Source organism: Oncorhynchus keta, chromosome 29, assembly GCF_023373465.1.
Source record: "Oncorhynchus keta strain PuntledgeMale-10-30-2019 chromosome 29, Oket_V2, whole genome shotgun sequence".
NCBI classification, from domain to species: Eukaryota; Metazoa; Chordata; class Actinopteri; order Salmoniformes; family Salmonidae; genus Oncorhynchus; species Oncorhynchus keta.
In genome coordinates, this window is record NC_068449.1 from 45,043,853 (window position 1) to 45,188,031 (window position 144,179).

The 144,179-nt window shown below is 43.1% G+C and overlaps 1 protein-coding gene across 1 annotated transcript; it reads right to left on the bottom strand.

Annotated features, from left to right (window-relative positions):
• Positions 1-56,646: 56,646 nt before the first annotated feature.
• Positions 56,647-115,891, bottom strand: LOC118362956 (melatonin receptor type 1A-A). Its single transcript, XM_035743708.2, has 2 exons — positions 115,333-115,891; positions 56,647-58,661 (listed from the first exon to the last, which is right to left on the bottom strand). Exons 1-2 carry the CDS (start codon positions 115,514-115,516, stop codon positions 57,793-57,795), a joined length of 1,053 nt encoding a protein of 350 aa, XP_035599601.2. The 5' UTR covers positions 115,517-115,891; the 3' UTR covers positions 56,647-57,792.
• Positions 115,892-144,179: the final 28,288 nt, after the last annotated feature.

Sequence of the window (144,179 nt, forward strand, 5' to 3'; positions counted from 1 at the left end):
TGCAAAACAAGCATTTGTGTAACAGTATTGATGGCTAACGTACCATTTAGCGTTAGCATTCAGCATGCAACATTTTCCACAAAAACCATAAAAGCATTGAAATAAAATAATTTACCTTTGAAGAACTTCAGATGTTTTCAATGAGGAGACTCTGTTAGAAAGCAAATGTTCCGTTTTTACAAAAAATATTATTTGTGTCGACTAATCGCTCCGTTTTGTTCATCACGTTTGGGTAAGGAAAAAAAAAAAATAAGTCATTAAAACGCGAACTTTTTTCCAAATGAACTCCATAATATCGACAGAAACATGGCAAACCGATGTTCAGAATCAATCCTAAAGGTGTTTTTCACATATCTATCGACGATAACTGCCACGATGGATTTTTACTTTCTCTTCTGAAGAAATGGAACGTGCATGGACCTACAGATTACGCACACAGGACACCGGGCGGGACACCAGGTAAATGTAGTCTCTTATGGTCAATCTTCCAATGATATGCCTACAAACACGTCACAATGCTGCAGACACCTCGGGGAATAGACAGAAAGCGCGGGCTCATTCCTGGCGCATTCACAGCCATATAAGGAGACATTGGAACACAGCGCCTTCAGAATCTGGGGCATTTCCTGTATGAAACTTCATCTGGGTTTCGCCTGTTGCATTAGTTCTGGGGCACTCACAGATAATATCTTTGCAGTTTTGGAGACGTCAGAGTTTTGTCTTTCCAAGGCTGTCAATTCCATGCATAGTCGAGCATCTTTTCGTGACAAAATATTGCGCTTAAAACGGGCACGTCTTTTTATCCAATAATGACACAGCGCCCCCATAGGTTCAAGAGGTTAACCTGGTAGCAAGGCTAGGAACACAAGCTAGAAACACAAATGTCCGCGTGGCTCGAGATTCGGGGCTCGTCTGCATTTTCCAAAGCTCACATTCACTCTTGTCCCAAATATATTAGTGTAGTATATGTATGTATGTGTAAGTATGGAAGTATGTAATATCATTTGTCTGTCACACCCAATCCTTGCAAAATGTGTAAAATTGACAAGAACCATGATAAGGCTTATGGATAAAATATGTCATAGTTGGAAGGCATGTGAGAAGACTGACAATTGTATCAATCGTGGTATGATGTGGGTTGCATCTTACCTGTACAACCTCGATCACAACGTTTTTGAGGTATGCAGTGTTTGTGTGGTATACTAAGCTTGCACACACACACACACACACACACACACACACACACACACACACACACACACACACACACACACACACACACACACACACACACACACACACACACACACACACACACACACACACACACACACACAGAACGTTGCTCTTTTTTAACCACTCATCAGGCAGGGCGACCATAGCAGATGCACCTTTGACCCTTGGGCAAATTGGAGTCGTGACCAAATTATCTTTGATTTACTACCTACAGTAGCATTGGTAATGGTCTTGTATCACACCGAGCATTCTTTCACAACTCACAGGATCATGCCATTATGTAACTACAGTAGTATTGGTACACAGCTATGTTATTTTATCACACATATTATTACAGTATATCACACCTACAGTATCTTACATGCATAATACAATTTAATTGTTTTACCTTCAGTCGTGTTGCTAGGTGGCGATGCTTTTATATCACACCTACCATTATAACCTACCTGTCATTTAATTCTCTACCTACAGTTGTGCTGAGAAACTCGTTCATGGAATCAGGCAGAACTCATTTATCAGCAATGAGAGGTTTATTCAAGCAGTTGCATGGAAAATCACTCTCTCAGGGTGAACCCGGAGAGGATCTTGGTCATTTACAAAAGACACAGTCTTTGTATACTTTATCTATACAAAGAGCTAAACCCCCTTCTAGCGGAGGCAAGCTAAGAAAATACTGCAGATAACGGGTAATTGGCTCTACTTCCTTAGAAAAACATTACAAATGAGAACAGGTTTCACGGATCCCTCCGGAACTTTCATTAAGCACACCTGGCCCCTATTCCCATTTAGTAATTGTATAAGTGTCCCCTTTGTTCACCATTGTCCTGTCGACTATTGTTCCCATGCCCATTGGTCGTGTGAGTACCTGTGCTGTGTTGTTTTGGCTTTTGTGCCGCTTGTATTGCGCAGAGGATTACGGGTCTCGACCCGTGTGGCATCATTGTGTGCGTGTGTGTACGGGTCTCGACCCGTGTGGCATCATTGTGTGCGTGTGTGTACGGGTCTCGCCCCAGTGTATTTATTCGAGGTACTCCTCGCTCTTTTGTTTGGGTTTCAACCCTGTGTTTTGTATACGTGTTTGTTTGGTCTTCGTCCCTTTGCCTTTACATGGCACGCTGTAGTTTTGGGTGTAATAAAAAACCCTATTGCGCATTCCTGCGCCTGTATTCCGATCCCATTATACCAACGTGACAGAATAATCGACCATTAAAGGAGACAGTGGGAATGGCCCGTCAGACGTCGCTGCGATTGGTCCGTCTGGCCCCACCGCAACTTCAGCAGCGCAACTGGCCCGTCTGATGCCACAACCTGTCCTTCTGATGCAACTGCAACTGGCCGTCCGACGACAACGCAACTTCGGCGTCTGCATCGGGTCCTGATCGACCCGCACTGCGTTCCTGTGATCTTCCTCTGGGCCTGTGTCGTTGCACTGCTGGTGCAGGGCGTCGGGGGATTACTGTCACGGATCCCTCCGGAACTGTGTCATTGCGCACACCTGGTCCCCATTTCCTCAATGATTAGTAATTGTATAAGTGTGCCCTTTGGTTCACCATTGGGCTGTCGGTTATTGTTACTAGGTCCGTTGGTTCGTGTGCTGTGCCATGTTGTTTTGGCTTTCGTGCCACGTATACAATGCAGATGATTACAGGTCTCATCCCCCGTAATAATCATTGTGCGATTGTGTATTTATTCGAGGTACTCCTCGCTCTTTTGTTTGGGTTTCTACCCTATGTTTTGTATATGTGTTTGCTTGGTCTTCGCCCCTGTGCCTTTACACGGCACACTGTAATTTGGGAAATAAAAACCCCTATTACGCATTTCTGCGCCCGTCTCCCGACCCATTTAAACCAACGTGTCAACAGGCTCTAACCAGTTTTCACAGCCTACAGAAGAGACAGAGGAGTGACAGGATATTTAAAGCCTAACCAGAGGGAACTAGTTTTCCACCTGTCTATGCTTTTAGTGCCCTATAGATAATGAGCTAGTAATAATTCAGTCCTCTGCGGTATGTAAAGAAGTTACTGAACAACTGTAAAAAAATATATATAAAAAAAATTGAACTATGCAAATCAGTTCATCTGCAGACCATCCAATTTTATGTGTGGATACACCAACACAGACAACTACAAATTCTACTATAGATAGATAATCACATTTATTGGTTTTGGAGTTTTCTGTTTTCAATGTCTCGAGGGCAGAAGCCAATGTGATTTAAGGCAAGAAATGTTAGGGTAAATTTAAGCAAGTCAGATTATGCAATAAATGTTTGGGTAAGAATTGGGTTGGGGTTCATTTTTGAACTAGCAACCTTGTACGTGCTTAGCCACATGTTACAGGGGCGGCAGAGTAGCCGAGTGGTTAGAGCGTTGGACTAGTAACTGGAAGGTTGCAAGTTCAATATCCCCTAGCTGACAAGGTACAAATCTGTCGTTCTACCCCTGAATGGCCACTGTTTCTAGGCCGTCATTGAAAATAAGAATTTGTTCTTAACTGACTTGCCTAGTTAAATAAAGGTAAAATAAAAATAGTCACTTAGTCCTTTTCAAAATGAATCAAATGCAAACGATTAGAGATATGGCATTTACAATAAAACAATTAATTATATTTGAGGCCTGGGAGGTAAGGGAAGAAACTGTACTCTTTCTATCCAGCCCTTAAAGTGGAACAGCTCTTTTTTTTGTTGAAGGAACAGCAAGACGAGTCTCCGGCACAGGGCATTTGTAACATTTTCACCCATTTCTAAAAGAGCAACAAAAAAAACATTTTGGTGAGGTTGTGTGTAATTTGTTTAATTTTTTTGTCATCTCAATCTCTCTTTAATGATGAGGCGTTGAAATAAAGATAGCCCCCGGATGTCCTGGTGGACTTTGGTGCCTCTCTATGAGTGCTCGTCTGAGTCATGTGATCCGAGGGTGGCAGCACTACCACTAGAACAGCCCCCAGCATGTGAATCGATGTTCTTTCCGAGTCACTGACTCCAAGTCCCCAAATCTGCTCCACGATACACCAGGCCCAAAATCCAATTATCCACAACTCCCTTATGCTGCACCAACCTTCTCCCCGCCACGAGATAAAATAGACTAGATTCAAATGTATATCACGACGAAAGCAAATTGAAAACATAATTATGAATATGTTTACAGTTAATGTATTCAGTACCAATTTTTGCTCAGGTATTGTGAGGGAAAAACGAGAGTGAGAGAGAGAGAGAGAGTGAAAGTGAACGAGATGAAAAAAAAATATATACAACTTTGCGAAAATAAGATAATGTCAACACCGTGCATAATCTCCTGTATCAGTGCTTTGCTGTGGCTTGGAACACTGGTGGGAACACAATAAACTGCTTGGCTTCCCTTCCTTTGATGTGCATGCCATCATTATTACAATTTCAACATAGGTCAGGTCAAAATGGAACCCAGCCTCTTCCAGTTATAATGGTCCATATTCCACAGTGTGAAGAAAGACCCACCCGCATTATCTGACACCTGATGAATAGTGCATCATAGTCTTCTTTTTGTTTGTGTATGTGAGGGTCAACATAATGTCACTGGAAAGGTGACTATGTGTATATGTAATGTATTATCAATTAGTTGTGTTTGTGGACAACTAACACACCCAGCTGCTATAAAGCATTAATAACCATAGTTAAGCCTTGGGAGAACTATAGTTTTGGGACACCAGGCTTACGGGCCAACCCTGGGTCAGACGGAGAAGGGAGAGTGGAAGAGAGAGAAAGTTACAAAAGGAGACTGAAACAGAGAGAGAAACAGAGTGAGAGCGATTGAGACTGTAGGCCAGAGATAGAGAGGGAGAGAGAGAGAGAGATTTCCAGCTCGTTATCCAAAAGATCATTTAAAGTTCTGAAGGTTGTGTGTGTGTGTGTGTGTGTGTGTGTGTGTGTGTGTGTGTGTGTGTGTGTGTGTGTGTGTGTGTGTGTGTGTGTGTGTGTGTGTGTGTGTGTGTGTGTGTGTGTGTGTGTGTGTGCGTGTGCACGTGTGTGTGTGTGTGTGCAATAGCTTCTCAATTAATTTAGCATTCAGGCCCTTAGAATATCATTAATCTGCCTTCCTTGATGTTGATGTCCTAGAATGAACTTAGCCAGGTTTGCATGGCCTTGAATACTGAAGCAGTAAGACTTAAGTCCACCGTAATTCTTCGAAACAGTCCCCGCAACATTTTTAAAAGTTTGTATTTGTTTTGGTCTTCTGCAGTTTTTTTTTCTGGCTCCTTCCTCTGTGATTGGTCAACAGTACTACTCGGTCAACAGTACTACTCGGTCAACAGTGCTACTCGGTCAACAGTACTACTCCTAGTAGGAGTGAAATTAGTTCTGACATGCATACATCTATCTTGCCCTCCATTTGCATTTATCCTGAACAAAAATATAAACACAACATGCAACAATTTCAAAGATTTTACTGAGTTACAGTTCATATAAGGAAATCAGTCAATTGAAAGAAATTAATTATGTCCTAATCTATGGATTTCACATGACTGGGCAGGAGTGCATCCATGGGTGGACCTTGGAGGGCACAGGCCCACCCACTAGGCAGCCAGACCCAGCCAACCAGAATGAGTTATCCCCACATAAGGGCTTTCTTACAGACAGAAACACTCCTTATCATTAAGATGCGGTGTGCTTGAGGCTGTTTTCAGAGGTTCGGGGGGCGAGTTCGGAGAGAGGTGATTGATGACAGAGAAAGCAAATGGCTATGGGTGAGGGCTTTTTCTATTGGATCAGGACCTTTTCTTATCTTTCTATTGGGTTTAGCGAAGGCCATGTGTAAAGGTTGGGGGGCGACCAGACCACTCGAGGAAGGAGGATGTATCTGGGGAACAAGATTACATCAATAATGGTTCCTGGCTAGCGGGAGAGGAAGCTGAAGTGCTCTATGAAAGTTTATGTAAATGTATCTGAAAAAAAGATCATGTTTGACCAATTGCAAACATTTGAGTACCTGTAGAGTATTTATGTCGGTATAAGATAACGGCTTTCCAATATTTACCTTGAAGTGAAATAAAAAACATGCCAGAAGCATTTATTTGATCTTATGACACCTTATAAAATACCTATAGGCTGTTCAAATGTTGTTTTTAGGAAATGTGATCACACCTAAAATAGTATACAGTCTATTAGATACACCCATCTAGTACAGAGTTGGACCACCCTTTGCCTCCAGAACAGCCTGAATTCTTCAGGAAATTCTGCGAGGGGTCGGGAAAACATTTCACAGGGATGTCAGTCCATGCTAACGCAATAGCTTCACGCAGTTGCTGCAGATTGGACAGAGGTACATTCATGCTGCGAACAGCCCGTTCCATCTTGTCCCAAAAATCTGCTCTATTGGGTTGAGGTCTGTGGACTGTGCAGGCCACTCATGTAAACTGAACTGTTCCAGGCAATGATCTTCCACTCCTCAATTGTCCAGTGTTGGTGATCACGTGCCCACTGGAGCCACATCGTGTTGTTTTTAGCTGATAGGAGGGGAAACCGGTGTGACCGCCTGCTGCAATAGCCCATTGGTGACTAGGATCGATAGGTTGTCCGTACCCGAGATTCCGTTCTGCACTCCACCGTCGTGCTGCGCTGTTATTTGTCTGTTTGTGGCCCACCTGTTAGCGTGCACGATTCCTGCCATTCTCCTTCTCACCTCTCTTATTAACAAGACCTAGACACTGTTGTGTGAAAAACCCCCGGGAGGGCGGCCGTTTCTGAGATACTGGATCCGACGCGCCTGGCATCGACGATCATACCACGCTCAAAGTTGCTTGGGTCACTCATTTGGACCATTCTAACATTCGATTCAACAGTAACTAATTCCTTGATGCCTGTCTGCCTGCTTTATATACCAAGCCATGGCCACGTGATCACTGTCTACAGGAGCGATCCAATTTCATGAATGGGGTGGTGTACATAATAAACTGGCCGGTGAGTTTATATTATAACTTGTAAATGCTTTTTGAAGCCTCCATAAACCATCATTTGTTGTTTCACATTATAAGAAAATGTGGTTGTTAAGTTCTTAAACTGGGGTTGGTGTATCGTGGAGCAGAGTTGGGGACTTGAGTCAGTGGCTCACAAAGAACAATTCATTCGCACACTTTGGGGCTGGCCTAGTGGTAGTGCTGCCACCCTAGGAGTCACCATGACATCCGGGGGCTATCATATTTAATTTATTTCAACATCTCGTCACATTACTGCACCAAAATGCTTTTGTCCTAATTTAAAAAGGCACTCTGCTGGAGGCTTGGCTAGATCTTCCTTAAAAATATATATTTCTATGAAATATACATATCTATTTACCCTTTTCACCTGCGAGAGCAGTTTCTTCTTCGTGTTAGCATCTTTAGTGGTGTATATACATTTTGAAAAGGACTAAGTAACATTGCACCGACAGACATGACAACTCAACTTCTAGCTCCTAAGCAACTTTGCAGTATATTTATTTTGTGTTATGTCTTACATAATTAGCCCAGAACGTTTTTTTGTGTTATTACATACAGCCGGAAAAAAACTTTTGGATATCAGAGCGGTGTTAACTCACCAGCATTACCAGCATTACGACCTTTTCCCGAATTGTATCCTTCATTCGTATCCCCCAGGGCAATTGAACATCCCAGAGGCTGCTCCAAGACTCTGCCGCCGGAAAAGAGGTATTCAAATTAACTTCTAGTCTGACTCAAGAGTCATGCACATAATCCCCCACTTCCAAGTATAAAACTCACTAATGTTCAGTCTCTGGACAATTAAGTGGACGAGCTCGGGGCGAGGATCTCCTTCCAGAGAGACATCAGGGACTGTAACATACTCTGTTTCACAGAATCATGGCTCTATCCGGGTACACAGTCCCCTTCCATATAGCCAGCTGGGTTGTCAGTACATCACACAGACAGGAATAAAGAACTCTCCGAGAAGAAGAAAGGTGGAGGTGTATGTTTCATGATTAACTACTTATGGTGTGATTGTGATAACGTAAAGAAACTCAAGTCCTTTGGCTCACCCAATCTATAACACCTCACAATCAAATGCCGACAGGATTACCTCCCAAGAGAATTCTCTTTGGTTATAGTCACAACCGTGTATATTCCCCCTCAAGCCAATATCACAACGGCTCACAAGGAGCTACACTGGACTTTGTGCAAACTGGAAACCAAATATCCTGAGGGCGCATTTATTGTCGCTGGAGATTTTAATGAAGCAAATTTGAAAATTTGGAAGTACTATCAACACATTGACTGTACTAATAGCACTGTTGAAATTCTCGATCACCGCTACTGTCACGTTCTGACCTTTATTTCCTTTGTTTTGTATTTATTTAGTATGGTCAGGGCGTGAGTTGGGGTGGCAGTCTATGTTTGTTTTTCTATGATTTGGGGATTTGTATGTTTCGGCCTAGTATGGTTCTCAATCAGAGGCAGGTGTCATTAGTTGTCTCTGATTGAGAATCATACTTAGGTAGCCTGGGTTTCACTGTTTGTTTGTGGGTGATAGTCTATGTTGATTGATTGTGTCATCACAGTTCTCATTCAGCGTCACGGTTGTTGTTTGTTTATTGTTTCATAGTGTGTTTCAGTGTTTTCGTCATTAAATATCAAGATGAACACAAACCACGCCTCATTTTGGTCCTCCTCTCCTTCCCAGGAAGAATCCCGTGACAGCTACCCTCCCTTCCGCAATGCCTACAAGGCCCTGCCCCGCCCTCCCTTCAGGCAAATCAGATAACGACTTAATTTTGCTCCTCCCTTCCTGTAGGCAGAAACTCGAACAGGATGCACAATTGGGGGCATCCTGTCGAGCTGTACTGTATCACGGCCTGGTACGTCAACTGCACCACCCGCAACCACAGTGCTCTCCGGAAGGTTGTGCGGTCTGCCCCACACATCAGGCACACTGCCTGCCCTCCAAGACACCAACAGCACCCGATGTCACAGGAAGGCCAAAAAGATAATCAAGGACATTAACCCCCCGAGCCACTGCCTGTTCACCCCGATACCGTCCAGAAGGTGAGGTTAGTACAGGTGCATCAAAGCTGGGACTGAGAGACTGAAAAAAAGCTTCTAAGACCATCAGACTGTTAAATAGTATTCACTAGCAGGCTACCACCCTGTTACTCAACCCTGCAACTTAGAGGCTGCTGCCCTATGTACATAGACATGGAACCATTGGACACTTTACTAATGGAACACTAGTCACTTTAATAATGTTTACATACTGCTTTACTTTTTCGTATGTATATACTGTATTCTATTCTAATGTGTTTTAGTCAGTGCCACTCCGACATTGCTCATCCTAATATTTATATATTGCTTATGATTCCATTATTTTCCTTTAATTTGTGTATTGTTGTGAGTTGTTAGATACTAGTGCACTGTGGGAGCCAGGAACACAAGAATTTCGCTACAGTAGCAATAACATCTTCTAAATGTGTGTATGTGACCAATAACATTTGATTTGAACAGTGAGCTGTAAAATTGGCCAAGTTGCGAGCATTCCAGCGATTCGTCTTTTTGGGACTTTGTTTTCCGTTAATATGGTTTAATGAATTTCTAGCTCAGGTTATTAAGAGGAAGGCCATTGGGGCTTTTAGTCTGCAGACTAGACCAACCAATGATATGCGTGGATATACCAGGCAAGACATGTTAATGGGTAGGTTTAGGCAAGTAATTCCTAACAAAGTCAGAGTTATAGGTTGAGTTATAAGTTTGGGCAATAAGAAGTGGTTGGATAAGATTGGGTTGGGGTCATATTTGAACCAGCAACCCTGTGCACCAACCACCGACCGAGCCTTACGTTATTTTCACATCCTCTAACCAATATTATTAATTCTGCCTTAGATCGGTGTGATAACAGGTGTGGTATCAGAACATAGCGATTCAGAGATGGAGAACTCTCCCTATTTTAAAGAATATATTACCAAGGTTGATGTATTTATTCCAAGTCTTACCAGTTTCAATTCCCTCTCGACTTCTTTAACAAAATGAATGCTCTCCAACTTTATTTGGAATGGAAGGACCTCAAGAGTCAAATTGAACGTTTTACACCTACCTTATAAGGCTGGAGGTCTTGGACGACCTCATAAGTAGTGGTGAGGTTTTCTTCAGAGAAAAAAAAGGGGGGGGGGGGCAATCAAAACTGGCTGTGTATGTACCTCTATGAACAATCAGTGGTGAGAATTCCTCGGATTTTGTGTCTGCGACATTTTGAAGCAAATTTTCCCTCCCTCACAACACAGGAGGAGGGAAAGCAAACCGTGTGTGTTTGAGAGAGAGGGAGAAAGAAAGAGATAGAGAGTGTTTGAGTAAATGTATGTGTGTCTGCGGTTCACGCATCAACGCTTGACCTCGTCAGCTTTCACCCGTTGCCTCTCTCCTGAGTTGTTCGGCAACTTTTGGAAAACTGGTAGTCACAACAATCCGTTTCTACGCCATTAGGCTTTTGAGGCCTGACACATGTAGTTGACGCATAGTCGGTCTGGAGTGTCCGATTCCACCTACACTTCTAGCGGTCTCAACACACTGGTCTTGTAAAGGTCTGTTGGCTATTGTCAGAATAGAGCGATTCCTCAGGAAACACAGACAAAAAAAAAGACAGTGATTTGGGGTATTTTAACAGAATTACATTTGCAGGGTTAGGGAGTAACTGGTTACATAAAAACTGTCATTGTGATCTGTTACGTTAGCAGAAAAAATATTGCAATCAGATTTTACAGATCCTCTATTTTTTTTGTTGTTGTTGACAACATTCTGTTTTCTTAATTTCATTCAAATCAGTGTCGAAAAAAAGGTGCATGTTTAAGTTTGTTCCACCTGAATGAGTCTGACCACAAGTCACAGAACACTGTGATGACACACCAAGGGCTCTATTTTCGGCTGGCGTTAAGGCCGTGCCAGTGTCAAACTCACGTTAGTTTGCAATTTTGTCATGTAAAAACTGGCACACTGGCATTTTCCAGCCCTCTTTGCCAGGTTCGGCAATGTCCCTGTCTTTTATCAGGTCGCTTGGGCTCAGATGGGCGGGGTGGATATATTTGAGGTCTGCCCTTAAAAACATGATCCAAAGTGCTAATTTCAGGCAGAGCTGAAAGGGATATTTAAGACTAACCAAAAGCTGGTTATAGAGGTAACGCAGTTGGTTATGGCATGAATTTTAACACAGCCTATCCAGCTGTGATGCACAATGCCCATAAGCGTATGGAACAAGAGCAGCCTAATGTGCATTTGGTGCCTGTTTGATTCCTATTGAGAAACATTGTTTTTTAATCCAGTTTCGTTTTTTTATTCGATTAAAAACCAAGCTCAATGAAGCCTTTTTCTGGTCTGCCCAATGCAATCGCAAAGTAGTTAAAGCAGTGGCTAAAGGGTTTGGCTCCTTATTAGAATGATTCACATTCCTGGTTTTATGGTGACAACGTCTGTGGTGTGTTTGCAATGCATCTCCTGGGGATGCGTGAACGCGATCTGATCTGTAAGATGGTTTTGATTTGTGTTCATAAAACACAGGCCTGTTTGGGAGCAGTACAACGGTGAGTGGACATCCTCTCTTTCTGTCTACATTAGATCTCTGTCCGGCCACTGTGAAAAAGTTTGGATGTGCATAAAACGCTCCATTGTCTGTGTAATTTCAATATTACATGACCACGGGGAGAAATGACGGTGCCTGTAAGTGTGACATAGCCTATTTTGAAATAAGTTGTTGCCTTGATTAGAATTAGAATTTGAATCACTCGTTCTCTTTTTAGGTCTTGTCAATAATTAATTTACTCTTACTTATTGACAATTATGCTCAGGCATAATGCAATGTACAGTAGGCCTAGCCTCTAAATCAGTGTGAATGCTTTGAAGCCATGCAATTACTGTGGGCTGCAAATGGGTTCGAGTTATTAACTTATTTAGTAAAGAGAGGTCTACATTTTGTTATTTCGTTTCTGTAAGCTGTTTAACAAACTATAACGGACTAACATTGGAATTGGAATTGATTCCAAGGCAATACATAAAATAGGATAAATACATTACGAGAAGAAATCGCACATTCTGATTGGCCAGTGAGGTGCCAAGCCTCAACACACCCACAACTTGTTTATTCATAAAATACCAGCCCTTTTGTGATAGTGAATCTATTTCTGACACACCCCTGAACCTCGAGCACTACTGCCTGCACTTAGATTCACCATTACGTTCCGTTGGTTACATTAGAGCACAAAATGTGTGTTTCTATTAATATCAAGTTTATTTATGAATGATTAAGTGGTTAAAACCCGATCCTGGTCTGACCAAATCTGAACCAATCATAGATGTTTCACGTGTTTGGAAAGTACAGCACAGGACAGAACAGTAAAGTACAGCAAGCTTCAACCTTACTGCATTGCCTCACTGTTCAAGGCCATGCTGACCTGGATATTCTAAGGGCAGAGCGTTGCCAAATTAATTGAGAAGCTATTGCACACACACACCCAGTTAGCCCTAGTCCCCCCCGGCTTTGTTCTGTTGGATAATGAGCTGGAAATCTCTCTCACATTCTGTCTCTCTCTCTCTCTCTCTCTCTCTCTCTCTCTCTCTCTCTCTCTCTCTCTCTCTCTCTCTCTCTCTCTCTCTCTCTCCCGTCTTCTCCCTCTGAACCATAGTCTCAATCTCCCTCTCCCTGTTTCTCTCTCTCTGTTTTGGCTCCTTTTGCCAATTTCCCCCTCCCTCTCCCTCTCCCTCTCTTTCTCCCTCCCTCTCCCTCTCTTTCTCTCTCACTCCTCCATCTGACCGGGGCTTGGCCCCTAAGCCTGGTGTTTCTGATTAGATTTGAATAGGATCCCATTACAGCCAAGACACTTTAGAATGTACATACATTTAAAAAAAAAAAAACATGAACATGTAGTGTGTGAGCGTGTGTGTGCCTCTATCATTTACACATACATGCGAGTACATGCAAAACAAACAGGTCACATGGGGGAGATGCGTTGCACCATGAGGTGTTGATTTATTCATTTTGTTTAAACTACGTTTTCTGTTCACTTGCACGATATGAGATGGAAGGGTGGTCCATGAAATCATTGATACTATGAGAGATACAATGAGAGACTGGAATGCATAGTATTGATACTATGAGAGACTGGCATGCATAGTATTGATACTATGAGACTGGCATGCATAGTATTGATACTATGAGAGACTGGCATGCATAGTATTGATACTATGAGACTGGCATGCATAGTATTGATACTATGAGACTGGCATGCATAGTATTGATACTATGAGAGACTGGCATGCATAGTATTGATACTAGCACTCAGACTTCTTTCATCAAATCATCATCAATTGTGTTAGTGCAGCACATGGTGAGTGTCCTGTATAAGCATGCTGAAAGTCTGTTGTTCATTTGTTTACAGATAAACAGCATTGTATTCGGTCAAACCATTTTTTTCCATCAACAGTTTCTCAAGAGCTGACAGACAGCAAGCTGACAGGCCTGCTGTTAGAACCAGCAAAGGCCACTTTGCCCACTCTTGAGTAGTGAAATGACTTTGGCTCCCCTCCAGGCCTGAGGACAAAGACTTTCATCCAGGCTCAGATTAAAGATATGACAGATAGGAGTGGCTATAGAGTCAGCTACCGTCTTCACTAACAGGGCTGTAAACAAACATGTGCAAAAATTTGAGAGAAATAAGCTGGGGTGTTTTTATTTCAGCTCATGAAACATAGGACCAACACTTTATATGTTGAGTTTATATTTGTGTTCAGTATAAAACTAAGAGAAACTGTAACACATTGGTTGATGTTTAGTTTGATTTCATCAGAGCAACCAAAACAACGCTAGCAACAGTTTACCCTATACAGTGGCATGGTTAGCCAGATCCAGATGTTGAAATGCATTAACATGTGGCCATGGTTTACCACCCACTCTCATACAGTAGCATATGTACACTGTTTGTTTGCAACCAGGCTGTGCCCTGCTTCCTGGAGTTTGTTTAGCAGACAGATGTGAAGACTAGAACATGTCATTCTAAAATCATTGCCATTAATATGGAGTTGGTCCTCCCCCCCATTCCTACTCCTTAGTGTCCACATACTCATGGTCATGTGCTGTATATTACTATATGAGACTGGGGGTAAACCGTTGCCGCATGCTAACACATCTCAACATCTGGATCTTGCTAACCAGGCCAACTGTTGCTAGCATAGATAGCTAGCTGCCTTCATAAGAAGCCTGTTTTGTGTCGTTTTGGTTGCGCAGGGAAAATTATACTAAACAACAACCAATGTGTTACAGTTTCTCTTAGTTTTAGTTATCCCAAGAGTTTACATTGCAATTAACAAGCAGCCAAGTTAACAATGCGATCGCAAGCTTTTATTTTAAATGTTTTACCTATTCTAGCTAGCTAGCTAACATTAACCCTTGTCCTGCATTCCACTAATTAGTGCTGTGACAATAAAAGACATTTAAAACTTACCATTGTCAGTGGTGGTACAGTGGCATCGTGCCACATTATGCTTGATCAGGTGTAAAATTAAAGAACACGCCTTTCTTAGAACAGTTAGTTAATATGACTGTTCAGCGATCACTATTGTCTCTTGTATCTTCTGCCAGCAAAGACAGTCAATGCAACAGCCATTTATGAGGTCAGGTGGTAGCCTGTTTTACTTTGCGATTGGCTGGAAGAGAGTTCAATTTATAATTGTTCTTCTACTTTCCTGGCTGGAAAAGTAACAAGATGTTGTTGCTAGCCGTTTTGAATCTGAATTAAGAAACTGAATTTGTAAACAGAATTTGAATATTGAATTTGATTGAAATTGTATTTTAAAACTGAATGCAATATTAATTCAAACAGGTGGGGCTCTAAACAGGTTGGGCTCTAAACAGGTTGGGCTCTAAACAGGTGGGGCTCTAAACAGGTGGGGCTCTAAACAGGTGGGGCTCTAAACAGGTGGGGCTCTAAACAGGTGGGGCTCTAAACAGGTCTAAACAGGTGGGGCTCTAAACAGGTGGGGCTCTAAACTGGTGGTGCTCTAAACAGGTTGTGGTCTGAACAGGTGGGGCTCTAAACAGGTGGGGCTCTAAACAGGTGGGGCTCTAAACAGGTGGGGCTCTAAACAGGTGGGGCTCTAAACAGGTTGGGCTCTAAACAGGTGGGGCTCTAAACAGGTGGGGCTCTAAACAGGTGGGGCTCTAAACAGGTGGGGCTCTAAACAGGTGGGGCTCTAAACAGGTGGGGCTCTAAACTGGTGGTGCTCTAAACAGGTTGTGGTCTGAACAGGTGGGGCTCTGAACAGGTGGGGCTCTCTAAACAGGTTGTGGTCTGAACAGGTGGGGCTCTGAACAGGTGGGACTCTAAACAGGTTGTGGTCTGAACAGGTGGGGCTCTAAACAGGTGGGGCTCTGAACAGGTGGGGCTCTGAACAGGTGGGGCTCGGCCCCACTTGCCCTGAACGACGGTCGCCACTGGTGTGTGTGGGTGAGAGAGACAGATTGATGTAGTCGTGAGTGACAGGTAAAGAGAGTAAAAGAGAGCAAGATAAACTGTTCCTTTGCACAACAGAAAATTATGATTAAAGGCCCGAGTGAGAAAGAGAACAAAAAACAACACTCTCCTTTCAAATCGTCCTCTCCCCTTATTTCACTCCTGTCTCTCCATCTATACGTGCCTCACCTGCCTATACTTCGATTGCAATGGCTGCCGTCACACATCACAAGGTGCACCGCCTGCACCTAGACGGTATTGTCAATCACAACGTTTTTCCTCAGTTTTGCATTTCAAATTCTTGCTGAAAAGTTATAAAGAGACAAATGAGGTAGCCAGCCAATGGAGGGTGTGGTTACAGGGGAAACCCAGGACAGGGTTGCTCCCTTATTTTCTTTTTTGAGAGGTGTGAAGCGTTTTCAGGCAACATAAAGCCCTTTTCATTATGCCGACATATACCTGATTCGTACCTGCTTGAGCCCCCAAGCCCTGTCCAAGCAGACACATTCCTATTGTGTCTCTTTCAGAGCTATTAGACAGGACTCCTGAAGCGGGATTTGCCACCGCCTGCCGCTACCAGATGTAATTTAGAAGCTGTCAATCTCAGGTTGGAATGGTATGGTTTTGGTACTTAAATACTTAGAGCCTTGTGCATTTTCAAATTAAGAGGGGGGATTGAATAAGTTCCGTTTTTCGTAAGGACTTACTGTAGGAGTCATTTCAAAGGTAAAAAGCGGACAAACATTGCAAACAAAATATACCAGTGACTGTATGTACACCAGTGGAGGCTTGTGACTTGAAATGTCGAGGAGGATGGGAGAACCACGGTATAGCGGCTGAACGCACGGAGACAATAAAGCATGTTTCCTCTACTAATTTTTTTATTGAATTGCTAAACAGTAAAACAGATATGCATCAAGACTATCCTCAAATAAAAGGTGACGTTCTGTACAGTCGGCGACTCAAATAAAACGTGGACCTCAAATCCAATAGTATTGAGCCAAATTAAAGGTTTTTTGCTTCACCGTCCAAATACCGGAGGAGAGTGTAGTTTTACCAATGACCCCACTTGGATGACATCGGCTGGACTGGTCCTAATGTGACAGGTGGTTCGGTGAGAGACCTTGCCTGAGATCGGAATGACGCCTAGGCTTAAGCACAGCATGCTTATACAGTCTTAGACACATTTAAAGTCGTAGCTTCAATGTAGCTTCTCTGGCAGTCACTCTAATTCATTCGTATAGCGATGTAATGGAGTGTAAATACATATAATCATGGGTTGTTAGCATTTATGCTACTCACAGCTCTTCCAGCTCCATTTAGCTTTTACCATAATTGTACTTACCAATACATCCATGCATAACTATGGTAGATTGACCAGTTTGTGAGGCCTCTCTCGAATTGCTGAATTATCTAAACACAGCTTAGAGTGTATGGGCCAAGGTAAAATGTAGGTAATGTAAAATGTAGGTAATGCGCATTATTATACCCCATCTTACCACTTACACACTCGTTCTTTAATGCATCGTCTACCCTACCTGAATCGAATGACTCACATCGGAAATGGAGAGAGAATGGATGTCAAAGGATCTTAGCATTTTTTAGGCAAAAAGACAGTCATTATCTGTCATCCTCTCTGTCCTTCAGGGTCTTCCAATGCTTCCAATGCTGTGTTTTTGGGCTACAGAATGGGCTTAAGTGAATCTAAATGATCCGGATGGCTAAAGATTCCTGTGAGTGTTCCATGGTCTGTATTTGGCAAGTGTGTGGATGAATAGTGATGACTGGATTTGGGCGGCATTTGGGGATCAGATTATGAGCCCCATGCTTGATTGCGCGAGTTCCACCCAAACCCACAAGGTTCTGCATATTGTAATTTCCTCTCTCTCTCTCTCTCTCTCTCTCTCTCTCCCTCTCATATCTGTCACATAATCTTTCTCTTATTGCCTAGATGTCTTTAGTTTACTCTGTTTTATCTCCCACATCCTCCATACACTAACTTCTTGCACATTCTCTCTGTCATCTGATTTATTTCTCTCTCTCTCTCTCTCTCTCTCTCTCTCTCTCTCTCCTCTCTCTCTCTCTCTCTCTCTCTCTCTCTAATCCCATTTCTCTCATTCAATCGCTCACCCTCTCTTTATTCTCGTTTTTTTTATCGCAATCCCTTTCACCCCCTCCTTCTCCTTTGCTCTCACTCACCCCCCTTCTTAATTTTCCCCATTCGTTCTCTTTGCCATATGTATTTTGGTTTCCCCTCACTCTCTCGCTTCCCTCCATCTCTTTCTGTCTTTCTCTATCTGTCTTATCGCTCTGCTGTGCCCTTGGCTTTACTATGTCTGGGTGCTTTGATGGTTGCCTCAACGATGAGATGAGTGACAGCTGGGGCCAATTTTCACACTAATCGTGACGACGTCATCGCTCAGCCCCGTTTCATTTCACATCAAGCGGGGCTGATTTGGAAGGTGAATAAAATACAGGGAGGCATTTACCTCGCAATCTGGTATATCCTGCATTGTACAAACACCCTGAAACGCCTAAATTCTAAATACTATGGTATAGCTGCAACCACTATGACTGCTGCAAAATGTACAAGTCAAAACCAGCCAGAAATGTAAAATATCAATTTCAATCAGAGTACGCTGGTAGGCGGAGACATCAGAGGGAGGGTTCATTGTAATAGCTGGAATGAATGGAAAGGTATCAAAGACATTAAACACATGGTTTCCATGCCAGACATTACAATGAGCGATTCCTCCTATATCTTCGTCCACCAGCCACCATTGATTTCTGCAAAGACCAGGATTCCATCCACAGCATGTTGTCAGCAAGCACTTTGCATTTGACTTAAAGGTAATTCATTTGTGAACACAAGTTATAATTGTGCTGTGAGTTCCTGATAAACCACCGTGGTTGGCTGTGTTCCTGTACGTTTGGATGGAGCGTTAGCTTCTTCTTCGTCTTTGCTGACACCAAGGTTAGTTTCCAGATGTGTAGCACCGCAGTTCACGTCCAAATACAATAGACACATTAAATGACTCATCAATATACACGTGAAAATACTTCAGTGAAAAGGTCCTCTGACAATCATCTGAAATGCCCTAGAGGCACCGTTTCCTACAGTTTTAAAATGCATTGGAGATGCAAAAAAAAACTAAAAGCAGATCTACCCAACTCAGTGGAGATTGAAGGGATCTGAATGATATGATTTCGACTGAACAATTTGTTTTCTGATATTGAATTAATTTATTATTATTCATTTATTAACTAACTCACCCCCAAAAAAAAAAGTAAAGATAGTTTTTTGTCAGTCCAAATGCCCAGATAATTATAAGCGGGAACACGATCAATGAGCACCCTCCAATTTACATATGCATAAATCATCAGCTACACTTTTACGTGATTTGTAGAATTGCATACACTTTGTTAAATCGCAAGCAGGTTTGAATTAATTCAAGAAATCTCTCATTCTTTCAAAGACAACATACATTCTGCAATATTGGCCTGGACCAAACACTCCCTGCCTAACGGCCTCTCCCAATCTCCCTGGAGCCTCCAATGGCAAATCTCTCTGAGGCAGGAAGGTTAGGGAGGGGAAATGAAAGAATTGAGGGAGTGACGGAGTGACCCCAATCACACCTAGCTAGCAGTACATGTTTGGTTCATGTCAACATTCTCTCTCTCTCGAAAAACAAAGAAATACAAATTAGCACAAACCACACCATCGGCATCGAACAGCGAAGAAGGGAGGGAAATGTCACTCCTGTAAGCCTTCTGATGCTAAGCGCGGCAACGCTGGAAGGGAAGTTTAAATGAAATAACTGATACTTGGACAGTGAAGCTCCTCTGTTGTCTTTGGCATTTCCTATTTTCTATCTTGCTATCAGCCCAGATGTTCTGTTGAGAGTGCTGACGCTTTGCGTGCCTGCCGAAACAGTAGGAGCTAACAATACCTTGGCACTGTGCACAGCTCCCCACTCCTCGGTGCCCGATATGAGTGAGCATGTTTTGAATTATTCATGAGATTAGGTACTCCGGCCCTCCGCTATTTATCGAGAACGCATTATTTTATAAAATCCCTCCACCTGCTACAACTCTGCTCCTGCTCCAAAATTGCTGTTTCCTTCCCCATTCATTCATTAATTCTCTGTCTTGTTCTCTTTCTCACTCTCTCCCTCAACCTTTCTCTTTCACTCTCTCCTCTCCTCTCCTCTCCCTTTCACTTTTCCTCCAATTTTCTCCTGCTTTCCTTCTCCTTCCATCTATTCTGCCGATGTCTGCACTAACCGATGGCGCAAACAAAGGACGATGGCAACAGAAGTCTGGGTAATCTATTTGCACACTGCTCCAGCATAATTAGATAATCAAGGGTCAACTTGCTTTGCTATGCTGATTACTACCGCCAAATGAATCTGTGTCAATTGTGGTGCAGCACACGTTCCAAGTGATTTTTGTGAGTTGATGGTTTCTGATAGTCGTAGTTGGCTGCAGAACTGGGTTCAAATACTACAGATATAGGGTTAGGGATAGTCTGCTCTGGACTTGGGTACTGTCTTGTGGGGTATGCATTGGTGTCTGAACTGTGTGCTAGTAGTTTAAACAGACAGCTCGGTGCATTCAATGGTCCCATTGAAACTGGCAAGCTCAATCAAGCTAAAGTATTTGAGATGATTTCGAATAGTATTTGAACCCAGGTCAATAGTATGTCACTATTGGTATGAAGTGGATTGACATCGGCATTGTGTTCTGGTATTAGTGAAATGGTATTATCCCAATCATTCATGTGTAATATGTGTGAATAGCTGTAGATTAAAGTTTTCCTCGGCTAATACTTTAGCTGATATTGGGTCAGTGCTTGAAGTTTGGTGATCTAGCTCCATAGAGAGCGCAGCACATAGGCCAGTGCTTCATAGTAAGTACAATAGTAGTGGCTTTAGCTGAGGTCAGTGCTTGACTGTAGGAATTCTAGCTCTATAGACAGCACAGCACACATGTACAACAGTAGTGGCTTTAGCTGATCTCGGGTCAGTGCTTGAAGTTAGGTGTTCTAGCTCTATAGACAGTACAGCACATAGGCCAGTGCCTCATAGTAAGTACACTGTTGGACGTAACCGACTTGGTATTGAACCCGGGTCGCCTGCACGACTTAATGCCCCATTATCCCACTGAGCTAAAAAAAACAGGCATTAGCATTGGGAACTTATACAAGTCTTAAGGTCTCAGGGAAGGTTAGTCATCTTGCAAGAAACATTTACTGATCCACCTCTGCTGGAACAAAGGTTGCCAGAGGGAGGTTACTTACTTCCTGGTCCGTTGGAGGAGGGCAAGGACCCCGGGCAGGGTGAAGGCACATTGTGGAAGTGGAAGGATAAGGATGGAGGTACTTAAGGGGCAGGAAACCCTCTACGTTTCACATAGACTGCTTTTGAGGGTTTATAACTTATTTGTTCACTTTTTCATATTGACTTAAGATATACTCCAATATGACCTTGTGGATCTGTGGCCATATATGAGACCCTTTTTTTATTTTTTATTTTTTTTTACCTTTATTTAACCAGGCAAGTCAGTTAAGAACATATTCTTATTTTCAATGACGGCCTGGGAACAGTGGGTTAACTGCCTGTTCAGGGGCAGAACGACAGATTTGTACCTTGTCAGCTCGGGGGTTTGAACTCGCAACCTTCCGGTTACTAGTCCAACGCTCTAGCCACTAGGCTACGCTGCCGCCTTTAAGTTTCAGAAGAACTTGTGAGGGATTCCAATTTTCTCTGGAATCTTTTTTTTTTTAACATAAAATCAAATAAGTTAGTGAAATGTTCCATATTGACTGACCTTCATATCTTAAAGTAATGATGGCCTGTCGTTGCTTATTTGAGCTGTTCTTGCCATAATATGGACTTAGCCCTATTTGGTAAAAGGCCATCTTCTGTATACCACCCCTACCTTGTCACAACACGACTGATTGGCTCAAACGCATTAAGGAAAGACATTCCACAAATTAACTTTTAACAAGGCACACCTGGTAATTTAAATGCATTCCTGTTGACTTACTCGTGAATTTGGTTGAGAGAATGCCAAGAGTGTGCAAAGATGTCATCAAGGCAAAGGGTGGCTAATCTTTTTATTTGTTTAACACTTTTTTGGTTACTACATGATTCCATATGTGTTATTTCATAGTTTTGATGTCTTCACTATTATTCTACAATGTAGAAAACAGTAAAAATAAAGAAAAACCCTTGAATGAGTAGGTGTTCTAAAACGTTTGACCAGTAGTGGAAGTATTCAGACCCTTTGCTATGAGTCTCAATATTTAGCTCAGGTGCATCCTGTTTCCATTGATCATCCTTGAAATGTTTCTATAACTTGATTGGACACTACATGTGGGAAATTCAATTGATCTGACATGATTTGGAAAGGAACACGCCTGTCTATATAAGGTTGACAGTGTATGTCAGAGCAAAAACCAAGCCATGAGGTCGAAGGAAGTTTGGAACCACCAGGACTCTTCCTAGAGCTGGCCGCCCTGCAAAACTGAGCAATCGGGGGAGAAGGGCCTTGGTAAAAGACGTGACCAAGAACCCGATGGCGACTCTGAAAGAGCTCCAGAGATCCTCTGTGGAGATGGGAGAACCTCCCAGAAGGACAACCATCTCTGCAGCTCTCTACCAATCAGGCCTTTATGGTAGAGTGGCAAGACCGAAGTCACTCCTCAGTAAAAGGCACATGACAGCCCACTTGGAGTTTGCCAAAAGGCACCTAAAGGACTCAGACCATGAGAAACAAGATTCTCTGGACTGATGAAACAAAGATGTAACTCTTTGGCCTGAATGCCAAGCGTCACGTCTGGAGGAAACCTGGCTCCATCCCTAGGGTGAAGCATGGTGGTGGCATCATGCTGTGGGGTTGTGTTTCGACTGCAGGGACTAGGAGACTAGTTCAGATTGAGGGATAGATGAATGGAGCAAAGTATAGAGAGATCCTTGATGAAAACCTGGTGAAGGTTCATCTTCCAACAGGACAACAACCCTAACCACACAGCCAAGACAATGCAGGAGTGGCTTCGGACCAATTCTCAGTACTGAGTAAAGAGTCTGAATACTTACTTAAATGTGATATTTCACAATACAGTTTTTGTATTGTATCCCTGCACATTGATCTGGTACTGGTAATCTCTGTATATAACTCCATTATCGTGTATGTTATTCCTCTTGAGTTACAAGTAATAATTAGCTTTTTTTAACAAAATGGACTCTACATCTTTGGGAAGTGCCCTTAAGTAAGCATTTCCATGTAAAGCCTACACCTGCCTGTTGTATTTGGCACACGTGACATTTAAAAAATGATTTTATTTATCTCACCCCTCCCACCAACACACAGCACACAGGATACACAAACACAAACATACATAATGGACCCTTGGGAAGGTGAGACCAGGACCCAATCTAATTTGAGCTGCCCCAGTCTGCCTGTATTTCCTCGTGTTTTGTTGTGCGTGGGCTTCTCAAAACTAATCACCATCCTGGGCATTAACAATTGACAAGAGCTGACGCCTCGTCTATTTTTGGCTCCACCGAAGCTACCTGATTACACAACTAGGTCTCCCGGCATAGTTTGTGTCTTCTAAAAACAGCTCTCTCGTTTTTGCAGATGGCTGGAGAACGAGGAGGGGTATTAAAGGGACATTTAAACCATTTTCAACCTCATTTTCATCATCTCCAGCACCACCCCAACATCAACATAATGTGAAAATGTTGTGTTTCTAGGTTTTGCAGTAAAAGAAAGATAGAGGAAGATGAGTGTTTCCAATGACATCATCGGTGTGCATTTTGTGATTTTAAGCCAATTATGAGTAGGCATTGCCTCCTAATTGTCTGCTAATTGGTTGATGATGTCATTGGAAACACTTTTTTTACTACAAAACATAGAAATGCACCATTTTCACATGTGTTGATGTTGGGGTGGTGCTAGAGAGGATGAATATTACGTTTTAAAAAAAAATAGAAATGTCCCTTTCTGTGCTAAAAGACTTTGGAAGAAGTCCCTCTGTGCCATGGCGAGGCTTTACTCTGGGTCCAGGGATCCTTTCAAATTAGCATGCCGACCAACAGGGGAACCGCTAGGGATTTATGTTTATGTTAGAACTCCTTGTGGATAAAGTGAAGACCTTGATTGTAATGTACTGCAGTATATTTGAGGCGTACCCCCGACCGAGAAACAAACCCAAGTCCAGTGATTGGTCAATCCAGCACCTTAGCTGTTATGCCAAAAGTATTAAACCTCTTGATAATGTTGCTATACGTGATGGATTAAGGTTGCTATAGTATGTGGTTTTGATCCCAAAACTTGCCCCCAAGATACAAAGAGTCCCCATGAAGGTTCCTGTCTTTGTTTATTTTGTTCTCTATCACGGCTCGGGCCCTATACTCTGCTAGACGTGCTACTTAGGTCTGGTGGGTTAGGACAGATCTAGGATACTCTTCGACCTCCCACAAACCTGTGCGAGTGTCGCCAAGTTAGTTGTGTTTTGGGGGATGGTTAATACGCGCTGACATCCAATAAATGTCATTTCATCCAGCAGAGAATATGTCATGCAAGCAGCATGTAAACCAACAGGGCGTCAAACATTTTATTCTTAGCTCCAGCCTCTGGTGCTCTCGCTCTCGCTCTCTGACACAGACAGAGACACACACCGTAACTAACACACAAGCATGCACACGCACACACGCGCACATTCTATCTATCTGTAGAACACATACAGTAAACACAAACACATGCATGCACAGGCGAACACACACACACACACGCTATCTTGCTATCTCTCCTCCCTTGCTCTCTCTGCCTCCATCTATTTAAATAACATGGAAAACATACAGTAGGTTATCTGCTTGATTGCCCTGATACGAATTCATGTGATGCCTCTCATGCATTGTACAAATATGTTCGGTCTGTCACCTCCACAGAAAGCACTGGGATGAGAAATGCATTGGAATCTGTCAGATAAACAAGTCCTACTATGTGTGGTTGTCAAATCTCTATTTCTCATGGATCTCAGCAATGTGCATTGTATTTATATATTTGTGTTTCTCTCTCTCTCTCTCTCTCTCTCTCTCTCTCTCTCTCTCTCTCTCTCTCTCTCTCTCTCTCTCTCTCTCGCTCTCTGTCTCTCCTAATAACACTACAAGATTGAATCCACAGGGCCAGTCACAGGGATTTTCCATGTGTGGATCCTTACAGTGCACTATACAGCTGAGCTACACGAGCAGTAGTCGCCCATCAATGGTAAATCGCCTGTCTCAAGGAGAAACTGCCACTCGTCTCGCCCGTAGTCTTGTTATGTGTATGTCATGACGCTAGCCCTCTAGCAGAGATGTGACCCCCCCCACCCTCTCTCTCTTTAACAACCAACTGACATTTCAGTCTGAGGTACTGACCTGTTCCACCCTCTACAACCACTGTGGTTATTATCTGACCCTGCTGGTCATCTATTAACATTTGAACATCTTGAAGAACTTTCTGGCCTTTAATGGCCATGTACTCTTAAAATCTCCACCCGGCACAGCCAGAAGAGGACTGGAACTCCTCAGAGCCTGGTTCCTCTCTAGGTTTCTTCCTAGGTTCCAGCCTTTCTAGGGAGTTTTTCCTTGCCACCGTTCTTTTAAATCTGCATTGCTTTCTGTTTGGGGTTTTAGGTTGGGTTTCTGTACAAACACTTTGTGACATCTGCTGATGTAAAAAGGGATTTATAAACAGGTCCTCCTATATGCTTAATTTGGAGTTATTTATGAAACTTTAGTTGTGATACAAATGTTAGGCTATATGTCTCTCAGGTATATCAACTCTTTATTACATGGAACACAACCGGCTGCGCGTGTGCTCCATCGTGCATAAATTTATTTTGTCCCCCTACACCAAACGGGATCACAACATGCAGGTTAAAATATCAAAACAAACTCTGAACCAATTACATTAATTTGGAGACAGATTGAAAAGCATTAAACATTTATGGCAATTTAGCTAGTTAGCTTTGTAACGGTTCTCTTGTGGTGAAGGAGAGTCGGACCAAAATGCAGCGTGTAGATTGCTATCCATGTTTAATAAACAAACGTAAAACACGAATCAATACAAACACTACAAAACAAAGAACGTAATGAACGTAATGAAAACCGAAACAGCCTATACTTGTGTAAACTAACACAGAGACAGTTACAAGGACACTAAGGACAATCACCCACGAAACACTCAAAGAATATGGCTGCCTAAATATGGTTCCCAATCAGAGACAACGATAAACACCTGCCTCTGATTGAGAACCACTCCAGACAGCCATAGACTTTGCTAGATACCTCCACTAAGCCACACACCCAATAACTAACAAAACCCCAAGACAAAACACACCACATTAAACCCATGTCACACTCCGGCCTGACCAAATAAATAAAGACAAACACAAAATATTTCGACCAGGGCGTGACAAGCTTGCACTTCCTAGCTAATTTGTCCTGGGATATAAACATTGAGTTGTTATTTTACCTGAAATGCACAAGGTCCTCTACTCCAACAATTAATCCACACATAAAACGGTCAACCGAATTGTTTCTAGTCATCTCTCCTCCTTCCAGGCTTTTTCAGTTTGAACTTATATGGTGATTGGCATCTAAACTTTCATACTATTACCACGACGACCGGCAAAACAGTTCGTCTTTCACTCAACCATGTGGGTATAACCAATGAGGAGATGGCACATGGGTACCTGCTTCTATAAACCAATGAGGAGATGGGAAAGGCAGGGCTTGCAGCGCGATCTGCTTCAGAAATAGAAAGGACTTCAATTTAGCCCTTGGCCACGCAGACACTCGTTGACGGGCGCGAGCAGTGTGGGTGCAATAATTGAATAACGTGCCTGCAACGCTCATGCACGTGACGAGAGCGGTGTAGTCAGGGTATTAGCCAATGCCCTTCACGTGATCGGGTCCTTTTCACAGGCATCGTGGGTCCTTCTCACAGGCTACAAGTGAAGACAGACACATCGGGGAAGCAACTGTGTGCAACCTTATCAAATTCTGAGGCGCATATTGAAGATGTCAGAAGAACTGTCCACATTTACTTTTCATCAGCCAAGAAGATGAGTAGGCCTAGCGAACAGCAAAAGTACTAGCTTAGGTCAATCTACTATCCCCCATAGTGAAAGTTGACCTCTGGGAGATAACACTGACAGGAGATTTACGATGTCTTTGGGGATACCACATTCCAGAGCATGGGTTAATGTTTCTGGTCTATATGATACTAGGGAGACATGGCTCTAGTGTGGAGATGAGGGGGCGAGACATTGGTCTCTACACAATGAAAACTGTTGTTACAGTAGATACTGTCTGCTGTGAATTATAAGTATCTTTCATACAAATCATAACCGTGTGACCCATTCCATACATCTGTTGTGTTATATAGACTGAATGAGGATGGACTTTGCTATAAAATGCTGTGGCTCAAACCAAGCTCGCCGAGTTCGCCATGATAACCCCCAGGGGTGGTTACCGACTAGCTCCATTACTGCAGTAATGAAAGAATAAAGTTTGATTGTTTTGAAGAAATCTCAAGGTCTCTCCTGTCGATTGCAATCATTTCACCACATGCTTTATTATGATGGTACATTTTTATGGTGAAAATGATCTTCCCCAAACTTGAAACTCACGCGCCGCCTATGTATGCCAGTTAGATTCTACACCGGTTGTAAAGCAGATTAATGTGCTTCATTTGAAGAAGTTATTTGGCCACTTTAGTTGTGCTACAAACCTTATCACAACATAGGCCTACGGGCTATGCTACACGAGGTGTGCGACTATGAATTGAAACAGTAGAGAGAGAGAGAAAAAAGGCATGCGCCATTTCTTGCCTTATTGCACATGAGCGTTGCATCGTTCACAAGTGATAACATTGACATTTCATAGGCTAATATTGGCACCCGTCAGACTATTCTTGATTTAATCTTGCCTTTACATATATAAAATAATATGTGTGTGTGAATTTTGTTTAGATTTAGAATGGACCATTATCATGAACTCGTCTCGAAACAGAGGCAGGGGGAAACAAATACATGTCATCTATGTACTTAAATAGTGAATGGAGGATGCCTTTCCCACGACTCATTTTCATGCCAGCCAAGTAGGTTATACTCTTGTTGTAAAGAGACGCAATGTGCTTAATATTAGGAAAGTTGAGAAATAAATATAGTAGGCCTAGCCTTTGGAAAGCTGATGGGATCCTCCTCTTTTTAATAGAGGCCATTGAAAAACTTTTCTTACATATTTGCATAGCCTATAGAAATGTTGTGCAACATGAGCTCATGGATTCTTATGAAGTGTATGATTAGATTTTCGATCGCATTGATGCCAGAGTGATTTGAGGGACAATAGAGTGCTGAGTACCAGGCAGTTAGCAAGTTTGGTAGGCTACTAATGACCATCAGCAGCATCAGAGCTTGGAGAAGCCTAGCTACCGTGACAAATAGGTCGCGTGGCATTTGACTGTAGTCATGACTCGTGATCGCTGGCGTGGCGGTAATACGGTCACCATAACAGACCCACATACCCACACACACACAAACATATACACACACACACACAGGCTACTGTAGCTATGGTCTGATCTGGTCGCCTGCAGCGATTACACTGCCTTCTGACCTCTGTGTCTGTCTGTATCTGTAATGACAGCCCCAGGGACCTATATGCCCACTGCTGTTAAGGGGACAAAACTTTACATAATCGATGCTTGTCTTCTATGACATGGGCCGGAGCAGAGGCTGGGGGTGTGTGTGCACCAATAAAATAATGTTTGTGTGCAGAGGTACAGTACAATTCTGTATGTAGTAACACATATATACCCCCCCCACACACACACACACACACACACACACACACACACACACACACACACACACACACACACACACACGCATACACACTAGAGGTCGACCGATTATGATTTTTCATCGCCGATACGATTATTGGAGGACAAAATAAGCCAATACAGATTAATCGGCCGATTTTTAAAATGTATTTGTAATAATGACAATTACAACAATACTGAATGAACACTTATTTTAACTTAATATAATACATCAATAAAATCAATTTAGCCTCAAATAAATAATGAAACATGTTCAATTTGGTTTAAATAATGCAAAAACAACGTTTTGGTGAAGAAAGTAAAAGTGCAAAATGTGCCATGTAAGAAAGCTAACGTTTAAGTTCCTTGCTCAGAACATGAGATCATATGAAAGCTGGTTGTTCCTTTTAACATGAGTCTTCAATATTCCCAGGTAAGAAGTTTTAGGTTGTAGTTATTATAGGAATTATAGGACTATTTCTCTCTATACCATTTGCATTTCATATACCTTTGACTATTGGATGTTCTTATAGGCACTTTAGTATTGCCAGTGTAACAGTATAGCTTCTGTACCTCTCCTCGCTCCTACCTGGGCTCGAACCAGGAACACAACGACAACAGCCACCCTCGAAGCTGCGTTACCCATGCAGAGCAAGGGGAACAACCACTCCAAGTCTCAGAGCGAGTGACGTTTGAAACGCCATTAGAGCTCACCCCGCTAACTAGCTAGCCATTTCACATCGGTTACACCAGCATAATCTCGGGAGTTGATAGACTTGAAGTCATAAACAGCAGAGCTGCTGGCAAAATGCACGAAAGTGCTGTTTGAATGAATGCTTATGAGCCTGCTGGTGCCTACCATCGCTCAGTCAGACTGCTCTATCAAATCATATTCTTAATTATAACATAATAACACACAGAAATGCGAGCCTTCGGTCATTAATATGGTCGAATCCGGAAACTATTATCTCAAAACAAAACGTTTATTCTTTCAGTGAAATACGGAACTGTTCCTTATTTCATCTAACGGGTGGCATCCATCAGTCTAAATATTCATGTTACATTGCACAACCTTCAATGTTATGTCATAATTACGTAAAATTCTGGCAAACTGTTGCATATACCCTGCATATTTTGCAAGATTGAATCCCTGAGCTGACAAGGTAAAAATCTGTCATTCTGCCCCTGAACAAGGCAGTTAACCCAACGTTCCTAGGTCGTCATTGAAAATAAGAATGTGTTCTTAACTGACTTGCCTAGTTAAATAAAGACTAAATCAAAAATAAAAAATATCTAAAAAAATCGGCAAAATAGGCGTCCAAGATTACCGATTTCCGATTGTTATGAAAAGTTGAATTCGGCCCTAATTAATCGGACATTCTGATTAATCGGTCGACCTCTAACACACACACACACACACACACACACACACACACACACACACACACACACACACACACACACACACACACACACACACACACACACACACACACACACACACACACACACACACACACACACACACACACACAAAGAAGAGACTGTCTCTCCTCTTCATTATGTCTAATGAAAGGACCAGCCTATTGGCACACACACTGACAACTTAAATGTATCATTGTTCCTAATACGTCGCAATGGCCAGTGATGAATAGGAAATAGACATTTGAAGAACCTTGAGTTCTGAGGCGCCTATATCCATGGCTCCAACCACCATCTGTCATATGAAAGAGAAAATGAGCTCCTCTATCCCTCCTCTATCCCTCCCTAAGCCTTCCGATCCCTTACCCCGATTTTGGCATTAATCCCAAAGGAATATTGGACTTTTAGCGGAATCAGGGAATGGGAAAATATACACATGGCTTAAGTCCTCAAATCATTGTCTGCCCATCAGCAAAGTCTAGAGGTGTCAAAGGATTGTTGTCAGAAGAGAAGAGAGTTTACATTCAGGGATTCAATTTAATTGCAATTCTTTTGAAGGATTGGGGGATTTTGTGGGAATGAGTCTTGAAATTCTCGTAAGTGTTGTTATTCGTATTGCTTTTTTACAGGGGCAGAAATTCACAAGGAGGCGTTATGGGAAATATTGACGTAATTAAAGGGTTTGTTGCTTTTGATTTCAAATATCTTTATCTTTTGAGGCATATTTTATCCCTGTAAATCAGTTTCTTTCCATGCCTTATATAGCCTACTTAGCTACATAGAGGAAGAAACTCCAGTACGACAATACTCTTCTACTCTCCATAATCTATTGAACAGACCTCCCACAAACCATTTCAGTCCATAGACCTTCAACGTGATATTAGGACATAGCTTTGAGAGCTTGTTGCAGCGAGTGTGTGTGTGTGTGTGTGTGTGTGTGTGTGTGTGTGTGTGTGTGTGTGTGTGTGTGTGTGTGTGTGTGTGTGTGTGTGTGTGTGTGTGTGTGTGTGTGTGTGTGTGTGTGTGTGTGTGTGTGTGTGTGTGTGTGTGTGACAGACCACACTGTCATCTAAGCACTCTGTCTATAAAATTATTACTGCCTACCCAGTGAGCCACATGCTCCTCCAGCCTTGTTAGGGTAAAAAAAACACACGCACACATACATACGAAAAACTCAGAGGCCGGAATGGCCACCTAGGACCTTACTCCGGCTAGGGGCATCCCTCTGGCTCCCTCCATCGTTCCTTGTGTGTTTCCACCCATCATTTTCATTTTGTCCCGGCCTTGTGGTGCAGTCTGCTTTTTATGGCACTCATTAAATGTAGAAAGCTCACAAAGAGGACGCCACTGCACACGCTAATTCCGCATTCAGATGACATCATCCGTGATGTCACCGGAATAGATTATTGGGCAGTCTGAGTATGCCACTTTTGATGAAAAGCTCTAATAAATAAACCGGCACTAGCAGCCTCATCTCTTAATAGAGTGCTTTAGCCATTTTGGAAACCCTGGCTGTGTCCTAAATGGCGCCCTATTCCCTAGTGCACTTTTGAACCAAGGGCTGTAGGGCTCTGGTCAAAAGTAATGGACAAAGTAGGGAATAGGGTGCTATTTGGGACTCGAACACCTTTAGTGGGGTCTTTGGTCTGTTATGCTTTGAGAGGTCAATGCGAAGTCCACGGCTATTTAGCGAAAGGTCCGCCACAGACGACTAGATATGCGTCTCAATGACACTTTTGAAGGGAAAAATAAGTTATGTTGGGTCTGCTTTGGAAGGGAGACATTGAGTCCATATTGAAGAGGTGGTGGTGCGACAGTTATGTGACATTTGTGTTAATTAACTAGTACCCTTTTCAAACTAGTGAGCTGACCTGAACTGAATTGCAAATGAAAACTATGAAAAACAAAACAAAAAAATGTTTTACAGTCTAGTCGGTCATTGGGAAATGACCAAGAAGAATTAGCCGCCTTTATTCTTCACATTTCTCACTGATCTGTCACATATTTCACTGCTTGCTCACTTAGCAGTCAGTCACGTTTTGGGCGGATTACAGCTTTTCTGTTCATTAAAACCACATCTACAAATCTGCCAGTAAAACGTGAGGTATCAAAATGCAATGTGTGGGAATAAGTGTCGGCCAAATTCAGTTGGATGCAAAACATGCGCACACACACACACACACGCACGTGCACACGCCCACTCTCATGCATTGATGCACACACGCTCGCGCATATGCACACATGCTCTCACACACACATGCACGCACACACATACGCATGGACAAACACACACACACACACACACACACACACACCGTGCAGCTCCGATGCAGGCTTGACATTGGTCGTGACCTAATTAACCGCTCGTGTGCAAGCACACTCTTTCTTATCTCCTGACAGAGGTTCTAAAAAATATCCCCACGTGCTCAATGAAATATGACTGCACTTCAGTCTAAACAATGTAAAGGACTGGTTAAAGGTAGATGCCTAGATGATTGTACACAGCCCTGGCCAACACCTCATGTCCACCAGATGCATCAAACTCTTCGCTTTCCGGCAGCCGTCGTGCATTGTCACTGGAGCAGTCCGCAACGCTGCGTTGAGGGTGCCGCACGAGGCTGCAGTGCGTTCCGCGTGCTGCATGCTTTCGATATTTTCAACTCGTCCGTTGCTTTACGATGCTTTCTAATTACTTCCATGTGTGAGGGTATTTCCCCGTTCAAAACCATATGTTTCTTGAAGCTCGAAGGGCACATATGGTTCTCAGAATGGTATGTGCTAGCTGGAAAAGCATCGGGGCACAAATGATTGAGTACTAATCTACCAAGGTAGTGATGAAGGGTAAGGACCACTTCTCACAATATTCAAGTGGATGAAAAGTGCAGAAACAATACAACTGGTTATATAGTGGGGAGAACAAGTATTTGAAACACTGGTGATTTTTCAGGTTTTCCTACTTACAAAGCATGTCGAGGTCTGTCATTTTTTATCATAGGTACACTTCCACTGTGAGAGACGGAATCTAAAACAAAAATCCAGAAAATCACATTGTATGATTTTTAAGTAATTTTGTTGAAGTAAAAAGGTCTGTAATTAAAAATTACAGACCTCTACATGCTTTGTGAGTAGGAAAACCTGCAAAATCGGCAGTGTATCAAATACTTGTTCTCCCCACTGTAGTTATTTCAGACCCACTTGCTTTTTTCCTCCTTACTGCTGAAACTGCAAGATTACCGTTATATGTAGTATGGCCAGTAGTGGTATAGGGAAACTGGACTAGTGGGAACAAAGATTCCAAAATGAAATAAAAAAATGATTTAATGGTGGTGAGTTCCTAGAGAGATTTTCCCCCCGGAATTAGGGAAGCTAGAAAAGTATGCTTGGAATGAAACTTGTAACAAACTTGGATGAAACACGAACTTGCAAGAAGTAAGAAGTTGGGGAACTTGGTGAGTGCAATAATAGTTTATTGATAGGAAAAACCGTAGGGATTCAACATAAGTCACACAACTAATTATTTAATAATAAAACTAATAAAACGTTAGTCTTACCAGAACCTCAGGTTGAGTCCTGAAGGGAAGTCAAAGTTCAAATCCAAGGAAATAAACCCCCAAAAAAGACATAGTTAATACCAATGATCCAACATCAATCCAAAAGGTCCAATGGAAACCAATGACTTTGAACCATTCAGTGTCTATTTTCAACCAAAGCAGTGTGCATGAATTCATGTTAGTTGACAACTCAACCAAATGTGATGTCTGTGCCCAGTGGAAAGCTTCATTGAAATGTGTGTTGCAACGGTAGCTCAGAAGGTAGGTTGGAAAATATGACACACTCGGAGACGATAAAGAATAAGGTTGAATCCAGGCAAAGCCACACTTTTTTTGTAATGTTTTGAAACAACACATCTGCGCATTGTTGTTCTAATAATTTGTTTAATTTAGTAGGCTATATTATAAGCTTTTGCTGCATACTAAATCATGTTTTAGAAAAATAGTGAACTTGGAGGCAAAGAAGAGAACTAACCTAGGATGTGAGATGCAAACCTTGTATTCTACCCAAGGGGTTAAAAACCCATGACTAACCTCTGTGCCACAGAGATTTGACAAATGATGGAAAAAAAGTGTATCTGAACATCAAATGCTGCTGTTTGTCACTGACCTGCAGATGTCATTAACATGCATTGTGTTAAAAGCTCAGAGTAATTAACTGTTTTTTTTTGGCACAATTTGGTGAACGCCCCAAAGGCTTTAGAAAGCCTTGTTTTTCCATAACTACTAATTCAAGATGGCACTTTTGGGTTGGTCACACCTCCAACCACACCCATACCTGCAACCTTAAAGGCCTACTGCTTAATAGGCATGTATCAGCACATTATAGTGTGTTAGTGACAAGACAGTCCACAGGGAGGAGGTGAGGGCCCTGGGAGAGTGGAAAATAACCTCTCACTCAACGTCAACAAAACAAAGGACCTGATCGTGGACTTCCGGAAACAGCAGAGGGAGCACCCCCCTATCCACAGCGACGGGACAGCAGTGGAGAAGTTCTTTGGGTGTACAAAAAAATACTGCAATGGTCCACCCACACACACAGTGTGGTGAAGAAGGCGGAACAGCGCCTCTTCAACCTCAGAAGGCTGAAGAATTTGGCTTGGCCCCAAAAACCCTCTAACTTTTACAGATGTAAAATTGAGAGCATCCCGTCGGGCTGTATCACCGCCTGGTACGGCAACTGCACCACCGGTAACCACAGGGCTCTCCAGAGGGCTGTGTGGTCTGCTCAACGCATCACCGGGGGCAAAACACCTGCCCTCCAGGACACCTACAACAACCGATGTCACAGGACGGCCAAAAAGATCATCAACGACCACCCAAGCCACAGCCTGTTCACCCCGCTATCATACAGAAGACGAGGTCATTACTGGTGCATCAAAACTGGGACAGAGAGACTGAAAAACATCACCTATCTTAAGACCATCAGACTGTTAAACAGCCATCACTAGCCGGCTACCACCCGATTAAACAACCCTCCACCTTAGAAGCTTATGCACTATATACATAGACTTAGAATCACTGGCCACTTTAATAATGCAACAGTAGTCACTTTAATAATGTTTAAATAATGTTCACATCCTACTTTACTCACCTCAAATGCACAGTTGAAGTAAGAAGTTTACATACACTTAGGTTGGAGTCATTAAAACTCGTTTTTCAACCACTCCACAAATGTATTGTTAACAAACTATAGTTTTGGCAAGTCAGTTAGGACATCTACTTTGTGCGTGACACAAGTCATTTTTTCCAACAATTGTTTACAGACAGATTATTTCACTTATAATTCACTGTATCACAATTCCAGTGGGTCAGAAGTTGACATACACTGAGTTGCCTGTGCCTTTAAAAGGCTTGGAAAATTCCAGATAATTATGGCTTTAGAAGATTCTGATAGGCTAATTGACATCATTTGAGTCAATTGGAGGTGTACCTGTGGATGTATTTCAAGGCCCACCTTCAAACTCAGTTCCTCTTTGCTTGACATCATGGGAAAATCAAAAGAAATCAGCCAAGACCTCAGAAAATAAATGGTAGACCTCCACAAGTCGGGTTCATCCTTGGGAACAATTTCCAAACACCTGAAGGTACCACATTCCTCTGTACAAACAATAGTACGCAAGTATAAACACCATGGGACCACGCAGCCGTCATACCGCTCAGGAAGAAGATGTGTTCTGTCTCCTAGAGATGAACGTACTTTGGTGCGAAAAGTGCAAATTATCCCAGAACAACAGCAAAGGACCTTGTGAAGATGCTTGAGGAAACAGGTACAAAGGTATCTATAGCCACAGTAAAACATCGACATAACATGAAAGGCCACTCAGCAAGGAAGAAGCACCTGCTCCAAAACCGCCATAAAAAAAGCCAGATTACGGGTTGCAACTGCACATGGGGACAAAGATCGTACTTTTTGGAGAAATGTCCTCTGGTCTGATGAAACAAAAATATAACTGTTTGGCCATAATGACCATTGTTATGTTTGGAGGAAAAAGGGGGAGGCTTGAAAGCTGAAGAACACCATCCCAACCTTGAAGCACGGGGGTGGCAGCATCATGTTGTGGGGGTGCTTTGCTGCAGAAGGGACTGGTGCACTTCACAAAATAGATGGCATCATGAGGTAGAAGAATTATGTGGCTATATTGAAGCAACATCAAGACATCAGTCAGGAAGTTAAAGCTTGATCACAAATGGGTCTTCCAAATGGACAATGGCCCAAAGCATACTTCCAAAGTTGTGGCAAAATGGCTTCGACAAGAAAGTCGAAGTATTGAAGTGGCCATCACAAAGCCCTGACCTCAATCCCATGGAAAATTTGTGGGCAGAACTGAAAAATCGTGTGCGAGCAAGGAGGCCTATAAACCTGACACAGTTACACCTGCTCTGTCGGGAGGAATGGGCCAAAATTCACCCAACATATCATGGGAAGCTTGTAGAAGGCTACCTAAAACATTTGACCAAAAGCAATGCTACCAAATACTAATTGAGTGTATGTAAACTTCTGACCAACTGGGAAATTGATGAAAGAAAAAAAAGCTGAAATAAATCATTCTCTCTACTATTACTCAGACATTTAACATTCTTAAAATAAAGTGTTGATCCAAACTGACGTAAGACAGGAATTCTGAAACATTGAGTTTAAATATATTTGGCTAAGGTGTATGTAAACTTCTGACTTCAACTGTATACTGTATACTGTATTCTATTCTATTTAATTTTAGTCAATGCCACACTGACTGTAACGTTCTGGGTGTAGTGGGTGAGAAGTCAGGCGCAGGAAGCAGAGAGTTCAGGGTAGTGCTAATTTAATACACAAAACTGCGAACATAAGCCAACCCCACGAAAACACAGGGCGTACAACAAAACAACGCCCCAAACATGGGGACTTAAACTGTCCAGCAAAACCCACGGAATGGGAAGCACGTTACCCACAGACGTGCACACAAGTTACACAAAACGATCCCGCACAAAGAGCAGGCGGGTCGGCTGGCTAATAAACAGACAAGGAGGGGGAGGAAATAATCAGTGGCAACTAGTAGGACAGGGACGACGACCTCTGAGCGCCACCCGAACGGGAAGGGGAGCCACCTTCGGTAGGAGTCGTGACATCGATCGAATATTTGTATATCTCTTAATTCTATTTTTCTACTTTTCTATTTTTGTGAATTTGTTTTTAGATACTATTGCACTGTTGGAGGTAGGAACACAAGCATTTCGCTACACCTGAATTAACATCTGCTACATGTGTGTATGTGACCAATAACATTTGATTTGATTTGATTTCAATATAGTCTTTGCTAAGTACCTACGCTACATGACTAAAAGTATCGGGACCCCTGCTCGCCAAACATCTCATTCCAAAATCACGGGCAGTAATATGGAGTTGGTCCCTCTTCTGGGAAGGCTTTCCACTAGTTGTTGGAACATTGATGTGGGGATTTGCTTCCATTCAGCCACAAGAGCATTAGTGAGGTTGGGCACTGATGTTGGGCGATTAGGCTTGGCTACTGATCTAAGATCAGTCTGCATTCCAATTCATCCCAAAGGTGTTCGATGAGAGTTGAGAGCAGGCAAGTCAAGTTCTTCCGCACCGATCTCAACAAATTATTTCTGCATGGACCTTGCTTTGTGCACGGGGGAATTATCATGCTGAAACAGTTAAGGGATTTCCCCAAACTGTTGCTGCAAAGTTGGAAGCACAGAATTGTCTAGAATGTCATTGTATGCTGTAGCCTTAACATTTCCCTTCACTGGAACTAAGAGGCCTAGCCCAAACCATGAAAACAGCCCCATACCATTATTCCTCCTCCACCAAGCTTTATAGTTGACACTAAGCATTGGGACAGGTAGCTTTCTCCTGGCATCCACCAAACCCAGATTCGTCCTTCAGACTGCCAGATGGTGAAGCGTGATTCATCACTCCAGAAAAGGCATTTCCACCAATCCAGAGTCCAATGGTGGCGAGCTTTACACCACTCCAGCCGACACTTGGCATTGCGCATAGTGATCTTAGGCTTGTGTGCGGCTCCTCGGCCATGGAAACCCATTTCATCAAGCTCCCGGCGAACAGTTATTGTGCTGACATTGCTTCCAGAGGCAATCTGGAACTCGGTAGTGAGTGTTGCAACCAAGGAATGTTATGCACTGCGCGCTTCAGCACTCGGCTGCCCCATTCTGTGAGCTTGTGCGGCCTACCACTTCGCGGCTGAGCCATTGTTGCTCCTAGACGTTTCCAGTTCACAAGAACATCACTTACAGTTGACGGCGGCAGCTCTAGCAGGGCAACAAAAATTGACAAACTGACTTGTTGGAAAGTCACTGAGCTCTTCAGTAAGGCCATTCGACTGCCAATGTTTGTCTATGGAGATTGCATGACTGTGTGCTCGATTTTACACACCTTTCAGCAACGGGGTGTGGCTGAAACGGCCAAATCCACAGATGTTAAGGGGTGTCCACATACTTTTGTATGTTAACTGTATATTTACACATTATTTTCCTAATTTCCTAATTTCCTTTTTTAAGGACTAGATATTCACGTTATGCGTTCACGGTAGTGTGTGTTACAAACTCTATGGATCTCCAGAGGATGAAGTTTGTCACCAGTGGCAGACACGTCACTTCACTCTCTTCCCATATCTAGAGTGTTTCCAGATGATCCGTCCTCACTCGTGATTTATATCAAGTGATTCATGAAGTCTATGTCCTCCTGTTACATGTCTGAGTGGTTGATAGCGACATCTCCTCCTCTCCTCTTTTCTTTTTTAATGGTCGGCTAAGGAGTGACCCATTCGGCCCAGACGGAGTGGTGAGAAATGCCTCCAGAGTCAAATTCCCCAGGTCTCAAATCACCATATTCCTTCCTCCCTTCTCCTTTCACATCACTTATGCCTCTATCATCCTAGGTGAATACATAAAACATTCAAAATAATTTTTTATATAAACCGGCTTAGATAATGAGCTACTGCTTAACGATGGCAGGAATACTAATAATTATTTCTTATCTACAGCGGTGTGGATGAAAGGGGTGGGGGGACATTTGATCCTAAGCTCTCGAAGGTAATGATGGTGGGTGAATAGCGACAGCAGGAGCCCCTTATTACGCTTGTGTGTTTTTGTGCTTCATGTTCCTTCAACTCCTGCTATGATGAAGGTCAAAATGGCCGCCAGATTGGCGTTCACGGCGGGATGAAAATGACTCATCATTCATTTGATGTAACTCAAAGCTCATTGCCATTCCGTGCCACTTCTTGCAGCACTTTTTAAAGAAGACCTGTTTAATTAAACACTATGTTTAATCACTTGAGTTGGTGTAACTAGTTAATTATCATACCGGCTGTATTAGTTATGAAAGATTGGGTGGTAATTGTTTTTGAACTCGTTTTGATCCACAGTCAGGATTCATTATTCTGTCTCTATGTGTAAAGAAAGTTTCAAAACTTTAACGGTGGTTGGTAGACATACATTTTCCAAAGATCTAAGTCGGCCATGACATAGTAGTGTCACACCCTGATTTGTTTCACCTGTCTTGGTGATTGTCTCCACCCCCCTACGGGTGTTGCCCATCTTCCCCATTATCCCCTGTGTATTTGTACCGGTGTTCTCTGTTTTTCTGTTGCCAGTTCGTCTTGTTTGTTCAAGTCAACCAGTGTTTTTGTGTCTAAGCTCCTGCCTTTTCCAGTCTCTCTTTTTCTCGCCCTTCTGGTTTTGACTCTTGCCTGTCCTGACTCTGAGCCCGCCTGCCTGACCACTCTGCCTGCTCCTGACTCTGAGCCCGCCTGCCTGACCACTCTGCCTGCCCCTGACTCTGAGCTTGCCTGCCGACCTGTGCCTTTGCCCCACCTATGAATTATTGACCTCTGCCTACCCTGAGCCTGCCTGCCGTCCGGTACCGTTGCCCCACCTCTGGTTTACTGACCCCTGCCTGCCTTGACCTGTCTATTGCCTGCCCCTGTTGGATAATTAAACCATTGTTAATTCGACGTTGTCTGCATCTGGGTCTTACCTTTACACTTGACAGTAGTCTTTACTTGTGGAATGGTCAGGTGTGTGTCAGACATGGCCAAAGCCTGGGCTGTGTTCATTGGGCACTAGGCAAAAGAAAAGGTTCTGAAACATGCAGGGACCACCTGTACTTGTCCAATAGCAAACATTCACTTTCATTACAAAATTTTGGCAAATGTTACCCATTGTGTGCATTAATGAACATAACCCAGGCACTGTCATGGAAATTGTAGTCAAGGACAAGGCAGACAGATCGCTTTTCAAACCCCATTCATAGCCACTTGCATGGCTCTTTTAGGCCCTCATCCCTCTCTGTCACTGTCGCACAGATATCGTCAGGAGGGGGGAAGATGTCTATGAAAAACGTATCCGGTATCATTGATATTGGTATGAATGACGAATTGTGTCAGTTGATTCCTTCCCCCTACTGGGATGCTATTATGAAAACAAGAAAGGAGGGCTGGAGAGATGGGAGAGCAGAGAGTGGGGAAGGAGGTGGCTGTGAGAGGCTTTTGAACACAAACACCTTTATTAATACACATATATTGATTTGGATCATCTCGAAAATCACATTACTGTTCCGGGGCTTGTGACGCACAAGTCTGCCCGACGAAAATAGCCAAAGCTGGAAAGCTGCAAAAAATATTACCAGAATGGATAATGCAAAAGAGGCTGATTTAGACTGCAGGTTTAGGCCTTTACACAGACAATGGATTCAAGCACTCAGCTCTGCATGCACTGACCAAAGCCTATAGATCCACTTTCCTACTCATTCATCACTGCTGCACTGCTTGTTGTAGCGCTGAGTGGAAATAGGAAGAACGTGCATTATGGTTTATAAAAGTGTTGAATAAAAAGTGTTGACAGTTCTGAGTAAAAACTTAACCATGATCTCACTCATAAAAACAGCAGCTCTTTGCTGTATTTGTTGACAGTCTATCTAGTCATGGTTTTAAACGTTTTTTGAAATCTCACAGTATCAATTTTGCTTTCTTTTATGCCTGCTATGTTACTGCAGACTCATCTGAGCAATCTGATTGGCCAGAGGTTGCACAGTGCACTTGATTTCCTCTCCAGGCCCACCGGGAAGGCAGAGTTTGTACCTTCAGACACATGAAATGTGAATGACCTGCAGAGAGCTGGGACCAAAGTAACAAAGCCTACCATCAGCAAGGGCATTGAAGATGAAACGTGGCTGGGTCTTTCAGCATGACAATGATCCCAAACACACCGCCCGGGCAACAAAGGAGTGGCTTCGTAAGAAGAATTTCAAGGTCCTGGAGTGGCCTAGCCAGTCTCCAGATCTCAACCCCATAGAAAATCTTTGGAGGGAGTTGAAAGTCCATGTTGCCCAGCAACAGACCCAAAACATCACTGCTATAGAGGAGATCTGCATGGAGGAATGGGCCAAAATACCAGCAACAGTGTGTGAAAACCTTGTGAAGGCTTACAGAAAACGTTTGACCTCTGTCATTGCCAACAAGGGTATATAACAAAGTATTGAGATAAGCTTTTGTTATTGACCACCATAATTTGCAAATAAATTCATTAAAAATCCTACAATGTGATTTTTTTCTCATTTTGTTTGTCATAGTTGAAGTGTACCTATGATGAAAATTACAGGCCTCTCTCATCTTTTTACGTGGGAGAACTTGCACAATTGGTGGCTGACGAAATACTTTTTTGCCCCACTGTATACTACAAAATTATTTGATCAAACATTTCATTCAGCCTTACTGCTTGTTGAATAACAGTGTAACGTGTGCTCTGGGAGACAGGAAGCAAGTTCAGGGAGTGAATAACTTAATAAATGAACGAAACATAATACAAAACAAGAAACACGAACAACGCACAGACATGAAACTGAAACAGAAGCAGTTAGGGACCGGTCACCTCTGCTGAGGCGCTGGAACCTGTCGATCCGGCTGAGGCACGGGAGAATGGCGACCTAGACCGCCAGAGAGAGAGCATATGTGACAAACAGATTCACTACACGGAACAACAGATAGCCCCCCCCCAAAAAAAAAGAAATCTAAAGGAAGTTTGTTCTGAAGTGTATGTCCTATATCTGAGAGCTATAAGAAAGATCAGGAAGTATATATATTAAAAATATACATTTATTGAACCCCTTATATTTGGCACTAAACAGTCTCCATACTATACTGTTGTCGTGTCTTTGGCAATGCCGGATTAAGTGATATGACATGCTATTCTATAAAATCCTTTCTCTGTAATTAATATTACCTGATTGAGCTAATCATGTAAATGTAAATAACTAGTAAGTAAGTAAAATAATATTTATAGAGCTTTTATCTTCCGAATAAACTCTTAAAGACCTAATAATATTTTTAATCAATAGCAGGCACTAATAATTCAGTCTCATCTGAAAGTTGTAAATTGTTGGTTATCTTCACGAACCCTGGCTAACAAGTTGAATCAGCAATACAGAATTGGGTTTAATTATTTATTTACTAAATACCTAACTAATCACACAGAATTACATATACAATTACGTCATAAAGGAAAACGTCCCTAGCAGGCGGAACAGGTATGACAGCTGGTTACACAAAGAAAAGGGGGATTGGGTTTGAGTGAAAGAGCGGGAAGACTGAAGAACAAAGGGAGAAGCGATGTCTCTATTGTAAATACAGTATCTTATGCATTCAAAATGACCGCCCATTTGGAAAAGGAAAATGCAATAAATATTTACTCTGAGCTGCGCTTCGGTAGGTTGGTGGTAGATGGAAGGCTGTGTTGCCCAACCGAGTCCTTTGTCCTTTAAAGAATGTCTCTGGTGGTAAATTGAATACATTGTAGTAACGTCGTTGTGTGGTAGACGGGATACTCTGTCTGTTCTTTCCTAGCCCACGTTTGCAGCTGCTGTTGCTAACTCAACAGCTAGGAGGTATCACTTCTGTAGTGAATAAGAGTTCAAAGTTCATACCATTCGCAACCAAAGCTCACGCTGAGGTTGGCTTAGTTCTGTAGTTGACATGTTAGTCATTTTAACGCAGAGGCCTCAGAACTCACATACTTGGAACAGGAGGTTACATTTTCGTCAAGGCTTTACATACTGGAGCGAGAAGGGTGTGTTTGAAAATGTTTATAACCCATGTCTCTTCACAGGGGCAAGCCACTGATTGAGCAGAGTCCTAACCGTATGAAAACCCAAATCTCTCATTTGGAAGCTAAAATTACCTTTCATCTCTTCACCAATTATTTTACATTCAAACATTTAATTTGAACAACAATTCTATGTGAATCCAATAACTGGGTTGTCCAGTCTCTTTCAATCAATAACCCACATACAGTAATATGTAAATAGTACTGTTGAAATTGATATATGCCATAGAAGTGCAGCCTTGTGCATTTTCCATACAGTAACTGTCATCCAAACTGTAGCCTAAATTTACATCAGGTAATACTGTCAAAGTACACAGTTACGTTGACAACATGCCTAAACATTTTGACGACCTTGTCTGTGAACAACGACTCAATGACTTATCATTCTGATGACACTGACATGATCATTGGCATGAATATTTACTTTTGAGAGATGAACTAAGGATTTTTAGTGACTGGCGAGCTTTAGAAACATATATATTGTATATTGCAGTTTGTACAAATTGTTCTGAGAAATGCACTTATTATTTTGCACATGTTACGGAGGATGTGAAAAATGCACCAAAGCGACTGAGAAAAACTGTAAAGGGGACATCTTCGGAATAATGCTGTACTGTGATGTGAACATGGACCCAGACAGAGATAGAGAAGCTGACAGATAGAAGGATAGAAGAGTGACTGGGAGAGGAAGAGGAGTACGTACGCGTGGTGGAAGAAGACAGAGGAAGATCAAGGGCTGTCGTCTCAGATGAATTTAGGGCTACTATAATTGATCGTGTAATAAATCATGGTCTATCAATGAGAGAGGCTGGTCTGAGTACAGCCAAATCTGCAACGCTCATCAACAGTATCATCTACTGTTTCACATTTCCGGCAAAACAACAGGAAAGATGTGCATTCTGCAAGGGCATCTGACTGAAAGCAATTTAGGAACCAATATGTCCAGTTAAGATGACTATAACATACAGAACTGGTTCAGAACAAAACCAAACAGGGCAGAGGGCACACAATGGCATGTTTTTAGGTACAATGTAAACTACCGTAATAGCCTAACTCTTATGTTGCCTTAGAGAGTCATGGAGATTGAAGCCAGGCAAACACCCGATATATTCATCTATGTGGATGAGGTTAGTTTCAACTTGGCCAAAACACGGCGGCGGAGGAAGAAATGTGACTGGGAAAAGAGCCACAGTGGATGTCCTGGGTCAGAGGAGTGCCAACATCACAATGTGTGCGGCAATATCCTCTAATGGATTGCTGTTACACAAACGGCTAATTGGGCCACACAACACAAGCGTCTCATTTCATTCCTGGGTGACCTCTATGGAAGGTGTTTGCCAGGTGAGGGAAGGGTTGCAGTGAAGCGAAATCGACCAACCTTTGTAATTGTTTGGGACAATGTGGCATTTCACCACTCCCGTGCAGCCACAGAGTGGTTTTCAGCCCATCCCAGGATGGTGCCACTTTTCCTCCCACCTTACTCTCCATTCCTCAACCCAATAGAGGAATTATTTTCCTCGTGGAGGTGGAAGGTTTATGACCCCCATCCACATGATCAAATGTCCCTCCTGGACGCAATGAAGGCTGGATGCCTGGACATATCTGCAGAAGAAATTTCTTGTTAACAAACTATAGTTTTGGCAAGTCGGTTAGGACATCTACTTTGTGCATGACACAAGTAATTTGTCCAACAATTGTTTACAGACAGATTATTTCACTTATAATTCACTGTATCACAAATCTAGTGGGTCAGAAGTTTACATACACTAAGTTGACTGTGCCTTTAAACCGCTTGGAAAATTCCAGAAAATAATGTCATGGCTTTAGAAGCTTCTGATAGGCTACATTACATTTTTTGTGTCAATTGGAGGTGTACCTGTGGATGTATTTCAAGGCCCACGTTCAAACGCAGTGCCTCTTTGCTGGACATCATGGGAAAATCAAAAGAAATCAGCCAAGACCTCAGGAAAAAATTGTAGACCTCCACAAGTCTGGTTCATCCTTGGGAGCAATTTCCAAATGCCTGAATGTACCACGTTCATCTGTACAAACAATAGTACGCAAGTATAAACACCATGGGACCACGCAGCCGTCATACCACTCAGGAAGGAGAAGCGTTCTGTCTCCAAGAGATGAACATACTTTAGTGGGAAAAGTGCAAATCAATCCCAAATGGGTCTTCCAAATGGACAATGACCCCAAGCGTACTTCCAAAGTTGTGGCAAAATGGCTTATGGACAACAAAGTCAAGGTATTGGAGTGACCATCACAATGCCCTGACCTCAATCCTATAGAAAATGTGTGGGCAGAACTGAAAAAGCGTGTGCGAGAAAGAAGGCCTACAAACCTGACTCAGTTATAACAATTCTGTCAGGAGGAATGGGCCAAAATTCACTCAACTTACTGTGGGAAGCAGGTGGAAGGCTACCCGAAGTTAAACAATGTAAAGGCAATGCTACCAAATACTAATTGAGTGTATGTGAACTTCTGACCCACTGGGAATGTGATGAAAGAAATCAAATCTGAAATAAATCATTCTCTGTACTATTATTCTGACATTTCACATTCTTAAAATAAAGTGCTGATCCTAACTGACCTAAGACAGAACATTTTTACTTGGATTAAATGTCAGGAATTGTGAAAAACTGTGTTTAAATGTATTTGGCTAAGGTGTATGTAGACCTCCGACTTCAACTGTATGTAGCCTTAGAAATAAGGTTTGTGAAATCAATAACTTGCTAACATCAGATACCATTCATATATTAGCCATTTCTGAGACTCACTTAGAGCATTCATTTGATGATACATCAGTAGCAATACAAGGATATAACATACATATATAGAAGAGACAAGAAAGGTTATGGGAGAGTTGTTGCTGTATATATTCAGAGCCATATCCCCGTAAGGCTTAGAGAATATCTTATGTCAAGTGTTATTGAAATGTTGTGGTTGCAGGTTCACCTGGAACTTGGTGTTGCTATAGGCCACCAAGTGCTTACAGTCAGTAACTAAGTAATATGTGTGAAATGCTTGATAGTGTATGTGATGTGAACAGAGAGGTCTACTTTCATTGGAAAACTGAATTATTAACAGATTTTCCATCAAGCTGTCCCCTCACGAGGAAGCTTCTCGCTGTAACCAAGTGCCTGTAATCTGATTCAGGTTATCAATCAACCTACCAGGGTGTTTCCAAACTCTACAGGAACAAGATCATCCACATGTATTGATCACACCTGAACTAATACTGTAGAACGTTGTTCTCAGGCTGTATCTGTACCCATTGGATGCAGTGATCACAGTGGTGTTGAGCCCATGCCGCGACCGTTGTTGGTAGATTGCGGCATTCTGTTATTGCACCACACTATCACAAGGGGGGGGGGGGTTAGAACTCTGATCTTTCGGTAGTCTAAACTGTGGCACAAATTGACTATCTTTTCTTGAGTTAAGGGAGGTGTTTTCAGTCTGAGAGTCTCTCTTCTCTGGCACGAGAGTCCTGCGTCAGGCAACAACGACGAAAAACTGTCGGTGGTGTTGGAGTTAAGAGAGAACTTGGGTAAATACAATGGGGGAAGTACACTTGACATGTGGACTGACGATGTTCGAAAAATAGGCACTGTGGGCTTTTGGTTCCTCTCACTCTTAAAACAGAAATAAATCATTCTTAGTAAGAAATTGGTTTTATTTACCACAGTGTGAAAAAGTGATAGCTCTATATGAAGTGAGTTTCTGAAGCCCAGAGTCCTTCTTTAATGACGTGAAGAAGAAACGTATTGAAATAGTCCAGCGAGGATTTGTCTGCATAAAGATGAGTGACTCACTCATTCAATTTGCTTTCGATCAAAATAAATAAGTAGCAACCTTCTTTCTGATCCTCTTTAATAAAGAAATGTTTTGACTGTTTTGTCCAAGTTAATTAGCTCACGTTGTGTTCAATTATTTGTGACATTGTGGTTACAATGAAGAATGTAAAGAAAATAAATCAAATCCATCCTATTCATGATAAATAATCAGATGCGTGATACAAGCTTGATTTATTTGTTCTTACTATATCACAAAATCACAAAAAATATAACTTTTACATTACTGTGTAGTTTACCAATAAAATGGACTGACAGGGATGTGGACATACTCGGTATATATATCCCGAAAGGAAGAAATGAAATCACTCCAATATATTTTAATTTTATTTTACCTTTATTTAACCAGGCAAGTCAGTTAAGAACACATTCTTATTTTCAATGACGGCCTGGGAACAGTGGGTTAACTGCCTGTTCAGGGGCAGAACCTATTTGTACCTTGTCAGCTTGGGGGTTTGAACTCACAACCTTCCAGTTACTAGTCCAACGCTCTAACCACTAGGCTACGCTGTTAGCAAAAATATTTAAGATCTTGCTACTATGGAAAGGAAAATAGCTGTCTGTTTGTGGACAAATAACCCTAATTAAATCTTTAGTAATTTCACAGTTTACCAATCTGCTTATGGTTTTGCCTACACCTACCGATCTTGTGCAGGTTGTTTATTTTTATTTTTTTTAAACCTTTGCAGGTTGTTTAACTTGTTAAAATTGAATATTTTTTGATCATATAATTTAATTTGGAATTGCAAGCCAGACAAAATTAAAAGGGCCTATTTATATAATGAATATGAATTTGGAGGGCAGAAATTAGAAATTACTTGATCAATTGGAACCTTTATCAAGTGGAAGGGAGAAAAAGTAAGGAACTTGTCTGTCGGCCATGCATTAAAGACCAAAATTGGTTAAAGAAAATTGTGATAAATAAAAAGAAACTCAGCATAAAAAGAAACTTCCCTTTTTAAGGACCCTGTCTTTCAAAGATAATTCGTAAAAATCCAAATAACTTCACAGATCTTCGTTGTAAAGGGTTTAAACACTGTCTCCCATTCTTAAACAATTAACAATTAATGAACATGCACCTGTGGAACGGTGGTTAAGACACTAACAGCTTACAGACGGTAGGCAATTAAGGTCACAGTTGTGAAAACGTAGGACACTAAAGAGGTCTTTCTACTGACTCTGAAAAACACCAACAGAAAAATGCCCAGGGTCCCTGCTCATCTGAATGAACGTGCCTTAGGAAAGCTGCAAAGAGGCATGAGGACTGCAGATGTGGCCAGGGCAATAAATTGCAATGTCCGTACTGTGAGATGCCTAAGACAGCGGTACAGGGAGACAGGACAGACAGCTGATCAGCCTCGCAGTGGCAGACCACATGTAACAGCACCTGCACACGATCGGTACATCCGAACATCACACCTGCGGGACAGGTACAGGATGGCAACAACAACTGCCCGAGTTACACCAGGAATGCACAATCCCTCCATCAGTGCTCAGACTGTCCACAATAGGCGGAGAGAGGCTAGACTGAGGGCATGTAGGCCTGTTGTAAGTGCTCTTCACTGACAGTCACGTTTTTGTCTCACCGGGGTGATGGTCGGATTCACGTTTATCATCGAAGGAATGAGCATTACACCGAGGCCTGTACTCTGGAGCAGGATCGATTTGGAGGTGGAGGATCTGTCATGGTCTGAGGCGGTGTGTCACAGCATCATCGGACTGAGCTTGTCATTGCAGGCAATCTCAACGCTGTGCGTTACAGGCAAGACATCCTCCTCCCTCATGTGGTACCCTTCCTGCAGGCTCATCCTGACATGACCCTCCAGCATGACAATGCCACCAGCCACACTGCTCGTTCTGTGCGTGATTTCCTGCACAGCAGGAATGTCAGTGTACTGCCATGGCCAGCGAAGAGCCCGGATCTCAATCCCATTGAGCACGTCTGGGACCTGTTGGATCGGAGGGTGAGGGCTAGGGCCATTCCCCCCAGAAATGTGAGGGAACATGCAGGTGCCGTGGTGGAAGAGTGGGGTAACATCTCACAGCAAGAACTGGCAAATCTGGTGCTGTCCATGAGGAGAAGATGCACTGCAGTACTTAATGCAGCTGGTGGCCACACCAGATACTGACTGTTACTTTTGATTTTGATACCCCCTTTGTTCAGGGACACATTATTTAATGTATGTTAGTCACATGTCTGTGGAACTTGTTCAGTTTATGTCTCCGTTGTTGAATCTTGTTATGTTCACACAAATATTTACACATGTTAAGTTTGCTGAAAATAAGCACAGATGACAGTGAGAGGATGTTTCTTTTTTTTGCTGACTTTATATACCAGTTTCATTAAGGAACCAAAGAATTGACAGCTGTGCCATATAGATTGCAAAATAGTTGCGAAGAGATTTTCGATGTACCGATTCCATAGCACATGGTTTATGAATTGACACACAATTTTCCGCTCCTCCTGAAAGCCCTCATCTGCTCACTTAAATGAATAGAGGTCCTGGTCATGGTGCTACAGTATGTTGTTACAGCATAATCAAAGTGGGGACAATTGGCGATCAAATCAAAATCAAATCAAATTGTATTCGTCACATTTCAAATCAAATCAAATAAAATTTTATTTGTCACATACACATGGTTAGCAGATGTTAATGCGAGCGTAGCGAAATGCTTGTGCTTCTAGTTCCGACAATGCAGTAATATCCAACGAGTAATCTAACCTAACAATTTCACAACAATTACCTTTTTACCCAATTCCTTTACACTTGTATGTATAAGAATATGTACATAAAAAACATATGTGATGTGATGGTATAGAACGGCATAGGCAAGATGCAGTGGATGGTATAGAGTACAGTATATACATATGAGATGAGTAATGTAGGGTATGTAAACATTATATGAAGTGGCATAGTTTAAAGTGGCTAGTGATACATGAATTACATCAATTTTCCATTATTAAAATGGCTGGAGTCGAGTCAGTATGCTGGCAGCAGCCACTCAATGTTAGTGATGGCTGTTTAACAGTCTGATGGCCTTGAGATAGAAGCTGTTTTTCAGTCTCTCGGCCCCAGCTTTGATGCACCTGTACTGACCTCGCCTTCTGGATGATAACGGGGTGAACAGGCAGTGGCTCGGGTGGTTGTTGTCCTTGATGATCTTTTTGGCCTTCCTGTGACATCGGGTGGTGTAGGTGTCCTAGGGGGCAGGTAGTTTGCACCCGGTGATGCGTTGTGCAGACCTCACTACCCTCTGGAGAGCCTTACGGTTGTGGGCGGAGCAGTTGCAGTACCATGCAGCCCGACAGGATGCTCTCGATTGTGCATCTGTAAAAGTTTGAGTGTTTTGGTGACAAGCCAAATTTCTTCAGCCTCCTGAGGTTGAAGAGGTGCTGCTGCGCTGTCTGTGTGGTTGGACCATTTCAGTTTGTCAGTGATGTGTGCGTGGTGAACTATTTCAGCACCGTTTCACGCTGCTCTGAGACAAGCATGGGGACTAGTCTTGATAAATCAATGAGATTTTTATTTTCACTGAATCTCCGTTTGGGTATTGGTTAGCCTACAACTCACAGTCACTTAGCAGCCTACTCCCGACCAGTCACTTTGTACAGCGTCACTTTGTACAGCGTCAACCCCTGAGGGTTTCGTTTTTCGTACATTTTTGGAATAGAAACACCATAGTATTAATCAAATTAATTAAGCTACATTTCTTAGCTTTTCTTAAAATTGACAAAAAAAGGCTTTAAATTCTCTAGTACGGCCAATATTAAAAACAGTCAAATGCTTATCAAAGACGCCCTCTGGTGGTCAAACTAGCACTAACTAGCATTAATGGCAACATTGGCTGACAATTAAATAACGTACCATAGAATTCTGAGGCAGCCCGCAAGCTGTGCTGCAGTACGACGCAACATTTAAAGGAAGAACCACTGGCTATAGCCAGGAAAGCCAAAAGCTGGCCCTGAAATAGTGTATAAGAGATAATATAAAATACATAGCAAAATACAAAATACGACATACAAGAGACATTACTGTGCAGCCGTATTCATTGACCTGGCCAAGGCTTTCGACTCTGTCAACACCACATTCTTATTGGCAGACTCGACAGCCTTTTTTTCTCAAATGATTGCCTCGCCTGGTTTACCAACTACTTCTCTGATAGAGTTCAGTGTGTCAAATCGGAGGGCCTGTTGTCCAGACCTCTGGAAGTCTCTATGGGAATGTCACAGGGTTCAATTCTCGGCCGACTCTCTTCTCTGTGTACATCAATGATGTCGCTCTTGATGCTGGTGATTCTCTGATCCACCTCTACGCAGACGACACCATTCTGTATACTTCTGGCCCCTCTTTGGACACTGTGTCAACAAACCTCCAGACGAGCTTCAATGCCATACAACTCTCCTTCCGTGGCCTCCAACTGCTTTTAAATGCAAGTAAAACTAAATGCATGCTATTCAATCGATCACTGCCCGCACTCGCCCACCTGTCCAGCATCACTACTCTGGACGGCTCTGACTTAGAATACGTGGAAACTACAAATACCTAGGTGTCTGGTTAGACTGTAAACTCTCCTTCCAGACTCACATTAGGCATCTCCAATCCTAAATTAAATATAAAATTAGCTTCCTATATCGCAACAAGGAATCCTTCACTCATGCTGCCAAACATACCCTCGTAAAACGGACTATCCTACCGATCCTCGACTTCGACGATGTCATCTATAAAATAGCCTCCAACACTCTACTCAACAAATTGGATCCAGTCTATCACAGTGACATCCGTTTTGTCACCAAAGCCCCATACACTACCCACCACTGCGACCTGTACACTCTCGTTGGTTGGCCCTCGCTTCATACTCGTCTCCAAACCCACTGGCAACAGGTTATCTACAAGTCTCTGCTAGGTAAAGCCCCGACTTATCTCAGCTCACTGGTCACCATAGCAGCACCCACTCGTAGCACGTGCTCCAGCAGGTATATCTCACTGGTCACCCCCAAAGCCAATTCCTCCTTTGGTCGCCTTTCCTTCCAGTTCTCTGCTGCCAATAACTGGAACGAACTGCAAAAATCACTGAAGCTGGAGACTCATATCTCCCTCACTAGCTTTAAGCACCAGTTGTCAGAGCAGCTAACAGATCACTGCACCTGTACATAGCCCATCGGTAAATAGCCCATCCAACTACCTCATCTCCATACTGTATTTATTTCCCTGACAACCAGGAAATTCCTACAATGAAAAGTGTGCCATCGTACTCATGCATTAAAAAAAATGAAAGAAAGAAAAGCATTGTAAGTTTGAATTTTGGAAAGTTAGAGTGGGTGATGTGGAAAAATTATTGTTATTGATCAATAATGACAAACCTCCTGGCATTGACAACTTAGATGGAAAGCTACTGAGGATGGTAGCTGACTCTATGTCCACTCCCATCTGTCATGTCTTTAATCTGAGTCTAGAGGAAAGTCTTTGTCCTCAGGCCTCGAGGGAAGCCATAGTCATTCTGTTACCCAAGAGTGGTAAAGCGGCCTTTACTGGTTTTAACAGCAGATCTATCAGTCTGCTGCTGGCTCTTAGCAAACTGTTGGAAAAAATGGTGTTTGACCAAATACAATGATTTTTCTCTCTTATAGAGAAGGGCACTCAGCGTGTGTTGCACTGACATAAATGAGTGATGATTGGTTGAAAGAAATTGCTAATAAGATTGTGGGCTTTTTACGGTTATATTTCAGTGCAGCCTTTGATATTATTGACCAAAACCTGTTTTTGAGAAAACGTATGTGTTATGGCTTGTCAACTTCTCCTATATTCTGGATCCAGAGCTATCTATCTAATATAACTCAGAGGGGTTTCTTTAATGGACACTTCTCTAATGTCAAACATATAACGTGTGGTGTACTGCAAGCCAGCTCTCTAGGCCCTCTGCTCTTTTCTATTTTTACCAATGACCTGCCACTGGCATTAAACAAAGCATGTGTGTCCATGTATGCTGATGATTCAACCATATACGCATCAGCAACCACAGCTAATGAAGTCACTGAAAGTCTTTATTAACAAAGAGTTGCAGTCTGTTTTGGAATAGATGGCCAGTAATTTACAAATATATATTTTTTATTTGACCTTTATTTAACTAGTCAAGTCAGTTAAGAAAAAAATCTATTTTCAAAGAACAACAGATTTTGTATTTATATTTTACCTTGGGGATTTGATCTTGCAACCTTTCAGTTACTAGTCCAATGCTCCAACCACTAGGCTACCTTCCACACTAGTCCTGAACTAAGAGCATTGTAAACTCTCATGGTCAAAACATATACTGTAGATTCAATGGATGTGAAGATAGGGAGAGGTCTGTCTGTAATAAAAAATATATCCTCTACTTCTTTGACACCACACTCCACAAAGCAAGTCCTACAGGCTCTAGTTTTATATTATCTTGATCATATGGTCAAGTGTTGCAAAGAAAGACCTAGTTAAGCTGCATCTGACCCAGAACAGAGTCGCATGTCTTGCTCTTCATTGTAATCAGAGGGCTAATATTCGTACTATGTATGCCAGTCTTGGCTAAGAAAGACTGTGTCACTTCTGACACACACACTTACCCCACCAGACATGCACCAGGGGTCTTTTTCACATTCCCCAGGTTCAGAACATAATCAAAGAAACATATACTGTAGTATTAAACAGAGCCATGAGTGCATGGAACTTGCTTCAATCTTATATAGTGCAAGTGAACAGAAAACCTGGTTTCAAAAAACAAATAAAGCAACCCCTCATGGCACAACACCTCTCACCCATGTGACCTACTTCTTGTGTGTATACAGTGCCTTGCAAAAGTACTCAACCCCCTTGGGGTTTTTCCTATTTTGTTGCATTAAAACCTGTCATTTTTTGTAGATTTTTATTTGGATTTCATGTAACGGACATACACAAAATAGTCCAAATTGGTGAAGTGAAATTAAAAAATAACTACATTTTATTTAAAAAAAGAAAAAACAGAAAAGGGGTGTGTGCATATGTATTCACCCCCTTTGCTATGAAGCCCCTAAATAATATCTGGTGCAACCAATTACCTTCAGAAGTCACATAATTAGTTAAATAAAGTCCACCTGTGTGCAATCTAAGTGTCACATGATCTGTCACATGATCTCAGTATATAATACAACTGTTCTGAAAGCCCCCAGAGTCTGCAACACCACTAAGCAAGGGGCACCACGAAGCAAGCGGCACTATAAGGACCAAAGAGCTCTCCAAACATGTCAGGGACAAATTTGTGGAGAAGTACAGATCAGGGTTGGGTTACAAAAAAATGTCCTAAACCCTGAACATCCCACGGAGCACCATTAAATCCATTATCAAAAAATTAAAGAATATGGCATCACAGTCCTGTGTAGTATTTGAGTATTTTGATACTTTGTGCAAGGCAATTGATAAGCATTACAAACTTTGAGGATGGAGTCTCCCGAGTGGTGGAGAGGTCTAAGACACTGTATCGCAGTACGAACTGCGTTGCTACAGATGCTGGTTCGAGACACATGAGCCGACGCACAATTGGCCCAGCGTCGTCAGGGGAGGGTTTGGCTGGTCAGGATGTCCTTGTCCCATCATGCTGTAGTGACTCCTGTGGTGGGCCAGGTGTATGGTGTTTCCTCTGACACTATTTTTATTTTGTGGATGGGTATAATTTGTATGTATAAAATTAATATTCTTAATATTTAAAATTACTAAATCGGGTCATTTTGTATACATTTATTTGAATTTGCATCGGCCCGCTTCTGGGTGGATTCTCGTACGATGCCGGTAGATGGAAACAGATTCTGGGCAGTCATTCATTTTAATTCCGGGCTGAGTCTGGCACACAATTCCGGGCCGATTCAATCAGTTCTGGCCCCCCAGAAGAGGGCCGCTTCTGGGCCGATTCCTCATTGCTAGCTGGGTGTGTGTTAGTGCGAATGGGCCGTTCCCCCAATAGAGAGAGTGCAACATTTTAGCAGCAGGTAACAGACTAACTAGATAACTACTACAAGTCATGTTTTGAATTGGCAATCTCTCTAGTTAACAATAGCTAACTAAGCATTAATGTCATTGTCGCCTTTCCATCAGCACTGTAGATAGCCTAAATAAATTGGCAACCGTTGGCTGGGATGACCCTCTATTAAACAGTAGCCATGTAATTGCGACAATGCAAAAAAGTATTCTAAGAATAGCCTAAATGACAAATAACTTGCTTTGCATAGGTCTCCCCTCAAGCACAAATATTTGAGACTGATATAAAAACATGTCTAGTTGGATACCTTGCTTTGAAGTAGCCTACCTTATCCATTTGATCTCTGATTCATTGAATGGGGGAATCGTTTTATAAAAGACAAAAGTATTTGATTGTAATGCTGCAATATTTTATATCAAGGGTGGCAACTATCCTCCAGGATAGTTACTGGGGGTGCAGGCTTTCGTTCAAGCCCAGGTCTAACCAAATTGTAGCCTAAACATCAGCTGCTCAACAGGACCTTGATGTGTTTCAGGGATGGATCAGAAGCCAAGCCTGCACACCCAGGAGCTCTCCAGATGGAGGGTTGACCACATGTTGACATCAAGGTTAAGTGCCTTGATCAAGGGCACAACGGCAGATGACGGTAGACCTGCATGGGATCAGTAACAGCAGCTTCCCAGTGTCAATAATGCTTTAGTTTCTAATGTAGGCTGTAATAGTAGTCATGGAAATGTGGTTAAAGGTAATGGAGATGTCATGAAAAATGTGTATGAACACTTAGAAGTGAATAATCAAAGGTCTTTATAGCTTTATAGCATTTGTGAGTTGGTGAACTAGTCTAATGGACCGAATTGGAAAAGACAACTCTTTCATCCCAAGTCAAACACTATTTCCAGCTAGTTGTTATAGAGTCCTGGGCCCAGGAAGTGTATTCAAATGTTTGAAGGAAAAATCTTGTTTGTTAGAAATAGAATACCTGAAAGCTATCAAATTATATCATTAACAGTGGTAAACAAATGTACTTTTGCAATGAGAGATAGTGGTTTCAAATCGCCTGGAATCCAAACTGATATAGTCCATTTTACCATAAAAAAATGTGAATTCCAGCCAGGATAGATATCGAGTTGGTTTACAGCTACTGTTAGTGATTGAGCCTTTGCATGGGCCAGGTCGAATCACATATCACCTGAGCAGATTTGTAGCTTTGTAGCACTGTCGATCTCTGGTTCTGGGCACAAAAAAAAATAGGGTTGTGGAGCCAGGACATCAGCCAAGTCGGGGGACATCAATTAACGTTGCGCATCGATACAGCCCCAGCCTGAGAGAGATTGGTGTGTTTTCGAAGGCAATGAAAGTGTATTCAGTGGGTTTGAAAGTGTATTTATCTTAGCGAGCGTCGTCTGACAAAGGCTTTCATCAAATATGTCATAAGGAAACGGCTGAGAGGTGAAAATGTACTGGCTGATGGCAAGGTCATCCATTTTACCCAACTGTCTTTACTAAGTATATTTCCTTATGTAACAATATAACAAAATAACTTTCCAAGAAAATATCTAAATAAAAAGATTACATTGGATCTGAACAAACTGAACTGCAATATGCGTGTGCGCTCGTGTTCTGTTGTGCTGTACTGAAATAGGAGCCCCCATGTCTACATCTGATCCTTTATTTTTCATATGAACGATTCGTCAGATCCATGCATACAAAGAGCTCACAGAGATATAGAGAGAAAAAGACAGAAAGGGAATGAGAAGTGAGTCAGAAAGAAATCCCATGCTTACAAAACATATTTATTCCACCGAACGATGGAAACAGTTCCGCAGGGCATTGTGAAACAAGCAGCAATCCAAACATGTTGCTTCCCCTTCCAAAAGGAAGGAGTGTAATAGTGTCACACCCCAACAAAAATGATCATTAACGTCGGTAAAATCTGTAAAACACTTTTGGTTATGTCTGTGACCGGACATTGCAGAAATGTTCTGGCTTTCATGGCATGATATATTTGTCATTTGTAGGTTTGCAAAATTCAGGGAACTCCACTAATGTTCCCAGTTTTCCATAAATCTTGGTTGGAAGGTTCCTGTTTATTCCCTCCTGATTCTGGGAATATTCCAACTGGAATTTCTGAAAAACCCAGGAACTTTTGAGTAATTACAGGAATTTTGCAACCTTAGTCATTTTCTTTCATCGGATTATCGATGTTTGTGAAATGAACCTGATATATATTCTTGTATATCTATATAACATATACTTCATACAAAATAAAAACATATAATATGTCTTACATAGAGTCACTGTTATCATCACTGTAAACATGAAAACAAAGTACATTATATATTTTTTAGGTATCGGAAAAAACTAACAAAAGTGATTTTTGCAAAAGACAGATACATTTACCCCATTTCGCTTTGATTGTATAGAGGTGAAGATAGCACAGATCACGGACGGTCCGGAAAGTGGAAGGTTTTTTGTATTTGGTAATTTTTCTCCGTTCACTTATATTTTTAAAACTAATTTAACTCTTTTATGTCACATTAATCCCCCCTCCCCCTTTGTCCATGTGTGTGTCTATGTGTTAGTATCACCCAGTCCCAAATCGCTCCCTACCCCTTCCCCTGGGCTCCTTTACCCCTCCGATGTTTATAGATCTGCAGTGTACTGGATAGCTACAAGGAGCAAAGTGGTGAAGCTTGAGCTTACACCATATTGCTGGTTTCCACTTTACAGATGTATAGACATCGAAGGGTTCGCGCCATGGGGGAGGGGGAGGGAGGGCACTGGGACCAGCTGGTCCTCTCACACCGACTCCACCTTGACTTGGTTGTTGTTGGTGATGAGCGGCGAAGGCTTGCTCTTGACCCGCTCGGCCGCGTCATTGGAGCTGCCGTGAAAGAAGATTCGCGCCGTGCACACCGACACCACGATGCGCTTGTACTCGCGACGGAAGTTCTGGTTGAGCACCCCGTACACGATGGCATTAAGGCAGCTGTTGAAGTAGGCCATGAAGTAGCTCGCCACGAAGAGCCACTCGGGGATGAGAGGCACCACCACCTCTGGGTTGATGGCCACCGCCAGCCCGATGAAGTTGAGCGGTGCCCAGCACACGGCGAACAGCACAAACACCACAAACATAGTCACGAAGTTCCTCACGTCGTTTGGCGTCAGTTTTGGTCTATTGTCCGGTTTGACCCGTCGCCTAACTTGAATGACCAGGATCCAGATCCTCAGGTAGCAGTAGGTGACGATCATGATCGGTAGGATGAAGTGGAAGAAGACCACGGCGATGGTGTACGCCGAACTCGCCGACTGCTCGAACGTACACGAATACACCCTGGGGTCATACTGCAACGAACCCACGAAGAGATTCGGCACGATGGCCACAATGGTCAATGCCCAGATGAGTAGGACGTAACACACTGAGTTCTTGTCACTGTACAGCTTGTCGTACTTAAGGCTGTGACATATATAACAGTAGCGGTTGATGGCAATGCCGGTGATGTTGAAGATGGAGCCAATGACGCTGACGCCCATGAGAAAACCGCTGATCTGGCAGTGGACATAGCCCAGGTTCCAGCCTTTGTGGAAGATGGAGGTGAGGACCAGAGGGTAGGGGTAGATGGCCACCACCAGGTCGGCCACAGCCAGGCTTACCACAAAGATGTTGCCTGGAGACACACAGAGAGAGAGAGAGAGCATGGAGAGAGAGAGCATAGAGAGAGAGAGCATAGAAAGAGAGGATAGAGAGAGGGGGGGAGAGAGAGAGAGAGCATAGAGAAAGAGCATAGAGAGAGGGAGAGAGCATAGAGAGAGAGCATAGAGAGAGAACAGAGAGAGAGAGCATAGAGAGAGAGCATAGAGAGAGAACAGAGAGAGAGAGCATAGAGAAAGAGCATAGAGAGAGGGAGAGAGCATAGAGAGAGAGCATAGAGAGAGAGCATAGAGAGAGAGCATAGAGAGAGAACAGAGAGAGAGCATAGAGAGAGAGAAAGAACATATAGATAAGGAGAGAGAAAACAAAGACCATGGTAATTAGTAAATATTCTATCCTTTCACAATGAGCACAATCAAAGTCATCAAGACAAACACAATGTTAATGTCACTAAATAAGTGGCTGAATGGACGGACTGAATGGAGGGTTACATTTACCATTTTGCATACCTCACTACACAGCAATCTGCTTCAAGGCAACTACTTTGACAACTAGGTGCTTATGATGAGAGAAAAACAATGCCTTTGAATCTGCATATGCTTGTGTAAATGTGTATGTCAGTGTGTGAGTGTCATTGTGTTTGTGTGTGTGTTTGTTTGTTTCTTAGCTAGGGACTGTCAATAAATTACACAATGTCAATGAGACAATATTTTCATGTTGCACACCTTTAAATTATTTCAATATTTGTACAGGAATTTCTACAATTTATAGTTGTTTTTAGGTTTTTTAGTCATTGTAATTTAGAGCTACTGGAATTTTAACATATTCCTCATGTATAATGTGTAATTTACTGATGGTCCCTGACTAGCCCCATAAGGATATCCAAAGTCAACCCAAATTTCCACAGACATTACGATTCGATCGCTTGCAGCAAAGATGGTGGATAAATTAAGATAGTTCACCCAGGCCGTTAGCTATTGAAAAAATAAATTACTTTCCTACTTAATTGGGTGTGTCTCCCATAGACACCAATGCAATAGCAGCTGGGTCTGGACGACTTAGTTAATTGACTTTCCTTGAACCAACATTTGACTAAATATACAGCAAGTGTGGTGTCTCACTTCATCTTAACAGGCAGTTAACAGCTTTACAGTACCTACAGTACTGTATGTGTGTCATAAACCTGGTCCTGTTAGTGACGAGTTCCTTGTGTGTCAGACGTGAGCTAAACATAAAGACAGCATAGTACCACGCTTCTACAACATCGCTACAACGACTCAGCAACATTGCAGTAGCGTTGAAGTATTGTCTTTCCACACACATCACTCCTTGACTTCCAGCCGAAGACCTTCCCTGCAATAAATTAAGCTTCGTCCTCTTGGATCTGTCATCCAGGAGACCTCTGTAAGAGGATTATGTGCACCTGCTATTGTCACGATTAGGCTTCACAAAAGGTCTGGCGGCTAAAATAAAGAGATGTTTCTCAAGCTGTGTGGAGAGAACTTACGGGCGGAGACAGTAAGGGTCGAGGAGTTCGTCTTTAAAACCTATAAGACCAGGATTGCATTACCCCTCAACGTGAGACTCGCTAAAGCAAAGCTGGGACCAGGGTTTAGACTATTTGAGCTGCTTGGAGTGTTCATACAGAGCCTAGACCTTGACAAGGTTGTGAGACAGAGCCCTTACAGGCTGCTCGGCTGGCTTTCAAGTGCCCTGAGGCCTGGCTTCTATCAGCTCTTGTCACTGTGGAGGCTAGACCCGGTGATTGACACACCACTCAAAGTATTAATTTAGCTTAAGGGGAAATACAGCCCAGCTCTTCCAAGTTTTCATTTTCATTCACTTGCCACCAACTTTGATAAGGATTTATGCATGAGGGAATCCCCCCTGGTCTTTTTCTTTGGCAGGCAGTGGAGATACATTTTTTGCAATGGAGCAGCATGGATAAGATACCTTCAATACCTCGAGCGGCGTGCCCTTTTTTAAGGACAGCAGGTAGAGCGAGAGTGAGTCCAAGCCTGTCAGTGGCAGCCAACTGTAGCCTCACGGTTACGCTCCGCTAATGAGGTGGGAATGTTAACACCTAGAGTCAAAGTGTAAACTACGCAACTTGAGGGTCAGCGAGGCACCAAGGTCGAAGTGTCAGTAAGCGGAGAAGGTTACAAGGGCCCTAACACTATTGCCCCTGGCACTGTGTTATGCATAGGCTAGCTAGCTGTTAAAAAGCCATCTATGATAATGTATGGCAGCAGTGTCAAGTGTGCCCCCTCTCCAGCCTCTAGGTCACCAGGATGCTCGTTATGGCCCACACCTGCTCACTTGCACATCATTAGACTCACCTGGACTCCATCACCTCCCTGATTACCTTCCCTATATATGTCACTCCCTTTGGTTCCTTCCCCAGGTGTTATTGTTTCTGTTCCTGGGTCATGCCAGTGTGTTGTTTGTGTTTCGTGTTGGTTTCATTTCATTATTAAAACTCTCCCTGAACTTGCTTCCCGACTCTCAGCACACATTGTTACAAGCGGTTCCCAAACTAGGGGAGATGAACAAATGAAAAAGGAACTCAGTTGGACTTTCAAATTACAGTGCACTTGAAAGTTGTAATGGTAAAATGCACAAGGTGCAATTTCAAAATTGGCTAGTGCATCAGCAGTTTTCCTCTTGTCATGTCAGTCATTGTAGAGAGAGCTATTTATAACTTGTCAGAAATACCCAGTTGATCAACTAGCCCATGTCATCTGTTGTTTTGATTTTGTTTTAAACTTTGAGTTACTCCGATATCACATGAACATACATAAGACATAAATGTGTAAAATATTGCAGGGAATTAGCTTAAAAACAGCAAAACAAGAGGGGTGTGAACAGTGTCATGAACAGTGCTTGTGCAGATAAAACATAGATGTTGGTGAATGCATATCTGACATTCATGAATTGTAACTTCGCATTTAACGTTCACCTTCTGTACTTGGCCATCGATAAAATGGTTAATAGTTCAAGTGTTTCTTTCACAAAAGTAACGTGGTAACACTGGCGTATTAAGTCAATAAAATCGATATGTGTCACAGATGGGCATGGCGGGTATTTAGTAGGGACTAGTTGGAATTAACCCCAAATATCCCACCGCTGCCACCAGAACAACAAAGATAAAATATGATGGCAAACAAAAACTTTTGTGACATTATTGGATTTGCAGATATTGTGTTTATGAATGAGGGCTGGTGACAGGCATGAATGATGAGGCCCGCCTCTCCAGAGTTAATCTGTTCTCTCCTCGCTACTAAGGCTATTTCAAGAGCGGAGACCATAACACGAACGGCTTAGAAATGAAAATGGCCAGGCCCCAGAAAGCACGGTGAAACAATCTGTTAATGCAAAAAGTTTAGAGTATCAGCGGGATCACACCAGATATTACTTCAATATTCTGTCCAGGTCCCCAGGACGTCAGGAGGCGCCTTCGATACCATCCACTAGAGGCAACGTGAGCGCGCCTCTAGTGGCGACCAAACCTTAACCCTTGCCTTAACCAGTCAGAATAGTTTGGTAGATTTGGGCTTGCCTGCCTGGTTTGTTCTCTCGCTCTCTCTGGGCATAGGCAGATTCTGCAATTGCAATCAATACATAAAGCACCACAACCTTGTAGAACATATAAAACGCAATAGGTTATCCTATATGCAATATATAAACATTTGGCATTCGACCAATTCACACCAGCAGACATAACAAAGGAAAAGATGAAAGAATACAAAGCAACAACGGAATACACAAGACGACCACAAAAGACGAGACAGACAAAACAAATCCCACGATTGAGACAGTATAAATGAAAGCTGATTCTGCGGTAAGCTACCACACGTGAACTGTCATTGCCACCAGTTAATAAATCACAGGAGTCGAGAGCTGTCACACAGGGCGGACTAGTGCCAGAAGAGAGAAGAGAGAACCTGACTGCAGCCCCAAGAGATTCACATTACCACAGATATTTCAAGGCACTTACCTAGCTCTTGACATTTCGGAGAGTGCTTTTGACTTGACTTGACTTTCCATCTGGGATTCTGTCTCTTTTTCTCTCAGACAAGGGTGAAGCTTTTGGCATAAGATGTCTTGCAGACAGACTGTCAGGTTCTTCCCTCTGTCTGTATTCAGAGACTCTTCAGACAAGAGTGAGTTTTTAATTCTGTGCAAATTTACATTTTGTTAAGTGAAACAAAGTACTTTTATGGGCGCTTGAAGACCTTTCAGGAAATGACTTTCACTGTTATATTCATGGAAATCAGAAAGCAATCGTCAAGTTCTTCCAATTCCCTATTTATTTATCTTAGTGTTCGGCACAGCAGGACGAATCCGAGGGTGTGATAGCGCTGTGGTTTAACAATACTCAGATAAACTTGAGTCAACTGAATCCCACATTGCACCTACTCACAGAACATGCCACAAAAAAAATCCACCAAAGTTGCTCATCCTCCCTAGTTCCCGATCTCATTCTCAATTTGCCGGGCTGCTAGTCAATTTTTACGGACCGCTAGACCACAGCGTGTCGCGGCTTTGAGGATCATACGCTGTGCATGTACCTGTCCGGCGCACTCACTGTCTCTCCTCGGGAAGCTGAGGAAGCCGTGATGACAAAACACCATGGGTGGTGTCACACTGGATGTCAACATGGCCCACACAGCTGGTGGCAATGAAGCGAGATGACAGGACCAGCCATGTTGGTCGTGGAGCCAGACAGAACCCCCCCTCTGGGCGGAGTTGTTCACTGTCATGCTGTCACTCCGATTACACCATCCTTCATTTGTGACGTTTTGGCGTCTCCAATTGCTAATTGCAACCTCTCCTCCGAAAACATAGACGGAAAACATCAAACCGGTGAACGGGCGCTAGTTAAGGGATCGTATTTGCTCATACCTGAACGGCGTGACAAAGGCTGTTTGTGTCACCGTTCCAGATGTAGCACTGGCATGCAGGTGTAACAACCCCAGGCAACATCTTCAGTGTGTCATTATGACAGAGGAATTACGATTCAGTCCAACCCGAGGATCTGAAAAGGTGCGTTTTAGGCTAGCTAGCTGTTAGGATGTACTGACTGCTACACAATAACATAGCTGCGTAATTTTCCCAAACACTCATCTTGCTTCTAGTTCTGAACGATTAGTGCTTTTTGAGGTCAGTTCAGTTTCTGTTCAATTATTTTTTTAAATAATATTTTGATTATATGATTATATGGGTTGAAAACTGTAACAGGTCTTCAAAGTAAATAAGGCATACTTTTATGACTGCTGAATATCAGCTATCAATCTCGAACAAAATGGAAATCATTGAACAGGTGACGGTCAATTAGATGTAAAAAAATGAAAATCAACGACATTTCGGTTAATCGCTCAGCACTACTTGCTTCACATGGGGCCCTGGCCTGTTGTGTAAGGGCTACTGTACTTGATGCCCTGAGGGGGGGTGTGGGTTGGGTGAGCCATGTGGGTCACTGAGGTAGGGCACCACTGCACCTTACCTCAGCTGCTCACAAAATCAAATGGTATTTGTCACATGCCCCGAATAAAACCTTACAGTGAAATGCTTACTTACAAGCCCTTAACCAACAATGCTTAAAGAAGTTTTAAAGTGAAAAAAAAAAGATTAAACAGCAGCAGTAAAATAACAATAGCGAGAGTATATAAGGGGAACCGGTACAGAGTCAATGTCTGGGGGCACCAGTTAGTCAAGGTAATTGAGGTAATATGTACATGTAGGTAGAGTTAAAGTGACTATGCATAAATAATAAACAGAGAGTAGCAGCAGCGTAAAAGACGGGTCTGGGTAGCCCTTTCATTAGCTGGTCAGGAGTCTTACGGCTTGCGGGTAGAAGCTGTTTAGAAGCCTCTTGGACCTAGACTTAGCGCTCCGATACCGCTTGCCGTGCGGAAGCAGAGAGAACATTCTATGACAAGGGTGGCTGGAGTCTTTGACTAACTTTAGGGCCTTCCTCTGACACTGCCTGGGATATAGGTCCTGGATGGCAGGAATCTTGGCCCCAGTGATGTACTGGGCCATACACACTACACTCTGTAGTGCCTTGCAGTCGGAGGCTGAGCAGTTGCCATACCAGGCAGTGATGCAACCAGTCAGGATTTTCTCGATTGTGCAGCTGTAGAACCTTTTGAGGAACTGAGGACCGAAGCCAAATCTTTCAGTCTCCTGAGGGGAAATAGGCTTTGTCGTGCCGTCTTCACGACTGTCTTAGTGTTTTTGGACCATGATAGTTTGATGATAGTTTGTTGGTGATGTGAACACCAAGGAACTTGAAGCTCTCAACCTGCTCCACTGCAGCCCCGTTGATGAGAATAGGGGCGTGCTCTGTCCTCCTTTTCCTGTAGTCCCCAATCATCTCCGTTGTCTTGATCATGTTGAGGGAGAGGTTGTTGTCCTGGTACTACACGGCCAGGCCTCTGACCTCCTCCCTACAGGCTGTCTCATCGTTATTGATTATCAGGCCTACCACTGTTGTGTCATCTGCAATCTTGATGGTGTTGGAGTCATGCCTGGCCATGCAGTCATGAGTGAACAGGGAGTACATTTACATTTAAGTCATTACATTACATTACATTTAAGTCATTTAGCAGACGCTCTTATCCAGAGCGACTTACAAATTGGTGCATTCACCTTATGACATCCAGTAGAACAGTCACTTTACAATAGTGCATCTAAATCTTAAAGGGGGGGGGGGTGAGAAGGATTACTTATCCTATCCTAGGTATTCCTTAAAGAGGTGGGGTTTCAGGTGTCTCCGGAAGGTGGTGATTGACTCCGCTGTCCTGGCGTCGTGAGGGAGTGTGTTCCACCATTGGGGGGCCAGAGCAGCGAACAGTTTTGACTGGGCTGAGCGGGAACTGTACTTCCTCAGTGGTAGGGAGGCGAGCAGGCCAGAGGTGGATGAACGCAGTGCCCTTGTTTGGGTGTAGGGCCTGATCAGAGCCTGGAGGTACTGAGGTGCCGTTCCCCTCACAGCTCCGTAGGCAAGCACCATGGTCTTGTAGCGGATGCGAGCTTCAACTGGAAGCCAGTGGAGAGAGCGGAGGAGCGGGGTGACGTGAGAGAACTTGGGAAGGTTGAACACCAGACGGGCTGCGGCGTTCTGGATGAGTTGTAGGGGTTTAATGGCACAGGCAGGGAGCCCAGCCAACAGCGAGTTGCAGTAATCCAGACGGGAGATGACAAGTGCCTGGATTAGGACCTGCGCCGCTTCCTGTGTGAGGCAGGGTCGAACTCTGCGGATGTTGTAGAGCATGAACCTACAGGAACGGGCCACCGCCTTGATGTTAGTTGAGAACGACAGGGTGTTGTCCAGGATCACGCCAAGGTTCTTAGCGCTCTGGGAGGAGGACACAATGGAGTTGTCAACCGTGATGGCGAGATCATGGAACGGGCAGTCCTTCCCCGGGAGGAAGAGCAGCTCCGTCTTGCCGAGGTTCAGCTTGAGGTGGTGATCCGTCATCCACACTGATATGTCTGCCAGACATGCAGAGATGCAATTCGCCACCTGGTCATCAGAAGGGGGAAAGGAAAGATTAATTGTGTGTCGTCTGCATAGCAATGATAGGAGAGACCATGTGAGGTTATGACAGAGCCAAGTGACTTGGTGTATAGCGAGAATAGGAGAGGGCCTAGAACAGAGCCCTGGGGGACACCAGTGGTGAGAGCGCGTGGTGAGGAGACAGATTCTCGCCACGCCACCTGGTAGGAGCGACCTGTCAGGTAGGACGCAATCCAAGCGTGGGCCGCGCCGGAGATGCCCAACTCGGAGAGGGTGGAGAGGAGGATTTGATGGTTCACAGTATCGAAGGCAGCCGATAGGTCTAGAAGGATGAGAGCAGAGGAGAGAGAGTTAGCTTTAGCGGTGCGGAGCGCCTCCGTGATACAGAGAAGAGCAGTCTCAGTTGAATGACTAGTCTTGAAACCTGACTGATTTGGATCAAGAAGGTCATTCAGAGAGAGATAGCGGGAGAGCTGGCCAAGGACGGCACGTTCAAGAGTTTTGGAGAGAAAAGAAAGAAGGGATACTGGTCTGTAGTTGTTGACATCGGAGGGATCGAGTGTAGGTTTTTTCAGAAGGGGTGCAACTCTCGCTCTCTTGAAGACGGAAGGGACGTAGCCAGCGGTCAGGGATGAGTTGATGAGCGAGGTGAGGTAAGGGAGAAGGTCTCCGGAAATGGTCTGGAGAAGAGAGGAGGGGATAGGGTCAAGCGGGCAGGTTGTTGGGCGGCCGGCCGTCACAAGGCGCGAGATTTCATCTGGAGAGAGAGGGGAGAAAGAGGTCAGAGCACAGGGTAGGGCAGTGTGAGCAGAACCAGCGGTGCCGTTTGACTTAGCAAACGAGGATCGGATGTCGTCAACCTTCTTTTCAAAATGGTTGACGAAGTCATCTGCAGAGAGGGAGGAGGGGGGGAGGGGGAGGAGGATTCAGGAGGGAGGAGAAGGTGGCAAAGAGCTTCCTAGGGTTAGAGGCAGATGCTTGGAATTTAGAGTGGTAGAAAATGGCTTTAGCCGCAGAGACAGAGGAGGAAAATGTAGAGAGGAGGGAGTGAAAGGATGCCAGGTGCGCAGGGAGGCGAGTTTACCTCCATTTCCGCTCGGCTGCCCGGAGCCCTGTTCTGTGAGCTCGCAATGAGTCGTCGAGCCACGGGGCGGGAGGGGAGGACCGAGCCGGCCTGGAGGATAGGGGACATAGAGAGTCAAAGGATGCAGAAAGGGAGGAGAGGAGGGTTGAGGAGGCAGAATCAGGAGATAGGTTGGAGAAGGTTTGAGCAGAGGGAAGAGATGATAGGATGGAAGAGGAGAGAGTAGCGGGGAGAGAGAGCGAAGGTTGGGACGGCGCGATACCATCCGAGTAGGGGCAGTGTGGGAGGTGTTAGATGAGAGCGAGAGGGAAAAGGATACAAGGTAGTGGTCGGAGACTTGGAGGGGAGTTGCAATGAGGTTAGTGGAAGAACAGCATCTAGTAAAGATGAGGTCGAGCGTATTGCCTGCCTTGTGAGTAGGGGGAAGGTGAGAGGGTGAGGTCAAAAGAGGAGAGGAGTGGAAAGAAGGAGGCAGAGAGGAATGAGTCAAAGGTAGACGTGGGGAGGTTAAAGTCGCCCAGCACTGTGAGAGGTGAGCCGTCCTCAGGAAAGGAGCTTATCAAGGTATCAAGCTCATTGATGAACTCTCCGAGGGAACCTGGAGGGCGATAAATGATAAGGATGTTAAGCTTGAAAGGGCTGGTAACTGTGACAGCATGGAATTCAAAGGAGGCGATAGACAGATGGGTAAGGGGAGAAAAAGAGAATGACCACTTGGGAGAGATGAGGATCCCGGTGCCACCACCCCGCTGACCAGAAGCTCTCGGGGTGTGCGAGAACACGTGGGCGGACGAAGAGAGAGCAGTAGGAGTAGCAGTGTTGTCTGTGGTGATCCATGTTTCCGTCAGTGCCAAGAAGTCGAGGGACTGGAGGGAGGCATAGGCTGAGATGAACTCTGCCTTGTTGGCCGCAGATCGGCAGTTCCAGAGGCTACCGGAGACCTGGAACTCCACGTGGGTCGTGCGCGCTGGGACCACCAGATTAGGGTGGCCGCGGCCACGCGGTGTGGAGCGTTTGTATGGTCTGTGCAGAGAGGAGAGAACAGGGATAGACAGACACATAGTTGACAGGCTACAGAAGAGGCTACGCTAATGCAAAGGAGATTGGAATGACAAGTGGATTACACGTCACGAGTGTTCAGAAAGTTAAGCTTACGTAGCAAGAATCTTATTGACTAAAATGATTAAAATGATACAGTACTGCTGAAGTAGGCTAGCTGGCAGTGGCTGCATTGTTGACACTACACTAATCAAGTCGTTCCGTTGAGTGTAATAGTTTCTGCAGTGCTGCTATTCGGGGGCTAGCTGGCTAGCTAGCAGTGTTGTTTACGTTACGTTGCGTTAAAAGAACGACAATAGCTGGCTAGCTAACCTAGAAAATCGCTCTAGACTACACAATTATCTTTGATACAAAGACGGCTATGTAGCTAGCTATGTAGCTAGCTACGATCAAACAAATCAAACCGTTGTACTGTAATGAAATGAAATGAAAATGTGATACTACCTGTGAATGCGACCGGGTTGTTGAGTTCTATTCAGTAGACGTTGGCTAGCTGTTAGCTGTTAGCTGTTGGCTAGCTAGCAGAGTCTCCTACGTTAAGGACGACAAATAGCTGGCTAGCTAACCTCGGTAAATTAAGATAATCACTCTAAGACTACACACTCTAAACTACACAATTATCTTGGATACGAAGACAGCAAAGACAGCTATGTAGCTAGCTAACACTACACTAATCAAGTCGTTCAGTTGAGTGTAATAGTTACTACAGTGCTGCTAATCGGTGGGCGTTTGCTAGCTGGCTAGCTGGCTAGCTGCTGGGCAAATAGCAGTGAAGACTACGTTAGGACGACGAAATACGATAATTATGCAATTATCTTTGATACAAGGACGGCTATGTAGCTAGCTAAGAAGAAATTGCTAAGATTAGACAAATCAAACTGTTGTACTATAATGAAATGTAATGAAATGTAATGAAAAAGTTATACTACCTGCGGAGCGAAGTGCCGATGCGACCGCTCGCTCCAACCCGGAAGTGAAATGAGTACAGGAGGGGACTGAGCGAGCACCCTTGAGGGGCCCCTGTGTTGAGGATCAGCATGGCGGATGTGTTACCTACCCTTACCACTTGGGGGCAGCCTGTGAGGAAGTCCAAAGGGAGGTGTTTCGTCCCAGGGTCCTTAGCTTAGTGATGAGCTTTGCGGATACTATGGTGTTGAACGCTGAGCTGTAGTCAATGAATAGCATTCTCAAATAGGTGTTCCTTTTGTCCAGGTGTGAAAGGGCAGAGTTGAGTGCAATAGAAATTGCATCATCTGTGGATCTGTTGGGGAGGTAGACAAATTGGAGTGGGTCTAGGGTTTCTGGGATAATGGTGTTGATGTGAGCCATGACAAGCCTTTCAAAGCACTTCATGGCGACAGACGTGAGTGCTACGGGTTGGTAGTCATTTAGGCAGGTTACCTTAGTGTTCTTGGGCACAGGGACTACCGTGGTCTGCTTGAAACATGTTGGTATTAAAGACTCAGTCAAGGACAGGTTGAAAATGTCAGTGAAGACACTTGCCAGTTGGTAAGCGCATGCTCGGAGTACACGTCCGGGTAATCCGTCTGGCCCTGCGGCCTTGTGAATGTTGACTTGTTTAAAGATCTTACTCACATTGGCTATGGAGAGCGTGATCACACAATCATCCGGAACAGCTGATGGTCTCATGTATGCTTCAGGGTTACTTGCCTCGAAGCAAGCATAGAAGTAATTTAGCTCATCTGGTAGGCTCGCGTGTAATGGGCAGCTCGCGGCTGTGCTTCCCTTTGTAGATTGTAATAGTTTGCAAGCCCTGCCACATCCGACGAGTGTCGGAGCCGGTGTAGTATGATTCAATCTTAGTCCTGTATTGACACTTTGCCTGTTTGATGGTTTGTCGGAGGGCATAGCAGGATTTCTTATAAGCTTCCGGGTTAGAGTCCAGCTCCTTGATGGAGGGCGAGGGAGAGCTTTGTACGTGTCTCTGTGTGTGGAGTAAAGGTGGTCTGGAGTTTTTTTTCCCTCTGGTTGCACATTTAACATGCTAATAGAAATTAGGTAAAACGGATTTGAGTTTCCCTTTATTAAAGTCCCTGGCCACCTCTGGTTTGTTTGCTTATGACCGTATACAGGTCATTGAGTGCTGTCTTAGTGCCGGCATCGGTTTGTGGTGGTATAAAGACAGGGTTGAAAAATACAGATGGAAACTCTCTAGGGTAAATAGTCAAGCAAAACCTTGTATACCAGCTGTTGTTTACAAACATACATAGACCGCCAGCCCTTGTCTTACCAGAGGCCGCTATCCTATTCTATCCTGACGAAAAAGCTTAAAACCTGCCAGCTGTATGTTATTCATGTCGTCGTTAAGCCACGACTCGTGAAACATAAGATATTACAATTTTTTATGTCCCGTTGGTAGGATATACGTGATCGTAGTTTGTCTATTTTATTATTGATTGATTGAACGCTGGCTAATAGAACCAATGGTATAGGTAGATTACCCTCTCGTCGACGGATCCTTACAAGGCACCTGGACCTTCGCCCCCGATACCTCTGTCTCTTTCTCCTGCAAATGACCGGGATGAGGGCCTTGTCGGGCATCTGAAGTAAATCCTTCCCGTTTGACTCGTTGAAGAAAAAGTATTCCTCCAGTACGGGGTGAGTAATCGCTGTCCTGATATCTAGAAGCTCTCGGCAGAAACATTATGTACAAAATAAGTTACAAATAACGCGAAAAAAACATACACAACAGCACAATTGGTTACAGGATTGTAAAACGGCAGCCATCCCCTTCGGCATCAATCTGTATTTTTTCAGAAATCCACCATCAGATACAGTAGTAAGAGAAAAATATATTCACAGAACCACGCCCCCAGTGCACCACAGCTGCAGTCCCTGATCCACTTCCTGGGCACTGTGAATGCAAAACTAGGACCCTACACTGGCACTGTGCTGGACTGTGCGCTAGAGAAAATGATGTCAAATAGCAAGGCTGCCCATTTCTGGATCCATACTGAGTGGGTTCACAAACACAACCCCATTTGGTCCTAAGTTCCAATCCCATCAACCCTTTTTCTGCCGTTAAATATCAGAGGATCAAAGTGATTTCCGTGTCCCACCAGAGGTTCACTGTAATGATGGTCACCAGATCAGGAGTATCACAAGAGAGCTGGCACCTGCCCGGGTGCTTTGGGCAAGCCCCAGCGGCCAACTCCATTATTTTCGAAAGGGGCCCTTTGATTTTCAGCTTAGTGGCATAGGGATACAGGCCAGGGATGGCCTAGCAGCAGGAATCAAAGTGTTGTCCAACACAGTGCGATTATCACCTTCCCTCCACCTCCCATTAGACACCCAGGTGAATTTGTTTTGAGTAGGTGTGTGAGTTTTGATTTGGAGAGGCAAGCCTGGACACGGCACAGTAGGGGACTGATGAGGTGACTCAGATAGGGGGGAAACAAACTGGCACAAGGACACAAGGATTACAGGACATGAGCGTGGTAGAGGTCTTAGTTGGAAGTGATTCTGGGGCTATTCTCAATGGTTTTTTTTTCAAGGAACGCTAGGTGGCTAACAGGCTAACAAACCATATATTGCAGTCAAATCCCATTAGGTGGTGGAACGTGAACACTAATTAAGAAGAATGGACAGAAAACCCATAGCATCGTGATATACAGAGAAGAGGTTTTCTCCTCCTTTTTTCTTCCTTCCCATATAAACTGGTTGAATCAACGTTGTTTCCATGTCATTTCAACAACAAAAATTCAACGATGACGTTGAATCAACGTGGAGAACTGATAGGATTTTTGAAAAAGGCATCAATGTAAGGGAATTTCATTTTTTTTCACCCAACTTTTCACCTAAATCCCAAAACATTATATTATATTTTTTGAGAAACAGAACCAGAGCCGGGAATGAAAGTGATCTATAATGTGCCGGAATAGAACCGTTATTTTAAAAGCACGGTAACCAGTTAATAAAGTTATTTTGCGCTCCAGGCTTTTTTTCCAGTCCCACAAAAAACGCACAAAGCACGTATGCAAAGCCCTCGCTCTGTCACTCAGAAACATATTCCGGTGTCTGCTTGCCAGCTGAAAATCTATTCCAGTGTGTGTGCCGTGCTTGTGTAGGCTACCTACTCCTGCTCCACCCCAGCCCGGTCGATGGGAATGGGGGCGTGCTCAGTCCTCCTTTTTCTGTAGTCCACAATCATCTCCTTGATCACACTGGGATTCTCTGCCTCTAACCCTATTACAGGGGCTGAGTCACTGGCTTACTGGGGCTCTCTCATGCCGTCCCTGCAGGGGGTGCGTCACCTGAGTGGGTTGATTCACTGTTGTGGTCATCCTGTCTGGGTTGGCGCCCCCCCTTGGGTTGTGCCGTGGCGGAGATCTTTGTGGGCTATACTCAGCCTTGTCTCAGGATGGTAAGTTGGTGGTTGAAGATATCCCTCTAGTGGTGTGGGGGCTGTGCTTTGGCAAAGTGGGTGGGGTTATATCCTTCCTGTTTGGCCTTGTCCGGGGGTGTCCTCGGATGGGGCCACAGTGTCTCCTGACCCCTCCTGTCTCAGCCTCCAGTATTTATGCTGCAGTAGTTTGTGTCGGGGCTAGGGTCAGTTTGTTATATCTGGAGTACTTCTCCTGTCCTATTCGGTGTCCTGTGTGAATCTAAGTGTGCGTTCTCTAATTCTCTCCTTCTTTCTTTCTCTCTCTCGGAGGACCTGAGCCCTAGGACCATGCCCCAGGACTACCTGACATGATGACTCCTTGCTGTCCCCAGTCCACCTGGCCATGCTGCTGCTCCAGTTTCAACTGTTCTGCCTTACTATTATTTGACCATGCTGGTCATTTATGAACATTTGAACATCTTGGCCATGTTCTGTTATAATCTCCACCCGGCACAGCCAGAAGAGGACCGGCCACCCCACATATGCTCTCTCTAATTATCTCTTTCTTTCTTTCTCTCTCTCGGAGGACCTGAGCCCAAGGTCTGTGCCCCAGGACGACCTGACATGATGACTCCTTGCTGTCCCCAGTCCACCTGACTGTGCTGCTGCTCCAGTTTCAACTGTTCTGCCTTGTTATTATTCGACCATGCTGGTCATTTATGAACATTTGAACATCTTGGCCATGTTCTGTTATAATCTCCACCCGGCACAGCCAGAAGAGGACTGGCCACCCCACATAGCCTGGTTCCTCTCTAGGTTTCTTCCTAGGTTTTGGCCTTTCTAGGGAGTTTTTCCTAGCCACCGTGCTTCTACACCTGCATTGCTTGCTGTTTGGGGTTTTAGGCTGGGTTTCTGTACAGCACTTTGAGATATCAGCTGATGTACAAAGGGCTATATAAATAAAATTTGATTTGATTTGATCACGTGATCTTGATCATGTTGAGTGAGAGGTTGTTGTCCTGGCACCACACAGCCAGGTCTCTGACCTCCTCTAACCTCCAAGTCTCTGACCATGTTTATGCAACATGTTCACCATAGACGTGCCAATACCTTATCCGGAATTCTGAGCATTTAGTCACATTTATTAATCCCTATATTAAAAAACGATCCACTATCTTCAATTCAACATGAAAATGAATCCTATTTTCCACAACAGTGAGTAGATCCCATCCGTTCGCCTGCCTCCCACCACTCTCTCCCTCCATCCCAGACAGCTCAGATACTCCTGTAATTACTTCTCTGACAGCTCGGCTAGAGGCCCCAAAAATACATAAGCTGTGTCTCTCTCTCTTTCTCTCTCTCTCACACACACGCACACATAAACACACCCTAAAACAGATTAAATCATAGCAACACACACAGATAGTAATACATCTACACACACACACTAGGGATGTGCATCTCTCCTTTGATGAACGATTCAATATGCATCTAGATGCATGGGCTCCGATATAATACAGAAACTATATGTTTTAGTTTCAAACGATCCGGTATGATTAGAGGAACGAATTGATGCAACTTTTTGTTGTTGTTGCATGAACACATTAATTTTCCATTTTAAATTCATATCTGATTCTGATGGGAGCTCAGGAGCTGGGCCTGTCTGAGGTGACTTCTCTTCGCTAAATGGACCTCTGGTGTGTGTGTCAGTTAAGAACTGGTGTGTGTGTCAGTTAAGAACTAATTCTTATTTACAATGATGGCCTAGCCCAGCCAAACCCTAACCCGCTCAACTCTAGGACATTGTGCACCGCCCTAAACCCCACTCATCACTATTCCATTGAATCCGGGCTCCCGGTATCAGGACAGTATATATTCATATATAGATATATTCATTTTTAAACACATTTGCCCGATTTGGTGGCACACCGTGTGTGGCACTTTGATGCCACTTTTAGTTTCTCTACTGCATTGTGTGATCTCGCCTACTGTGGGATTGGGGGGAGCAAACAGAGTTTTTTTTGATGTCACCTTTATTTAAATAGGCCATAGTAGCGAAGTAATTACAATTTAGCAAATTAACACGGGAGTGATCGATGTGCAGATGATGATGTTGCAAGTAGAAATGCTGGTGTGCAAAAGAGCAGAAAAGTAAATAAAAACAATATGGGAAAGAGGTAGTTGGATGGGCTATTTATAGATGGGCTATGTACAGCTGCAGCGATCGGTTAGCTGCTCAGATAGATGATGTTTAAAGTGAGGGAAATATAAGTCTCCAGCTGCAGTGATTTTTGCTATTTGTTCCAGTCATTGGCAGCAGAGAACTGGAAGGAAAGGCAGCCAAATGAGGTGTGGGCTTTGGGGATGACCAGTGAGATATACCTGATGGAGCACGTGCTACGGGTGGGTGTTGTTATTGTGACCAGTGAGCTGAGATAAGGTGGAGCTTTACCTAGCATAGACTTATAGATGACCTGGAGCCAGTGGGTCTGGCGACGAATTGGTAGCGAGGGCCAGGTGACTAGAGCATAGAGTGGTGGGTGGTATATGGGGCTTTGGTGACAAAACAGATGGCACTGTGATAGACTGCATCCAGTTTGCTGAGTAGAGTGTTGGAGGCTATTTTATAAATGACATCGCCGAAGTCGAGGATCGGTAGGATAGTCAGTTTTACGAGGGTATGTTTGGTGGCGTGAGTAAAGGAGCCTTTGTTGCGAAATAGGAAGCCGATTCTAGATTTTATTTTGCATTGGAGATGTTTAATATGAGTCTGGAAGGAGAGTTTACAGTCTAGCCAGACACCTAGGTATTTGTAGTTGGCCACATATTCTAAGTCAGAACCGTCCAGAGTAGTGATGCTCGATGGGCGGGCGAGTGTGGGCAGCGAACGGTTGAAAAGCATGCATTTAGTTGTACCAGCATTTATGAGCAGTTGGAGGCCACGGAAGGAGAGTTGTATGGCATTGAAGCTCATTAGGAGGTTTGTTAACACAGTGTCCAAAGACGGGCCAGATGTATACAGAATGGTGTCGTCTGCATAGAGGTGGATCAGGGAATCACCCGCAGCAAGAGCGACATCGTTGATATATACAGAGAAAAGAGTCGGCCTGAGAATTGAACCCTGTGGTACCTACCCCCATAGAGACTGCCAGAGGTCTGGACAACAGGCCCTCCGATTTGACACACTGAACTCTGTCTGAGAAGTAGTTGGTGAACCAGGCGAGGCAGTAATTTGAGGTTGTTCAGTCTGCCGATAAGAATACAGTGATTAACAGAGTCGAAAGCCTTGACCAGGTCGATGAAGACCGTTGCACAGTACTGTCTTTTATCGATGGCGGTTATGATATCGTTTAGTACCTTGAGCGTGGCTGAGGTGCACCCGTGACCAGCTCGGAAACCGGATTGCACAGTGGAGAAGGTACGGTGGGATTCAAAATGGTCAGTGATCTGTTTGTTCACTTGGCTTTCGAAGACTTTAGAAAGGCAGGAAAGGATGGATTTAGGTCTGCACAGTTTGGGTCTAGAGTTTCACCCCCTTTGAAGAGGGGGATGACAGCGGCAGCATTCCAATCTTTTGGAATATCGGACGATATGAAAGAGAGGTTGAACAGACTGGTAATAGGGGTTGCAACAATGGCGGTGGATAATTTTAGAAAGAGAGGGTCCAGGTTGTCTAGCCCAGCTGATTTGTACGGCTCCAGGTTTTGTAGGTCTTTCAGAACATCTGCCATCTGGATTTGGGTGAAGGAGAAGCTGGGGAGGCTTGGGCAAGTAGCTGCGTTGGCCGGGGTTGGGGTAGCCAGGAGGAAAGCATCGCCAGCCATAGAGAAATGCTTGTTGAAATTCTCGATTATCGTGGATTTATCAGTGGTGACAGTGTTAACTAGCCTCAGTGCAGTGGGCAGCTGGAAGGAGGTGCTCTTATTCTCCATGGACTTTACAGTGTCCCAAAACTTTTTTGGAGCTTTTTGAAAAAGCTAGCCTTTGCATACCTGACTTCCCTGAAAAGTTGCATATCGCGGGGACTATTCAATGCTAGTGCAGTCAGCCACAAGATGTTTTTTTTGCTGGTCGAGGGCAGTCAGGTCTGGAGTGAACCAAGGGCTATATCTGTTCTTAGTTCGACATTTTTTGAAAGGGGCATGCTTATTTAAGATGGTGAGGAAATTACTTTTAAAGAACAACCAGGCATCCTCGACTGGCGGAATGAGGTCAATATCCTTCCAGGATACCCGGGCCAGGTCGATTAGAAAGGCCTGCCGGCAGAAGTGTTTTGGGGAGTGTTTGACAGTAATGAGGGGTGGTCGTTTGTCCGCGGACCCATAGTGGATGCAGGCAATGAGGCAATGATCGCTGCAATCATGATTGAAAACAGCAGAGGTGTATTTGGAGGGCAAGTTGGTCAGGATAATATCTATGAGGGTGCCCATGTTTACCTATTTAGGGTTGTACGTGGTGGGTTTGTTGATAATTTGTATGAGATTGAGGGCATCTTGTTTCGATTGTAGGACTTTAAGTCACCTAACAGAACAAACTCTGAAGATAGATGGGGGGCAATCAATTCACATATGGTGTCCAGGGCACAGCTGGGAGCTGAGGGGGGTCTATAACAGGCAGCAACAGTGAGAGACTTATTTCTTGAGAGATTCAAAAATTAGAAATTTGAAAATTAGAAGCAGAACTTTGCAGGCTATCTCTGCAGTAGATTGCAACTCCTCCCCCTCAGTTCTATCTTGACGGAAAATGTTGTAGAATTTTTGGTGGCCTTCCTAAGCCAGGATTCAGACACGGCAAGGACATCAGGGTTGGTAGAGCGTGCTAAAGCAGTGAGTAAGGGAGTAGGCTTCTGATGTTAACATACATGAAACCAAGGCTTTTTCGGTTACAGAAGAAAATAAATGAGAGTGCCTGGGGATACACAGGGCCTGGGTTAACCTCTACATCACCCGAGGAACAGAGGAGGAGTAGGATGAGGGTACGGCTAAAGGCTATCAAAACTGGTCGTCTAGTTCATTGGGGACAGAGAATAAAAGGAGCAGATTTCTGGTCGTGGTAGAATAGATTCAGAGCATAATGTACAGACAGAGGTATGGTGGGGTGCGGGTAAAGTGGAGGTAAACCCAGGCATTGATGTGATGATAAGAGAGGTTGCATCTCTGGACGCGCTGGTAATGCTGGGTGAGGTCACCGCACGTGTGGGAGATGGGACAAAGGAGGTATCTCAGGCATGTTGAATGGAACTAGGGGCTCCGCAGTAAAGTAAAACAATGATAACTCTCCTAAAAAACAGGATACATGGCATGTTGACATTTGAGAGAGACATAAACCGAGGCATAAAGCAATCACAGGTGTTGATTGGAAGAGCTAGCTAAGACAATAACGGGTAAGACAACAACAGCTAATCAGCTAAGACAACAGGTAAAATGGTGATGAATGGGCAGAGATAGACAGTTAACTAAACACAGGGCCTGAGTTCGAGGCTGGGGCCCACAGATAAAAAAATATTTTTTAAATATTTAAAAAATAAATAAACAAAATGGAGTACCGTGATCAATGAACAGTCCAGCAGGCATCAGCTATATAGCCAAGTGATCATAGGGTCCAGTGAACAGCAATAGATGAAACAAGGAAGCCGGGGTAGTTGTTACTACGCTAGCAAGCAGGAGACACAGTGTTTAAAGTTAGCAGGCCAGGGCTAGTAAAAGCGCCTGCTCCGAAGTCCGGTTGAGGACACAGTGGATGGAGTTACGTCGGCAGACCAGTCGTGGTGGTTTGGCGGGGCGCCGTGTCGACAAAGGGTCCAGGCCAGTTGGCGAAAGAGGTATTGTAGTTCTAGTAATTTCGTTTGCTAGCCGGGAGATGCGCCTGGCTCGAGGCAAACTGGTGCTAGCTTCGGGACAGGGACATTAGCCGCTATAGCCACTCGGTAGCAGCTAGCTAGCAGTGATGATCCATTGCAAAGGTCCAGAGCTTAAGGCAAGGATCCGGTGGAGTAGTGGATTCTATCCATGTTGGGGTAGAGTCCGGGAGGCATCAGCTGTGTAACCGAGTGATCACTGAGCAGGCTGGGAGGTGGGCCTGGCTCAGAGCTAGATTCGGGGCTGGGACACTCGGTGGCAGAAGGTAATGGTCCAGGGCTTACGGCAGGAATCTGGTGTTGTAGTGGAGAAAACAGTCCGATACTGGCAGGCTGGCAAGTATTATCCAGGCTAAAAGCGGCTAGTGTCTGTGCAGAAGGTAAAGGCCGCTAGCAGTGGCTGACAATGACTAAATAGCTAGTTATCTATTAGCTGATTAGCTTCTGATGGCTAGCTCCTGATGGAGGTTCTGGCTATAAGGTCTAAAAATAGCGGATCCGTATCACATTGGGCGAGGCGGGTTACCGGAAGGTATATTTCATTTAAAAATAAAAAAGATATTGAAAATACAAAAATACAAAAATGTACAGAACATCAAACCATGTCTGCACTCCTACGCTATCTTGGAACTTTTGTGAACAATGTGAAACATTGAAGAGTGATTAGACACACACTGGAGAGAGGCACACAAACACACACACACTGGAGAAAGAGATATACACACACACACAGACACACACTGGAGACAGAGATACACACACACAGTGGAGATACAGAGATACTCACACTGGAGAGATCCTGCATGCCACAACAGTGTTTTAGCCTGCTGAGCTATTACCTCAGGGACCTACAGCACAAGTCTTCAGGTCTTAGAGAGTTCAACGTTTGAAAACACGGGCAACTCTTGGGTGGTGATTAGAAACATACCAGCAGGCAGAAACTTAGCAAACAGAATTGGGCAGAATGTTCCAGGGAAACCGCAGCCTCACACACACACACAAACACACACCACCAGGAGAGACTTGGGAGACGGAGCTGAGCGTTGCAGTTTGGGAGTGTGCAGAGAGAGCTAAACCAGATAAATGATGAATTAGTCATTCTCAGTCTGTAGATACAGCTCAACTGAGTCTGGGCTGAATACACACACATTCTATACTAGTGGAGCTCCACCCCCTTTGAATCGTCACATGACATGGTGTGAAGTCAAAAGGTGCCTCTAGATTCTAGAGTAATGAGCAGGGCTTTTCAATCAAGGTCCTAGGGGGAACCACAGGGTATGCATTCTAGAACAGGACAGTACTAATACACCTGATGCAAGTAATTAACTACATACTCCGGTATAGAGGTCCAGGGCCTAGACAGGTCCAGGGCCTAGATTCACAAAACCTTCTTAAGACATTTCCTCTTAACTGCCATTGTTTCCTTAAATATAGACTTAAGAATAAAGTTAAGCAAAGTTGCTATTCCTTAAAAAGTTTATTGGAAATTATCTTGTGCTATTTCTTATGTTTCTCCTTAAGCAAAAAGTTAAGAATACATTTGATTCTTGAAAATTAAGTTATTGGAAAAGTTCTTAATTCCAAGATACCCTTTGTCTTAAACTCAGGGTAGTGAGAGAAAAAGCTCAAGAAAGCAATTGAACATGTTTAATTCACTCACAAACGTCATCTGAATTTTTCCGTATTGATAATTTTAAACCCAAGAACATGTTTTAGAACAGTAATCTTAGTAAGAAATATGCTAACAAGATGGCTAGCTAGCTGTCATTGCTAGCTAGATAGCTAGCTAGCTAAAATGGTTGCCAAGCAACAAACATCGTTGAGAAGTTCCTGAGAAAATCATTCAATTTTATGATATTGTTGGGGAATTGCACTTACGAACTAACTTATGAACTTCTTATTTCTTAAGTTTTTGCGTAAGAAGTGTTTTGTGAATCTGAGCCCAGGACTGAAATAAAGAGTATCAGTAGAACCGGTCAGCTACTAGGGAGCTAGGAAATTAAGTTAATTAAGAGCACATTCTCATTTACAAATACGACAGGAATAGAGAGGTTGAATGAGCCCATTGGAAACTGAGGGCCAGGTTTGGAATTTAGCCAGGACATTGAGATTAACACTCCAACTCATGCCACACGTGTGCAATGGGAACTTAGAGCTCAGAACACTGAGACCCAGAACATGGATTGTACGTCAAAACAAATCTACGTTTATTGGACGTACACACCTTTTATATTAGGATAAGTAGGATAAGCCATGGCTAGAATACAGTATGGGTAAAACAGTATGTAAACCTTATTAAACATTATTAAAGTACATAGGGCTGCAGTCTCTAAAGTGCAGGGTAGAGGTACCGGGTGGTAGATGGCTATTAACAGTGAATAAGGTTCAGGGCACTGTACTGGGCAAAGGCTGACTAGTGGTGACTGTTTAACAGTCTGATGGCCTGGAGATAGAAGCTGTTTATCAGTCTCTCGGTCCCAGTTTGATGCACCTGTACTGTTTCTGCCTTTTAGATGGTGGTGTGGTGAACAGGCCGTGGCTCGGGTGGCTGAGGTCCTTGATGATCTTCTTGGCCTTCCTGTGACACCGGGTGTTGTAGATATCCTGGAGGGCAGTCAGTGTGCCCCCGATGATGTGTTGGGCTCTCACCTGTAGGCTGTCTCATGTTGTTGGTAATCAGGCTTACCACTGTTGTGACGTCAGCAAACTTGATGATTGAGCTGGAGACGTGCGTGGCCGCACAGTCATAGGTGAACAGGGGCTACAGGAGGGGACTGAGCATGCACCCCGGAGGGGCCCCCGTGTTGAGGATCAGCGTAGCGGAGGCGTTGTTGCCTACCTTCACCACTTGGGGTCGGCCCGCCAGGAAGTCCAAGACCCAGTTGCACAGGGAGGGGTTCAGACTCAGGGCCTGGTATGCCAAATAGTGTTCCCCTGCATCACAATGGGATTCGATAAGTTCTAGCTTCCATTGCAAGGGTTGTTGCTAGAACAAAATTCTGACCAGATTACGAGATTAATCGAAGCGTCCGTTGCTATGCTATGCTGGATGCTTGGCTCTATTTTACCTCGTAGGGCTCACGAAGGAAGGAGGGTGGTGGAAGTTCTAGTAGAACACTCTTACTTTACCATTTATTTGTCTTCATATAAGAAAATATTGTTAAATAGGAAGAAATAATTTCAGATGTTTTTAGATTGACATTGCTAGCAACTTATTTACCTCAGCCTGCCTAGTCAGGTAGCCAGCTAGCTAGCCAAATAGTTTTTTTAGCTAATGTTAGCGAGCTATCTACTGTAACTGTTATTGTAGCTTTCTGTTTGAATGTAACTTGTATTTCAATGGCATCCCTCGAGGAGATTTTCTTTTATCTTTCCAACTAGGCGAAGTACTATGAAGGCACCACTGAGGCGCAAATTTCAGACATTAAGCAGTTCACTTCTATTAGGTAACTGGACGGATTTAGCTATGTACAACCATTTTTTCAACAACCGTTTTCCATCTAGCTAACTGGTCATCTACATGTTGCTAGCTATACATATAGTTCAGTGGAGGCTGCTGAGGGGAGGATGGCTCATAATAATGTCTGGAATGTAAATGGAATGGTATCAAACACGTGACGAGGTTGATACCATTCCATTGACTCCAATTATATGTCTGTCATATTGAGGTGTCTAGCTACAAGTTAAACTTGATCAAGCAATTATGGTAATTCCAAACTAGGTGTCTTTGCTAGACAGACACAGAGAGAGAGGGGGAAGAGGAAGAAAGTGAGAAAGAAAGGATAAAAGTGAGAGAGGGTAGAGAGAGGTGGGAGGAGAGTGGAAGACAGAGCGAGGGAGAGAGATGAAGAAGAGAGAAAGAGAGAACGAAAGGCAGAAGTACAAATGTACTTAGACTAGAGTATTTCTCTTCCAACTTGTTAGGCAATCACATGTACCTATGAGGGAAGGATGGCCAGCCATACAGGAGGGCGATTTTTAGTAAGGAGAAAGAGGCCGTACTGACCGAGATGCATTCTGGCCATTTCGGAGTGAAGAGCATGATTTCCAAAATCAACCTACGCTTCTTCTAATGGGGAATTGTCAAGGTGGACAGTGAAATAAGCTTTTGTTTATCAATCACATTCTATTATATCTGAAATGATTAGGATTTCAATAAATGTCATATCAGAGAGCCCACAATGTTTCAATTTGACACTTATTGCTTAATGGTCTGTCTAGCCTGCCAGAAGTTTGAGAAGGCGAAGAATGTGGTGTCGGAGTTGAAGCTTATTTCACCTTGGCACATGATCAGTAGGTGTCCCAATTCAAATTCTGCACTGATCAGTTGTTTTGTAATGGTTGCTTTATTTGACCACAGCAGAGTTCAATATTATAGAATGTGTGTGTGAGTGTCAGTATCCTTACAAATATGAAAATCTGCACTAAATCTTAGGGGTGGACCTCATCGAACACTTCACGAAATCCAGGAATGGCAACAGCTGGTGTCTGACGGCTACCGATCACTTTACCAAGTGGGTGGAGGCGATACCCATTAAGGTTAGTAAAGGAAGAGTACGTGCTTAACTCTAAATTCCCTTCTGTAACCCATTTAAAAGGGTGCTTGGAACCAAAAATGTATTTCATTTTGTATGATACCCAACAAGGACGAGACTGGCGAGGCCATCTCCAAGGCAATGATGGACATCTTCAACACACACGGCTCTCCTGAGGTCATCTTGAGTGACCGAGGTCATGAATGCTGGAACAAGGTACGGAAGTTATATTCTGTCACCAATGGTTTGTTTTATTTATTTTTTACAATTTGTTTTAGTTTTTCCATGGTACATAATCAGACGTATTTCAATATCTTACATTGTCAATAGATATCACTTTCCTACCCCCTCCTCCAGGTTTGGTGAATGGACCAACCAGACTTTCAAGACTGCCATGGGAAAATCTCTTGATTGGTACCAGGAAGGGTGGGAGAACAACCTGAAGGTAATTCTCTTTGCACACAACAACAGTATCCAGGCCTCCACCGAGTACAGACGGGAGCCGCAGCTGTTGACCGAGGTAAACAATGCAATTTTATATACAATTATTGTACATACTGCAGTCTTTCAAATTTGTGATTGACTTAGTGTTGTTGTTTGTCTATTGCTATGTTTGTATAACGTACTTTCAGATCACTGAGACCCCACCTGATGTGGTGGATGTTGTCGAACCAGACCAGAATGCTTCGAGGACCACCTTCAGGCACTACCTTCAGGCACGGACTGAGAAGGATGTGGATGTTTTTAAACCAGGTAAAAATGATTGTCTGCTGTCCATTTATTTTCTGTCCCTCCGAGAGATATATAAGACATGTATTTGTAATATGATTTTTTAATTCCTGTTATCAATCAAGGTAAGACTGAACCTCGACAGGGCGCAGGAGAAACAAAAGGAGAGCTATCGGAGCAGAATCAAGAAGGAGCCCAAGAGCTATGACATCTGGGCGAATTACTTGGTTTGGAAGAAGGACGAAAGGAAGGCGAGAACTGGATAACCTCGCTGCTCTTTTGCTCCTAGTGTAACGGATGTGAACTGGGGTCACCATCTATTAAGGTGAATATAAAAAATCTCAGATAAAAACTATTTTCATTTGCACACAAAATAACCTGAAGATAGTTTTAGCTTCCTTAACACTGATATTTTTTCTCTTCCTAGGTTTCCCTTGGTGGAAGCCAACAATCTTCTTCAGTTGGAGCAGTTTGATGGTCGACCATTGAAAGCGCTGACGCCCTACACTTCGGTGAAGCCCAATAGACAAAGTATATTAAGCTTTGGTTGACATTTGAGGAAGCAAGAAACAGTAGTTATGCTGAGTTTATAAAAATATACCTCTTCAATTTACCTCTCCAAATGACTTTAAGACCATCGACTCCCCGAGCCCCCCCAGGGGATATCCCATTCACCAGAACCTGTACGTTCGGATCAGTCTGATTCCCTGTGCTTTGAGTCGGAGGGGGACCAGCTTGAGGTAGGCTATACCTTCCAAAAGTGTTGATATCTCCCATTTATAACACTGCACTAATCCATCAGATTTTCTCACAGTAAAGTGCAACCTGTGTGTTTGCTTGTTTACGTCTCTGTCTCCTACCATGTTCCCTTTAACTTTGCTCCTGTTCTCCAGGACCTAGTGGTTCTGCCATCCAACACCCAGTCATGGATCCACCAGATGTCCTCCATTACCAACCACCCTCCAACTTTCATTACATCATCTACAACTACTGTTATTGTCATGCTGTCATTATCTGCTGAGAAAGTTTTCTTGCTCTATCATACTGTGCACAAAATATGTGAGATACACAGATTAACTAAAAACACAACAACGAGAGCAGCAGTGCCTGGACACCCACACAACCCAACCACCTCCTCAATATTCCACAAACCAGAATTCCGTATTTTAGTCTTCGATTGCCATGTGAGTGACCCAATTATACAAAATATATATATAAAAGTTTGTATTAAAATCCAAAATATTGCCAGGTTAGTTTTGACCTCTGTTTCACAAGGTGTTCCTTATTGTAAGTTGTAAGGTATCCTTTGATGGTATTTATTTGTTCCACATGATTCATTGTTGTATACCAGGACCCGACAATAGATACATATATATTCAGCCACAGGGGGGTGCTAATGAGCTATGAGAGATAGAACAACATGAATCACAATAGAGGACTACTGAAATTATCTAATTTCAGTGTCGATAAGGAAAAGGCAGGCTAAAATAAAAAACTTGGCAGCCAGACAAGCCAGTGTATGAATCAAACGGATATGAATGGAGTGTAAATTAGCTGCCGTCGTGATCTGTAAGGTAAGCAACATGAATGTGTCAAGCAGATGACACGTTTCCTTTGCCATTTCCGAAACATAGCAAAGTCTAAGACATGGATTTCATGTTGTAATGTTAACGAGGTACCCAAAAGCAGCTCAAAGTCACGTTGTCATTTGATTAGCTCGACTAAACTCTAAACAGTGAAATTATCACGGGAATCAGCCTTGTTGAAAGGAATGTCATTTACGCTGTCGTGATCTCCAAAATTCTTATCATTAGGTCAGCACACCGTTGATATAGCAGCGGACGCTAAAAGTTCGAATACCATTGTGACGCAGAGGGTGACACTTTTTGGCAGTGGGACATTATTTGGCATGACAGACCCTGAGCTTAGTGATGAGCTTGGAGGGCCCTATGGTGTTGAAGGTTGAGCTGCAGTCAGGTGGGACAGGGCAGTGTGCAGTGCAATGGCAATTGTGGATCTGTTTGGGAGGTATCCGAATTTTAGTGGCTCTAGGATGTCGGGTAAGGTGAAGGTGATATGATCCTTAACTAGACTCTCAAAGCACTACATGATGACAGAAGTGAGTGCTACGGGGAGTTAGTCATTTAGTTCAATTACGTTCGCTTCCTTAGGTACAGGAAAAATGGTGGACATCTTGAAGCAATTGGGGACAACAAACTGTTATATTGAGAGATTGAATATGTCTGTAAACACTCCAGCCATCTGGTCTGCAAATGCTCTGAGGATGTGGCTTGGGATGCCATCTGGGAATTCTCTTCCAAAGGAAGGCTTCCCTTTGTAGGAAAGTGCTCCAAGGTGAAGTTTCTCAGGTACAGATCAAGAATCAGCTTCCCATCCCCCAATCCTAACCATTAGTGGGTAAAATGCTAAACTAACCAAAGATCAGTGTCTTTGTGGCAAGAGAGGCAAGGAAGATTTAGGGTATGGATAACCAGGGGTAGAAGTCTAAACTCACTTTGAGAACTAAACAATGTAAAATGACCGGGATTATTTGTAAAAGAAAGAAGTCAAAATGATTTCACTCTATTCTCATGCCTTCTGCCCCGACAGACAATACTGGATAAGTTAATATTGTTATGACAGTTTGGACAGGGAATTAGAAACTGTTGACAGCATATGACAATGTAATGCTTAAATATATTATAAAGTAGGGCTGAGAATTGCCAGGGACCTCACGGTACAACATTATCACGATAATTAGGTGCCGATATGAGATGAGTTATAAGACGATGCCGAAGAGGATGGCTGACGTTTTACATGTTCCTAACCAACTGTGCTATTTTGTCCGTTTTTGCGTTGTTTGTAACATATTTTTTTAAACTTATTTTAGAAATAATGTTGCTGCTACCGTCTCTTATGACCGAAAATAACTTCTGGACATCAGAACAGCGATTATTTTTCCTTTAACAAGTCTGACGAGAAGGATATACTGCTTTCCCGGGAACAGGCCCAAATCCCCATCATTTGCATGAAGAAAAGACAGAGGAAAAGAGGGAATCCGTAGGCGAGCAAGAAAACCTCTACAGCCATCCGTTCTACTTGCTGACATGCAATCATTGGAAAATTAAAATTGATAACCTACCATGATGATTAATGCACTGGCAGAACAGAGAAGAAGCCACGTCTGGTAAGACGAGGGGTGGGGTTGTGTGTCTTTTTGTAAATAACAGCTTGTGCGCGATGTATAATATTAAAGAAGTCTAAAGGTATTGCTCGCCTGAGGAAGAGTACCTTATGATGAGCTGTAGACCACACTATCTACCCAGAGAGTTCTCATCTAAACTCAGCAAAAAAAGAAACGTCCCTGTCTTTCAAAGATAATTAGTAATAATCCAAATAACTTCACAGATCTTCATTGTAAAGGGTTTAAACATGTTTCCCATGCTTGTTCAATGAACCATAAACAATTAATGAACATGCACCTGTGAAACGGTCGTTAAGACACTAACAGCTTACAGATGGTAGGCAATTAAGGTCACAGTTATGAAAACTTAGGACACTAAAGAGGTATTTCTACTGACTCTGAAAGAAAAAAAAAGATGCCCAGGGTCCCTGCTCATCTGTGTGAACGTGCCTTAGGCATGCTGCAAGGAGGCATGAGGACTGCAGATGTGGCCAGGGCAATAAATTGCGACGTTCGTACTGTGAGACGCCTAAGACAGCGCTATAGAGAGACAGGACGGACAGCTGATCGTCCTCGCAGTGGCAGACCACGTGTAACAACACCTGCACAGGATCGATACATCTTAACATCACACCTGCGGGACAGGTACAGGATGGCAACAACAACTGCCCGAGTTACACCAGGAACACACAAACCCTCCATCAGTTCTGAGACTGTCCTCAATAGGCTGAGAGAGGCTGGACTGTGGGATTGTAGGCCTGTTGTAAAGCAGGTCCTCACCAGACATCGCCAGGCACAACATTGGCTATGAGCACAAACCCACCTTCGCTGTACCAGACAGGACTGGCAAAAAGTGCTCTTCACTGACGAGTCACGGTTTTGTCTCACTAGAGGTGATGGTCGGATTCGCGTTTATCGTCGAAGGAATGAGCGTTACACCGAGGCCTGTCTCTGGAGCGGAATCGATTTGGAGGTGGAGGGTCCGTCATGGTCTGGGGAGGTGTGTCACAGCATCATCGGACTGAGCTTGTTGTCATTGCAGGCAACCTCAACGCTGTGCGTTACAGAGAAGACATTCTCCTCCTTCAAGTGGTACCCTTTACCCTTCCTGCAGGCTCATCCTGACATGACACTCCAGCATGACAATGCCACCAGCCATACTGCTCGTTCTGTGCGTGATTTCCTGCAACACAGGAATGTCAGTGTTCTGCCATGGCCAGCGAAGAGCCCGGATCTCAATCCCATTGAGCATGTCTGGGACCTGTTGGATCGAAGGCTGAGGGCTAGGGCCATTCCCCCCAGAAATGTAAGGGAACTTGCAGGTGCCTTGGTGGAAGAGTGGGGTAACATCTCACAGCAAGAACTGCAAATCTGGTGCAGATCATGAGGAGGAGATGCACTGCAGTACTTAATGCAGCTGGTGGATACAGCAGATACTGACTGTTAAATTTGATCCCCCCCTTTGTTCAGGGACACATTATTCCATTTATGTTAGTCACATATCTGTGGAACTTGTTCAGTTTACGTCTAAGTTCTTGAATCTTGTTATGTTCATACAAATATTTACATATGTCAACTTTGCTGAAAATAAACGCATTTGACAGTTAGAGGACGTTTGTTTTTTGCTGAGTTTATATTATTCGTAGCCATCTATTTACCACCACAGACCTATGCTGGCACTAAGACCGCACTCAACCAACTGTATAAGGCCATAAGCTAACAAGAAAATGTTCATCCAGAAGCGGTGCTCCTGGTGGCCGGGGACGTTAACGCAGGCAAACTTAAATTAATTTTACCTCATTTCTACCAGCATGTCACATGTGCAACCAGAGGGGAAAAAACTCTAGACCACCTTTACTCCACACACAAAGCTCTCCCCCACCCTCCATTTGGCAAATCTGACCATAATTCTATCCCCCTTGATTCCTGCATACAAGCAAAAACGACAGCCGGAAGTAATTGTGACTCGCTCAATACGGAAGTGGTCAGATGATGCGGATGCTACTCTACAGGACTGTTTTGCTAGCACAGACTGGAATGTGTTCCGGGATTCATCCAATGGCATTGAGGACTATACCACTTCAGTCATCGGCTTCATCAATAAGTGCATCGACGACATTGTCCCCAAAGTGACCGTACGTACCTATTCCAACCAGAAGCCATGGATTACAGGCAACAACAGCATCAAGCTAAATTTTAGAGCTGCCGCTTTCAAGGAGCGGGAGACTAATCCAGACGCTTATAAGAAATGCCGCTATGTCCTCAGACGAACCATCAAACAAGCAAAGCTACAATACAAGATTAAGATTGAATCCTACTACACCGGCTCTATTACAGACTACAAAGGGAAACCCAGACGTGAGCTGCCCAGTGACGTCAGCCTACCAGATGAGCTAAATGCCTTTTATGCTCGCTTCGAGTCAAGCAACACTGACGTATGCACAATAGCACCAGCTGTTCTGGATGACTGTGTGATAATGCTCTCGGTAGCCGATGTGAGCGAAACCTTTAAACAGGTCAACATTCACAAAGCCCAGGGCGTGTATTCAAAGCATGCGTGGACCAACTCGCAAGTGTCTTCACTGACATTTTGAACCTCTCCCTGACTGAGTCTGTAATACCTACAGGTTTCAAGCAGACCACAATGGTCCATGTGCCCAAGGAAGCGAAGGTAACCTGTCTAAATCATTACCGCCCCGTAGCGCTCAAGTCGGTAGCCATGAAGTGCTTTGAAAGGCTGGTCATGGCTCACATCAACAGCATCCTCCTGGATACCCTTACCCACTCCAATTTGCATACCGCCCCAATAGATACACAGATGATGCGATCTCAATCGCACTATGTGAGAATGCTGTTCATTGACTACAGCTCAGCGTTCAACACCATAGTGCCCACGAAGTTCATCCCTAAGGTAAAAACCCTGGGACTAAACACCTCCCTCTGCAACTGAATTCTGCACTTCCTGACGGGCCACCTCCAGGTAGCAACAACAGGTCTGCCACACTGATCCTCAACACTGGGGCCCATCACGGGTGTGTGCTTAGTCCCTCCTGTACTCCCTGTTCACCCACGACTGGCCAAACATGACTCCAACACCATCATTAAGTTTGCTGACGACACAACAGTGGTAGGATCACTGACAACGATGAGACTTCCTATAGGGAGGAGGTCAGAGACCTTGCAGTGTAGTGCCAGGACCACAAACTCTCCCTCAATGTGAGCAAGACAAAGGAGCTGATCGTGGACTACAGGAAATGGCGGGCCGAACAGGCCTCCATTAACCTCTTCAACCTATGGGGGCGCTATGTCATTATTGGATAAAAAAACGTGCCCGTTTTAAGAGCAATATTTTGTCACGAAAAGATGCTCGACTATGCATATAATTGGCAGCTTTAGAAAGAAAACACTCTGACGTTTTCAAAACTGCAAAGATATTATCTGTGAGTGCCCCAGAACTGATGCTACAGGCGAAACCAAGATGATACCTCAAACTGGAAATGAGCTGAATTTTTGAGGCTCTGTTTTACTATCGTCTCCTTATATGGCTGTGAATGTGCCGTGAATGAGCTTATGCTCTCTGCCGTTCGTCCAAGATGTCTGCAGCATTGTGACGTATTTGTAGGCATATCATTGGAAGATTGGCCATAAGAGACTACATTTGCCAGGGGTCCGCCCGGTGTCCTTTGTCTAAGTTGGTGCGTAATTCTCAGTGGCAATCATTTTACCATGCGATTCAGAGGGAGAAGCACACTTCCAGGAACGATACATCATTGAAGAGATATGTAGAAAAACACCTTGAGGATTGATTCTAAACAACGTTTGCCATGTTTCAGTCGATATTATGGAGTTATTTTGGGAAAAGTTTGGCGTTTTTATAACTGAATTTTTTTTTTGGTAGCCAAACATGACGCAGAAAACGGACCGATTTCTCCTGCACAAATAATCTTTCAGGAAAACTGAACATTTGCTATCTAACTGAGAGTCTCCTCATTGAAAACATCCGAAGTTCTTCAAAGGTAAATGATTTATTTGAATGTTTTTCTGTTTTTTGTGAAAATGTTGCCTGCTAATGCTAAATGCTAACGCTAAATGCTAGTTTGCGATGTTTGAGAATATGTTTGAGAAGCATATATTTTTTTTATATCTGAGATGACAGTGTTGTTAACAAAAGGCTAAGCTTGAGAGCTAGCATATTGATTTCATTTCATTTGCGATTTTCATGAATAGTTAACGTTGCGTTATGGTAATGAGCTTGAGGCTGTATTCAACATCCTGACCGGTTGCATCACCGCCTGGTATGGCAACTGCTCGGCATCTGACCGCAAGGCGCTCCAGAGGGTAGTGCGTACGGCCCAGTACATCACCGGGGCCAAGCTTCCTGCCATCCAGGACCTATATAATAGGCAGTGTAAGAGGAAAGCGCATAAAATTGTCAGAGACTCCAGTCACCCAAGTCATAGACTGTTTTCTCTGCTACCGCATGGCAAGCAGTACCGGAGCGCCAAGCCTAGGACCAAAAGGCTCCTTAACAGCTTCTACCCCCAAGCCATAAGACTGCTGAACAATTAATAAAATGGCCACCGGACTATTTACATTGACCCCACCCACCTCCCCCCATTTAGTTTTACACTGCTGCTACTCGCTGTTAATTATCTATGCATAGTCACTTCACCCCTACCGACAAATTACATCAACTAACCTGTACCCCCGCACACTGACTCGGTACAGGTACTTCCTGTATATAGCCTCGTTATTGTTATGTTATTGTGTTACATGTTTAACTTTCGTTTATTTGGTAAATATTTTCTTAACTCTTCTTGAACTGCACTGTTGGTTAAGGGCTTATAAATAAGCATTTCACGGTAAGGTCTACAGTTGTTGTACTCGTCGCATGTGACAAATGAAGTTTGATTTGATATGTATTGCGAGTCACAATTATCACAATTCTATATGTGTTGCAATTCGATACTGTTATTTTATTGCAATTCAATGTTTCAAACATATTGCTCACAATATTTCTGCTGCAGTGGGACAAGAGAGCTTATGAGAAAACAAGTTTTGCTCTGTCATGGAAATAGAAGTGCTGAAAACAAAATGGAGGTCCAGCCAACAAGGACAAAAACATAATATTGTTCAAACGATGAAATAAAACATATCATCAAAAAGAATATCCTGACATGTGACTGTATAGATTTTTCCCCCGTCACTACAATAAACCCTGTTGCAACAAATTTAAAAAAGTTGAGATAAGATAAAGTTGCAATATAGTGGAACACTGACATTCTCTCTCTCTCTCTCTCTCTCTCTCTCTCTCTCTCTCTCTCTCTCTCTCTCTCTCTCTCTCTCTCTCTCACTCACTCACTCACTCACTCACTCACTCTCTCACTCTCTCACTCTCTATTTCCTTCTGTTATGAGTAGCAGTATGAAATGTGGGATAATCCACAAGGTAACGACAGCAAAGCTGCTACGGTCTGATTTGGCATTTGATACAGAGCGCAGCTCACTCAAATTGGAAGCCACACCATTTCTGACAGAGGAGACATATCCGTGAACCACACCCATGCAGCCACCTTCCAAATGCTTATCAATGTTATCTTTTCCCCTAAAATACCAGAGGAGATATCAATTATAGACAAATGCCAGGCTGTCTTCACCACCACATTAGCACGGAAGTCACTCCTTTGGAGTCATAACACATCCAAAAGTGTTTTCTGACAGGCTCAAGGCCTCTGAGAAACTACGGCTCGGCCGAGTTTTGGACGTGCGGGTATTTTTTATGGTCGAGATCATCTTATTTCCTACTGCATCATTTTCACATGCCATTTCATCGCCGTCGGAGTGCACGGGGGGCGGCTCTGGACTAGCTGGCTTGGACAAGGGCTGAGCAGCCAGGCAGGCGGAGGGAGCGTGTAACGGATTTGAAAGTCTATGAAATAATCCCAACCCTAACCCAATTTCAAAGAATTTGTTTAATGGCCTGTTAAAAGAAATCATAGAGCTTGGAAGGAAAACCATTTGCACCCACTTTCATATTAGAGTTAGCAAACGGAAAGTTACTGTTTCATCCCCCATCCTTGCAAGTCAATGGCACATTCTAAAACAATGTATACAATTCTACAAGAGATGTCTTTGCGGTTTTGGGACATACAGTTCACATACTGGAGGTATAAATATCCTTAGAAAGTTTGGCAACACAATCTGCTACTACTACACAATCTCTATATGTAGCGCAATTCATTCATTCATAATGAAGGCCTCTGCATTTACTGAAAATATAGGCTGTTACTCGGAGCCATGAGCTGCTATAGCTGTTTATAACAAGTCAAAAGCTTCTCACTATGTGACAATGACAATGGAGGAGAAGTCAGAGGGGGTGCTTACTTGTCCCTAAGGTCCATCCAGACAAGGGAATGTATACCGCCCTATGGGAGAAGCTGACACCAATGTCCTCTGGTACATGGACGGCCCTGTCACAATAGTGACACATACAGTACTGTGAAGTACAACTGCGGTCGTTGACACAATGTCTACATCCCAAATGGCACCCTATTCCCTACATAGTGCACTAATATGGGCCCTGGTTAAGAATTAGTGCACTATGTAGGGCATAAGGTGCTATTTGGGATGCATGTGTTACCACATCATCAGGCCTCAACAATTACAAGCCATTAGCGGTTGGTCAGTTCAATGGAGTGGCTATGGAAAACCTATCGGGTAATATTGGCATATCGTGTGACGAGGACAGGTTAAATGGCTTATCTTGGCAGTTCACAGCTACGTGGTTTCGCTGGTCCTCTATAACCTCCTCAGGTTATAGGAGCGTGGCTCTAGCAACGCCAGGGCCGTAGGTTCGATTCCCACTGGGTCACATATAAAACAAATGTATGCGCTCACTGTAAGTCCTTCTGGAAAGAAGAGCTAAATGATATTACACCTACTCGTATCATGTCTTTGGCCCTTGTAATCCGCACTGCATTGAGGTTGACAGTGTGATAAGACTTTCAATTCTTTAAGGAGAGAAATGACCATGCAGCAATGTTGAAATGGGATGTCTGGGCTAGAAACCGAGTCAACTGTGCACCACAAGACTGTGTTATCCCGCTGAGCTAAAGCCTGGGCATTAGCTCTGAGCGCTTATGCAAGTCTTCAAGTCTCAGGCAAGGTTACTTGTCACGTGAACATGGTTCACAGAACCAGCCCTTTAACACCTTCAGTGTTAGGTGAATACTAGGATTCCAGGGTAAATTTATCCACAGACAGAAGGGTTGGAACCGGTTCAGGAAACAAAACAGAAAACCGGAAAATAACTACATTTTTCTAGGACCAGAATCTGAACCAAGAAAGAAGGTGAATCTATACCGTTCCGGAACAGAACCGTTATTTTAAAAGCATGGGAACCGGTTAATAACGTTCTGGTGAACATATTCTCAGAAGCTTATTCTGGTGTCTGCCTGCTAGCTGAAAATCTTTACCAGTGTCCGTGCATGTGTAGGCTACCTGCCCCTCTCCCTTCCGAAGCATAGGCTACTGCAGCCTACTGATGTTACAAGTGTGATTCAGAAATACGGGAGAAAGATTTTTATTAGAGAAGAATGGATTAACTTTTTCAATGCTAATTAAGGACACTATAGTCATCACGTTTCAAATTGGATTTATTAACTACAAAAAGGTAAGATGTGTTTTATTTTAATTCTGGTGCCGATCTGCACCAGTGGTGAAAAGTACTTAAGTAAAAATACTTTTACTTTTACTTCACTACATTCTTAAAGAAAATGGTGTACTTTTACTGCATACATTTGACCTGATACCCAAAAGTACTCGTTACATTTTCAAACGCTTAGCAGGACAGAAATATTCACACACTTATCAAGAATAGGGTGCCATTTTGGGACAAACCCATAGTGGATGATAGACACATTGGCACTTTAATGTTCTTCTTTCAAATCCACTGTGAACACTTGGTCCCCTTCAAGCTTTATCTGAACGCTGCCTCTGCGTTTCGTTGTTATTATTAGATTGGCAGTTACATTTATTACAATCAGAACTCACATAAGTAAGAGAGAGAGAGAGGTGGAGAGAGAGATAGAAAGATGGAGAGAGTGAGGTAGAGAGAGAAGGAAAGGTAGAGAGAGAGGGAGAGAGAGAGGTAGAAAGATGGAGAGAGAGAGGTGGAGAGAGGTAGAAAGATGGAGAGAGAGGTAGAGAGAGAAGGAAAGGTAGAGAGAGAGGGAGAGAGAGAGGTAGAAAGATGGAGAGAGAGAGGTGGAGAGAGGTAGAAAGATGGAGAGAGAGGTAGAGAGAGAAGGAAAGGTAGAGAGAGAGGGAGAGAGAGAGGTAGAAAGATGGAGAGAGAGAGGTGGAGAGAGGTAGAAAGATGGAGAGAGTGAGGTAGAGAGAGAAGGAAAGGTAGAGAGAGAGGGAGAGAGAGAGGTAGAAAGATGGAGAGAGAGAGGTGGAGAGAGGTAGAAAGATGGAGAGAGTGAGGTAGAGAGAGAAGGAAAGGTAGAGAGAGAGGGAGAGAGAGAGAGAGCATAAAGAAGAGCAGCGAGGTAGAAAAAGAGAGAGAAAGAAGGGGAGAGAAACAGAGTGAGAGAGGGATGGAAGGAAGGGAAACAACATGACATATATGCAGAAACCAGCAAAGGATGACACGAGGTGATGAAACATCACTGTTTTCTTTGTGTGCCAGAAGAAAAGAGCAAGAGAAGAATACAAGCCAAAATATGAAGAAAAAACCTAAAGAAAAAATCGTATCTGATGTGCCTCTTTTTATTTTGGGCAACAGATTTGTTGGAAATTATAAAGTATCACGATGCTCAAAGTGTAATTACAGAGACAAACTTTTATCAAATGGGTATTTGTGCTCAGCAGGATAAAAAGAAAGCCAGTTCCACCCCAAGGCAAGATGCGTTGACTCCTTCCATGTGATTAAAACAATTAACCTATTGTTTTTTTCTTCTTGTGCTTGGATCAATTACGGTATCTGGATTTTCAGCAGGGGTCGGAACTAAAATTATTTTCCGTTCTGAAAATAACCATAATCATTTTGGTTCCGTTCCTCTCTTACGTCCAGCTAAATAAAGTTCTGATCCGGTTCGAACCCCCAAAAAGTAAATGGTTAATATTGTTCCTTTCTGTTCCTTTTAAACGTCTGAAATTGGAGATTATTTCATATTTAAACCTCTGAAATCAATTTTGTACGTTTAGCTCGGCATTAAATTACTTCACCAAACAGTGCAGATAGAGCAGCTTGCTATAGAGCAGGCACGCTATTGTTTACATGCATCGGACAGACAAATGTAGGCCGTGTGATGCGGTTGACATTTTGTGGGTGGGGAGAGAGCATGGGACTGTGGAGGAGGAGGCTTGGCTTGAAGCGCTGGGCACCTTGTTATGACATGCGTGATCTGAATTAGGCCCACAGAATTATACCTATGGAGGAGTGGCTTCCATGAAGGATCTTTGAATGTCTTTGAACTTCCCAAGGTTGGTTTGATGTTGGACCAGAGCTAGCTCGCTAGCTTACACAGCTACTATACCTTAATAGAAAATGACTCAAGTAAAAGTGAAAGTCACCCAGTAAAATGCTACTTGATTAAAAGTCTAAAAGTATTTGGTTTTAAATATACTTAAGTATCAAAAGTACAAGTATAAATCATTTCACATTCCTTATATTAAGCAAACCACCATTTTCTTGTTTTTTTTATGTATTTACGGATAGGCAGTAGGGATGACCAGGGATGTTCTCTCTATAAAGTCCCTATGGGCGCTGGTCAAAAGAAGTTCACTAGAGAATAGTGTGCCATTTGGGACGAATAGTAAATCAGTTAATCACTCTGAAGACTGGGGTGAGTGGAGAGTCTCTTGTTCACGTTCATCTATGACACAGTTAAAGTCGGAAGTTTACATACACTTAGGTTGGAGTCATTAAAACTTGTTTTTCAACCACCCGTTTTTCAACCACACACAGATATCTTGTTAACAAACTATAGTTTTGGCAAGTCGGTTAGGACATTTACTTTGCGCATGACACAAGTACATTTTCCAACAATTGTTTACAGACAGATTATTTCAATTAGAATTCACTGTACCACAATTCCAGAGGGTCAGAAGTTTACATACACTAAGTTGACTGTGCCTTTAAACACTGGAACATTTCAGAAAATTATGTCATGCTTTAGAAGCTTCTGATAGGTTAATTGACATAATTTGAGTCAATTGGAGGTGTACCTGTGGATGTATTTCAAGGCCTACCTTCAAACTCAGTGCCTATTTGCTTGCCATCATTGGAAAATCAAAGAAAATCAGCCAATACATTAGAAAAAAAATTGTAGACCTCCACAAGTCTGGTTCATCCTTGGGAGCAATTTCCAAATGCCTGAAGGTACCACGTTCATCTGTACAAACAATAGTACGCAAGTATAAACACCATGGGACCACGCAGCCGTCATACCGCTCAGGAAGGAGACGCGCTCTGTCTCCTAGAGATGAATGTACTTTGGTGCGAAAAGTGCAAATCAATCCCAGAACAACAGCAAAGGTCCTTGTGAAGATACTGGATAAAACAGGTACAAAAGTATCTATATCAACAGTATAACGTGTCCTATATTGACATAACCTGAAAGGTTGCTCAGCAAGGAAGAAGCCACTGCTCCAAAACCGCCATAAAAAAGCCAGACTACGGTTTGCAACTGCACATGGGGACAAAGATCATACTTTTTGAAGAAATGTCCTCTGGGCTGAGGAAACAAAAACAGAACTGTTTGGCCATAATGACCATCGTTATGTTTGGAGTGAAGCACGGGGATGGCAGAATCATGTTGTGGGGAGGTGCTTTGCTGCAGGAGGGACTGGTGCACTTCACAAAATAGATGGCATCATGAGGCAGGAAATATATGTGGATATATTGAAGCAACATCTCAAGACATCAGTCAGGATGTTAAAGCTTGGTCACAAATGGGTCTTCCAAATGGACAATGACTGTAAGGATCTGGGTGTAGCTGGTGCAGAGAAGTCAGGCACAGCACAGCAGAGATGAGTAACACAAGGAACTTTACTAAAAACATTAAAATACATGAAGTAACACCAGGCCCACAAACATCGGACCGAACTTACAATAAACAAACACGCACAAAAACCATGGGGGAATCAGAGGGTAAATAATCAACGTGTAATTGGGGAATTGAAACCAGGTGTGTAAAACAAAGACGGATCAGCGATGGCGTTGACCACCGAATGCCGCCCGAACAAGGAGAGGGACCGACTTCGGCAGAAGTCGTGACAATTTAATTTTAATTTTACCTTTATTTAACTAGGCAAGTCAGTTAAGAACACATTCTTATTTTCAATGACGGCCTGGGAACAGTGGGTTAACTGCCTGTTCAGGGGTAGATCGACAGATTTGTACCTTGTCAGCTCAGGGGTTTGAACTCGCAACCTTCCAGTTACTAGTCCAACGCTCTAGCCACTAGGCTACGCTGCCGCTATGACCCCAAGCATCTTCCAAACTTGTGGCAAAATGGCTAAAGGACAACAAAGTCAAGTTATTGGAGTGGCCATCACAAAGCCCTGACCTCAATCCCATGGAAAATTTGTGGGCAGAACTGAAAAAGCGTGTGCGAGCAAGGAGGCCTACAAACCTGACTCAGTTACACCAGCTCTATCAGGAGGAATGGGTCAAAACTTATTGTGGGAAGCTTGTGCAAGGCTACCCAAAACATTTGACCCAAGTTAAACAATTTAAAGGCAATGCAACCAAATACTAATTGAGTGTATGTAAACTTCTGACCCAATGGGAATGTGATGAAAGAAATAAAAGCTGAAATAAATCATTACTACTATCATCACTACTATTATTCTGACATTTCACATTCTTAAAATAACGTGGTGATCCTAACTGACCTAAGACTGGGAATTTTTACTTGGATTAAATGTCAGGAATTGTGAAAAACTGAGTTTAAATGTATTTGGCTAAGGTGTATGTAAACTTCTGACTTCAACTGTACAACTGTTCACTAGTTCCAAAGTGAATGTAGTAATGATTCCTGAGTTTAACCAGAAGGCCAAATGTGTTATGCGATGTGTGACATTTTCTGGATGTAAATTGGTTTTCTGGTCGTAGATTTCACAGATCCATTTTTCTGGTCTCTAGACAGATGTCGAAAGAACGTCCTTTCACAATCCGCATATAAAACCTGACCACGATGTCACAAACATAAGTGGATCATGCCCAAGCTCTTTTGGGGAAACAGACAGGCGCACCGGAGGGGAGAGCTTCCCAGTAAACGCCTTGATCACACATACAGTGTCATTGCATTTTGACACACCAGAAGCACATTCATTTCCAATGGAACCCTGTGTTTGCCTCGCAGCATTGTGTGTGTCAGAGGCAGCTGCAGTGTGTTCAGTGTGGCGCATGCCGTTGCATTTATCAAACGTATGTATCAAATCGTATGTGTAGGTGGCTTGACATAAATGGTAGCAGAACACACTCATTCAAATGCACACATGTGCACACACACAGGTAAATAGTGCCATACATGCACTCAAACATATTCAGTTGACCTTGCTGCTGTGATTGTTGTTGTCCTTGGTGTCTTTGTTGGTTTTTGCATAGTTTATTTCTGGTTTTCCTTTGTCTTTCTCTTTTTTCTCTTTTGTTAATTTTGTTGGTTGTTGGTGCATTGGGTGGGGGGGGGGTCTTGGGAGTGGGGGAATGGATTTTTTTGGTCATTATTATGATTATTTATTTACATTTTCTCGGGGGGCTGTGGGGAGGGTCTCGGATGGTTGAGAGGCAGCTCTTGGGGAACTGTGGGTGGGATCTTGGAAGGGGTGGCAGTTGGAAGCTTGGGCTGGTGGCTGATGGATCGCTGGTTCATGTCCCCGTTTTTTGACCCTGTGGGAGATCTGTTGACCCCGGTTACTTCTGTGTGTCGCTCTGGATGGGAGTCTATTAGATGACTAATGTTATGTAGTTGTTGAGCGGCTTCACTGCAAGTATATTGTATGTTTTCAATACGAAAAAATATTTTTTTTAAAGAACCTGAATGTTGAATTTTCATGATTATGCTGCATACCATTTTGTCACCCTACACCAAACGCGATCACGACACGCAGGTTAAAACATCAAAACAAACTCTAAACCAATGACATTAATTTGGGGACAGGTCGAAAAGCTTTATACATGTATGGCAATTTAGCTAGTTACTTTGCACTTGCTAGCTATTTTGTCCTATTTAGCTAGTTTGCGGTTGCTAGCTAATTTGTCCTAGGATATAAACACTGAGCTGTTATTTTACCTGAAATGCACAAGGTCCTCTACTCCGACAATTAATCCACACATAAAACGGTCAACTGAATCGTTTCTAGTCATCTGTCTTCCTTCCAGGCTTTTTCTTCTCTTGACTTTATATTGCGATTGGCAACTTTCATAAATTAGGTGCATTACCGCCACTGACCTCGTTCGTCTTCAGTCACCCACGTGGGTATAACCAATAAGGAGATGGCACGTGGGTACCTGCTTCTACAAACCAATGAGGAGATGGTAGAGGCAGGACTTGCAGCGCGATCTGCGTCAGAAATAAAAGTGATTTCTATTTTAGCCCTTGGCAATGCAGATGCTCGTTGGCGCGCGCAATGTGGGTGCTTCGCGAGCGGTGTGGTCAGCCTTCAAGTGTGTGTGCGTGGGTGTGTGTGTGCATGTTCACAACATCTCTTATACTCTAACCCTGTATGCATATGTTGTGCACGGTTCCCCACGGACGAGCATTAGGTTATACTTGATTGAGCAAGCCAATTTGCGTCATCCCCAGTGCACATCAAGCAGAAAGAGGTTTGTACTGTATAGTATTGTAAACTATTAAATGCAGCCCTGAAATGAGGGAGAAAAAGCAGGATAAAGAAAATTAAGAGTTGGGGGATAAAGAAGAGGAAGGAAGAGGTGGGGGAAGAAAAGAAGGGGAAGGAAGAGGTGGGGGATAAAGAAGAGGAAGGAAGAGGTGGGGGATAAAGAAGAGGAAGGAATAGGTGGGGGGGAAAGAAGAGGAAGAAAGGAAGGAGAAGGAAGAGGTGGGGATAAAGAAGAGGAAGGAAGAGGTGAGGGAAAAAGAAGAGGAAGGAAGGAAGGAAGGAAGGAAGGAAGGAAGGAAGGAAGGAAGGAAGGAAGGAAGGAAGGAAGGAAGGAAGGAAGGAAGGAAGGAAGGAAGGAAGGAAGGAAGGAAGGAAGGAAGGAAGGAAGGAAGGAAGGAAGGAAGGAAGGAAGGAATGAAGGAAGGAAGGAAGGAAGGAAGGAAGGGGTGGGGATAAAGAAGAGGAAGGAAGGAAGGAAGGAAGGAAGGAAGGAAGGAAGGAAGGAAGGAAGGAAGGAAGGAAGGAAGGAGATAAAAAAGAGAAAGGAAGGAAGAGGTGTGGGATAAAGAAGAGGAAGGAAGAAGAGGAAGGAAGGAAGAGGTGGGGGATAAAGAAGAGGAAGGAAGGAGGGGGATAAAGAAGAGGAAGGAAGGAGGGGGATAAAGATGAGGAAGGAAGAGGTGGGGGGGAAAGAAGAGGAAGGAAGAGGTGGGGGAAAAAGAAGAGGAAGGAAGGAAGGAAGGAAGGAAGGAAGGAAGGAAGGAAGGAAGGAAGGAAGGAAGGAAGGAAGGAAGGAAGGAAGGAAGGAAGGAAGGAAGAGGTGGGGAGAAAGAAGAGGAAGGAAGAGGTGGGGGAAAAGAAGAGGAAGGAAGGAAGGAAGGAAGGAATGAAGGAAGGGGTGGGGATAAAGAAGAGAAAGGAAGGAAGGAAGGAAGGAAGGAAGGAAGGAAGGAAGGAAGGAAGGAAGGAAGGAAGGAAGGAAGGAAGGAAGGAAGGAAGGAAGGAAGGAAGGAAGGAAGGAAGAGGTGGGGATAAAGAAGAGGAAGGAAGAGGTGGGGATAAAGAAGAGGAAGGAATGAAATAAGGAAGGAAGGATGGGGATAAAAAAGAGGAAGGAAGTGGTGGGGGATAAAAAAGAGGAAGGAAGGAGGGGGATAAAGAAGAGGAAGGAAGGAGGGGGATAAAGAAGGGGAAGGAGGGGGATAAAGAAGGGGAAGGAAGGAAGAGGTGGGGGATAAAGATGAGGAAGGAAGAGGTGGGGGATAAAGATGAGGATGGAAGTTGTGGAGGATAAAGATGAGGAAGGAAGAGGTGGGGATTAAGATGGGGAGGGAAGAGGTGGGGATAAAGATGAGGAAGGAAGAGGTGGGGGATAAAGATGAGGAAGAAAGAGGTGGGGGATAATGATGAGGAAGGAAGATGTGGGGGATAAAGATGAGGAAGGAAGAGGTGGGGGATAAAGATGAGGAAGGAAGAGGTGGGGATTAAGTTGAGGAAGGAAGAGGTGGGGGATAAAGATGAGGAAGGAAGAAGTGGGGGATAAAGATGAGGAAGGAAGAGGTGGGGTATAAAGATGAGGAAGAAAGAGGTGGGGCATAAAGATGAGGAAGGAAGAGGTGGGGGATAAAGATGAGGAAGGAAGAGGTGGGGGATAAAGATGAGGAAGAAATAGGAGGGGGATAAAGATGAGGAAGGAAGATGTGGGGGATAAAGATGAGGAAGGAATAGGTGGGGATTAAGTTGAGGAAGGAAGATGTGGGGGATGGGCACAGGGGCTGTTAAGGTGAAAGTATTGAAGAGAGAGAGAGAAAGAGAGACATGGCAACCCATTGGGCACACACTGCTTGAATCAACATTGTTTCCACGCCATTTCAGTTCAAATATGCTGAACAAACAAGAAATAGACGTTGAATTGACATCTGTGTCGTGGGAATGGAATAGGCAAAAAAAGAGGGACCAAGAAAATTGCTATATTTTCATCTTCAATGAACAAATTCAACAGATGAAATGTCTCTGTATCCCTCCCTCTCTACTAGTCTCTCTCTACCTCTCTTTCCCCCCACTCTGTCCATCCCCATGGGAGTTAGCACAGTAGAGGATAACAACAACAAACCACACAATCCAAACCTTTCATTAGGTTTGCTCACTGCTCCAGGGTGGCTTGACAGACACATGCACCTGACGGCACTCCAATAGAATTCACATTGGCCAATTTACAGATCACCAGAAAAGACCACAGTGTCACAGAGAATAGTACTGTTGGCGTAACTCATGAAAGGTACAAACACACACAGCTGTTCTTGTCTATTAATGTTCTGTATTATGTCATGTTTCATGTTTTGTGTGGACCCCAGGAAGTGTCGCTGCTGCTTTTGCGACAGCTAATGGGGATCCTAATAAAATACAAAATACACACACACACACACACACACACACACACACGCAAGCCTACTTGAAGGGGTATTGACGACTTCCACTTTTTTTGTTATTGCCCTAGTTGACTGGTGGTGATGTTAAGACTGATTTTACGGCCGATGTTAAGTGGGTTATGATGAGAACTAAGGAGAACGTTTCTTAGCCAGGACTTGCTCTCTAATCCACTTCTTCCCAACACATTATTCATTTTTGCAGCTTGAACACACACACACACACACACACACACACACACACACACACACACACACACACACACACACACAGCGAGGCCACCAACACACACACACACACACACACAGACACACACATACACTCAGGGAAGCCACCAACACACATACACACAGCGAAGGCACCCCAAGGTCATGCAACCCCGCGGCCACTCTCACCTGAGTCACCTGAGTTTACCCACCATCCTGATAACGGTCCTGATAACGTGCCCTATCCCTCCGCCACTGCTTGACTCCTAGTGTGGTCAGCAGGAGCATGACGTCAACAGGAGCATGCAGCTTTTTTTGGCCAATGTTCACATGTAAGAGTTGACAAAGATGTTGATCGCAATGTGACTTCCTGGATATCGTTTTGATGCCTTGAGGTGTTGTTTTAAACATGTTCTTATACTGAAAGAATTGTACCAATTCCCTTGATAGGAAAGTTGTGCTTTGTGTAGTGTAGCGAGGCAAACTCTTTGGTAAAAGACTGGTTCTCGGCTGATGGTTTTGTAGAAACTCTGACAGACATGATGAAAAGTTTGAGCATATCAACCAAGGCTAGACATTTCCAACTGAGACAGTTATGCAACTAAAAAAGACAGGAACTGTGTCTACAGAGAGATTGCGGAAGCAGATTGCTGGTATTCACCTTGCAAGATTGAGTGATGTCTCATGTATACAATACAGTCTATACAACCAACGTGTCTACGATGTCTCTGTAGAAATGTGAACAAGGGTTTCAAGGACATAGTTAATGATAGCTTCTCCCCTGCAGCCAGAGGACACAGTGTTTGAGTAAAAATATGTCAGATGTAGCAGCGTTCACAGTGGTGGGGCATTTCAAACATATCAGCCAGCCGCTGTTCAATTTCACATAGAGTAGCAGTGGACACCTGGCGTGTGACACTCCACCCCACATTCAAATCACCTATAGCTGCACTGATTCAACAGAAAAAGCCAACAGAAAAAGCGAAGTCAAAATGGGGTCCCGGCAAGTCTTACAGAAGAAAGAGCGGAACTGTTGCTGCTTTGTTTGAGCGCTTTTGGGATTCATATTAGAGGTCGACCGATTCATTGCCGATTAATTAGGGCCGATTTCAAGTTTTCATAACAATCGGTAATCAGCATTTTTGGACGCCGATTATGGCCAATTACATTGCACTCTAGAATGCGTGTGTCACGCCCTGACCGTAGAGATCCTTTTGTTCTCTATGTTTGTTTGGTCAGGGTGTGACTCGGGTGGGAAATTCTATGTTTTGTATTTCTTTGGGTTTGGCCGAGTGTTATTGCCAATCAGAGGCTATCGTTGTCTCTGATTGGGAATCATACTTAGGTAGCCTTTTTTCCCACCTATGTTGTGGGATCTTGTCCTTGTATTGTTGCTGTTGAGCCCTACAAGGCTGTATTCTCTCTTTCTTGTTTTTCGGGTTATCATTAAAGAATATGATTAACCTACCCCACATCTTGGTCCACTTCTTCAGACGAGCATTACAGCGTGGCAGGCTGACCACCTGTTACGCGAGTGCAGCAAGGAGCCAAGGTAAGTTGCTAGCTAGCATTAAACTTATCTTATAAAAAACAATCAATCTTAACATAATCACTTGTTAACTAGACATGGTTAATGATATTACTAGTTTAACTAGCTTGTCCTGCATTGCAAATAATCAATGCAGTGATTTATCATCGAATCACAGCCTACTTCGCCAAACGGGTGCTGATTTAACAAGCGCATTCACGAAAAAAAGCACTGTTGTTGCAACAATGTACCTGACCATAAACATCTATGCCTTTCTTAAAATCAATACACAAGTATATTTTTTAAAACCTACATATTCAGTTAAAAGAAATTCATGGTAACAGGCCATATTAACTAAGGAAATTGTGTCACTTCCCTTGCATTCTGTCAGGGTATGTGCAGCAGTTTGGGCCACCTGGCTCGTTGCGAACTGTGTGAAGACCACTTATTCCTAACAAAGACCGTAATTCATTTGCCAGAATTGTACATAATTATGACATAACAATGAAGGTTGTGCTATGTAAAAGCACATTTTTTTTTTTTACACAATTTATTGTCCAAGCAGGCAGTCTACACAGCAAGGGCCATTAATGGGTATTGAGTGCTATGGTCGGGCAGTATCCAGATTTTCATAACTCATACCGTTCCTGTACCATACCGGGTTAATCCTTTTCTTTTGAGGGGGGGGGGGTGCACAAAGCTAATTTAGGCAGCGGGGATGTTGATCCAGGAGGAGATTGATTGTCTCGCTGTAACCAAGAAACGTGATCTTGCAAGCTAGCCACTTATCTAGCAACAGCTGAAGCCCTGAGCTGGAGATCATTTATTTCTCCCTTTTTTTTACACTGTTGAAAATCATACCGTTGGTATTTCAAAATACCGCGGTATAGGGTATATACGGTATAGGGTATATACGGTATAGGGTATATACGGTATAGAGGGTATATACGGTATAGGGTATATACGGTATAGGGTATATACGGTATAGTGTATATACGGTATAGGGTATATACGGTATAGTGTATATACGGTATAGGGTATATACGGTATAGGGTATATACGGTATAGTGTATATACGGTATAGGGTATATACGGTATAGGGTATATACGGTATAGTGTATATACGGTATAGGGTATATACGGTATAGGGTATATACGGTATAGGGTATATACGGTATAGGGTATATACGGTATAGTGTATATACGGTATAGGGTATATACGGTATAGGGTATATACGGTATAGTGCCCAAGCCTATTGAGGGTGTCTCTCGAAAACAGGTGGTGTTGACGTCTTTATGGAACAGCATGACAGCTCACTTTGATATTGTTTCGAAGTTGACTAATGCAACTGGATTTAACAAATCGACCCGGTGCCAAAATGTACTCATTCCAAACCTTGTGAAGTAAATACAACACACTACATTCTGGTAATACTTTGCAAATGAACATGAACAGCAAAATGAACATTGCACTTAACAAGACAGGTTCAAAATGGGACTCGCCTTCTGTCTCGTACACTCCAATGACTGATATTGAGCAGCAGATTGTCAGAGAGGTGGACAAAAAGCTTTGTTCACAACACCCATGTATTTTCCTGTCACTCAAACTTGCTAGGCTGTCCATTGACCATCCAGATGATTAGTAAATACCAGACCTGTGTCAAATAGGAATAAATTCATGAATTTGTATGTCTGATGTTGTGACTATATTAGGTTTCTCTTTTTGTTGTGGAATCTCTTTGAACGCAGTGCAATTTCTGTATATAATAGACACTTCTGTGAAAACACACAATAAAATACTATCTAAACTAATCAAAATATACTTATACTTTAGAGTTGCTGTTGGTTAGGTGTGTCTGGCACAATGGAATAGTCCCAAAAGTACAAACCTCAATCTTTCTAATCGAAATATTTGAATACTTTCTTATACTTTAGAGTTGTTGTTGGTTAGTTCTGACTAGTACAATGGAATAGTCCCAAAAGTACAAAACTCAATCTTGTTTGATCCAGAGTTTAATTGGGATATAAAATGGTTTCCCTCTAGATGAAAATCAAACAGGACCCTGGGGGGAATCACTGCAATTAAAATATATCAATTTCCCTCCAAAATTAGGATTTGTCTTTTGTTTTTCACTGAGCTCTCTAATTTGACGCCACTACGCTGTGTGCCAATTTTACGTTAAAGAGGTTTAACAAAGCCAGTGGGATATTTAGGGGCCATAAACGCTTGTCGTAAATGGAGACATACGCAAAGCACTTAATGCCCTATTATATGCTTAGAAATCATGTATTACGCTTGGAGCTACAGCAACACACTCTGGAGGGGCAGTGGGGTTTGGATTCTATGATGATCCAAAATAACATTAATGAAATGAAAACAAACTTTGGGGACATCCGGTAGCAAATCTAATCGTGCTTTGAGCTAAAGAACTTCATTGGGACTTGAAGATTGAATCTGAAGTTTACCGTAACACCATTGAAACTTGTAATGTGCATACATGAAAAGACATGAATTTGATAGTGCACAAATGGCTTGTAGACCTTATATAGCTTTTACACCAGACTCTATAATCGGACTCTGTGATATAGACATACAGTACATTTGGAAAGCATTCAGACCCTTTGACTTTTTCCACATTTGGTTACGTTGCAGCCGTATTCTAAAATGGAGGAAATGTTTTTTTCTTCCTCGTCAATCTACACATACAGTACCTGTCAAAAGTTTGGACAAATCAAATCAAAGTTTATTGGTCACGTGCACCGAATACAACAGCTTACTTACAGGCTCTAACCAAGAGTGCAAAAAAAGGTATTAGGTGAACAATAGGTAAGTAAAGAAATAAAAACAACAGTAAAAAAGACAGTGAAAAATAACAGTAGCGAGGCTACATACAGTAACGAGGCTATAACAGTAGTGATGCTGCATAGTCGGGCTGGTTGAGGTAGTAGCTACATGTAGGTATGGTTAAAGTGACTATGCATATATGATAAATAGAGAGTAGCATAAAAGAGGGGTTGGCAGGTGGTGGGTGGCGGAACACAATGCAGGGAGCCCGTTTAGCCAATGTGCTGGGGCACTGGTTGGTCGGGCCAATTGAGGTAGTATGTACATGAATGTATAGTTAAAGTGACTATGCATATGTGATAAACAGAGAGTAGCAGCAGTGTAAAAGAAGGGTTGGGGGGTAGCCAGCCAACTGGGTAGCCAGCCCTAGTCCAGGTAGCCATTTGACTACCTGTTCAGGAGTCTTATGGCTTGGAGTTAAACACTGTTGAGAAGTATTTTTGTCCTAGACTTGGCACTCCAGTACAGCTTGCCATGTGGTAGTAGAGAGAACAGTCTATGACTGGGGTGGCTGGGGTCTTTGACAATTTTTAAGGCAATCCTCTGACATTGCCTGGTGTAGAGATCCTGAATGGCAGGCAGCTTAGCCCCAGTGATGTACTGGGCCGTATGCACTACCCTTTGTCGTGCCTTGCGGTCGGAGGCCGAGCAATTGCCATACCAGGCAGTGATGCTCTCGATGTTGCAGCTGTAGAACCTTTTGAGGATCTGAGGACCCATGCCAAATAATTTTAGTTTCCTGAGGGGGAATAGGCATTGCCGTGCCCTCTTCACGACTGTCTTGGTGTGTTTGGACCATTGTAGTTCGGTGATGTGGACACAGAGGAACTTAAAGCTCTCAACCTGCTCCACTACAGCCCAGTCGATGAGAATGGGGGCGTGCTCGGTCCTCCTTTTCCTGTTGTCCACAATCATCTCCTTAGTCTTGGCTACATTGAGGGATAGGTTGTTATTCTGGCACCACCCAGCCAGGTCTCTGACCTCCTCCCGATAGGCTGTCTTGTTGTTGTCTGTGATCAGGCCTACCACTGTTGTGTCGTCAGCAAACTTAATGATGGTGTTGGAGTTGTGCCTGGCCATGCAGTCGTGGGTGAACAGGGAGTACAGGAGGGGACTGAGCACGCACCCCTGAGGGGCCCCCGTGTTGAGGATCAGCGTGGCAGATGTGTTGCTACCTACCCTCACCACCTGGGGGCGGCCCGTCAGGAAGTCCAGGATCCAGTTGTAGAGGGAGGTGTTTAGTCCCAGGATCCTTAGCTTAATGATAAGCTTTGAGGGTACTATGGTGTTGAACGCTGAGCTGTATTCAATGAATAGCATTCTCAGGTAGGTGTTCCTTTTGTCGAGGTGGGAAAGGGCAGTGTGGTGTGCAATAGAGATTGCATCATCTGTGGATCTGTTTGGGCGGTATGCAAATTGGAGTGGGTCTAGGGTTTCTGGGACAATGGTGTTGATGTGAGCCATCACCAGCCTTTCAAAGCACTTCATGGCTACGGACATGAGTCCTATGGGTCTGTAGTCATTTAGGCAGGTTGCCTTCGTGTTCTTGGGCACAGCGACTATGGTGGTCTGCTTGAAACATGTTGCTATTACAGACTCAATCAGGGACATGTTGAAAATGTCAGTGCCAGTTGGTCCACACACGCTAGGAGCACACGTCCCGGTAATCCGTCTGGCCCCACAGCCTTGTGTATGTTGACCTGTTTAAAGGTCTTACTCATGTCGGCTACGGAGAGTGTGATCACACAGTCATCCGGAACAGCTGATGCTCTCATTCATGCCTCAGTGTTGCTTGCTTCGTAGCGAGCATAGAAGTGATTTAGCTCGTCTGGTAGACTCGTGTCACTGGGCAGCTCGCGGCTGTAGTCTGTCTCGCCTTTGTAGTCTGTAATAGTTTGCAAGCCCTGCCACATATGACGAGCGTCGGAGCTGATGTAGTACGATTCAATCTTAGCCCTGTATTGACGCTTTGCCTGTTTGATGGTTCATCGTAGTGCATAGCTGGTTTTCTTTTAAGCTTCCGGGTTAGAGTCCCACACCTTGAAAGCGGCAGCTCTACCCTTTAGCTCAGTGTGAATGTTGCCTGTAAATGGCTACCTGGTTGAAAGAATGCCAAGAGGGTGCAAAGCTGGCCTCTCGGGTGGCGCAGTGGTACTGCATCACAGTGCTAGCTGTGCCACCAGAGATTCTTGGTTCGGGCCCAGGCTCTGTCGCAGCCGGCCACAACCGTGAGGCCCATGGGGCGGCACACAATTGGCCCAGCACCGTCCGGGTTAGGGAGGGTTTGGCTGGCAAGGATATCCTTGTCTCATCGTAAACTAGCGACTCGTGTGTCGGGCCGGGCGCAGTGCGCGCTGACCAGGTCACCAGGTGTACAGTGTTTCCTCCAACACATTGGTGTGGCTGGCTTCCGGGTTGGATGTGCATTGTGTCAAGAAGCAGTGCGGCTAGGTTGTGTTTCGGAGGACGCATGGCTCTCGACCTACACCTCTCCCGAGTCCGTGTGGGAGTTGCAGCAATGAGACAAGACTGTAACTACTACCAATTGGAATTGGGGAGGAAAAAGGGGTTAAAAAGTGTGCAAAGCAGTCAATAAAGGCAAAGGGTGGATACTTTGAAGAAGCTCAATAAAATATATTTAGATTTGTTTAACACTTTTTGGGTTACTACATGATTCCATATGTGTTATTTCATAGTTTTGATGTCTTCACTATTATTCTACAATGTAGAAAATAGTTGTTTTTTTAAGAAAAATTGGAATGAGTAGTTGTGCCCAAACTTTTGACTGATACTGTAATACCCCATCATGACAAAGCAAAACTGTTTTTTAGAAATATTACCAAATTTCTTGAAACAAAATGGAAATATCACATTTACATAAGTAATCAGACCATTTACTCAGTACTTTGTTGAAGCACCTTTGGCTGAGATTTCAGCCTTGAGTCTTCTTGGGTATGATGCTACAAGCTTGGCACACCTGTATTTGGGGAGTTTCTCTCATTCTTCTCTGCAGATCCTCTCAAGCTCTGGCAGGTCATAGTGAAGGAAGTGTTCTCATGAGGGTAAACACAGAAAACTTTCCATTCCACATCAGAGACAGAAAAACACAATCTGAGGATATTATACTATTTTTTTTTGCATGCACAAATCATTTCAAAGTAACTTTATATGAAGTTATGTGGTTATGATTGTTGCACTTGTGAGGTAACTAAGGCATCTGGGAGTGAGGTCTAATGTATTTACAGCCAGGAAAGCCATGATGCATACCCCATAAGACATGCCACCAGAGGTCTCTTCACAATCCCCAAGTCCAGAACAGGTGCACAGTACTACATAGAGACATGACTACATTGAACTCTATTCCACATCATGTAACTGATGCAAGCAGTAGAATCAGATTTTGAAAAACAGGTAAAAATACCAGTGGTGTAAAGTACTTAAGTTAAAAGACTTTAAAGTACTACTTAAGTCGTTTTTGGGGGTATCTGTCTTTTACTATTTATATTTTTGACAACTTTTACTTCACTATAATGTACTCTTTACTCCATACATTTTCCCTGACACCCAAGAGTACTCGTTACATTTTGAATGCTAAGCAGGAAAAGGGTCCAATTCGCACATTATCAGCTCTAGGAAGAGTCTTGGTGGTTCTAAACCTTCCATTTAAGAATGGGGACCTGCAAAAATGTTTTGGTACCCTTCCCCAGATATTGTGCCTCAACACAATCCTGTCTCGGAGCTCGACGGACAATTCCTTCAAACTCATGGCTTAGATTTTGCTCTGACATGCAAGGTCAAATGTGACCTTTATATAGACAGGTGTGTGCCTTTCCAAACCATGTCCAATCAATTGAATTTACCACAGGTGTACTCCAATCAAGTTGTAAACACATCTTAAGGAAGATCAACCACAACAGGATGTATCTACCTGAGCTCAATTTCGAGTTTAATAGTAAAGTATCCGAATACTTATGGTATTAAGGTATTTCTGTTTTGTATTTATTAAAACATTTGCAAAAAATTACAAAAACCTATTTTCACTTTGTCATTATGGGTAATTGTGTGCAGATTAATGAGGACATGTTTGTTTTCATCCATGTTAGAATTGGGCTGTAATGTAACAAAATGTTGAAAAAGTCAAGGGATCTGAAAATATTCCTGAATGCACTTTACATGTATGTCTTCAAGTTCTCTGTTGCCAAGATGTACTGTCTGTTACAACCTGAATGATGAATTGAATTGAATGACTTGCCCTCAACCACACACAACATGACAAGTAAACACTGTTGTTGTGCCTGGTGTACTACAAACACACACACAAGCGTGTGCGTGCATGTAGCGTCTATGCAAAACTTTGGCACACAAACAACATTCTGCTTCTGAAAGGATGGAAAACAATGCAACATCGCTGGGTTGAGAGAGAGTGCTTCAAATCATAGTTCAATGTGCAGTCACACACACACACACACTCTCCTGCGGCACAGCCATTCTGTTCGCTGGCAGAGGGGCAGGCCACATGGGCAGATAGACCTAGAAAGTACAAAAGAAAAGTTTCTGTGTCAATCAATATGGCCGCCATGAGGTATACGATTTGCCAATGCAGGGTTTCTCCTTTTCTTTGGCTTGAATAGAAGGACAGGCACCATCTTTGGGAACTGGGCTGAGAAATTGCAAACGCTCCTGAAAGGCATGAACCTAAGGATACAGGGAAACCGGGTGGCTGGCCTGCTTAAGGGATGTTAGTACTCGCCAAATGCTGTTGTGGAAACAGTGTTAAGAGAGATACATCATTTTTTTCACGTGACTCGCGTGAAAAAAAGCCTGTGACATACGTCCATTATTGATGACATCATACAAAGCCAATTATTGTTGTGTAGAAAGTTGACAAAAGACTGAATGGATATTAATGTCAATGTAATGTAAATGGTTTCATAGAAAGCAAATATTCTAACTAGGGTTGGGCAGTATTTCATACCTTCATACCGTTCCTGTACCATACCGGGGTATACAGTATTGCCAGCAGTGCAGACAATGGGCGCTATTTCTTTCCAAGCATAAAAATGTAATTAAATTAATATAAAAGCAAGGCAGCGGGGATCTTAATCGAGGACGGGATTAATTGTCTCGGCTGTAACCAAGAAGCTTGATCTAGCAAGTTAGCCACTTAGCCAGCAAGTTAGCGAACCAAATGCCTAGCTGGAGACCTAAACTGGAGATAATTGATTTGGCACATCTTAGAAACTTACCATATTGTTAGTTTTAAGCAGTGCTACTTCAGCTACTCTGAACTGGGGGAAAAACGGCTTCATATCAATAGTCTAAAGTTGCTTCCTCGACTTGTCTCCTTTCCTTCATCTGCACTGATGTGAATGGGCAGGGCTGGACTGGACAGGTGAAGCAGTTTAATAATTCGGGACTACAATTAGGACTTTCAAACCAGTGCAAATGAAGGACATGAGACAAGGAGTTGGCGTCACTTTAGACTGTTGAGATGCAGCCATTATTGATTCAGAAGAAGGAGAAGGAACCACGTCAGACTGTTGAGATGAACAGAGAGACTGCACTTGATGAATCAATTGAACTCTGTGCACTTACATTTAAATGAATCGGACCTCCCCTCCTCAAAGATCAAAGATGTGCTCCCTAAATAAGTATCTGTGTTTGTCACAGACTGGGCAGCATAAAATGTCATCAAACTTGTAATATCACATTTAAAAAATATATATATATTTTCTCTGCACCTGACGGTATCTTTGATTCTATTTACTGTATAAACTATTAAAAGCTCATATCCAGGACACAGCGATTGTGCAATTTGGTGTATGTTTTTTCAACTGTAAGTGATTACAAGGATAAATAAAGATAGAGAGGGGGGTGGGACGAGGAATTACAGGAAGTCTTTATAATAACCATATTCATCACATTAGGGGGAGGGCCTTAATTTGACTGACACAAATCCATTTGGCTTAATTCACAAAACAAATCCTCTGCGTTTGACATTATTTCTAGGCTGTGACAAACAAACGCAACTAATAACATGAAACATCAAAGAAAATAAAACTAATTTGGGGGGTAAAAAAATGTGTGATTTAGCTAGATACGCATTCCAGTAAACGATAAAGCACTCAAATCTATCTACAATGTGGGCTCGTCTAGAATTCCAATCTGTCATTGAATGGCCAGAGCGGCACCGGAGCGCAAAGCATGTCCACTTGGTATTTGCAGAACACACTAGTCTGTAATAATGTAGGACAAAATTTATATTTTCTCAACAGCCTAACTTCTATCTGGCGCACATTTTATCTGTATCTTATCAAATCACGACGTACTTCGTTTTTATGGTGTTTATATTATTGCGTTTTCTCACACAATAATGTCATAGGTTCTTATCACAGGGTTACAGCAGTACAGTACTTCGGAATATAATCACTGGAATATAATCACCCAAACAAAACGTTAAATAATCACGCCACAGTACAACACCATAACGAATTTAAGATATCCACACTACACAACATACAACATTATCCCATAAACAACATTATGCTACATTATATAATATCTGGTGTTAATGGGCTGGTCGAGACACAGCAGCCCCACTGCGATCCCAATTCATAAAACCGACGTGCGCACGTGACGCATGTTCCGTCGCCTAATCCAAATGTTCCATTGAAAAAATACAACGGATAGTACAAGACTTTCTCATTCAACTTCCAAATTTAGTTACATGCTATTGATAGGATGTGAAACGCAATCCCCAGCGAAACATGCCGAGGCTGTGGCGCAAATGTTTCCTAAAATACACTGCTGTCCATCCTGTAGTCTCTCTTGAGTGGCTTCGGGCGGCGCGTGTCAATCAATCCCCGCGAGTCTATTTTTCATTCTTGAAAGAGCCTCATTCGTTGACACTCTCTATTTATTATTTCATCTTTGCGAACTCGGAGATTAAACAGAGAAGTGTTTAGTTAGACATGGTTATTCGGTCTGGTTAGAGCAACTTGCGCGTCCATAGACGGTTATAATACGAGGGCGATAATCTAACTTTCATGACATGCCGATTTAGCCTATATAAAACCTACCTGTAAATAACATTAAATTGTTTGGGGTATAGCATCATAAGGTATAAAATCAGGCTACCAACATTGACATGGAATCCTCTATAACGCTCGGGTAGCTACCTCCAAATGGCACCGGGACATTACTTTCACCGTAGTTTTAAACCCAAGCTAAATTCATTGGGTTAGACCAATGCGCTTTATTGATTTTCATCGATGTATGTAATACGCCTATCACAATTTCTGAATCCCAAATTAGCCTACTTTTCTTGTTCATTTCGACAATTGCGCGCGAAGTGTACACAGCTTTACCCAAACGCAGGTCTATTGTTGTCATATTTCGGACTCAAATGTATCAAAACAACAATGTTGTGTCAATTACAACACTTTGAAACTTGTTTATAAACACAATACAATACTTTGGCTCCTCCGACCTCATGCACAATATTACTCACCTGCATTCCTTAGCTTCTTATTCCGGTAGACAGAGAATATCACCAAAAGGTTGCCCAAAATATCAACCACTATAGTGAATATGAGAAAGCACCCCAAAGTTGTAGTAACCCACGGAGGGCGACTCAGCACTTCCTCGTACGGGTCCAGCGACGACCTGTTCAGATAAGACCCATTGATAATCATTGTATATTTTGTAACTTTTCCAATTAGAGAAGTAAACGTACCGCCCGTCCCATAAAATGTAGTCTACATTTTGGATACAGGGATGCCGTGGTATTCTCCCGTGGCTTTCCTCCTCTCCATATTGCCGTTTTATAGCTCCCGTAGACAAACTTATATTTATCCTTCTAGTCACAATGCTCGCGTGTCAGAGTCTACACGTACATGGCTATATGTGTACGCATCACATTGTTGGTATGTGACATTCAGAGGCAACTCCAAACCTTCCCATGTTAACATTGTGTCATTAAAGTGAGCCTGTCGTGGGTGGTGACGGGTAAGTGGTAGCCTAATGCTGCCTCTCAGCGCCCGAAAGAGGGAAAAACAGTGGACGGCACGCGGCGGCACTCCTTTATTTTCCCGGGTGTTCTTTGAAGCCTGGCTGCGAGCTCTCCTCGCAATTATTGCTTTGCTTCCAGCGACTCGTTCATTTATTCATGCGTTCGTTGATCATTATTTCTGAGGAATGGTTCATATTTTATCCATTCCCACATCGATGTATTCACACTGAAAGAAGCAGATAGCATGCACCTTTTATAACATGTCGATATAAGGATGTTGACTAGCCTATGGCATTATTAAAATGATCCTGATGATTATGCTTAATATCAATTATTGGAATTGATTCCAATTACTATGATAGAGAAAGTACTATTTATTCAAATAACATATTTACAATTGTTATGGAGAGACAGAAAGATTTAGACAGATGTACGGATGTAAATCCAGACGGATATGTTAGATCACAATATATAGGTCAGGATGAGAGAATATAATGGCATGTGCATCTCTCTCTCTCGCTCTCTCTCTCTGTGTGTGTATGTGTTGCAAAGCAGAATCCACATGATTACTACCACAGAATATCAGGATAAACTACAAACTCTGACATAGAAATATGAATTGCAATCTCAAATGGCACCCCATGCACTAGTTCTGCTCAAGGCTCATTGAGATCTGGTCAAAAGTAGTGCACTATATGGGAATGTGCAGACTTAAAGAGACAGGTTGAGGAGACTGCTTGTAGCTGAGCTGGGGAAATATAGTGGAACTGACTCCAAACGGCAACACGCGGTTAGGTTACGTTTATTTTACCAAAGGAAACTGCGCCCCTGCGACCTATAAGTACATTTATGATCGCTTTATTCTGCACAAATGCCCACACACACGCACGTACAAGCACACACACACAGACACACACAAATGTCAGCACATGGCAGGTACTTTACACTTCCACCTCCCCTTATACACACACACACACGCTGTTGAGGGGTTGTCACCCAAACCTCCTCCTCTGCCATGCGAACGCAACTTTAATGTGGAGACATCCCACTAATATGTCTGCTGTGAGTATGGCAGTTCATTAAAAAGGTTGTGTGGGCTATATTCTCTCTCTATCTCTCTCTCTAATTCTCTCTCCCCTTCTGTCTTTCATTCACTCCCTTTCCCTCCAGCTCTCCCTCTCCCCATTATCCTTCTATGTGTGTGTGTGTGTGTGTGTGTGTGTGCGCGCGTGTGTGTGTGTGTGTGTGTGTGTGTGTGTGTGTGTGTGTGTGTGTGTGTGTGTGTGTGTGTGTGTGTGTGTGTGTGTGTGTGTGTGTGTGTGTGTGTGTGTGTGTGTGTGTGTGTGTGTGTGTGTGTGTGTGTGTGTGTGTGTGTGTGTGTCTCAGTGAGTGAGTCCAGATGCCTGAGCCAGACCACCGACTCAAAATAGTCTGTCTCACAGTAGAAGGTAGGTCCATCTGTTCAAATTACCTTTATAATCAACCCAGAACATTAGCAGTTTGTGTGTTGGATTAACGTTGTTAAGGGCTAATTCCAAACCCTAGGCTCTAGGCTTGGTTATTGTCAGCATATTTATCCTTTAATACAAGTAAATTAGGCTCCTAATTATCAGACTGATTACCGCTGCACTATGATTCTGGAAGAGATACCATTGAAGCCGTTTTGCCCGAGTGGTGTTGCAGAAAAACCCATTTTAAAAGTAATTTGATCATATTCAACCAGTCAGAAAACAGATGCCACAGCGCCGCATTTTGCAGAAGTAAAACCAGCACTTGTCGTCTTTGCAGAGAAAGGCACATCGAGTACCAAGACATAAACCAACTGGGTCTCACAGTCTCACGTCAGAATTAGACGTTCGTCCAACTTTCTCAAACATCAACTTTCAAAGTATATTATTGTAGTGTTTAAGGTTAAGTTTAGGCATTAGCTTAGAGTTTTTAAGGTTAGGGTTTAAGTTGAGGCGTTATCCCCAAAAACTTAAAGTTAGGCTTTAACTCAGCATGGTTAAGGTAAGGGTTGAGGTTTGGGGTAGGCTTGAAAACAAATCTCAAAAACTACTTTCTATCGCTGGATTCGAACTTGCAACCTTTGGAATCAGAGGCAGATGCTTAGCAAAACGCCCTAGCAAAACAAAAACCTAATTTAAGTTAACTGCGCTCACGGTTGCCCCTAGTGGCCGGTTTCCACATAATATAATAAATCATCTCCCGACGTCCTTGAACATGGATGGACGTTGAATACTGACTTGCATCCTGATGACCTGGCTGCAAAAGCATTATAGCTAACATAGATATCTACTTACTGCCTTGGCTTCAGCCAAGAAATGCCAACTGAACTAAAGCCCAATGGTGCCTGTCAACAGTGGCGCTTCGCGTTTCGCCATCAACTAAACCACCCCCATAGTTCATCAAAGGACGCTGATTGGTCCGACATAACGGTGAGCGCACCAAGCTCACATCTTCCACCCATAGCCAGATGTAATCCGTGTTGCAAAACAGAATGTAAACCCGTAAGACTTCTGGGTGGTTGTAGGTTACAGGCTGGTCTCATTAAGCTCAAATCTATTTAGCAAAAGCCACTTGTTCACGATAGCAGCAGCTTCATTTTGACATCTCGTTCATAGGGCTATATAGAAACAATTTGATTGATTGATTGAGCACTACTCAAGTAATTCAGTTTGGACGGGACAGGGCTTTGTCCCAAATGGCACCCTATACCCGATATAGTGCACTACTTTTGACCAGAGCCCTGAAGTGCACAAAAGGGAACAGGGCGCTGTCTGCGATGCAAACACTGTGTCTGACCCAGCACGGCTACTATATGAGGCTACTTTGTATGTCCACCATGCTTTTTTAGCTTGTCAAAAAATGTTAACATATTGCCCTGAAAGCCAATATGAAGTTAGACCCATTCAACCTGTCATAAGGTTGTAATGTGTCCATGTGTGGTAGTAAAAAATATTATCCAGACTAAATTGTTAGTGAACCAGGAATAGACTTGAGTTAAGTTGAAGAGAGGGCAAAGGTCACTCCAAAAAAACATGGCCCCTGCATGATACACACACACACACATAGTCAGGCACGGGTTCACGTTCGCACACAGTTGTCCCAGCGTCGTCAGGGTTTGGCCGGGGTAGGACAGTCATTGTAAGTAACAATTTGTCCTTAACTGACCTGCCTAGTTAAATAAAGGTTACATTACAAATAATAAATGACCCCAGAACGCTGTGTGGTCAGAAACGTGCTTTCCCCATCCTAAAGAGTACTTCCACAGTTTTCCCTCCTGCTGAACTTATCCTTCTGTGGACTGAATCCCTGTTTGTCTGATGTTTAATTGTGCGTGCATCCGAACCACCACATATTTCATGTCAGTTCTCATTGGACATGATCCTCAGTTATCTGAACCATGAGAGGTCAGATGTGTGTGTGTGTGTGTGTGAATGTGGACATCTTCTTCCGTTCGACATCCGCCTCATCCTTGTTTTGATCGGACATTCTGTAGTGGTTGCTACCGGCCTTAAGCCAGCACCCAAGGTTTCTTATTACATTCATGGTACCTTCGACTCTCTTACAACCCTACCCCTATGTTTTACTGCTTCATCTCATGATACACTACAGACAGAGAGAAGAAGAGAGGGGGGAGAGATATTTACTGTTTGTTTATTTCACTTTTGTTCATCCATTCCACTTGCTTTGGCAAGGTGAACATATATCTCCCATTCCAATAAAGCCCCTTGAATTGAACTTATTTGAGAGAGGGAGGCAGAGAGGGAGGAGAGCTAGAATGAGAGAGGGGAGAGAGAGAGATTCTGAGTTTTGAGACCCTTTGACAGTTTTGTGATCTGTTGAGTTTTCTATCATCCTCTTTGGATCTGATACTGGCCAACCAAACCCAAACACCCCCCCCCAAACTATTTCAGACAATAGAGAATGAGTGGGGAAACCAATGCATCCAAACGTTTTAGTCCAAACAAGAATCCTAGTCACAGAGTGGAAGTGAATCTCACAAAGCAACCCTAAAAAAAAACAGAATCATACACATTGTCACACTCTGACCATAGTTTGCGTTATTTGTTTCTATGTTTTGTTTGGTCAGGGTGTGATATGAGTGGGCATTCTATGTTGTATGTCTAGTTTGTCTATTTCTATGTGTTTGGCCTGATATGGTTCTCAATCAGAGGCAGGTGTTAGTCGTTGTCTCTGATTGGGAACCATATTTAGGTAGCCTGTTTTTTTTTTTTTATTGTGGGGTGTGGATGATGGTTCCAGTGTTCCAGTGTTCCAGTGTTCCAGTGTTCCTGTGTTGGTATTCACGTTACGGGACTGTTTCGTCTTTGTTGTCGGTTCCTTGTTTTTGTTCGTTGTTTAAGTATCCCATTAAAAATGGATAATCATCACGCTGCATTTTGGTCATCCTCTCTTTCTCCCGAAGACGACGATCGTTACACACATGGTTCTGCTGCGTTACCAATCACTAATAAATCTATGGTTTGAATAAAATACAAAGGCACTGAAGTGAGCAGAGACGTAAGGGAAACACACTACACACACCTCTGAATGAATGAGAGCAAGAGAGAAGGGGGGGCGAGACAGACTGTGTGTGTGTGACACAGAACAAAGACACATTTAGACCCAAGCAAATCATAAGAAAACAAAAATATAATTACTTGACACATTGGAAAGAATTTATTAAAAAACTAGAGAACTAGAATCCTATTTGGCCCTAAACAGCGAGTACACGGTGACAGAATACCTGACGACTGAGACTGACCCAAACTTAAGGTAATATTTGAATATGTACAGAAGGCAGACCTGGCTCTCAAGATAAGACAGGCTATGTGCACAATGCCCACAAATTAAGGTGGAAATTGAGCTGCACTTCCTAACCTCCTGCCAAATGAATGACCATATTAAAGACACATATTTCCCTCAGATTACACAGACCCACAAAGAATTTGAAAAACAAATCAAATTTTGATCAACTCGCATATCTACTGGGTGAAATACCACAGTGTGCCATCACAGCAGCAAGATGTGTGATCTGTTGCCACAAGAAAAGGGCAACCAGTGAAGAACAAACAACATTGTAAATGTAACCTATATTTATGTTTATTTTCCCTTTTGTACTTGAACTATTTGCACATCATTTCAAACACTGCTTATAGACATAATTTGACATTTTAAATCTTATGTGAGTGTAATTGTCACTGTTAATTTCATATAGTATTTTTCACTTTTGTTCATGATATATTTCACTTGCTTTGGCAATGTTAACGTGTGTTTCCAATGCCAATAAAGCCCTTAAATATAACTGAATTTAATTGAATTGGGAGAGAGAGAGAGAGAGAGAGAGAGAGAGAGAGAGAGAGAGAGAGAGAGAGAGAGAGAGAGAGAGAGAGAGAGAGAGAAGGAGAGAGGCTGCCTATTTCGTCGGGTCTACTCAGATTACTGCATGACTTCACTGACTTCCTAGAACAGAGAACAGATACAGGAATGACGCCACTGCCTCTGGGCCCTCTTTTATTTCCAGGGCCTCTAAATGGAAGGGACTGCTGATCTAAGATCAGGTCCCCCCTCTCCATCTAATCTCATTATCTTCCAAAAGGTAAAACTGATCCTACTCTTACTCTGGGACACTCAGTACAGTACAACCTGGGTGGGTGATATTTGTTGGAGCTTCATAAAATGTAATTACCTAACAGTTGTTGCTGCAATACTTCCATAGACTGGGATTACTGGGATTTCAATGGGGGGCAACCCTCACGTGAAAGAGAGGAGATGGGATTGTGGGATGGAGGGAGAGAGAGAGAGATGAAGGGAGACATGAAAGAGAGAGACGTGCAAATAGGGAGGCAGAGAGAGAGGGGAGGGTGAAAGAGGTGGATAGAGAGAGAGAGAGAGAGAGAGAGAGACCGGAGAGAGAGAGAGACCGGAGAGAGAGAGACCAGAGAGAGAGACCGAAGAGAGAGAGAGAGAGAGAGACCGGAGAGAGAGAGAGAGAGAGAGAGAGAGAGAGAGAGAGAGAGAGAGAGAGAGAGAGAGAGAGAGAGAGAGAGAGAGAGAGAGAGAGAGAGAGAGGAGAGAGAGAGAGAGAGAGAGAGAGAGAGAGAGGAGAGAGAGAGAGAGAGAGAGAGAGAGAGAGAGAGAGAGAGAGAGACCGGAGAGAGAGAGAGACCGGAGAGAGAGAGAGAGAGAGAGAGAGAGAGAGAGAGAGAGAGAGAGAGAGAGAGAGTCCTTGGACAGGAAGGATAAGGAAGCTAGACAGGCACAAGAGAGTCATAGCTCTGGGGTTAGGTGTCAGAGGGGGCAGACAGGTGTCGGGCCCCAAAAAGACTAACGGAAAAAGACATGTACATTTACCAACTTTAACAAATATTTATCATCTTATATATCTGAAAGGTAAAATGTAACATTCAATAAGCGGATTCACTATCTGTCCAGTCACATGGTCCATCTGGTTTCAAAGATTTTTTAAAATATTTTCTTGAATGTAAATTTACTTTTTGCTTGGGAAATATGAGTTGGTAAAGAGTTCCATTCAGTGATAACTCTGTACAGTGCCTTCGGAAAATATTTGCACCCTTTGACTTTTTCCACATTTTGTTACGTTTCAGCCTTATTCTAAAATTGATTAAATAAATACTAATTCTCAGCAATCTACACACAATACCCCATAATGACAAAGTGAAAATCGTTTTTTAGAATTCTTTGCAAATGTATTAAAAAAACAAAAACTGAATTACCTTATTTACATAAGTATTCAGACACTTTGCTATGAGACTCGGAATTGAGCTCAGGTGCATCCTGTTTTCATTGATCATCCTTGAGATGTTTCTACAACTTGATTGGAGTCCACATGTGGTAAATTCAAATTGATTGGATATGATTTGGAAAGGCACACACCTGTCTATATAATGTCCCACAGTTGACAGTGCATGTCAGAGCAAAAAAACAAGTCATGAGGTCAAAGGAATTGTCTGTAGAGCTCTGAGACAGGATTGTGTCAAGGCACAGATCTGGGGAAGGGTCCCAAAAAAACGTATGCAGCATCATTCCTAAATGGAAAAAGTTTGAAACCACCAAGACTCTTCCTAGAGCTGGCCGCCCAGCCAAACTGAGTAATCAGGGGAGCTAGGCAACGGTCATGAAAGTGACTAAGAACCCGATGGTCACTCTGACAGAGCTCTAGAGTTCCTTTGTGGACGTCTGGAGGAAACCTGGCACCATCCCCGCGGTGAAGCATGGTGGTGGCAGCATCATGATGTGGGGGAATTTTTCAGCAGCAGGGACTCGGAGACTAGTCAGAATCGAGGCAAAGATGAACAGAGCACAGTACAGAGAGATCCTTGACGAAAACATGCTTCAGAGCGCTCGGGACCTCAGACTGGGGCGAAGGTTCCCCTTCCAACAGGACAACGACCCTAAGCCCATAGGCAAGACAACGCAGGAGTGGGATTCAGGACACGTTTCTGAATGTCCTTGAGAGGCCCAGTCAAAGCCCGGACTTGAACCCGATCTAACATCTCTGGAGAGCCTTGAAAATAGCTGTGTTGAAACGCTCGCCATCCAACCTGACAGAAATTGAGAGGATCAGTAGAGATGAAACTTTTCCCAATGCAGATGTGCCAGGCTTGTAGCGTCATATCCAAGAACACTGTTAAGGTGTAATCACTGCCAAAGGTGCTTCAACAAAGTACTGAGTAAAGGGTCTGAATACTTATGTAAATGTCATATTTCATATTTAAAAAATGTATGAGGGGGGACAATTTAATCCATTTTAGAATAAGGATTCTGAATACTTTCTGAAAGCAATGTGTATAACTGTTAATTTGAGAAGATGTGTCCTTGGTCCGTAGGAGCAACATAAAATGGGGTCACGGAGGGGGTGATGGAGGGTGTGATGGAGGGAATGATGAAGAGCGTAATGGAGGGGGTGATGGAGGGGTGATGAAGGGGGTGATGGAGGGGTGATGAAGGGGGTGATGAAGAGGGTAATGGAGGGGTGAGGAAGGGAGTAATGAAGGGGTGATGAAGGGAATGATGAAGAGGGTAATGGAGGTGTGATGAAGGGAGTAATGAAGAGGTGATGAAGGGGGTGATGAAGAGGGTAATGGAGGGGTGAGGAAGGGAGTAATGAAGGGAATGACGAAGGGGTGATGAAGGGAGTGATGAAGAGGGTAATGGAGGGGTGAGGAAGGGAGTAATGAAGGGGTGATGAAGGGGTCATGTAGGGGTGTTGAAGGGAGGGATGGAGGGGTGATGAAGGGGGTGATGAAGAGGGTAATGGAGAGGTGATGAAGGTAGTAAGGAAGAGGGTAATGGAGAGGTGATGAAGGGAGTAAGGAAGAGGGTCATGGAGAGGTGATGAAGAGGGTAATGGAGAGGGTAATGGAGAGGTGATGAAGGGAGTAATAGAGGGTTGATGAAGAGGGGCAGTAGAGGGTTGATGAGGAGGTGTGATGAAGGGAGTGATGAAGAGGGTAATGGAGGGGTGATGAAGGTAGTAAGGAAGAGGGTAATGGAGAGGTGATGAAGGGAGTAAAGAAGGGGTGATGAATAGAGTAATGAAGAGGGTAATGGAGAGGTGATGAAGGTAGTAAGGAAGAGGGTAATGGAGAGATGATGAAGGGAGTAAGGAAGAGGGTAATGGACGGGTGATGAAGGGAGTGATGGAGGGGTGATGAAGGGGATGATGGAGGGGTGATGAAGTGAGTGGTGGAGGAGTGATGAAGGGGGTGATGGAGGGGTGATGAAGGGGGTGATGGAGGGGTGATGAAGGGGGTGATGGAGGGGTGATGAAGTGAGTGATGGAGAAGTGATGAAGGGGGTGATGGAGGGGTGATGAAGGGTGTGATAGAGAGGTGATGAAGGGAGTAATGAAGAGGGTAATGGAGGGGTGAGGAAGGGAGTAATGAAGGGGTGATGAAGGGAGTAATGGAGAGGTGATGAAGGGAGTAATGAAGAGGGTAATGGAGAGGTGATGAAGGGCGTAATGAAGGGAGTGATGAAGAGGGTAATGGAGAGGTGATGAAGGGAGTAATGAAGAGGGTAATGAAGAGGGTAATGGAGAGGTGATGGAGTAATGAAGAGGGTAATGGAGAGGTGATGAATGGAGTAATGAAGAGGGTAATGGAGAGGTGATGGAGTAATGAAGAGGGTGGAGTAATGAAGAGGGTAATGGAGAGGTGATGAATGGAGTGAATGGAATGAAGAGGTGATGGAGTAATGAAGAGGGTAATGGAGAGGTGATGAAGGGAGTGACGGAGGGGTGATGAAGGGAGTGATGGAGAGGTAATGAATTTCTCAACCTCTCTCATTCTCCTCACTTACTCTCTCCCTCCTGCTCTTTCTTTCCCTATTTTCTCTCTCTCGCATCACTGTGCTCTGAAGCATGGTGCAGAGGTCCAGAGGCAAGCTTTACTGTTTCCCTGGTGTTTTTGTAGTTGACTTGCCACTGTCTTGTTTTCGTAGGTTACCACAGTGACTGGAGAGCCCGGCAGGGCCAGAGCGAGAGAGAGAGAGGTGTATTCTGTGAGACAGAGGGATGAAGCGATCACTGGTGGTATGTGTGTGTGTGTGTGTGTGTGTGTGTGTGTGTGTGTGTGTGTGTGTGTGTGTGTGTGTGTGTGTGTGTGTGTGTGTGTGTGTGTGTGTGTGTGTGTGTGTGTGTGTGTGTGTGTGTGTGTGTGTGTGTGTGTGTGTGTGTGTGTGTGTGAGAGAGAGAATGTGGCTGAGAGCGAGGGTTATTTATAAGTCCGTCCCTGTGTATTTTGAGAGGTATGTCTCGGCACGAACCAATGAGATTGTTTGATTCGAAGTCCGAGAGGTGATGCGACAGAATTCCCTTGCTTTGCTGTTTTTAAATTTTTTTAGGAACTCATATATACAGTATGCTTGTAAACATGCATATGCTCGTGCACACACATGCACACCACACACAACACCCCATGGAGTATGTGGAACGGTGGAGGCTGGTTGGAAGTGCTATAGGAGGACGGTTGCGTGGTGGCCATATGTTTAATCTGTTACAGCCATTACAATGAGCCTGTCCTCCTATAGCTCCTCCCACCAGCCTCCCACAGATGTGGAACCACAAGAAAGGACAAAAGAATGTCCATCATCCCTAAACACCCCCTGCCCCCACCTCAACATTATCACTCTTCAGAAATAAACGATCAATACTTTCCTCTCTTTCCTTCTCTTCCCTCGCTGCTATCCAGCACTATTTCTTATGTTGTATTTTGGACACATCCTCTTTGGGGAATTTAACAACAGCCTTTGCAGATAGTGGTTAGGCTTTCTCCCTTGCCGCTCGCTCCCTCTCTTTGAAAGCTATTGTTTGGGGGAGCGCCACACAAGGTCGATTGCATTGATCGGAGCTCTGTGTGTCTCAGAGTAGGAGTGCTGATCTAGGAGCATGTTCGTTCTAGGATCAGCTAAACGTATTCATAATGAGCAAAAGACTGAACAGATCCTAGATCACCACTTCTGAGACAGTTTGTGAATACGGCACCTGAGATTCTCTTTAAAAGGGAGATGACTGGAGCTGGAGGGGGAGAGGGAGCTAAGAGTGAGAGGGAGGCAGAGGGAGATGGAGAGAGAGGTAGAGGCAAGGGAGGAGTCTGAAAAAAAGATGGGAGGGTTGCCACATCAAAGTTCTCTCATTCCGATTTGGCAGCCCTGTGGGGTGTTTTCTATTTCTTCTTCTGTTGCGCTGACGATGTGGTTCGTTGTGGTCGTGCAGATTGCAGGGCAGGTCGGCGGCAGTGTCTTGTCCTTGAGTGCTCACCCATTCATAGAGTGAACATACCCCCAACAAATGTAGCATACAGACAATACACGCACCACAGAGCCACTGATGTGGACACACGCACACACACACTCGCACACAAACAACCACTGACATGCACACTAACACACATCGTGAGACTGTCACCGACATGCGTGGGCACACATACACACTCCCTGTCAATAACAGGAGGGAAAAGAGGACCACTATCACCCCCTTGTGGAGAATAAACAGCAGGTCCCTTTTCACCACATCACATGCAACAATGAACCTGACAACCACAGCCTCCATTATCAGTACTATTTCAATATGTTCTCAGATAATAACATACTGAACGTACCGTCCTCTCGAGAAACGATAATAGCTTCCAATAACTGAGAGTCCCAACAAGGACACTTGTGTTGTCGGACACGAATATGTCAGGACACACGACGTTTGATGTCGGTGAGATGTTTTCATTTTTATTTCATCGCAATGTTCAGAGCGTATACATTTATAACCCTGTCACTGTGAGAGGTCTTCATTTCAAGGCTTTTTCTAGATCTAGGATCTAGCTGGGGGGCAATGCAAAACTGACTATAGATCAGGCGGCAACTTGCATTTTCTGATTGGCTCACCACCTTGCTTTACGGGTAACCCAATTAGTCACTAATAACCAATTTGTCATCAAAGAAAGATCGAGAGCCCCCATAGGAGACTGATTAGCCTGGAAGAGGCTGAAGTTCTGTCTATATTATTTGGGAACTTTGGCTGAACATTTGTTGCCAATACACTTGCTAAAGTCAAAGAAGAAGAAATGTATTACTTACACATCGGGGTAGATATGCAAAGATATGAGCTCTCTAGTACATCTCTATGGCTATGTCCCAATTATCTCTCCTTCCTCTCAAAGTGTGCACTTGTTCACTTTCCTTCACTGATTGAAAAGGAAATGACTGGTGTAAGATACATGGTAGAAACTCCCCTCTTGCCCACGTCTCCATTAATCCAATGCTTTTAGATTGGTAGGAAGTAGTGAAGTGCCCTTCAGGGGAAATGAGATATCATTGGGACGCATCCTGTGAGTGCTGATGCTGATTCCTCTACTCCAGTTTGATCCAGATGCCATTCTCGGGGCGAAGGATGAGCTCGCTTAGTGGACGGAGGTCTTCCCGCTTCTGACACAACCTCCACGTTGAAGTAGCGCAAGATGGATGCCAGGACACCTTCTCCTCCATCACGGCAAAGCGCTGACCTGGGGGCACGGGTGTAACAAGAGCATGTGAGGATACACACTTTTAATCCTCCATTTTGTTTGAATTATGTGTTGTTTTTTGTTGTTGTCTGAAGTTAAACTTTAGTTTGTCACTATCATTAAGGTAGTGATAGCTTGTAAGCATCTTCGTTGGACAGGCCCACTGTGGTGTCCACTTTCAAGCTGATAAAACATTGATCAATACCTGTGACATTGTACAACCCAATTCTTGTTTTATTTTGAAATCTTTTATTTTGGCTTCAAGTTGAAAATTGCCGCCAAAGGTGACCAATCTTGTGTCATTAATCTCAAATGGAATGATGTTGATTTACCAATTTTCAAAAATGTTGTACTACTTTAAGTGCTACTTTAATTGAATATATTAAATGTCTCCTATTCTGACCAATGCGATCGCGGAGTCCAGCAGGAAAGGGAACGAAGGCGTAAGGTTGTCTCCCGACGCAGTTTTCCGGCAGGAAGCTCTCCGGGCGGGAAAACCTCTGGCTGGGGGAAGTGGCGCGGGTCACGGTGGAGGGAGTAGGGCATGACGATGGCACCTTTGGGAACCTTGAACCCGTCTACAGGTACAACAGTGAAACACAAGCTAGGCTATTAGGTCCACAAAATGTATAGGTGGATAAATGAACTAATGAACACAAATAACAAACAAAAAATAGCAAAACGAGATGACTGAAATGGAAAGGGCGCTGGATACACCCTAGGTTCATCTTCATTATGGCACAGACCAGCTAACAATTCTAGGGAGATAGAACCATTTTTGTAGTGTTACCTGTTATGTTTCCCTGATGTTTGAGTGTCCATTTTGCCGTTAGCTACAGGAACATTCTTTGTGTGTTGGCAAAAACCTCCTGAGAACCTATTTAGCATGTGGAAGGCTTACCAAGAAAAACTTTCAAAAGGACTAATTTGAGGAAGACGTTAGCTTGATGCCTAAACATCAGTCACACGTACAATGGATTATAGTGAGCAAAAATGAATCACTCTGCCTTTTTTGGTGAGTGTTCCAACTCCTTATTAGCTCAAATGAGTCATTTTGTCATTTTCTTGATCAGACATTCTCGTGATTTTTTTCGTTGTTGTTGAGCACCTTTCCTTTCCTTTTTTATTACCGAACCACAAAGAACCACTTGAACTCTAACCTATTTAGAATGTTTTTTGCCTTAGAGGTAGGAGGAAATGATTTTAACGTCAAGCAGAATTTACCCAGAATGTCGTTAGCATGTTCTCAGAATATAGCCTACAATATTAATATTCCAGTCCAGTTTCCTGAGGGTCAAGAGAATATTCCATCAACATCACACCAAACATACACAGAACATGGTTGCCATGTTCTCAGAATATAAGGTATTAATGTTCTAGACGTGTTTCGTGGGATTGTTGCAAGAACATTAATGTGTTCAGTTTTCTGATAGTTGGGAGAATCTTCTATCAACGTCACACCAAACACGGTTACCATGTTCTCAGAATATAAGATATTCATGTTCTAGACACATTTCAAGAACATTCATGTGTCCAGCTTCCTGATTGTTATGAGAATATTCTATCAGCATCACACTAAACATACCCAGAACGTGGTTACCATGTTCTCAGAATATAGAATATGAACGTTAATATTGAATATTCTGAGAACACGGTAACCACGTTTTGTGTAAAGTTATATTTTGACATATTTTTCCTTTGTTTTTCCTTCACTATTTTCCCCTAACCCTACCACCCCTCCCCTAATTGTAGTAAACTAATGGACAACAACACTTAGGCTTCTACATACTATATCCAGTATACTTTACATTAGTTATATTTGGTTTGTTTTCAGCCCCATCCTTCAGCTCCACTCAACCCCTCCCATCTATCTCTGAACACCATCCGGTTTTGTTCAACTGTGCTGTGATGTTTCACAAAAGTTCAACCTCTCTATTCTCATAGTTTCTACAGAATGTAAATTAAAGATAAACATTTTTGCTACGAGTATTATTATATTTTTAATCGATTGACTATGACTTTTCAGATCACCCAGCAGTCCTATTTGCAGAGTTAGCTCCAGGTAAATGTTGCACTTCTTCAGCCATTTCTTAAAACCTGTGACCAAAAACAAGCTTCATGTGGACAGTACCAAAACATTTACATTTTTACATTTAAGTCATTTAGCAGACGCTCTTATCCAGAGCGACTTACAAATTGGTGCATTCTCCTTATGACATCCAGTGGAACAGCCACTTTACAATAGTGCATCTAAATCTTTTAAGGGGGGGGGGGTGATTATCGGATGATTCTGTCTCTTCGCAGCTAAATCTGCAGAGCTGGGATGGTTGTGTCCCCCATATATAATGTATAACAATCTATTGGTTTCAAGAATTTTGTTCAAACGCTAAGTTTTGATTCAGGCATCATTTTGTGTATCAGTTCATAAACCATGTGCCATGAAATCGGTACATCAAGAATCTCTTCCAAACTATTTTGCAATCTGTATGGCACATCTGTCAATTTTTTGGTCCTTAAATTAAACTGGCATACCTTTTTATGGGCCGGCAGACAAGTTCATTACTTTCTCCCCCTTCCACTTGCCTCTTCCTTTTTTTTGTGGTAATGCTGCAAATAGTTGTTTGTAATTTTGGATAGAGCAGACATTTCCATGTATTTTTGTGAACTGCATGTGTGACAACTCCACAATTACTATTTATGATGTAATTTACAATGATTAAAGAGTTTTTACATTTTTTTCTAATCAAATAGTATATTTGAGTTTAATCATAATATATGTTGTAATGTTTGTTCTGTATTTTCTGGCTAATTAAACTGAAATGGCAACCAACTTTCTATGACTTGTTTTAAAAATAGCGATTTGGAAATGATGCAGACAATTACATTGATAGAAGCCACAATCTGAGGCCTCCCAAGTGGCGCAACGGTCTAAGTCACTGCATTGCAGGACTAGAGACATCACTACAGACCCAGGTTCGATCCCGGGCTTTATCACAACCAGCCGTGATCGGGAGTCCCATAGGGCGGTGCACAATTGGGTTAGGGGAGGGGTTTAGCCAGGGGGTGCTCATCGTGCTCTAGTGACTCCTTGTGATGGGCTAGGCGCTTGCAGGCCGACCTCGGTCGTCAGGTGAACTGTGTTTCCTCTAATACATTGGTGATGCTGGCTTCTGCGTTAAGTGGGCAAGTGTTAGAAAGCGTGGTTTGGCGGGTCATGTTTCGGAGGATGCGTGACTTGACCTTTGCCTCCCGAGCCTGTTGGGGAGTTGCAGCGATGTGACAAGATCGAAATTGGGGAGAAAAGGTGGGTGAAATACCAAAAAAAGAAGTCAATGCAATATTAAAGCTGACATTAATGGAATGGTATCTTGGAAACAGTCCTCACTGTGACAATCCTATGAAAATGTTACGTAAAGGAACATTCTTTAAAATTGTGGGAACGTTTGTAGTTAGCTGGGAGGCCACCCAATATGTAAAAGAATTAGTATAAATGAAAGACAGTGTATACCTAAGCCTGTACATTTAAATCAGTTTGAAAATGAAGGACAGACTGAAAGAAACTTGAATGGTTAAGAATGTGTCATTCATGTCACTCACTGATGTGGCAGTCTTCACAGATGCTGCAGGGACTCTTTGATGACACACTCCAGGTGGCGCAGCTTCTTCAGATCCTCTGTGTTTATTGGCCGGTCGGGACTCATCTGAGCACTGGGGTACAAGAATGGGGGGCCAGAGCGTAGCCTAGTGGTGGCAGCGTAGCGTAGTGGTGGTTAGAGTGTTGGACTAGTAACCGGAAGGTTGCGAGTTCAAACCCCCGAGCTGACAAGGTACAAATCTGTCGTTCTGCCCCTGAACAGGCAGTTAACCCACTGTTCCCAGGCCGTCACTGAAAATAAGAATATGTTCTTAACTGACTTGCCTGGTTAAATAAAGGTAAAAATAAAAAAATTAAAATGCATGTTACACCCCATTATGAAAGGTCTGTGGTGAATGGGGGGACAGAAATTGGGACCCTCACAATTCCCTTACCGACCCTATAAGGGGGGGAATTGGGAACTACTGCTGTTTATACAGGAAACCATTTTGATATGCCACAGAACCACTTTGGGGTGACTGTGGTAGAACTCACTCTAACCCGTGGGAGAAGGATTTGAACGAGAGTCAGCATTGAAGAGAACCAAAAGGCCCCAGGCAGAGAAAACAAGATAGAAGCAGGAATAGCGATGGTAAACTAGAGGGTTATAATTACCAAGTGCCTCCTGCAGAGGCCCGTTGTCTAGCAGTAACGCGTCCATCTCCTCTAATTAGACTTCCCACACCGGAGACCAGTGTTCAATCACAGTAACCACCCTTTCTGACTGTCTCTCCCAATTACCTATCTCTGCTCTCTTTCATCACTATCGAAATCAACTAGAAAAAAAACTTTTAACCCTCTACTGCATGCATTATAATAACAAACATGCATTTTTAAAATTAGTTTTTCAAATGTAAAATGGCCCCAAATGAACACATGTAAAATCTCTCTCTGTCTATATATACAGTTGAAGTCGGAAGTTTACATACAGCTTAGCCAAGTACATTTAAACTCAGTTTTTCACAATTCCTGACATTTAATCCTGGTAAAAAAAAAAAGTCCCTGTCTTAGGTCAGTTAGGATCACCACTTTATTTTGAGAACGTCAAATGTCAGAATAATAGTAGAGAGAATTATTTCTTTCAGCTTTATTTCTTTCATCACATTCCCAGTGGGTCAGAAGTTTACATACACTAAATTAGTGTTAAAAGCATTGCCTTTAAATTGTTTAACTTGGGTCAAATGTTTCGGGAGCCTTCCATCTGCTTCCCACAATAAGTTGGGTGAATTTTAGCCCATTCCTTCTGACAGAGCTGGTGTAACTGAGTCAGGTTTGTAGGCCTCCTTGCTCACACACGCTTTTCAGTTCTGCCGACATATTTTCTATAGCATTGAGGTCAGGGCTTTGTGATGGCCACTCCAGTACCTTGACTTTGTTGTCCTTAAGCCATTTTGCTACAACTTTGGACGTATGCTTGGTCATTGCCCATTTGGAAGACCCATTTGCTGACTTCCTGACTGATGTCTTTAGATGTTGCTTCAATATATCCACATCATTTTCCTCCCTCATGATGCCATCTATTTTGTGAAGTGCACCACAACATGATGCTGCCACCCCGTGCTACACAGTTGGGATGGTGTTCTTCGGCTTGCAAGCCTCCCCATTTTTCTTCCCAACCAAACTGAAATGAAATGTTAAAAATATTAAACAGAATTGTTTTATCCACGCATATATAACAAATATATTTTATCTTTGTTCTGCCCCTGAACAAGGCAGTTAACCCACTGTTCCTAGGGCGTCATTGTAAATAAGAATTTGTTCTTAACCTAGTTAAATCAAATAAATTAATAAATACATTTACAAAAATAAATTGAAATCCTATTAGTCATGTCAATATGACAAAACAAAGAGAATTATGATTTCACTGTCTTTTGCCTTGCCCTCTCACTTGAATTGCAGTTCCACTGTCGCACACTGTTACAAATGCATTTGATCAATTTTCCAAGGCCAAAGTCTAGGGAAATTTGATTTAATGTCAAATATCACCTCTTAACTAACATGAGATTGAGTTTCCATGAGATTGAGTGCTGGGGAGAGGGAGGTGAGGAGCAAGGGGAGGGGGGAGAAATAGAGGAAAAAAGAAACAGAGAGGGTGAGGGGGACAAAGAGAGAGATGGAGGGTGGCAAAGAAAGAGAGTGAGACAGACAGACAAAGACAGGGAAGGGAATCCGAGAGAGGGAGATGCAGAACAAGTGATACAGAGAGAGATCGACAAAAGTTCCGAAAATACGGAGGGAATGTGTTGACTGGAAAGCATCGACGTTTCTCAGAATGTATTGTTCTTCGTCGTAATAAAAGGAAGTGTTTTCCTAATAATTATCGAAGGCTTATCTAAGAATTCCATGTTCTTATCCTGCGTTAAAAATACATATTTTATGTTGTCTCAAATGCATATACGTTTCCATTGATAATTTTTGTGTGATTTCGTTGTCAGCACATTCAACTATGTAATGAAAAAAGTATTTAATAAGAATATTTCATTCATTCAGATCTAGGATGTGTTATTTTAGTGTTCCCTTTATTTTTTTGAGCAGTGTATATATATATATATATATATATATATATATATATATATATATATACACACACACACCTTACCTCTCGCATTAGCTTCAAATGACAGAGCATTGCCCAGTAATGGGTAGCTTGGATTTATCCCTGGTAATGGCTTCATCTGGGTCCATCTGTGCAGAGAGCTGCTGAGGAACTGCCAGGTAAAGGCGTCGGCCAATATGGTCAGGAGTAAGACCAAAACGATCGACCCACTCAGCAATTCACCGATATTCATCTTGGTTAGTTAGGCGGTGGTCCAATATTGACTCATAAATGTACATTTCCTTCGGGGTCTCGTTCTTTAGCAATAGCAGACAAAAGGTTCTGTGTAATTATGGAAAGATGTCCAACCACTGACCATGTAATGCTCCTCAGGGAGAATCGGGTAGGCTACCCCTACGAGTACCCCTGAAGTGAGCCACAATAGCAGGCTACTAATACAGTCGTCAACTTTTTTAGGATGCGGGCCCCCTTGCCAATTCACAGTGAGATGCCCTTAAAAAAGGGGTGTTACTTTTGTAGCAAATGAAGGGGGGAGAGCTATGATTGAAGCTTGAAAAAGTATATCAGGAAAAGGGGCAATCCCCAAAAACCAATAGGGTGGGCTTCCAACGAAGGCCTTGGATCTGGGCTTGAACTAACAACTCGGCAGCGTAAGCATCATTTGTGCCGTTAAGGTTTTAAGGTCCAGACCTCTTAGAAGTACTTTATGATATCACACAAGGGAACATTTCATTCTTAGGATGTACTCTATATCCCTCAAACAACTCATTGTTCCCTTCTATTTCAGGGACTGATTTAGACCTGGGACACCAGGTGTGCACAATGAATTATCAGGTAAAGCAGAAAACCAATCGGGCTCCGGATCTCGGGAGGTTAGAGTTGAATACCCCTCCTCTATACTATTTCCAAACGTTTCTGACATGCGTAAAGAACTCTTGTAAGACTAGCCCTTGGTGGGCTTAAAGAGATCCTAATAAATAAACATTGTAAAAAATCCCCCACCCCCCCCAAAAAAAATCCTGTGTGTGTCTCTAAGCCTATATAAATGGGGTAGTATCATGTAACACAATCATGTAGAGTATAATACAGAACGGATGAATTACTGACTGCTTATGAATTGAAAACATGATCGTGTAACTAAAAGCCCACTGGTCAAAAACTGGTTAAATCAATGTTGTTTCCACATCCTTTCAACACCAAAAATCGGTGACGACATTGAATCAATTTTATCTTTATTTAACTAGGCAAGTCAATTGGGAACAAATTACTATTTTTAATGATGGCCTAGAAACAGTGGGTTAACTGCCTTTGTCAGGGGCAAAAAGACAGATTTTTACCTTGTCAGCTTGGGGATTTGATCTTACAACCTTTTGGTAATTAGTCCAACACTCTAACCACTAGGCTACCTGCCACCCAAACCAACACAGAAAACTACTTGGATTTTCTTTTTTTCCACCCACCTTTGAACCTAAAACCAATGACATGGTGAATTGTTTTTGTTGATTTTACGTTGACAACTCAAAACAATTGTAAATCAAAACTAGATTTGAAAATGACGTTCATGCCCAGTGGGAGTGTTCATTATCAATTGAACCAGGGGAGAAGGTTAATCTAGCAGCTGTATCTCGGTAGAAATAAGCCTGTGGATGAGGTTGTAGCTAATATAAATCCAACACGAGTGAGAAAGGTCAGAGTTTATCCCTTTTTCTTCCCTTTCTTAATCCACAAACCCTTGAAGTAAGCCTCCTTCCTCTTTCTTTAATTGAGAAAATTGTAGTTATTCCTGTCCCTTTTTTACTCAAGTTAAGGAACGTTTTAAGTGCCCCAAATGCCAACGGCTTACTTTCAGGGTCCCATAGTTCCTGTGCCATTTGTTAGAAGTTAGTTTTAAAGATGTGACCAGGAGCTGGCTAGTTTTTGTCAGGCTTTTTTAATTTTTTTATTTTAACTTTCCCTTAAGTCTCCCTAAAAAAAATGGGAGAATGTCACATTTAAAACCTAGCTTTTCACGACCCGCTTGAGGGCACATGATTTAGGATTTAAGTTTGATTATTTTTTCACAATGTTTTGAAGTAAAGACTTAATGTCAGAACCCAACTTTACTGAAAACATTCTGAATAGCATACAGATGGGGGGAACAGACGCTCCAAAAAACAAGAATGCCTTCAAATCAACACTAGATGTCAAATGAGACAAATGCAAAGATAGATTTTTGTTGAACCATATTCTGTTAAACAAAATTCTAACTTTCAAGTAAGTGTACAAAACTATTTAAATTACCTACTTAAAATTCTCTTAGCGTCTGGACAACAATTTTATTCATTAAAAGAAAGGTTAATAATAATTCAAAAGTGTCTGCAAAATGACATAATTGTAAAATGCAATTATTCTGAACTCCATAAAATAAAAATAAAAAATAAAATAAAAAATGTATTGTATTATTTTATTCTATCACTGATCACGTTTCACCCTTTTGATTGATTTGATTGCACATCTCTCTAGATAAAAGTGTCAATTACATGTATATGATCTGAGATCTGAAATGTCATTCCTGTTCTGCTTCTGTACTTAGAGCCTCTTCTACTTGCGCTCTGACAAATGCCCTCTTCTGTCTTTCCACATTTCTCCCCTTTCCCTCCTCTCCCTTTAAACCCCTTCCTCCCATTTCCTTTCCCTCCCCTCACCTCCCACCATTCTCCTCCCTGTTTCCCCCCCAGGTTCATGGCCCACCACACCCTGCACCATGGGATTGAGGACAGCGGTGGTGCTGGTCTTCCTGCAGGACGTGCAGGACTATCCCACTGTCTGCTCCTGAGCAGGGGTAATGCTGCGCCCACATTGCCTCCTCAACTGGCCCCTGCAGACTAGAATGCAGTATATACTGTACATATGAAGTGGGTAAAAATGGTATGTAAACATTATTAAAGTGACCAGTGTTCAATGACTATCACTATACATAGAGAAGCGGTCTCTAAGGTGCAGGGTAGAGTACCGTAACAGTGACTAGTAACAGTGACTAAGTTCCGGGCGGGGTATTGGACGGAGGCTGGCTAGTGGTGACTATTTAACAGTCTGTTGGCCTGGAGACAGAAGCTATACAAATGTATTGTAATAGACAATTATGCAATTATCAGTCATAGAAAATATGAATTGTGTTTGGAAGGTAGTTTTCCATAAATGTGTATTTTCTTTGCTCACTGTTAGGACACTTGAAGTAAGCCTATAGTGAAACACTAGCCTAGTGAAACATGTGCACCCCTTTCTATGCCCAGCCATTCCACAAGAGTCTTGGTGAAATTGAAAAACTGTCTAGGTGCCACTTTCACAGACTTCCCCCCACTAGCTTAGCTTTTTGCCTTTTGATTTAAAAAACATCAATACATAAATTAAAGCTAGTTTGCGATTGGTGCATTTGTTTACTTTCAAATGAATTATATTCATTATTAACTAGACAAGTCAGTTAAGAACAAAGTCTTATTTATAATGACTGCCTACCAAATAGCCTCTCTCAGATATATGACAAAACACACATCGTGACAAGATAGACAACACTGCATAAACAGAGACCTAAGACAACATAGCAAGGCAGCAACACATGACAATACAGCATGGTAGCAACACAACATGACAACAACATGGTGGCAACACAACACATGGTACATTATTGGGCACAGACAACAGCACAAAGAAGGTAGAGACAACAACACATCATGCAAAGCAGCCACAACTGTCAGTAAGAGTGTCTTTGAATGAAGAGATGGAGATAAAACTGTCCAGTTTGAATGTTTGTTGCAGCTCGTTCCAGTCGCTAGCTGCAGCGAACTGAAAAGACAAGCGACCCAGGGATGTGTGTGCTTTGGGGACCTTTAACAGAATGTGACTGACAGAACGGGTGTTGTGTGTGGAGGATGAGGGCTGCAGTAGATATCTCAGATAGGGGGGAGGTGAGGCCTCTTGTGACAGGTATACAGAGATGACCAGTTTACAGAGGAATATAGAGTGCAGTGATGTGTCCTATAAGGACCATTGGTGGCAAATCTGATGGCCGAATTGTAAAGAACATCTAGCCGCTCGAGAGCACCCTTACCTACTGATCTATAAATGATGTCTTCATAATCTAGCATGGTTAGGATGGTCATCTGAATCAGGGTTCGTTTGGCAGCTGGGGTGAAAAAGGAGCGATTACGATAGAGGAAACCAAGTCTAGATTTAACTTTGGCCTGCAGCTTTGATATGTGCTGAGAGAAGGACAGTGTACCGTCTAGCCATACTCCCAAGTATTTGTATGAGGCAACTACCTCAAGCTCTAAACCCTCAGAGGTAGTAATAACACCTGTGGGGAGATTGGCATTCTTCTTACCAAACCACATGATCTTTGTTTTGGAGGTGTTCAGAACAAGGTTAAGGGTAGAGAAAGCTTGGACACTAAGGAAGCTTTGTTGTGGAGCATTTAACACAAAATCCGGAGAGGGGCCAGCTGATTCCCCGTAATAACCCACAACCCATTTTCATCTGTTTCCCCCAACTGGTCCCCGTGGGATAAATGGATGCAATGCATTCATATGAAAGTCTTAAATCCTCGCTATATTTTGCCTGAGCTGCCTACAGAGGGAATGGTTGGTAATGTGTATTTAAATGTTCAAAAAGCTTCCTATTGCCTGAGCTTTAGACAGCCACCAATTGTGCAAGTTCTCCCACTTAAAAGATGAGAGAGGCCTGTAATTTTCATCATAGGTACACTTCAACTATGACAGACAAAATGAGGAAAAAAAAAATAAAAATTTGTAGGATTTTTAATGAATTTATTTTAAAATTATGGTGGAAAATAAGTATTTGGTCAATAACAAAAGTTTATCTCAATACTTTGTTATATACCCTTTGTTGGCAATGACAGAGGTCAAATGTTTTCTGTAAGTCTTCACAAGGTTTTCACACATTGTTGCTGGTATTTTGGCCCATTCCTCCATGCAGATCTCCTCTAGAGCAATGGTGTTTTGGGGCTGTTGCTGGGCAACACGGACTTTCAACTCCCTCCAAAGATTTTCTAAACAGGGCAAAATAGAAATAGGCCTGAAACAGTTACGAACAGCTTGATCTCCCCCTTTAAATAAAGGGCAAACCGTGGCTGCCTTCCAAGCAATGGGAACATCCCCATAAAGAAGAGACAGGTTCAAAAGATTGGAGACAGTCTTAGCGATGATAGGGGCAGCAACCTTAAAGGGTCTAAACCATCTGACCCAGATGTTTTTTGGGGATCAAGTTTAAGAAGCAGCTTTAAATCAAAATCAAATCAAATCAAATGTATTTGTCACATACACGTGGTTAGCAGATGTTAATGCGAGTGTAGCGAAATGCTTGTGTACCTCGGACTCAGTGACTGCCTGCAGGGAGAAACTTTGTAGTGGGGCAGCGGAAGAAGAGGGAAAAGCATCAGGGATAATCGCATTAGAAGGGGTGGGAAATGAGGAAATGTTAGACGGGGAAGGAGGCATGGCTGAGTCAAATAGGAATCCTGACTTAATGAAGTGGTGAATAAAGTGCTCAGCCATGTGTTTATTGTCAGTAACAACCACATCATCAACATTAAGGGACACGGGCAGCTGTGAGGAGGAGGGTTTATTCTCCATGTTTTTAACCGTTTCCCAGAACTTCTTGGGGTTAGACCCATAGAGAGAGAACTGCTCCTTAAAGTAACTAACTTAGGCCTTCCGGATAGCCTGAATGCACTTATTTCTCATTTGCCTGAACGAGAGCCAGGCAGTGATCTGCAAGATCACGTCGAAATTCTCATTTTCTTTATGGGGGAGTGTTTGTTGACAATAAATACCACTGAAAATATCAAAAAAAGGAGGTCCAAGATATATTCCTTCTTGAAGAATATGTAAATGACCTTAGTGACCTTAGTTCAACTGAACCCAAAATATAATGGCATTTATTAAATCTAAGTCCAAAAATGGACCAATTGCAGACTGCAGTTTTAATATTTTTCTGAACTTAATGTCAAGGACTTGTTCAGGCTTGTTCAAAGCTCACTAAAACAGACAATTTCTAAACATACTGGCTTTTGTCCAGGAGATGGCGATAGTGATCAAGCAATAAGTTCCTCTTTGGAAAATGTGTAAATAAATGAATAAAACAAGTAGGTTGCGTAATAGTAAAATACTATGAGTAAAAGTCTGAACGTATTTGGTTTTAAATATATTTACGTATTTATTTTTATTTTTTATCAAATTCCTTATATAAAGCAAACAATACGCCACGCTTTTCTTGTTATATGAATTTACAGGAGATACACTCCAACACTCAGACATCATTTGCAAACAAAGCATGTGTGTTTAGTGAGTCCCCCAGATCAGAGCAGTAGGGAGAACCAGCGATGTTCTCTTGGTTAGGGATGTTCCTGTCCTGCTAAGCATTCAAAATGTACTTTTGGGTGTAAGGGAAAATGTACGGAGTAAAAAGTACGTTATTTAAGAATGTAGTGAAGTAAAAGTAAAAAATTATAAATAGTCAAGTACACATACCAAAAGAAAACGACTTAATTACAGAACCTCTAATGAATTATGTAAAACAAGAGAAAGTGTTCCATTACAACAGTCTAACATTTCCCTCATGTCTATTTGAATGTTGGTTCATTCTTTTTGTATCGGGATTCCACCCTTAGTGCCTAAAATAGCAGTTTACCCCTTTGAAGTGTAGAGTAAGACAAAAATTCCACAATTTATTCCAAAATCAGCATGGCTATGAATTGATCTGAATCTAAGTAGTAAAAAAAATGTTTGGTACACACACACACACACACACAACTCATTTCTGCTTTGTGGTTTGTCATAGTTTGACATTTATTTTTAAAAAAACGTAACTTTTCTGTGGCACTTTCACATACCCCTTCACACTGACTAATATGAATAATGTTATTTCAGTTGAATATACACTAAATCATGACATTTGAGGGGTTCGTTTGGCTACCAACCGCTATATTGCTGACCAGGAAGTGAAAGTGGACCACAGTGAATTTACAGAACCCAATGTCTTTTATTGCCATCTGAATCAGAGGCATTGTGTCGACAAGAAGCAATACAATCTCACTCCTCGAGCTAATCCATTCCCCCGTCTCTAGGAAATCCCACAGGATGGAGTCAAATCTAGTGATTTATTACGAAAGTCAACTATGGTATCCACTTCTCTTACTCAATTGACGAAGTGAGCACACCTTCGCTTTGCCCTGTCTTAGAGCTGTAATCACCAAGGTTCTATAGGCAAGTGGTTTTCAGCCCCATCCATTCTGGAACATTGACATTCAATTAGGGACATTTTGTTATAGTCCAGCACAAACACACGTGATTCAACTAACCATCAAGACCCTGACTTTTTGAATCAGGTATATTAGAAGGGTTAGTACATGTAGTGGCTCCCTTACCGGGGCAGTGGCTCCCTTACAGTCCACATTCGAAGTTCCCAAAAGCCAAATGCCAAAAACATCAAATGAGATCCAGGGATACGGTGCAAAAACTAACTTACACTAATACCAATGGAATGTATCTCAATCAGGTAAATATAAATCATAAAGGTACGTACCTAATATTTAATCACATACATATTTCATATATTTACACACACATACATGGAGCTCTGTATGTTCTGTCTTTTAAACAAACGTGTCTAAATCGTCTAGTCTGGAACAAAAATGTGGACATCCTGTTGACAACCATTGCCACAGAGGCCATAAGAGATGTAGACCTATAGATTCTAGACCAGGGGTGTCAAACATACGGCCCGCGGGCCGGAACCGGCCCCCAAGGAGGTTCGATCAGGCCCGCAGGATAATTTGAAAGTGGAAAAAAATGCATAAAAGACATGGAATTAATTTTTTTTTTTTTAAGACAAGCCGCATCACTGAGACAGACTGAAAACAGCAGACGGTATCAATGCGCCATCTGCTGCTTGTTACGACGTTGTTAAGATTGTTAATGTCTCTACCTCTCCACTACACCCTCATTAGCCAAAATGTCGTTATCCAAACGGAGAAAAGTAGATAAGGAGTGTAGAATTTTCAAAGAAAAATGGACCACGTCCTATTTATTTACAGAGATGCACGGAAAACCTTTGTGCTTGGTGTGTTTGCAACAAGTTTCGGTATTGAAGGAATATAATATTCGACGCCACTACGAGACTCATCACAGCGAAAAAATATGACGGCTTGCAAGGACAACTGAGAAGAGATAAGATTAACGAATTGCTGGCGGGTCTGAGGAAACAGCAGTCAACTTTCATCCAGAGCCGAGAAGTCAGTGAAGCAGCGGTAAAAGCCAGCTACCTAATTGCTAGCGAAATAGCATTAGCATCGAAGCCGTATTCCGACGGTGACTTTGTTAAACGATGCATGATGAAGGCGGCTGAACTTGTATGTCCCGAGAAGCGACAAGCTTTTGCCAATATTAGCATGACGAGGAATACTATAGCAGAGAGGATTTCGGAACTATCGGCAGATTTAGACAGTCAATTGAAACAGAGAGTCAAGTCATTTATTGCATTTTCCGTGGCAATTGACGATAGCACTGACATCACAGACGTGGCCCAACTGGCCATATTTATTCGAGGAGTTGATGAGACATTGACTGTTACTGAAGAGTTTCTTGAGTTGGTGCCAATGATGGACACCACAACAGCCGAGGACATTTTCGGCTCTGTCCTTGCTGCATTGGACAGAGTTGGAGTGGACTGGTCCCGCGCTGTCAGCCTGGCTACAGACGGCGCGCCATCCATGGTCGGAAAGAAAGCAGGTGTCGCGACAAAGTTCAAAGACAAAGTACAAGCCCTTAATGGAGGAGATCGTTTCTGGACATTTCACTGTATTTTGCACCAGGAGGCATTGTGTTGCAAGTCGCTGAAAATGGACCACGTCATGGAGGTGGTTGTTCGCACTGTAAATTTCATCCGGTCCAGAGGTCTGAACCATCGTCAGTTTGACAAACTTCTCAGCGACAGCAACATTACCCACAGCCTGCCATACCACACTGAAGTGAGATGGTTAAGCCGAGGCGCTGTGCTGAGGCATTTCTTTGATCTACGAGAGGAAATCGGACAGTTCATGGAGAAAAAGGAAACCGGTGTTGGAATTACAATCTCAGGAATGGCTACGGGACCTTGCATTCTTGGTTGATATTACTGAACACTTGAACAATCTGAACAAAATGTTGCAAGGCCGCAAAAAAGTTGTCACACAGTTTTCTGACAACATACATGCATTTAAGTTGAAGCTGACTTTGTGGGAGATGCAACTGGCAAATGGCAACCCTGCCCTGATTTTATCAGTATCTACTACCAGGGTACCCCAAATTAACAGCCCTGGCTGCTAAAATTTTGTGCATGTTTGGGACAACCTACCTTTGTGAACAAATTGTCTCAGTGATGAATATCAATAAAACAAAAATGCGTTCAAGGCTCACAAACAAGCACTTAAATGACATTCTGAAAGTGACAGCTAGTCAGGACATGACACCTGGTGTTGATGCACTTGTACAGGCCAAAAGATGCCAAGTTTCAGGTACAAATACAAGTCCAGACTAGACTAACACCTTTAAAATGCTGCCTTAGATACTGTTTGCATTGAAAGAATACAGCTCTGTGAAGATGAATCCTTACTGTGGTGATTTAAAAAATGTGCACTTTAATGTTAGTCAGCAGCTTCAAAACAAAAGTTGTGTGATGGAATTCTACTGTTCATACAACTCCATACATTTTCAGTATGTATTGTATGTGTATGTATGTTTCATGTATGAAGTTTACAGATTTACAGGACAGGCGAACACTTTCTTCATTACACATTTAAAATCACTCTCCTTAGTTTGTAAGGTGTACGCAGGGATTACATTTAGATTTTATATGCGTATGTGTAAGTGGTTTAAAAATTCCTTTCTTTAAAAGTCTCATTTAATCTTAAAGTGCATTACTATATTTTTCAGTACCAATTAAAGTTTTGTGCCTTTGTACAATCAGTGGGATCAGTTGCAATGCATATTTGTGAATGATAAAAGTAAATTGCACATTTGTCTAAGGAAATATGAGGTGTTTCATGAAATGTTTTGTAAAAGGATAGTTCATTAAATTTCAATATTTTCCTAATGTTCTT

Excerpts from the sequence above, each read along its gene's own strand:
- LOC118362956 (XM_035743708.2), bottom strand. The coding sequence starts at position 115,516 with ATGATTATCAATGGGTCTTATCTGAACAGGTCGTCGCTGGACCCGTAC. Across the intron at positions 58,662-115,332 it reads TAAGAAGCTAAGGAATGCAG|GCAACATCTTTGTGGTAAGC; the intron begins GTGAGTAATATT and ends GTGTGTCTCCAG.